General features: G+C 33.8%; 3 protein-coding genes and 1 long non-coding RNA gene across 5 annotated transcripts; 2 read left to right on the top strand and 2 right to left on the bottom strand.

The window, feature by feature from the left end:
* The first annotated feature begins 2,615 nt into the window (after window positions 1-2,615).
* LOC129228420 (decapping and exoribonuclease protein-like) lies at window positions 2,616-27,018 on the top strand. The gene is made up of 5 exons (XM_054863100.1): window positions 2,616-2,701; window positions 19,364-19,590; window positions 20,114-20,330; window positions 25,717-25,852; window positions 26,965-27,018. The coding sequence occupies exons 1-5, from the start codon at window positions 2,640-2,642 to the stop codon at window positions 27,016-27,018; spliced, it is 696 nt and encodes a 231-aa protein (XP_054719075.1). The 5' UTR covers window positions 2,616-2,639.
* A 40,370-nt stretch (window positions 27,019-67,388) lies between these two features.
* LOC129228163 (nucleoside diphosphate kinase 6-like) lies at window positions 67,389-94,588 on the bottom strand. The gene is made up of 6 exons (XM_054862817.1): window positions 94,146-94,588; window positions 74,838-74,940; window positions 74,691-74,730; window positions 72,323-72,406; window positions 70,375-70,451; window positions 67,389-69,051 (listed from the first exon to the last, which is right to left on the bottom strand). Exons 1-6 carry the CDS (start codon window positions 94,224-94,226, stop codon window positions 68,888-68,890), a joined length of 549 nt encoding a protein of 182 aa, XP_054718792.1. The 5' UTR covers window positions 94,227-94,588; the 3' UTR covers window positions 67,389-68,887.
* A 4,050-nt stretch (window positions 94,589-98,638) lies between these two features.
* On the bottom strand, window positions 98,639-138,171 carry LOC129228157 (trimethylguanosine synthase-like). 2 transcript variants are annotated; one of them, XM_054862810.1, is made up of 12 exons: window positions 138,089-138,171; window positions 137,621-137,713; window positions 125,130-125,289; window positions 119,992-120,805; window positions 119,670-119,844; window positions 113,401-113,499; window positions 110,592-110,688; window positions 109,987-110,212; window positions 104,950-105,081; window positions 101,501-101,714; window positions 100,364-100,442; window positions 98,639-98,890 (listed from the first exon to the last, which is right to left on the bottom strand). In XM_054862810.1, exons 2-12 carry the CDS (start codon window positions 137,710-137,712, stop codon window positions 98,765-98,767), a joined length of 2,214 nt encoding a protein of 737 aa, XP_054718785.1. In that variant the 5' UTR covers window position 137,713; window positions 138,089-138,171; the 3' UTR covers window positions 98,639-98,764. The 2 variants fall into 2 exon arrangements, with proteins under 2 accessions (XP_054718785.1, XP_054718784.1); XM_054862809.1 differs by having other exon boundaries at window positions 119,670-120,805.
* Window positions 138,172-138,574: 403 nt separating this feature from the next.
* Window positions 138,575-141,531, top strand: LOC129228161 (uncharacterized). Its single transcript, XR_008580895.1, has 3 exons — window positions 138,575-138,636; window positions 138,771-138,993; window positions 141,487-141,531. It is a non-coding gene; the product is annotated as an uncharacterized LOC129228161 (long non-coding RNA).
* The last annotated feature ends 2,648 nt before the right edge of the window (window positions 141,532-144,179 follow it).

Here is a 144,179-nt window from a genome sequence, read left to right as displayed (position 1 = left end):
TGAACGATTTTTCTAAGGAAGGATATGTAACTCGAGTAGAAACTCAATAGAAATTCTATGAACAGAAAGTATTGCTCGCTTTAAACGGGAATGTTCGTTGAAAGCGAGTTATGCACCATAGTTTTTCCATTGTACCTACCAACTCTTTATTGTTTCCTCGCTAAATCAGAGTTCTCGTTAAACCAGGTATCGTTATAAGCGAGTTCGATTGTACTTCCGACACTATATAAAAGGAAGTTAAAAAAAAAACACACATATCTCTGTTTTCCATGTTGACTGACTCTGAAATAAAACAGCTTGCCCATTTATACCAATTATCACGGTTTTCAAAAGCACATTAGCCTTTCAATACAAAACAGAGCTCGAAACTAATAAAGAGTGAAATTTACAATCCATTCGTTATCCAAAACGGGCTGTTTATGTTCAAACAAGACACGCACGCGCGAGTCATGCTTCAATTATTAAAATTAACGCATTGAATTCATTTTCTGTTTTAACGAGGTGAAGGGAATTGTATTGGAATGCGATGGAGTGTGTTATTCGCGGTTTCAAAAAAAAAAATACATTTTTAAGCATGAATAAATTAATAATTTTTAAGCCGAATTAAATTCATATTTCACCGAATGATAAAATTCGAGGATGCACACATATTATCAAACATAGCATCTACTAAAAAGGAGCATTAGGCAAAATTAAAAAACAATTTGAATATTTTTTTTAAAAAACTTAATGCTGCAATATTGTCATCAAAAACCTAATCGTCAATAAATTTTTCCGATTGGGAGGGAACCATGATACTCATCTCGTCCCATTTTCCTCTAACGTTACCAAACAAAGCCTAAAATCATCGTTTTAGAAGGTGAATTTCGAAAAACTATTACAGCAGAGCCGCCGGGCTAACTTTCTGTTTCGAAGTTAACTCATACCCCTAGCACCACCAAAAATAGTACACTATTGCATTTTTTGAACTTCAATATCGAAAATTTCTCAGAGGGATCCCTCCCCCCTCGCCTCTCCCCACACCACCACCCTTTCTTAACCCCCCAAAGGTAACCTGAAATTGTGTTTTTAAGACGTTAATGTTCACTGAACGTAGCTTAAATTACGTTCCATGTAGAAAAAATTCAAAAGGAAATTTCTTCCCTTTTTCTTATTTCTCTCTCTCTCTCTCTCATTCTGTTTTCATACTTTTCCCCTCAAATGTCGATACTTACAATTTGCAGTTCTACATCGTGGTTTGTGGCCTTACCCTGAAATTCTAGACGTACTACAGATCCCCATAGGGCTTTAAACAAGGTAGCTTTTCTTTGAGTGGCAAATGTAAGGAAGCAAAAAAATTTTTTCGAAAAAATGAAGAAAAAAACCAAAAGAAGAAAAAGAAAAATCAAATTTATACCTTCGTTCTTTCTTTTTTTTCCCCCTCTTTTGCAGCTCCAATTTCAGCAAACGTGAGAGTATGCTCGATCTATATCCTTTTGGGGGCGGCACTTGTCAACATCGCCTGGGGCGGCAAAACTAATTGAGCCGACCAGGGCGTATCTTTAAGAGGTGGGGTAAAGTAGAGAAAAGTTAATGGAGTGAGGAGCCCCGACAGCCAAACTGAAAAGGGGCTCGTTTTAGCTCTCGGCGGTCCTGTGAATAATTTATAGGCCAAGTGAAAAAGCAGAGTTGCAATTTGCAAAGCATTGTTGATAGCAAAAGCAAATTCCTGCTAAGAATTTCATTTTTTTCAAAAATCAATAACAAATAAGTTCAAGCAAAATTTTACATTTTAAAAAATAATACTACATCAATTCTTTTTAAACAATTCATTTTCGTACTTTTCGATTACAAGCCCAAAGTGTGAAAAATATACGACTTTTTTTTTTCTTATTATTTACACGCATGAAGTGGCTTAAAATTGTTAAATTCCCCGTTATGAGTGGGAAATAATGGTAACTTTTGCAATACCCCCTTGCGGACAGGGACTTGCACAGAAATTTTGGAGCCCGTCAAAAATAACTTGAACGGGACCCCCTCCCTATTGTTAACCTTTACGTTCTTACAGACATTTCACCCTCATTTTAAAAATCTCGGGCCCCCTTCAGGCTCGGGCCCGGGCCAACTGGTGTCTCCCCCCCCCCCCTCCGTGCACGCCCATACTTGAGAGCACAACCGCTTCCTATCAAAAAAAGAGAATCGTTAGAACCGAAAACTTATCAAAACTAGACTTAAATCAAACGCAGATCCACAGGACTGGATGATGAATCAGCATTCGGAAAGTTTTAGTTTCGATTTTTACCACGTGATCTACTTCAAGTCTTATCAGGCGCAGGCGGTATACATAACTAGATTTTCTCACTTCGCGTTTCGCGGTTTTTCTTGTTTTCCCTAAACATCTTTGCATTAGCGGAATCATGTTTTCGTATTATTCAAGAGCTGCAAATTACTCTAATTTGGACATACCGGAGCAATCAAGATCGCCATATTTTGTGAGCCCAACTGAGGTGGGACATTTTTCTGTCGATCGTCATCGTAATATCCATTATGACCGATCGCAGCTTAAGTATTATGTTCCAAGAAGTAACGTTGGATTGCGGCTGGACTTGGGTGCAAATTACTGGAATACAGTTCAGAAGGATTTTGATATTTCTGAGAAAATGGAGCAGATGTTGCGGTGGATAATACACCAGAATTTCAACGACGTCGATCCCAGAAACAAGTAAGGGTAATTTTTCTATCACTATAATCCGGGGAGCCCCGAAGAGAGGTCACTATACCTTTCAAAAATTTCCTTAATAGGAAAATTTTGTCCGACAAATCAGCAAAATTTGGAGCTTTAATCGGCAAAATTATCATCATTCAGCGAAATTTGGAGTTAAATTCGGCAATCTGAGAATTTTCTCCCTCCCAAAAGTTTAAGTTCGTTGCGCCCCTGACTACAATTTATTGATCAATAATTTTAAAAGTTGAATTGTTAAATAAGTAAAAATTAAGCGAAGTCATTATTAACCAGTACACTATTGATAATTATGATTTACAGGATTAAATTTCAAACATTTGAGTGAAATAGAGTGCGTTTGTTGCATGGCTGTGGAGTCGGAGTCGGACTGATTTTGGGGTTAAGGAGTCGAAGTCGTTAGAAAACAGACCCACTTTCCGACTCCGGGCTTCTTTTTTATCTCTAATTTTCACTTTTAGTCTCCTTACATTTTTTTTTTTTTTAATGATTTCAAATTGGTTCGATTTATGTATAAAGACCTACTCTGCCATTGGTAAGGGGCGATTCAAAAATTACATAAGGATGATTTTAGCAATTTTTGACCACCCCTCCCCCCATGTAAGGGTACGTAAGATTTTTCAAACCCCTCTCCCCTATTCTTACGTAAAATTCCAATTGGTGTTTCAAAATAATAAATAACGAATCTTACATCATAGAATCGTTATTAAATTCACTATTATTAAATTGAACCTTTTTGTGGAAAGAAACCAAGGGCGCCCATATAGTTGGCCAAAGGGGGGGGGAGCTCAGGCCCCCCCTTAGAAATTAGAACTTCTTTGCTTTCAGTACATTTTTCATAGCAAAAATGTAAAAACATTTCTTCTCCAGCCATTAATGAATAATTTATTAAAAATGTCAAATTTTAATAGCTCTAATCTGTAATGAAATCGTTTTCTATGGGGAAAATATCCTGCTAAACCATGGGGAAAATACCTGAGCCCCCTCCCCCTACAATTTTGCATATGGGCGCCCGTGAAAGAAACGTTTACTAAAAAGTTCGAATCTAACTGAATGTTTTTTCGACATTTTTTTTTTTGCATATGATGCGATACTAATTTAAAAAAAAAAAACATGCCATACGCAATGCGATTCTTTTATTATATTTTGCACTATTCATTCTTCGTAAAACAAATAAAAAACAGCCCCTCCTAATCCATTTTGTACAGTCATAGAAAAAAAACGAAACACTCGTTCGTATTCGCAGACTATTGACACTAGAGACACGTGTAAGGTGTTATGTTTTCAGGAATAATGTGTTCTACATAATTATGTTGATAAATTGTTGTTAAGGGGTCGTGTTCATATTAAAACGAGCATCAACTTCAAAAATTACAACGGGAACCCCCCTTTTTTATCACATATTTGTAATCAGCATCCATTTTTAACACAGTATACAAATTTTTGTTAAAATTGATCCAGCCGTTACTTCAGAATTGAGTTTTGAAAAATCCCTCTCGTAATGTTAAAACGTATTTTGATATTTTTACACATAACACATAAACTAGACTAGGAACGGCAAAGATTGTTTTTTTATATTAAAATATGAATCGGCCCAATACTAAAAACATCATTTACAACAACTAAAATGTAAATTTAGATTTTTTATGAATTATGATATAATTTTTTTGAAAAAAATATGATCTGTAACCATATTAAATTTTAATAGAAAAACAATCTAGATGAGTTTTTATGTGGGAATTCCAAAATTTGAGCTCAAAATATTCAGTAGTTTTCGCGCTATGCTTAAAAATTCATTTTTTCCCATTTAAGGGGGCCGTATACCTTTTTAAAACAGAAATTACGAAAGTAAGTTTCTTCGTAAAAAAAGAACAAAATTGTTCAACAAAATAAGCAAGCCAATTATAACGTGGGTTTTCTACATTAGAATTACGTCTATGAATTTTTTTAATGTATAAATTTATTCTCTGTCTCTGCAGAAGAACAACAAAATATTGCAATCGTCAGTTTTTTGTGGATACCGCTTAAACGTCAATATGTAAATAATGCGAAACACTATTTCATTGCCTAATAAAAGAATATTTTACAGAACATTTTAAATTAAAAACTACACGTAAAATACTACTTTTTTTTTCGCTTTGACCAATGCCTTTTGTAAAAAAAATAATTCTGAAAAAAAAAAAATTAACATACACAACTCTTTCACAAAAATCTACAATAAAACCTCATTGTCTTGCTTGTCATGTTGCAATAGGTAGTGTAGAATGGCTAATCTCAATCATAATTTGCTAAAAGGTAAAATTATTGCAATGTCTAAATCGGCGAAAAACACTCGAAAAATAGCCGACAGCGTGAAATTTCTCCTTTAACACTATCCATATGGGTCAGTAAATAATATTTGCTCTTAGATCAGTTTGCTGATTTCTACGAATTATTATTATTATTATTATTATTATTATTATTATTATCAGTATTATTATTGGAAAGTGTTAGAATTCTTTTCAATGTGTTAAGATCTAATAGAGGACATGTCAGTCGCCAGAATGGCAGTGGTGGAGCCCAAATTCTGCACATAGTGTAGTTGTTGTGGCTGATTGTGAATTTTTTTTTTTTTTTTTTTTTTGACTTCGTCAAAGATTTAACAAAACAGTAATTTGCGCATAAGATTAAGTAGAGTTTTTGTCTATTTTCAATTGTAATTTAAATACTATTTTTCTATTTACTTTCTCTGTCATTATCCGTGCATTTCACATTAAAATCTTTCTCGCAAGCCAAAGATTAATTTTCAAAATATTTTCTGCTTTTTTATATAACATGGAAAAATATGGAAATAGAAAGAAAGTTATAATAAAAAAAATTGTTATCAACTCCTGGATGCCTATCTTATTATATGCATGTGTTTCAGAAACGAATTTCTGAATATTGGGGCTCTCTGATCTTTCACTTTAAGCAAAGAACGGGCGACAACTAGACCTTGGAGCGCGCCCATCACAATTTGCCATCGAGCTAATGCGCATGCGCGAGTAGTTCTTTTTTTCAAATGTACTTTGGTAGCGAGAGTATTTGAGATAGTTATCGTCTGCTAGCGGAATAGAACTCTCGCTTGACGTATTTAGGGCAATACGCTTATTTTTGTATCTACTCTTTGCATCATATTTATTTTTCGAAAAGAAATTATTTGTTTTTGTTGTGCCATATGTTGAGAAGTTTCTTATTTGATTCATGATTTTAGAGTATGACGACATATGTCATACATCGTTCTTAGCGATGCTTTTTTAGCGCCAACAGGAAAAAATCAGATAAAAAACGTGATCAAAGCACTTCAGAACACAATATATATAAAAACAACATAAAAGCACAACAAAAAACATCACGAATATATGCTTCAAAAATGTACAGGGCCGGGGTTTTTTGTAAACATATTAAAATACAATGAAATAAATTATTGTATTAATTACAAGTCGAAATTAATGCATTAATTTTTTTTTCATCATTTCTCCGGGATACGAGCCCTCGGTAGCCGAGGTCTCATTACGAAAGTACTATGAGACCTCTGGCTCGCCAGGACCTCGCTCCGCTCGGTCCGTTATCCCTCCGACTGTTAATATACATTACAGTCGGAGTATGGTCACAATTATGTATATTTATGTATATTATGCATATTCATGTGTATGTACACCTAAGGGTGGCTCCTTCCGTTCAGTGTACAATAATGACACAGTTTTAAGTGTGAAATATGCACCATTATTGTGCAGATTTATTAATAAAATTCAGCATTTTTAAGAGTACAACCGAAAGAACTTTCAATTGTTAACATAAAATTCAGTACCTAAAGGAGGCACGTTAATGTCTAAATAATTCGTGGCATCGATAAGAATTAACTTTTAGAACAAAATAACCGTACTATTTCTGTAATGCATTATAGAAATAAAATCTCAAATACTCTCGCTACCAAAGTACTGTTACAAATTCTGTAAATAGTAATTATTGTAGGAACGTAACCTGTAATTAGTTTCCCGTAATGAATATACAACCCCTTTTTCATATGGCTAAAATATACGACCCCTATTCCCGTTTTGTTTATTGATAAAATTTGATAACGGTCAACGCATTTCGAGAAGCGTGTGGAATATTTGAGAAAATTCTTTTCGGTGTATTTAAGCCGTTAGCGATGGATAAACAGTTAGTTTCGATTCAGATTTCGAACTGAGTGTGTGTATTAGCTCTGTTTATAGCGAGGCATTTCGCTGTGTTGTTTTCGTATTTGGAAGTAAATACGTGTGTAAACGTTGAGTTTACGGTGTTGCGTGATAATTGCTTAATTGCTGATGAATAATTTTGCAGTTGTTGACGATCTTTCCTGTACATAGTGTAAATAAATTTCCTGTGCTTTTATCAAGAACTGTGTCTTCATTTCAAGAAAGTGGAAGTCGCACCGAATCCGTAACAATTTGGCGCCCAACGTGGGGCTTCTTCTGGACTTTCTTGGAGTAAGTCTGACTTTGGACATTTTTTTCATAAAGACTTTTTGAATTTGGACTTTATTTTATGGTGATTACTCGCGCAATGGATGAACAATTAAAACAACTTCTTGATGCAATCAACTCTGTTAAAAATGAATTAGCGGCTAATCAAGACCAATTAAAAAGTGATTTGACTGCAAGTTTTACTGCAAATCAAGAACAATTAAAAAATGATATGGCGACTAATCAAGAACAATTAAAAAATGATATGGCGGCTAATCAAGAACAATTAAAAAATGATATGGCAGCTAATCAAGAACAATTAAAAAATGATATGGCGGCTAATCAAAACCAATTGAAAAGTGATTTAACGGTGCTGAAAAATGACCTAGTTTCTAACCAAGAGGAAATTAAAAACGATCTTACTTCGGTAAAGACTGTGATGGAAAATAAATTTAATGAGATAGAGCATCGAGTTGATGCTATTGAAGGGAAGTTTGAGGCAGTTGAAGGCCGATTCATCGCAGTGGAAAATAAAATCGAAGAGAAATTTGAAGAAAAATTAAGTTCCGTTGAAGGCCGATGCAATGCTGTAGAAAATAAACTGGAAGAAGAAGATAGAAAATTTCATCAACTTAAAGAAGACATCTTTAAAGATCTGGAAAGGAGATTGGCGACCGCGGAAAGCAGCTCTGTACAGTTTGGCGCTCCCACATCGGTTGCTCGACCGTCCATTAAACTTGCCACATTTGATGCGAAAACTTCGTGGCAGGTTTACAAAACTCAGTTCATGATAGTGGCGGAAGCGAACGGATGGGACTCTGCTACCAAGGCCTGTCATCTTGCAGCATCCCTGAGAGGTGACGCAGCGGACATTCTCCAGACCCTTCCGGACAGCCAGCGCCTGGATTTCGCTGCCCTCACATCTGCGTTGGAGCTTCGCTTCGGTGAGAAATGCCAGAAAGAGTTCAGCCGACTCCAGTTGAAGTCCCGTTTCCAGAAAACCGGGGAAACCCTGCAAGAGCTAGCGGTGGACGTCGAGAGACTGTCTCATCTTGCTTTTTGCGACTGTCCTGCGGATGTTCGGGACAACCTGGCACTCAACTACTTCATCGACGGAGTTCGGAATCCTGAGATCCAGAAGGCCCTCCGGATGGCGAATGTAAACGACTTGAAATCCGCTTTGATGTATGCGATGAGATACGAGGCCGCCCAAGAAGCAACCCGTGTGGATCGCCATCTAATCCGGACTCAGGAAGCTGATGAGTCTGATTCCAGGTCGTCCCACCTCGCTGAACTTGAGAGACAACTCGGTGACTTGACAAGACATCTGAGCAGCATAACAGCCCAAAAGAAACAAGAGCAGAAGTGCTGGAAATGCGGTAGTGAAGGACACCTGCGAAGGAGTTGTCCGGCTCGCCAAGCTACGCGAGGGAAGGAAATCACCACCACTAGAGCTCTGCAGATTTCCTCTTCTAGTAGTGGCAGTGATGGACTTTTCATTTACGCACATGTAAATGGGAACCCCTGCAGACTGATTGTCGACACTGGAGCCAATGTTACGATCATTAGAACAGATGTGGCTCGTCAATTTGGACTCAACATTCTGTGGACGCCGCCCTGCGTTACCCTCCAAACTGTGACAGGTGACAAGATCGAGATTGAAGGTAAAGTGAACTTAGAAATTGTGTTTGGAAATGCCATTTACCATCATACCGCATTCGTTGCTGCTATCATAGACCCCTTCATTCTCGGATTGGACTTTTTAAAGAAGTATGACTTCAACCTCGACTTCAAGACTAACGAGCTGCACTCGACGAGAGAAGACATAGCAGTCTTTCCCGCAGAAAGTGATGTAAAATCCGCTCATCAAATAATTGCCCAAACAGATTTATCAATTCCCTCAAGGTCAGAATCATTAATACCCGGCTCCATTGAAGAAAGCAATAGTTTTAGATTTGGACTCATTGAATACCCCAACTTAAGCAATAACCCAAAAGGAGTGCTGGTAGCATCTACGCTTGTGGACCTTTCTAAGGATGTAATTCCAGTGAGAGTCGCCAACGTGAGTGAAAGGCCAAGGAATATCCGGAAAGGCGAAGTGTTAGCAACTTGTACTCCCGTAAACTGCATCATTAGAAGAAACAATTCCCCCGAGACTGTGTCTTCTGAGTCCTTGACATCGAAGTTAATTGGGAGTGCACCCTTATCGAAGGATCAAAGAACTGCTGCGGAACAATTGGTGGACGACTTCAAGCATCTGTTTTCATCTACATCGGAGGATGTGGGTCGGACGAATTTAACGCAGCATAGGATCTATACTGGAGAACACCCCCCTATTAAACAGCATCCAAGACGACTACCGTTCGCCAAGAAGGAAGAGGTTGAGACCCTCCTGAAAGAGATGAAGGAGAATGATGTAATCGAACCCTCATCCAGTCCTTGGGCCTCTCCCATCGTCTTGGTCCGAAAGAAAGATGGCTCCACCAGATTTTGTGTCGATTACCGACGACTGAATGAAATCACCAAGAAAGACAGTTACCCTCTTCCACGGATAGACGACACCTTAGACACTCTTTCCGGACACAAGTGGTTTTCGACCCTGGACTTGAAGAGCGGCTACTGGCAGGTTGAGATACACCCTGATGACCGAGAAAAGACAGCATTTACAACTGGACAAGGCTTATGGCAGTTTAAAGTGATGCCCTTCGGCCTCTGCAATGCACCAGCTACGTTCGAGCGTCTTATGGAGACAGTGTTAAGAGGACTTTCTTACGAATCCTGTCTGGTCTACTTAGACGATATCATCATCGTGGGACGCAGCTTCGAAGAACATCTGGCAAATCTTAGGAAGGTGCTGCAAAAGCTTAAGGAAGCCAATCTGAAGTTAAGCCCGTCCAAATGTAATTTGTTCCGCCGGGAAGTGAACTACCTTGGTCACATCATCTCTTCTGAGGGTGTGCAAACCGATCCAGAGAAGGTATCTGCGGTCAGGAGTTGGAGTCGTCCCGAAAACATCCATCAGCTGCGAAGTTTCCTGGGGCTCTGCACGTACTACAGGAAGTTTGTAAAGGGTTTTTCCAACATCGCACGACCTTTGCATAAGCTGACGGAGAGCAAGCAAAAGTTTGAATGGTCCAAAGAATGCGAAGATGCGTTTCTACGACTGAAGGAGGCTTTAACATCAACGCCTATCCTCGCCTATCCTCAGCCTGAAAAATCCTTTATCCTGGACACTGATGCGAGCAACGAGGGCATCGGAGCTGTTTTATCCCAAGAAATTGACGGAAATGAACATGTCATCGCTTACTGGAGCAAATGCTTATCAAAGTCGGAGCGAAATTACTGCGTCACCAGAAAGGAGTTACTGGCCATAGTGAAAGCTGTAGAACACTTCCATCATTACCTCTACGGCCGAAAATTTCTGCTTCGGACAGATCATGCCTCATTAACTTGGCTTTTGAACTTCAAAAATCCGGAAGGCCAGATAGCCAGATGGATACAGCGGCTCCAGGAATATGACATGGAGATCAAGCATCGAAAAGGGTTATCTCACGGTAATGCTGACGCTTTATCAAGGAGACCCTGTCCTGAGAACTGCAATTATTGTTCCCGAATCGAGAAACAGTATGGAACGACTAGCCCTACCGCCTATCAGGTGACAGTGACTCCAATATCATCAGAACCTGATCCATGGAGTGACGACCAAGTTCGAAATGATCAGCTTGAAGACCCCGACATAAAACCAATTTTGGAGTTCATGGAAAGTGACAGTCGGCGCCCTAGCTGGCAGGACGTTTCCATCTTCAGTCCTGCAACAAAAAGATACTGGGCTTTATGGAACTCGCTCCATTTACGGAACGGCGTACTGTACCGGAAATGGGAATCTGACGACGGCAAAACATCTAGGTGGCAGTTACTACTTCCCCGATCAAGGATTTCAGATGTTCTGAAAGAAATACATAGTAGTGCGACTGGAGGACATTTTGGTGTCTTGAAAACCCTCAATAAAGTTCGGGAGCGCTTCTTCTGGAGCAAGGCGAAGGATGACGTGGAGAAGTGGTGCCATTCTTGTGACGCCTGTGCTGCTCGTAAAGGACCGAAGAAGAGAAGCAGAGGGAAGCTACATCTGTACAACGTTGGAGCTCCTTTCGAACGAATTGGGATTGACATCCTGGGTCCTCTACCAAGAACTGCTGATGGGAACAAATACATTCTTGTTTCCATCGACTACTTCACCAAATGGCCGGAAGCATATCCCATTCCAGATCAAGAGGCTACCACCGTAGCAGAGACTCTGGTCCAACACTGGATCTCGAGATATGGAACACCTTTGCAGATTCATTCCGATCAAGGGAGGAATTTCATCTCTGCTGTGTTTAAGGACCTATGTCAAATTTTCGGAATTGAGAAAACTAGGACAACACCACTACACCCACAATCGGACGGCATGGTGGAGAGATTTAACCGCACAATCCTGAACAATCTCTCGCTTATGGTATCCAGAAATCAACAGGATTGGGACAAGAAGCTACCTTTGTTCCTGCTGGCCTACCGAAGTGCTGTCCACGAGACTACCGGATTTGCCCCATCTCAGATGCTCTTCGGACGAGAGCTTCGGCTACCTTGTGATCTCGTCTTCGGTCGTCCTCCGGATGCGCCTTCATCGCCTGAGGAGTACATCCAGGATCTCCAGGCCCGGTTGGAAGACGTTCATAACTTCGCACGAGAGCGAATCAACATCGCGGCGGAGAAGATGAAGACCCGATACGACACAAGGTCTACTGGACATGAATTCAACGAAGGCGACAAGGTTTGGTTATGGAATCCCATCCGACGGAAAGGTCTTTCACCCAAATTGCAGTCGCATTGGGATGGACCCTACAAAGTCGTTAACCGACTGAATGACGTCGTAGTGAGGATCCAAAAATCACCTAATGCAAAACCTAGGGTTGTACATTATGATCGGTTAGCCCCATACTATGGCCATAGTTCATGAGTATTACGTAAACAACCATGGTTGATAACATAAAAGTTGTAGATAATTTTTGCTTTTAATGTTTAGTAATATTTCTTGTTATTATTGTGTTTTCTGTATCTGTTAGTTATTAATTAATGTGTATATTTGTAAACTTGTGATAGAAGTTTGGCACCCTTTCTGGGGATTGTACTGCCCGGGACGTGCAGTCCTTAGGAAGGGGGCAATGTTACAAATTCTGTAAATAGTAATTATTGTAGGAACGTAACCTGTAATTAGTTTCCCGTAATGAATATACAACCCCTTTTTCATATGGCTAAAATATACGACCCCTATTCCCGTTTTGTTTATTGATAAAATTTGATAACGGTCAACGCATTTCGAGAAGCGTGTGGAATATTTGAGAAAATTCTTTTCGGTGTATTTAAGCCGTTAGCGATGGATAAACAGTTAGTTTCGATTCAGATTTCGAACTGAGTGTGTGTATTAGCTCTGTTTATAGCGAGGCATTTCGCTGTGTTGTTTTCGTATTTGGAAGTAAATACGTGTGTAAACGTTGAGTTTACGGTGTTGCGTGATAATTGCTTAATTGCTGATGAATAATTTTGCAGTTGTTGACGATCTTTCCTGTACATAGTGTAAATAAATTTCCTGTGCTTTTATCAAGAACTGTGTCTTCATTTCAAGAAAGTGGAAGTCGCACCGAATCCGTAACAGTACGTTTGAAAAATGAACTACTCGCGCATGCGCATTAGCTCGATGGCAAATTGTGACGGGCGACACGGACCAGCGTCGCGGAGATGATTGTTACCCATGCATTAATTGCCATGCACTATAGGTTAGGTTATCCCCTCCGAACACTATCTGAGTCTTCCTATTCATAGGCATAACAGTCCTGAACTAGGATCTACCAAGCTAGGAAGCTGATGTCATGTCATTGAGGCTGAGAGTTCACACAAACTGGTGGATAAAGAAAATTTATTTCATTATCTAGAGGCCGTAAATAATACAACAGATAAATTTATTTTACCTACCATTTTATTCGCACTCTCAGCTTGAATGACATGACTTCCACCTCGAGCACGATCAGTTCTGAACTCAGACACTCAACTCCGCAACAGAGACGAAATTGAGACCTCTGGATAGACTAACCCGGTTTAGGTATGCTACGCGTAGTTTTGGGATAGGTGCGACAGCCTACTGCCTGATACTATGGAAAATGTTCGCAAGCAAATATATGGTGCGCAAAACAAAATCAAATAATGCTTAGATTTGTTTGCAAGTACAAAGTTACAAAATCCGAGAAAAGACAAGAAGTCTGATTTCGGTTCACCTTGATTTAAGCTAAAGTAACTTTCGAATTTTAGTTACGGGTTGGATCCATCTCGAACCTCGTTGCTACAAAGAGCATTGGGAAATTACTTACCTAAATTGCTTTTAAGAGACATTACATGTTTGACCAAAACCGCTGATTGTGTTATGCTTTTTTAATAATACCAATCATTGTGATCTTTCACATCAAATTTGGATTTAAAACAAATTGCCGTTTATTGATTAAAATGAAGCCGCTAGAACAACTACTGTGTTTGTCCACTGTGTTAATTCAAATAGCCAAACGTTCCCAAATAAAGTTCAAGTGTGAAATGTTTGCGCATTAACGGGTATTTATATTCTCCTGTTTCTGTTTTATTTTTTAGATTGATATTTGGTTCATCCTTATATATTATTTCTGTAGCCTGTTTTTGGTTTCTACGCCAGATTTTCCTCAATTCTTGATCGATTTCTTTGATTTACGTTTTATTTTAAAGCTTATGGTGCTGGCTACTGACGAAAAATAGACCCACGGTCTAAAAATTGTTTTTTTCAGCCGAAAAACCTGTTTTAAAGAACCAGAATGAGGTTTTCGGTTAAACTTATAACTTTAATTTGCGCTATGACCGACAGAGCTGAATAGCTTGATCGGCAGAGCGTTCTCTTCGTAACCAGGAGAATGCGTGTTCGGGCCCACGTCCGGACAATCTGCAACAAAAAATTAGAGAAATATCGCGTATTACATGAAACTATGAACTATAACAACTATGAAGGGATAGAAGAAGTAAGAAGGAAACGCTCCTTGCGGATATGAAAACTTGAAGTGACTTTGTGCTAAATTACTTCGGAATTGTACGTTTTTTTTTCTTTTTAAGCTTTGGCTCTGAAGAAAATTTAAGCATAATGTAAGCGAAAATATAAGTAACAGGTTTAAGATTTCAGACTAAAATAGAATTGTTTTTTGTTCAGAAAAAAATAATACATCGTATATTGAAATATATATTCTTCTAATGAGTTTTTGACTCTTTGTACAAATAAAAAAATTACTACCTCAATTTGAACGGTAAAATATATATTTTTTCTTCTTTTTGCAAAAAAACAAATAGCTTATCACATTTTTACTACATTCGAAAAGCTACGCTTATAAAAGAGCATAGTTCAATTTATTTTGTATTTTAACCGTGCTGTTAAATGATGAATACGTGCTGCCATCTAAGTCATGACGGTTCAAACAGCCTGCGGTAACAAATTGTAAAAATTTTCAAGAATAAAAAAAATGTTTCTTCAATATCTTATCTTATATATTATTCCCTTCTCATTTTAAAACTTATCTGGCTGGCTAATGAAGAAAAATAGACTTACGGTCGAAAAATCAAGTTTTCGGAAACGCCCCTTGCTGTTTAAAAACCTTGATGCTGCCTGTAGTTCTTAAGCATTTTTTAAAAGCAAAGTTCTAATGCAGTTTTCCATTTTTTACGTCGCTTTCGGCAAAAAAAAAAAAAAAAAAAAAAAAAAAAGCCTGTGTGTGTTTATATTTTAATAAAGCTTAAAAGCACTGGACTTAGTTGTTCGGTTAAATTGATACGTTTTTTTCGGTAGAGCGTTCGGCTATAAACTATCTGAACTTCGGGCAAGTTTGGGCTATCAAATAATAATCAAATTTATATTAGTATTACGCATTACATGTACTCATAACATACAAACGTAATAAAGTAAATGCAGTGGGAATGCTACTTGGTGTTTCGACTCCTTTAAGCAGGCTGCAGTTATCATTCGGATAAGTTGACTGTTAATCGAAGGGTGTTCTTCCTTTTTTTTAAGCTTTGACTACATCCAGACCACTCAGCATAATGTAAGCGTAAAAAAGTATTAGATTTGCCTAAAGGAAATCCTTTTTGTGCAGAAAAACATTTTCATCGTATGCTGAAATGTAGATGTTACTAATAGCAGTGTTCGACCTTTTGTACAAATGAAAAAATACTACGCCAGATTAAAACTACGAGTTTCACCCAGTAAACCTTTAATTTTTTATTCGCGCGAATACGATATAAAGCATTAAAATTATTATCAACTTCATTAGCAAGAAATCATTTTCTACTCCTCTCCTTTCTGCTGAAAAAAAAAATACATTTTGTCTACGCTCGAAAAATTACACTTAAAAAACGGATTCAGTTCAACTGGTTTTGGTTTTGAATTTTAAGTGTTCGATTAAAAGAGAAACATGTGCGGGCATTTAAGCCGTAACTGTTAAAGCAACCTTCTATGTGAAGTAGTTCAATATTCAAAGATAAAAACACTTATTTTCAATCTAATTTATTACTTCTCTAGAATGTTCGTTTCAATCGCTACGTGAGATCTTCGTCATTCTTTAATCAAATTCCATGCTTTTCGAATAATTTTAAATCGTATCATGCTGGTTAATGACAGAACATAGAAGCATGATCTTATTATTATTATTATTTTTTTTGGCAAAAAGCTTTTTTGCTTTTTTTTACTACGCATTCCTTCAATGAATAGCTTTCGAAAAGGAAGGCGCAATTGCTAGGTTTGTTGGGGTGTCGGGCTGTTAATCAGAATGGCGCCAATTCGAATCCGTGCCAATAAATATCTCTTTAATATTTCTTTTTTTCCCGTCAGATGCTCACGTGGGCAGGACTATATTTGCCACAACCTGTTTTTTTACATGCACAATTATTGCTTTTTCACGAGTCACTACTCAGCCACACTTTTAATGATATGTATGTTTGAATTGAAAATATATACGACCAAAAGGTGAGCGATGATCAAATTATCACAACGTTGTAAGTTTTGTTACTGATGTCTTTAAATTACATGCCTTCTCTTCTGCGCTTACTTTTTTTTAGGTTCTTCTTCATAATGTTCTTCCTTTGAAATTCTCAAAGAGCGGAATACCTTATGAAACGATTTGCAGCACAGTGCGGAGTTCCGCACGGGTCGACTAGTTTTATGTATTGAAAGCAAATTTTCACGGAATAAACGGGCCTTGCTTTGCTCGAGTCACCAATCTATTTAATGTTGCGTTTTCCCACGTTAGGCGGTATATTTTTTACATTTTTGTATGCGTTATACCAAACTTCTTTCGATGTTCTGCGAAATTAAAAACGCGAATTCCATTTTACATCAAAAGACCTTCTATTCATTTCAAAATAAACCAGTAACATAGGTTCAATACATTTATCAAACATATTTACAGGTCTATCTAGGTATAAGGTTCAATTTACATTTTTATGAGGCTAATGGCTGAATGATTAAATAAGCAATCCAATAGGTTCATATTATGAAAAGTCAAAAAATTCCATTACTTTCAGTACGTCATTATTTTATTTATTACATAACGATCTATACGAGGGACCCGCCAGTCCCCATCCGTCTTTCTAAGGTTAATCCAGACAGACAAAAATCAGTAAATATTTTACTGTTTTTCAAAAAAAAAGTTTTCAACCCTAAATCGCCTCGGCGCAACATTATCGGCCAAAAAGTACCGAATTACGAAAAAAAAAAGGTAAACTTGAAAAAATAATGAATTGAGCTGGATAATCTCGTTCTTAGTTTACATTCCGCTACTTGATAAGCCGTGACCTTGAAAGTAGCATTTTCAATGTGGTGACGGTCCCTAAATCGTTTTTCGTTAATAACTTCTGTTCTACTGCACGGAATGCAATGAAATTTCGTACCAGGGCACACTTTGCTGTCCAAACATAATTATGTAGCAAAAACTAGGGGTTCCTGTTTGAAAATCAAGACTCAGTGCTAATTTTACTTTGTATATGGTCCCTTATCAAAATATAACCTACGTAGTTTTAAAGAAGACTTTAAACCATGTCAGATGACACTTTTCTTTCCTTTCTAGCATGTATAATGGCCGAATAATTAAAAGTGTTTCGTTTTTTTTTTTTTTTTTTTTTTTCTATGACTGTACCTTCCAGACGCAAATGAAATATGATCCCTACCAAACCACTTGATCGCACGATTTCTGATATAAAATATGATATAAAATATCGACTGGGAAAATATTACGCAAGAATGGGTTTGACCCCCTCCCACCAAAAAGTAAGAGTATGTAGAGAATTTTACTACCCCCCCCCCCCTCGCCTCCTCCTCGGGACCCTTACATAATTAATAAACGGCCCAAGGGCGCCCATATGCAAAATTTTAGGGGGGGCTCAAAATTTTCCCCCATGGTTTAACAGAATATTTTCCTCATGGAAATCGCTTTCAGTACAGATTAGAGATAGTAAAATTTGACATTTTTAATAACTTATTCATTAATGGCTGGAAAAGAAATTTTTATGCATTTTTGCAAAATAAGAACTAAAAGCAAGGAAGTTCTCATTTCCAGGGGGGGGGGCTTGAGCCCCCACTTGCCCCTCTAAATGGGCGCCCTTGGCAATGGCCCCTAACAAGCTTGCTTTTTTATTAATCGAACTTTCACTTTCTGTTATAAATACTTCCGCCGAACCGCCAGTTTGCTTGTTTTTTTACTTACTTTAACTAATAGAGCTGTCGGGAAACGGTTTTGTGGCCTAATATTTACAGTAATCACTTTCAAACAAGATTAATAATATATTTATACAGTTATATATTATATTATATAAAGTTAAATAGTTCATTTCGTTTACTTATTCAGTCATTAAAAAAATTAGTAGTATTAATTCTCTTATTTATTCATTCATTATTTCCTTATTTTATTTTATTAAGCACTCATTTGTTTTTTCTCATGTATTAATTAATTTATTTTTTTATTTGTTATTTCATTTTCTTTTTAGTTATTCTTACATGTTCTTATGTATTCCTTCATTTGTTCAAAAATATTTTAACTAGTCAAATTGAAAAAAAAAAAAAAAAAAAACATTTAGGAGAGCATTTTATTTTTCTTTTTGCCCCACGGGGACGAAAAAAAAATAATTTTTTTTTTTTTTGGAGGTACAAATTAACTGCCAAAAATAGAAAATGATGTTGTTTTTTAAAATACAATACTATTTCTTTATGTACTGTATTTTTTCAAAACAGTTTGTTTATCTTGGAAAAAGTAAGTTATCTTCCCTAATTTCACTTAGCCTCACATACATTCCCCTATTTATTTCCTTTGCCAGCTTGCGTCAGTTATGAAATCTACCACACAAAATAATTTTTACACTGTAAAAAAAAATCCGAAACATTACCGATTATTTCCGTGGAACATATCGGAATTTCACAGGTTTTTATCCACTACCTGAGAATCAAGTATCTTTGTCAAAAGGTTTCCTGAATTTCTACAAGTTTAACGAATGCAAACTTCTCACTCTTGTGAAAAGTATTTTTAGCTACCAGTATAAAGATTAACTGAAAGTATTTTATGAGTTTAATAAGCTTGAGCTTGATTGCGGCCTGCCCAGATTGACTAAACTCCCAATGCGAGCTAATAAGTCTCTGGATTCCGTAGCTTTTCAAGAATTGCAGGCGAGCTACTGTCATGGTACTTATTTGCCATCATTCCAATTATGCTTTCGGAGTTTTCTTGGCAAAGCAGGAGGGCGTCAAGCTGTTATGTTAAACATAACTAAGTTTTGTCTGAAGGTTCCAGAGAAGCAAATGGCTAGAACCGGGGATATTTCTGGATTCTTCAGAAAGATTCCAGGATAGTTTCAGATAGGTTACTGAATATTAGTGGAAAACATTCCCATTTTTTGCGAGATATGTTACTTGCAGAAATTGGGCATATCAGCTGACCATTATTTTCCAGGGACGTTTCTGAATTGTTTTTACAGTATAATTCAAAGAATATTTTCAACTTAAAAAAATCCGGTCAAAGCATTTTGCATTGAGTACTTAAATGTTTTAACTGAACCTTAAGTAAGTGATCTTATTAATTTCAAAAATCTTTCTGTGAAGTGTTACAGATTTCGTCACAACTCGAGGAACACTGCAGCAGATTTTGTGCTCCCCATACCATTTCTTTCCCAGTGATTCATGGAGCATCTGTGCGAGTAAACTCAAGAATACTATTTACTTCGCACTTGTGGAGACAGATGAAAAGGTTTTGCAACATGCTTACCTTTCAGAAAGAGACAAACAGATGATCGCTTGGGGCTTCAAATTTGAACAGTACATGACATCAAGTAAGTTCAGAACTGTTAAATGCGTACTATTAATTGTTTTAAACTATCATTATGATTCAGGCTTAACAGTTTTAGCTGACGCTGTGCGAGAAAGTTTAGTTGGCGTGAACTGTTCTAGTTAAACTGTTCTAGTAATTTTTTTAATCCATTAAGGTCCTTCGAGCTTCGAAGTGTTGGTCAGATCTGCTAAGTGGGTACTTTCTACACGATTTCCACGGTATCAAATTCGAAATGATTGGACTTTTTTTTTGATGTAGGAAGAACCAGTTATAACACAAAAATGGTTTTAAATTTATAAATGCGTTATTATTTAGCTTCTTATGGAGATGGGACCAGGCTAGAGATGAGAATGGTCTGTAAAAAAATGGAATTTTTTGGGGGGAAAATAGTGTTTTTTCGGAAGAGATTTATTTTTACCCGAAAAATTTTGAAATGTTTAAAATTTTCTAGCATACAATATTGTACTCAAAAAGTTTTATTCGATCGTTAAGGGGTTAATGAAACCTTCACATCATCTACACAGATTCTTCCTATGGTGCGCCCGATATGAGCTCATTGACGTATCAACTGGAGGATTTTTCTATCGTACTGAGAAGCAAACTCAACGAGTATTCGTTATTGTACAAAGCAGAGATTGATGGACTTAGAAGTGGTGCATCAGCTGGAATCCCTTCCAACTACATCGAGCTGAAAACTTCCAGAAATTCGCCACCATATTATTCGGATATAAGTTTCCTTAGGTAAGTTCTGTACGTTTCTTGACGAATTATGCCTTCTAGTGATTAGAATTACAGATTAAGAAGAAGTTATGAATGCAACTCCGAATTACGGTAGACCAGACGTCAGAACCGCTGTGGACCTCCACCAGAGTTTCCTGCGGCCTCATCCACGGTAGAATGGACTGATAAAAATCCCGAAAAACATGAATCGAAGTAAAATGTGGTTAAAATTTCCATTTTTATTTGCGAATGGTATGTTGTATTAACTTCAGGCCTGACGAGAGGCCATGTCAGCCTCGTTGGAAACTAGGGGCCCGGGCTTTAGAGGGCCCGGCGATACTGACACAAAAAAAAAAAAAAAAAAAAAACAGAAAATAAGGAAATCAAAAAGAAAGAACGAAAGAAAAAGAGGGGGGAACTCCGAATAAGAGAAAACGTAAAGATTAAGTGAAATTTACTCTTTTGGTATTTACTGTTGTGGCACTTAAAATAAAGTTAATTGTTTTTTGGTAATCCATTTTGATTTTTTCTCCCCCCCCCCCTCCTTTTTTTTTCTTCTTTTTTTCCCTTTTCCTTTCTCCCCCTTTTTTTCTTTTCCTCCTTTTCTTTTTTTTTCCCTTCTTTTTTTCTTTTTTGGGGGACGGGGAGGACCCGGAGACATAACTAACAAGAGGTCCGCCTTGGCTCTCTGCGGTCCTTATTAACTTTCATAACGCTGTAGGGGGGGGGGGGGGGGTAGAGAGGTGACGAATCGGGAAAGATGACGTAGAAGAGATTATCAGTATAATAACTTGTTGAATAAGAACGCACTACTGCGCACAATAGAATATATTCTACCAGAATACTATTTCATGAACAGAACACTGACGAACACAAGACAAAAAGAACAAACCCTTATTTACAAGAATGCAAGCTTAACTGAATTAGTGCTGGTGTTGCCAAACAGAAAGTTAAAATCTAACATCAAATAAAGATACGATATAAAATCGATGGATTACAGTACGAATTTCTATAATTCATTCATTGTTATCAACATCTACATAACTGCTGTTTGAGACTTAGGTAATGTTTAACGAAGTAACCACCAAGGTGGGTTTTTATTGCATAGGCTTGTATTTTTTTGACTTTACAACGCGAGTAATAACTCGATAATAATAAATTATTTTTTTCCAACATTATGTGCGTAAAGATTGTTAAGTTTCGTAAACTACTGGTACTGTAACCACCCCCCCCCCCTCCCCCAAGAAAAGGATGCTCAAGCCGTTGATTCTCCCTTTCTTCAGACTCAACCAATTCAGCAGGACAACCCCGATAGCTTATCAATTCGTCAAATGTTCCCTCACAGCCATCAATTTCCATAACACTTCCTCCGCAGCTTCCAACTTGCTCAGCTCTTTGTCAACTTCAAATGGCATGCAAGAACACAACAAGGAAACAAAATAAGAAGCTGCCTTCTTACCATTATTCTCCTCTGCTCGAAACTATCTCAAAAGCCTGCAAATTTCTCAACTGCTCTTCTAGTCCAGTCAATAGATACATTTTACCTTGCAAAAAATGGGGTCAAAGATTTTATTTTTTTAATTTGTACATATTGGTGCCGACATGGAAAAACCAAGTTATCCAACACGAAAGACCCCGGGAGAACTTTTGGGGGCCGAAAAACCACAAAAATTTATGACTTTTTTTGTTTTTTCCAAAATATCTCCGAAATGGTTCAACTGAGAAAAAAGTTTTAAATGTAAAGTTTAAAGAACATAAAATTTCCTACAACTTTTGTATTTACAACTTTTTTGTAGCACAAATAACAAGCCTGCTATAGCTCTTTGAAAATAGGCAGTTTTCCTCTACTCCGAAAAAAAAAAGCTTTCACACTGAAAGCAAAGCGTCATAATTATTAGAACTTCAATAGAAACTTTAGTTTCAGAGAGTTTATCGACAGTTAGAGTAGTTTGAGTTTCTTGCTCACCTCCCCCCCCCCCCCCCGCTGGACACAGTAGCAATTCTGGCTGACAGATTAGTTCCCACTAGACTCCAAAACCAAACGATGTATTATGAAACTTAAATACATATATACGCATTCATTTAAAACACATACGACGATGCAATAATAATTTTTAAAAAAACCTTCCCCACTGCTCACGAACTAACTTTTCTGATCTGACAGAGGTTGCCTTCATCAGACTCCAATAACAGATGATATATTGTTGTTTGCAACTGGATTACACAATATATACATTCATTTGAGAGATATAATTCGTACATTCTAGTCTAATTATTGCAAAAAAAGATGCGATTTTTAAATATTAATGTGAAGGAATGAATATTAGGCAGCTAATAAGCAAACAATCATTACAGTCATGCATCCTATGCATGACTGTAATGATTGTTTGCTTATATAACAACAATAATAATAATAAACCCTCCCCCACCGCTCACGAACTAATATTTCTAGTCTGACAGAGGTAGTCTTCAGTCACACTCCAATAACATATGATTTATATTGCAGTTTGTAATTGAATTACAAAATCTTCTCATTCATTTAAAGCACATAATTCTACCATCCATTCTATTACAAGCGAAAATGCAATATTCGAATATAAATGTGAATGAATAAATATTAGGGTGATAATAAACAAGCAATAGAATAAAAATGAATGAATAAAGATACAATAGTAATACGTAATGAACACTTTGAAAAAATTCTGCAGAAACTGACTTTTTGAGGCATGAAAAACCCAAAAGAATTACCTTACAAAATGAAAATGAAGAAGATTAATACATACATCTAAATTACAGAGAGATTCATTCGACCTTAAAGCAAATAGAGAAATAACAACAAAATACGCTGTTTATCTTCTTCAAAGCCGTTTTGAAGGTCCAGGTTCTCCCAGTTCAGACTCTGTAGGGGGTAGAAAGAAGCTTTAATTGTTCATCTCCTTGTTGCGGTAATTCCAAAAGCTCCTGGAATAAATTATCTTCTTCATAAGTCTCATCCAAGGATGAAATTTCTGCAACATTTTCACAATTTGTGCCACTGCAGTGTTTGCAAGTGCTGGAGCATTTTAAACCTGCCTTGTGACAAGAACAGGCTCCAGTACAATTTTTCTTGCAGGTACAAGGTACAATCTTCAAAAGATTCTGAGTAACTGAATCTCTTTTCGTGTCAAAATGCATTAGACCTTGCGTCCTTCGTTCCCAACCCCATTTCTCTGGATCAATTATGTTGCCCAACCAACTATGAATTTGGTGGTAGAACCGATATGAGTGATAACGTCCAGCATGCCCCCCCTCCCCCCACGTTGGAGGTAGCCCTGCAAGATTTATCTTAGCCCTGTATACTAGTTTTATAAAAAGATTAAATTGCAAAGTATCCAAAGATAGGTTCAAATACTTTACGTCACTTGTGTATAATATTTGCAAAATGTTTTCTCCAGCTGCAGCTAAGGAAGGCATCATGATGACAGATTGGGTCCATAAATACTTCAATAGCTTCCTTAATTTCAAGAGTTTTTTTTTTTTTTTGCCTTGGCCAAAGATTGCCGAAGTCGTATCACACCCACTAGACGCATGGATGAAAAGAATATTGCTGGGGTCAAACTTAAAAGATTTAGTGGGGAAAAAAACAAATCACAAGCATTCCTTCTTCCAGGTTTTAAAAAGAACAAGTTGCTGAAAGGCTGTCCTAAAGCTGTCATCAGTCCTCTCGCTCACTATAACAACCTTTTCAATTTCTTTTGCCTTTGAAAGAGCAGTAAGTGAGTGAATCGGCATCATCTTAAGTCTGCCTGACTTCAATGCCACACTCTTCGAAATATGTCTCAAGAAGTAGAATAAGACAATTCTTTTTGTTATAATTTGCCAGAAATCTTTCTTAAGGAATTTAGTTAACATGTTAGGTTCAACCATTACTTCAAGGGAAGAGATTGATTGCTCATTGATATAGCATTTGTGACAGGCAGTGTGAATTGTCACTTCTTTTAAGAACTTCAAAAAACGCTGATGTTCTTCATTTTGCCGTTTTGCGCTGCATCTTTGAAGATTTTCTGTTCCCTTCTCCTTCACAATCTTTATTTCGCATTCATGCAAACTGATTTCGCAAATAATAATGATAATAAAAAAAAAAACACCTTGGTCAGGCGTAATCATTTCTAGGAAAAAAATTGTAATTCAGAACACACAAATTGATAAAACATACTCTCGCTCAAACCCTGAAGTGACCAACATGAGTAGCTATTGAGTCGATTCATCTCATTTGGAGAAAAAAAAAAGGGGGAGGGGATGGAATGGGGGTGTTTTGTTTAAATTAAAGGGAACGGAGGCATTTACCCTCAGCTGTGAAAAACAAATGATTTCCAAGCTCAGACTGCCGGCGTTTCTCCTTTTTTCCTCCGTTATCCGATGCGCTTTCACGCACTTCGCTGAAGGAGTTCAGAAAAAGTGTAACTTTCAAGAAGCTGTAACTCGCTTGCTTTTCATGCTACAAAAATGTTGTAGTGACAAAAGTTGAAGGAAATGTAATCCTCTTTAACATTTGCATTGGAAGTTTTTTTGTAATTTTAACCATTTTTGAGATATTTTGAAAATACTACAAAAAGTCACAAATTTTTGGGGGTTTTCGGCCCCCAAAAGTTCTCCCGAGGTCTTTCGTGTTGGATAACTTGGTTTTTTTCATATTGGCACTAGTATACACAAATTTAAAAAATAAAATCTTTGACCCCATTTTTTGTAAGGCAAGCCCGTTTTTTTCTACCTATTGACTGGACTATTCTACAGCACCAACTTCTATGACACTAAGAATTTTCTTCACTTCATACAGGGGTGCCCACAGGGAGGGGAGGGGTTGGCGCAAGTTGCACCATCAAAACTTTTTTTTTGGGGGGGGGAGGGGTGATTTTTTAAATTTATTTATTGATTTATTTTTAATTTTAATTATTTATTTGATTTTATTTTATTCTGTTCATATTTTATTTCATTTAATATTTATTTAGTTTTGTGTGTGTGTGTCATTGGCGTAGCACAAAACTTTTCAAAAAAAATTAAAATAAATTAATAAATAAATAAATAATATTTTTAAAAAATAAATAAAATAAAAAAGAGAGAGAAAAATAAAAAAGGGAAAGAGGGGTGAGAAAATTTTGGGGGGCATTTGCGCCATTGAACTTGGAGGGGGGATGAGCAACCCTGAATTCATATGACCATCATGTAAAGAACAAAGAGAAACAAAGGAGGAAGCTTCTTTCTTACCACATTTAAAGATCTTTTTCAATATGAGTTATTTTTCTGATATTAGACTATTTTATTTCTTTCTTCCTGGTTGTAGAACAACCAAAGTCACAAATAATTTCTCGAACAAAATCGAAATTAACGTTAAATTGCACCAGTAATAACTCTTCTCACTTCCAAACAGAAGCAAGTCTGTGAAATGGTGGGCTCAGATCTTCTTGGCTGGTGTGAGGGACATAGTGTGTGGATTCAGAGACAATGATGGAATAGTCACATCCATTGAAACTTTCAGCGAAGCTGCCTTGACTGGATACGGGAAAGTAAAATCTTATTTTATTTTATTTATCAATGTTATTGTTTTATTTTCATAAACAAAAATCCGATGAAGAAGTATCACAGGCGATGCACTATTTTATACTGCGGCCTCCGTGGCTGAGCGGTGGAAACACTTGCTTCGTGTGCCGGAGGTCATGGGTTCGATTTAAACCGATGCTCTGGGTGTTAGTATCTTTGTGTTAGAAATTCGATTCTGACTTGAGCTATCTATGCCCTGTACTACTCATAGTGGAGCGTGTCAAAACGCCTATTTGAAACGTAATATTATGCAGTTCACATTACGATTGTCGGCATTCATCTTAAGTCAAGCTTAAGTTAAGTTTTCAAAACGTCTTCAAAACAAGAGGTCATGGTTGCTAAATCACTCATTATCGAGCAAGTTTTCTTTATGAAGCATAGTTGCTTGTTTATTGTTTGTTTACAATTTTGCAGACGGCTTGTAAATAAAATGCTTGATTTTAGTAGTTTGCTAAGTGCCAAAAATAGTGTGAAACTGCCCATACTCGCTGTGTTCTGAAATTGCTGTAGTTTCTCGAACAGTAATCTTCGTTTTGCTTATTTGAGTAATCCTGCACAACTGCTCCACAGGTACTAGTTCCCAAATGGGGAATCCCAATTAACCATTACACGATGTGGGTTGCATCATGTTTCATATTTCTTGCTTGGTGGTTCTTGAGTATGTTGAAGCACTGAATCTTGAAATGACCTTCCTTTTCCCCCATCACCCGAAGCAGTTTCGCAAAACCCAAATTTCAAAATTTTGAAGAAAAAAAAAAGGAAAAAAAAAACGAAAATCTGCCACTTTTTCATTGACTTAATGTACCGTGTGATCCAAATGTCAGGACGAACTTTAAAAATGAATAATTCGAAAACAAATAAAGATATAAAGATGCGGTTTGCACTTTACGGATGGAAAAGAAGCCGCGTTTCTTCCGGCATATAAACAAAAATAGTTGTGTTGGCGACCAACAGATGGCGCTGTCGGATCTCCGACGTTGGATCATGCAAAGCAACAAACGATATAAAAAGGAGCAACGGCAGCAGGTATGGTTACCTCAAGCAGGCCCTCGCTCAACTCCACGCTCAGCAGCAACAGCTCAACCAACTCCAGGAACTCATAAGCGGTCTCGTCGCCTTAACGGGACTATAGCTTCATCTCCCCCCCCCCCCTCTCTTTTTCCATAGGTTAGCCTTTTGGCTAGATGGTTCTTTTCTACCAATTTCCACCACGTCAGGTAAATGGGACTAAGTCCCAGTCCTGATAAAAATTTAATGAGATGAGAGGTATGGTTACCCTAGAGCCCCTTAAAAAAGACAGGCTGACTTATCCGACATTTTGGTTCCAAGACAGAATTGGATCCAACCTCGTTTCTAGTATTTATAAATACGTCATAATATTCGCTGGTTGCTAAGTCGTAAAATAAGTGATGATAAGTTGAGTAAAATGTCACTTTAGGTAAATTTTGAAAGATAACTTCGTTTACAAATTCAGCTAAAATGTATCGGGAAATGTTTACGGTAATAAACCTCATTTTCATACCTTATTTGTTTTTAATTTGTATTAATTAAATTGTATTCATCCACAGAATAAAATAATCAAACATCAATCGGGCAACACACCTAAAGTTTGGACACCAGTTTTCTGCAATGAGGCTTTTGTACAAATGTTTATTTTTTTCGCCCGATAATTTTGGAACCAAAATGTCGGATAAGTCAGCTCCCCTTATATAGGAGCCTTAATTAGAATTAAGGAGAAATAAAAAGCTATAGTGCCATCTGTTGGTCGAAAACAGAACTATTTTTGTTTCGTTGCCACACAAAACACGGCTTCTTTTCGATTCGTTCAGTGCAAACCTCATCTTATTTTCTTTATTTGTTTTCGAATCATTCATTTTTAAAGTTCGTCCTGACTTTTGGATCACCCTGTGTATATTTTTGATGCATTTTGTTCATTCTTTGATTGATGCTGTTATTTTGTACATTGTTATATCTAAACACGTGTGAAATCTGAATGAAAAAGTTAGAAGAAGAGGCACTAACCCCTTAAAGTCTAATAAAATTGTTTTGAAAAATTAGATAAGGTACAAAATTGTTAAAAGAGTCTAACTATAATTTTACTGTGTATTTAATTTTCAAATTTAAAGTGACTCAGTGAGAAGCAAAGAATGTAAGTGGACTTTTTAAAGTTTTGAGAAAAATGCATTTCAAGTTCAGATCCCTGGTAGGCTTCTATTGATTCTTTTTTTTTTTTTTTCTAAATCATGCTATATCTATAGCAGCACCACCAAGGCTACTAGTACTATCTCTTGCCCCATTACAGAGGAGAGGATCCCTATTGTTTGTGCAAAATTGTATTTGCAAATTTTTAAATTTGGCCCGAACATCCCTTTGCTTCTTACTGCCTCAATTGTCATTTTTGTATTTGCTTTGTTCGTTAAGAAAAATTTAAGGAGATAATTGCAATCCAACTGCTTTATACAATTAGACCCTCGTTTTACGCGGTAGTTACGTTCCACGGAAATGCCGCGTAAATCGAAACCGCGTAAACTGACACCTAATACTAATGTTAAAATAGGGTTTTGGTTTCGTAGATAACAAAATACTTCATTCTAGTGATGATGAATTGTATAATAAGTTTAATGTGTAATTACGCATTTGTTCGACTTTTATGCACAACATGCATAAAGAAAACATAAATTAATTTCGTGTCCTGTTTAAAAAAGAAGAGCTAGCTATGATAGTCTTTTGGCAGTCATTAAGAATTTTTCTCTGTAATTCTTTGCATAGTATTAACGCATCCATGATCACTTGCGTCATTTCCATGATAGAACCTTCCTTCACCAACAAATCAGAAAGATCATTTCTATTGTCTAGGAATGGCTCAAAAATGTCAATGTGAACGTTTTTGGTTGTGCGTCACCGACGTCGGTATCCTCGTTGGCTTTGGCCTCTTTTGTCACTCCTGAAAGCTCTTCTTCCAGTGAGTTCTGAACTCTGTGAGTTTAATAACCTAATTTCTGGAAAAAGCTCTGGGACCAATCGCATAAAATGTCTCCAGTGGCCCAAGCTCCATTATTAGCACTCCAAAATGCAGTTGATACGCGTAATCTGCAATCTTTAAGCGTTTGGATTTTAAAAGAGGGGGAAATTTATCTGTTTGCATTGCCGCATCCGCGTAAAACTGAAACTCATCCGCATAAAAGAAAATTAAGGTGTCAAATCTTAAACCGCGTATAATCGAAACCGCGTAAAATAAACCCGCGTAAAACGAGGGTCTACTGTAATTGTAAAACAAAACCTTTTGTATATATGTCTATTTTTCCTAATTAAAATCAGTATTGGCATTTTCAAAACATTCTATCCATTATTTAGAACTATTGGAGCCCAGATACATGTCTAAAGTTTTGCTATTCTTTTCTGAATATTCTGAAGGAAAAAGTGGTGGAAAGCGATCACAGGTATACCAATTTAATGTTCATATTTTGAGTGCTTATTCAACTTAATATTGATTTCTGTATCAAAATACCATGTAATTGTTCACCTTCTTATTCAAGAGCTGTACGCTCGGACTCAAGCATTTTGCAGCTTCTTTGATTACATGCAAACACTTATGTAACCAAAATTTTCTGTAGCCCTTATTATTTTACTTCACCTTTTTACACTGTAAAAAAATTACTGATTTCTGTGTAACATTTCGGGATTTCACAGGTTTTCATCAATTTCCAAGCAAAATCAAGTATTTTTGCCAAAAGGTTTCCTGAATGGCATTCCTTCCCAAGTTCCATGAATTCAAACTTCTACCTGTTATGAAAAATATTTTTAGCTGCCAGTTTAAAGATTAACTGAGCGTATTTATTAAGTGCATTGTCTTCAAGTTCCATTAAGGTCTGTCTGGCTTAGCAAAGCTCCTAATGAGAGCGGATAAGTGTCTGGATTTCATAGCGTTGCAAGAATTACAGGCAAGTGAGATGCTTGGTACTTATTTGCAGTTAGATCTTAGCTTTAGCCATGGTTGCAGTAATGCTGTTGGAGCTTTTTTAGTAGATCAGGAAAGTTGCAAACTATTATTTTTAATTTAACTGGGTTTTCTCTGAAGGTTCCAGATTGGCTTTAACCGGGGAGATTTCAAGGTTCTTCAGAAATATTCCAAGATAATTTCAGGAAGGTTATTGAGTTTCAGTGGAAAACGTTTCTGTTTTTCCAAAATATGTTACTGGCACAGATTGGGCATTCTTATTTTCCAGAAACGCTCCTAAATTGTGTTTAGGGTGTAGGTTCGCTTCTTTTCATATTATTAAACCATACAACTACTAATCAGCTTTCTAACTATACTGTCAACTCTATAATATTACTAACTATAGTCAAATTGTCACGTAATTAACTATCAAAATGGTATTAAATCCTGAATCCCGAAAAAGTATCATTGACGATAATATGTCCACTTAGTCGCTAAAAGTTCAAGCTTCTTGCTTTATTCTTTACGAAGTTCCATGTGGTGTCAAAGCTGCCAGTTATGCGCCAACTTACGTCACGTGTGCGAATATTTACGTGAGTGAAGAACGAGAAGGATTAGGGAAGAAGAAAGTGACTATATTATTTTATTTATTTCATCAGTTTCGGAATTAATGCACTGGTGGGCTCTTCTATTTACTGCTTAATTTGTAAAAATTCGCTGTGAAAATAGAAGTGCTCTAGATGAGCTCCCGTGTGCTACCATGTATGTTAAATCCTGTTTATAACCGTTAAAAATATTCTAATTACCATGATATTCTATCATCCGGGACCAAAATGGCATTCATCAACTGTTTGGTACATTGAAAGTTTGCTACACTGAGCAGAATATTCTATTAACCGATATTCCAATAAGCGAGCTCGACTGTATGGAAGGAATGTTGCAAATTCAATGTTTGTTTACAGGGAGGTAGCATCGTTCAATTTTTAATAAAAGTTTTACTTTTTTTCAGTCATAAAAATGGTATCCCTCCATTTTTACTTCCTTTTACATAATATAGAAATTATTGCATTCACAAAAAAAAATTCAATTAAATATCGGCCAAAATTTCCATTTTGTTCACCTCGGAATGATTGTTGTTGTTTTTTCGGTCCGACTGCTCCTACATATGTGCCTAAGAATGTATAGACGCCTGAAATGTCCATTTTGACGATCCCGAGTTAATTAACTAGAGCTTTCTCGTAACGTTTGTATGTACGAATGTATTTCGCATAACTCAAAAACGGTACGCCGTAGAAAGTTGAAATTTTGTATGTAGACTCGGGTCTAGTTGTGCACCTTCCCTTTCGGTTGCATTTGGATATTCCAAAAAGGGTCTTCTACACCTTTTTAGGAGAAATTAGCGTTAATTTCAATGGAAACACAAGTGATGTTATAACTTGGCGAACACTTAGCGATATATCGCCAAGTTTTCTCGCCAACTCGGTGAGAATTCGCCCAGTTGGCGACAAATTTGGCAAAAAAAAAAGTTTTTTGAATCTGGTTTTAATTTAGCGCTATAGGCGATGTTTAAAGAGTTGTCCATTGAATTACGTAAAAATTGTCGATTATGGGAAAATTAATCTCTGCAAAACGCTTTTTTGCATCGATTCGCGTCAAACTAGGAAAGAAAATATTCAAAGTGTTTCCTTGTATTTTTTTAGTTATTCAAAAAAGCAGGCATTATTTGAAAGATGTAAAAGGAAGTAGTGTGGTGTCCCCATCAGATTTTTTATTGAACAAGTCAATAGAAATTCTGCAGTTCACTATTTGTTTTTCAGAGTTGTCCACAAATTCGACTTCAGAGGAGGATCAGCTCTTGCGTATCAAAGATTAATCTCTCCAGAAAAACGATTGCAAGTGATATCCGACTGGTATGCCTCTGCTTTCAATCAGCGATTTGTGTACTAGACTTTCTCTTTCATCAAGCACGTAGATTTCAAGTTCTGCTTTATCTCATCTATTTGCTGTGGGATACAATGTTAACGGCTTAAACCTCAGCACAAGACTGAAATTGGGTGGTTTCCTTCAGTCAAAAGTCGTACTTTTAGTCACTGAAGTTGATAGAATGAGCAAAAAAAGTAACATGGACCCAGAAAATACTTTTATTTTCCCAACAGTTTTTTTTTTTTTTTAACTAATTTTTTAAAATGTCCGATTTTTCAAACAAGGCGTGGTCTTTATTACGTCACAAATGATGAACTTAGGCGCGTATTCCATTGGCGCACTGAACGCTTACTCTTACTCTCTAACCGCGATTCCACGTTCTGATAATCAAGAAGCAAATTTAATATTGCGCTCTACTCTTGTTATCAATCATATCGACATATCGCTGCCATACATGTAAGTAGAGAAGCAAATTAAATATTACCCTCTGCGCGGATGGCAACAGCGAATGGCAGTTCATCACTTGTAATGTCATGCGCAGGTCGCCTACCCCATGAGCCGGGTCTTTTGCCGCCAGTAATCCAGGGCTATGGCAGAACTACAAGCAATTTACCGACAGCGTCGGTTATGACATCCAAGGACTGCAGTTTCGACCTTGTTATGGACTCATCAATCTGCAATAGCCAATAACCGAGCTGGAGGAAGATGTGTCCTTTCATTGAAGCTGAGATTGCATTCAAACTGGTATATAGAGAAAACTATATGAACTGGAGGACATCTGCCTCCTGCTCGGTTATTGAGTATTCCAGACTGACAAGGATAAAACGGTCGTCTCTGACTGACTAAGTCTGGCCAGACTGACAAGGACGAAACTGCCATCTCTGGATGTCATAACCGGATTGCTGCTATATTGCTTGCATCCGTTTTTGATCTATAGACAGGGTCCGACAAATCCCAAGCGACTAAAAAAACCTTGGTGACTAGTTCTTTTGAACAAGAGAGAAAATTTTCATCGCAAATGTAATTAATTATTCATTTTCTGTTTTTTTTTTTTAAATAATTTTGGGGGAAATGTATTTTTAAGTAAAATAATATTGACACTTTAAGAAATTAGATTTTTAAATCATCATTACTTTCTATTTTTTTTTCTGAACTACGTATTATGCTCGACTTATGTACAGGGCCTCGGAGAGCCAAGGCGGGCCCCTTGTCACCCCCCCCCCCCATAAAACAGAGAAAGAAGAAAAAAAAGAAAAGAAAAGGGGGAAAATAGAAAATAAAAGGGAAACGGAAGAAAAAAAAAATCAAGACTGTTTACTAGAAAACAATTAATTCTATTTTAAGGGCCACAGCAGTAAATATCAAAAGAGTAAATTTTACTTAATCTTTACGTTTTCTCTTAATAGAAGTTATTTTTTCTCCTTATTCTTTCTTCCTTTTTTTTCTTCTCTTTATTTCTTTCCTTTTTTTTTTTTTTTTGCGTCAGTATCGCTGGGCCCCTCCAAGGCCCAGGCCCCTTCTTTCCGACTAGGCTGACATAGCCTCTCGTCGGGCCAGCTATGTGCAAATTGATGAAAAAAATAAATTATTAAATAAGTTAGATTATTGAAGTGAAACTCAAAATTGAAGAATTTAGTTTAGCCACCAATATTAAGATGATTAAGTGTAGCCATTTAAAATGAACAAAGAAATTTTCTTAAAAATTTAATTTAATTTTCTTTGTCTCATAAAAAAGCAGGAAAGGTTTTTGATGAATTCCGTTTCTGTACTATAATCATTTATTTACATTTGCGCTAACATTTTCCGATATTTGAAAAATTTCTTAATAAATTTTATTGTACTAGTCGACCCGTGCGGAACTCCGCACTGTGCTGCAAATCGTTTCATAAGGTATTCCGCTCTTTGAGAATTTCAAAGGAAGAACATTATGAAGAAGAACCTAAAAAAAAGTAAGCGCAGAAGAGAAGGCATGTAATTTAAAGACATCAGTAACAAAACTTACAACGTTGTGATAATTTGATCATCGCTCACCTTTTGGTCGTATATATTTTCAATTCAAACATACATATCATTAAAAGTGTGGCTGAGTAGTGACTCGTGAAAAAGCAATAATTGTGCATGTAAAAAAACAGGTTGTGGCAAATATAGTCCTGCCCACGTGAGCATCTGACGGGAAAAAAAGAAATATTAAAGAGATATTTATTGGCACGGATTCGAATTGGCGCCATTCTGATTAACAGCCCGACACCCCAACAAACCTAGCAATTGCGCCTTCCTTTTCGAAAGCTATTCATTGAAGGAATGCGTAGTAAAAAAAAGCAAAAAAGCTTTTTGCCAAAAAAAATAATAATAATAATAAGATCATGCTTCTATGTTCTGTCATTAACCAGCATGATACGATTTAAAATTATTCGAAAAGCATGGAATTTGATTAAAGAATGACGAAGATCTCACGTAGCGATTGAAACGAACATTCTAGAGAAGTAATAAATTAGATTGAAAATAAGTGTTTTTATCTTTGAATATTGAACTACTTCACATAGAAGGTTGCTTTAACAGTTACGGCTTAAATGCCCGCACATGTTTCTCTTTTAATCGAACACTTAAAATTCAAAACCAAAACCAGTTGAACTGAATCCGTTTTTTAAGTGTAATTTTTCGAGCGTAGACAAAATGTATTTTTTTTTTCAGCAGAAAGGAGAGGAGTAGAAAATGATTTCTTGCTAATGAAGTTGATAATAATTTTAATGCTTTATATCGTATTCGCGCGAATAAAAAATTAAAGGTTTACTGGGTGAAACTCGTAGTTTTAATCTGGCGTAGTATTTTTTCATTTGTACAAAAGGTCGAACACTGCTATTAGTAACATCTACATTTCAGCATACGATGAAAATGTTTTTCTGCACAAAAAGGATTTCCTTTAGGCAAATCTAATACTTTTTTACGCTTACATTATGCTGAGTGGTCTGGATGTAGTCAAAGCTTAAAAAAAAGGAAGAACACCCTTCGATTAACAGTCAACTTATCCGAATGATAACTGCAGCCTGCTTAAAGGAGTCGAAACACCAAGTAGCATTCCCACTGCATTTACTTTATTACGTTTGTATGTTATGAGTACATGTAATGCGTAATACTAATATAAATTTGATTATTATTTGATAGCCCAAACTTGCCCGAAGTTCAGATAGTTTATAGCCGAACGCTCTACCGAAAAAAACGTATCAATTTAACCGAACAACTAAGTCCAGTGCTTTTAAGCTTTATTAAAATATAAACACACACAGGCTTTTTTTTTTTTTTTTTTTTTTTTTTTGCCGAAAGCGACGTAAAAAATGGAAAACTGCATTAGAACTTTGCTTTTAAAAAATGCTTAAGAACTACAGGCAGCATCAAGGTTTTTAAACAGCAAGGGGCGTTTCCGAAAACTTGATTTTTCGACCGTAAGTCTATTTTTCTTCATTAGCCAGCCAGATAAGTTTTAAAATGAGAAGGGAATAATATATAAGATAAGATATTGAAGAAACATTTTTTTTATTCTTGAAAATTTTTACAATTTGTTACCGCAGGCTGTTTGAACCGTCATGACTTAGATGGCAGCACGTATTCATCATTTAACAGCACGGTTAAAATACAAAATAAATTGAACTATGCTCTTTTATAAGCGTAGCTTTTCGAATGTAGTAAAAATGTGATAAGCTATTTGTTTTTTTGCAAAAAGAAGAAAAAATATATATTTTACCGTTCAAATTGAGGTAGTAATTTTTTTATTTGTACAAAGAGTCAAAAACTCATTAGAAGAATATATATTTCAATATACGATGTATTATTTTTTTCTGAACAAAAAACAATTCTATTTTAGTCTGAAATCTTAAACCTGTTACTTATATTTTCGCTTACATTATGCTTAAATTTTCTTCAGAGCCAAAGCTTAAAAAGAAAAAAAAACGTACAATTCCGAAGTAATTTAGCACAAAGTCACTTCAAGTTTTCATATCCGCAAGGAGCGTTTCCTTCTTACTTCTTCTATCCCTTCATAGTTGTTATAGTTCATAGTTTCATGTAATACGCGATATTTCTCTAATTTTTTGTTGCAGATTGTCCGGACGTGGGCCCGAACACGCATTCTCCTGGTTACGAAGAGAACGCTCTGCCGATCAAGCTATTCAGCTCTGTCGGTCATAGCGCAAATTAAAGTTATAAGTTTAACCGAAAACCTCATTCTGGTTCTTTAAAACAGGTTTTTCGGCTGAAAAAAACAATTTTTAGACCGTGGGTCTATTTTTCGTCAGTAGCCAGCACCATAAGCTTTAAAATAAAACGTAAATCAAAGAAATCGATCAAGAATTGAGGAAAATCTGGCGTAGAAACCAAAAACAGGCTACAGAAATAATATATAAGGATTCCATGCAAATGGAGCTGATTTTCATGTTAATATATTCTTTCATTGATACTCATATTTTGATTACTTTATACATGTAGTTTTGTTATCTAACTATGCACTCTCACTGCTGCATGTCGTCATTTTATTTACGCAAATATTAAACAGTGTATTTCGTTTACTAATTTTTTACTATGTCCTGTTTTTATGTAATGTTATTTTTTCAATAAATATTTTCTAAATACGTAGCAGATTTTTTTTTTCTTTTTTAAGTTACACACTTACATGTCACACATTATAATCGATCTCTTTACTCTTTTATAGAGAGTATTCAGGCAGTGGGTTAACCCCTCCTGTTATTTTTCATCCATGGGGGCCATGGCTTAAAATGGCTTTTTCTGGGGGCCATGACTTTTTCTATTCCAATTTTAAGAACATTTTCACGAGCAAAATTATAATAAGATAGACGAGTATATTACCAAGTTATCACAACGTGGAACCGTAATATGGGCAAGCCAGTTGGCGAGAAATCCACCATACATTATTTGTAAATATACAGGCGAACCAAAAGACCTTTTAATTTTCTACTACGGGCAAAGCTGTACGGGTATCACTAGTCCTCAATAAAACTTATATGTTGTGAAGTTATGATTTTCTGAATCATATAATATTTTACAGCTAAAATATAAATTAATTTATAAAAACTCAAATGAGGTATGGGTTTATTTAATAACCTTGCCCTCGTGTTATAATCATTATGACAATGCTCCTAATTAAAACTGCTTATTGTACAGCTTCTCGGTAATATTACAGTGTTCTCAAGGTATTCAAAAGTAATATAGGCCCTATTTTCAAGTATTGTTTCCAGGTGGCTCCCCTAACATCGATATTTTGTAGTCAAAAGCACTAAAAATTAAGAAAAGGTTCTATTTTTTAGGATTTGACGAACCTTTCGACTTTTAACAAACGGGCAAAGACATTTGCTAAAAAGCTACAACCTAATAAACTCATAATTTGGAACATATTAGATTTGACAAAGAATTTTCTATTTATATATGATTCTTTATTAACAAATGCATATGAATTGGAATCGCGAAGAGTAACCGTATATAACGGGGTCCGACTGTATACCTATACTGTCCAACCACGGATTGTATGGAATTTTCAAAAGTCCAGATAAGACGAATCTATCTGAATGAGGAGGAAAAGTAAAAATTTGATGCGTGTATTCCGCTCATTTGAACGAGACTCTGCTTCTGCAAAAGCTGACATCGCTAAAAATAATAGATTTGCCCATTTCCGGCTGTAAAACGGATGTTTGTCTTTCCATACAATCCGGTGTCTATACCTATGTTAATAAGCGTAACTCTTTCCACCATGAAAAATTTCTTGTTGCACCATTGGCGTGAAGTGGTCCTATATCGGTAAAAATATGCTGGAAGAAGCCACGTAAAGATCCTATTTTTTAAACTACTTGAAGAGAAGGAACGCTGTATTATATTGGGTTTAGCAGGCCCGTGTCCAGGATTTCATAAAGGGAGGGGTTGAAACTTTTTGTCTTTGTAATTTACGTTGTCAAGGGAAAACTAACTATACGTGTTGAATAGTTCATTTTAGTTCGATAACTAGGCTTTTTTTTTTTTAACGTTTTGCGTGTTTTTTTAAAAGAAATCTTATTTGTTCGGTTGAACATTTTGTAAAAGTGGAAAAAAGTCACACATATTCCTTTTATGCCACCTAATGTTAGTTTCTTTTTCTTTCTTTTGTTTTTCTATCAAATAACATTGAACAGGAATTTAATGAAAACAAAAATTTTATTTAAAAAAAAATTGCTGTTTCGCATAGAAACATTTTTGTAATGTGTGAAACGACTAATTCATCCAACACTAAAGACGTACCATAAAAAACCTAATAGTAAGCAAAGTAACCATTTTCCCTGCCCCTAAGGTTTTTTTTTTTTGGCTACATCATTGTCTAATATTCTTTTAAATAATTTTCCCCTGCATGCTTACAACATTGTCGGACTCTTTAGCCATTCCTCCATCGTTAATTTTTTCAAGCACTTAGAAGCGAAGGGGCTTGGGAATCCTACAATTGAGGAAAATGGTAATTGTTAAAGATGGGGAAATATTAAAGAGGGTGAATACTGTATCCGAGTTCAACTCTAAAATTAATTAAAATTTAAAATACGTTTTGGAAAATCGTTTAATGATTCATTGATTTCTTTTTCAATGGGAGGGGTTTAACCCCTAAAACCCTCCCCTTGGACACAGCTCTGGGGTTTAGTATTTAATTGGCTTGAAACGTTAAAGATATTTTATGTCCACTTTCAAAGTATATTTGTGCTTACTATTTATGTACTTAAAAGTAGATTCGTTATACTGAAAGGATCCTAAAAAAAAAAAAAAAAAAAAAAAAAAAAAAAAAAAAAAAAAAAAAAAAAAACATATTTAAAAATAAAAGTCATGAAAACATTGTATGGGGCGGGGGGGAGGGCTATTCAATTTCTTGGACCCCCTCCAAAAGATTTTTCAGTATCCGCCCCTGGTCCTAGGTAGGCTTTCATTGAATTTTTTTTCCAAATCGTGCTGTACAGCAGCACCTACCAGGGCTGCTAGTACAATCTCTTGTCTCAAGACAAAGGAGGGGTTCATCTACCATTTGTACTGGTTGTCTCTAAATTTTTAATTTTGCCATTTGCATCTTTTTGCTTCTCACATTTGAAAATTCTTCCTATCTCCCAAAATAATGCAAGCACTGAATGTGGGTCGGGTAGTGCTGCCATCTGTTATTCTTATGTATTATCTTTACTGAATTTGTTGGATTTATAATAATTAAATTGTTCATAGTCGAATTGTATAATTATAATTCTTCTATTTAGAAACAATTTTCATAGAAAGATACTTATTTTTTGCACAGTTTTCCCATTAAAATAAAATGAGGCAAAAAAAAGAGAATCAACACAATTCCCAAGAAAAACCTGTTTTTCCCAGGGTTGTTTTTAACAGTCCGCAAGTGAAAGTTCTTTTCTCCTTGCGAAGGAGAAAAAAAGAAAGAAAGAAAAAAAGGGAAAGAAAAGATGGAGAAAAAAAAATCCATAACCAGTACGCGAGTTATTTTTAAAGCCCTGCCGGTCCTTTATATGCTTGTCCTAATATCGCACTAGAACAAAAGTTTGATTTACTTATTATTCTTTTTTAGTTATGGTCGACTTCATTGTTTACGCCAGTCATTTTTTTTTTACTTTAGTTCTTTAATTTTAAAAGAACATACGTACAGAAAAAAATTCTATGTAGAAAACTACAATCATTAGACCTAGTGATAAATAAAGAAAAAAAAAATTGTATGTAGAAAATTAATCTTTAGACGTCGTACTAAATAAAATACAAAACAAAATGTAATAAAAAGGTACGGAATACTAAAAAGGTAATTGAAAAATTAAAACAATAATGGTACCAAATTGCCAAGAAAATAAATGAATAAAAACTTTACACAGAAAAAAAATATAAAAGAAAAATAATGATAATGAATACAAGAAAACAGAAAAAAAATAAGATAAACGAAAATACCGAAAGGGGTTTGTTTACTGCCTCTGCGCCAGCTGGAGAAGACCCCTCCTATCCCCAAAAATTTTTCCCCCACTCCAAGACCTTCAAGTGCCCTGTCCTCCTGAAATAAAGGATGAGATTAAAATATTAATTCCTTTTTATGAAAATTTCGCATTTTTTTTGTAAACCCAAGATGCATACAACGTTGGAAATTCAATTTAAAAATCAAATTTTCCAACAGTTACGAGTTTAAAAATGAAATGACTTAAAAATTCCTTTAAAAAAATTGAAAAGGATTACCTTGCCCTCTTTAATATTTAGCAAATAGATATTGATCAAATCGTGTGTTTTCAATTTTTGAAAGCTGTAATTTGAGAGGAAAAAAGCTTTTTTTTTCTAAGTCCAAGTTCTTGAGAGGGTGTGGTTAGCCCCGGGTGACACCCATGTGGTAGGTGACACCTAAAGTTAATTTCAGAGTTTATAAAAGGTATAAATACTTTAATTCTGAAAATTCTCCCGATTATATTTTGAATTATATTTCATCAATAAAATTTCAACGAAAATAGGGCACATATACGTCAGGAGCAAATTTTACACAAAATGCGGCGGTATACAGATTTATACGAATAGTTTTTACTATACCTACATTTCTTCTTCGCTAAATTTTTAATTTCAATTTTATTGGCTGCTTTAGAATTAACCTTAATGTGAAGATTTTAAGATTAACTGCAATTATTTAGTATTGTAATCAAGAAATCATTTATACTTATTTTGCTCCAAATTTTTTAGTGAGAACCAAACTTATAGAAATAGTCTTAATAAAGAAAAAAAACATTAGATTATTTCATCGGATCTTTTGTATTCGTGTTTTCGCGCAAGAACTTATTTGAATTTGTCGATCACTCTCAAAAGTTTCCACCTGAGGTACGGGCCCCGACTTACTAAATTGTTACGTCTCTTTTACTATTTTATAACTGAGATCGAACAAAACACTATATTTTTATTTTTATTTGAAATTGATTACTTGAAAATGTTAGGCGATAAAACTGTTTGCTGACAGTTGCTATATATTAGTTAAGTTAAAAAGCAAGCAAACTAGGGGACGGCTAGAGAAAGTTCGATAAGCACTCAAGCTAGCTGATTGCCATTGTAGCAGTTATTTTTTTTCATTAGTAACTTTTTATACATGTAATCGAACCAATTGCTAGTAGTCAGTTTTTAAAAAATGCAATGAGAGTCAATAAAAATGAAAGACAAAAAGAAGCCCGGAGTCGGAGTCGGAGTCGACATGTTTTCTAACGACTCCGACTCCTTTACCCCAAAATTAGTCCGACTCCGACTCTTCGACTCCGACTCCACAGCCCTGCTATTAACACCATAACTATCACACCCGGGGCAAATTACGAATTCGCACCCACATGTGCCAAGTAGAAAAATCACGTGAAAATACGGGGGCCATCTCTACGCTACATTTGTCGTAAAACACATTTTATTTAAAAAAAAAAAGCAGGGTCCTAATACTTAAATTATCTTTCCATCTTGTCAGTGTGTGTAGGGAGGGGGGTGTCTATACAGACTTAAAAACACGTACTACACAAATAATTCAACAAAATTAGTTCGGGGAAAGGAAAAACTTTAAAATCCGGACATTTTGTCCAGCCTGCCCAGAAAACTGGACGTTATGTCCTAGATGTCCAAAAATGTGGACTTTCTGTCCGTGGATCTTCTGGTTTGCTTCTTTTTAGAAGAGGAGGCAGATTTCAAGTCAGTCTAGCGGCGGCAAGGATAGTTACCGTCAGAGCATTTTGTAAGATAGGGACTATGCGACACCAATGTCACCTAATGAAAAACAATTGTTGCCTGGAAGATGAAAAATCAAACCACTCAAGGACGTAGCCAAGGGGGGGGAGGTCCACGGGGTTCGGACCCGCCCCCCCCCCCTTCCCGAAAGACCACTGTCTGCTTTTTGTCAGTTGTTGCACCTCACGTCAACAAAATTTTTTCAAAAGAGAAAAACTTTATGAAACCCGGTATTTTCCCCTTAAATATCCCCGTAAATCGGCAATTTTCCCGCATCCGAGTCAATTTAGAGCACGAGAACCTCGTGAAACTGCAGTTCCCTCTTGCCGGTTGTCTTTCGCTGTGTCGCGTACTCCGTCCGAAAATGACGAATTCGTTTCTTCTTTCAACTGAGCTGGGTTGTGACCTTGAAATTCAGCCCCTTTCCCTTGATCCTCCAGATTGCCAACGGCAAAGTAATTGAAAACAAACATTTATTGTCACTTTCGCCGCACCCCAGCCCCATTGGCGTGTTTTTTTTTTCTTTTTCTTTTTCTTTTTTTATTTATTTATTTATTTATTTATTATTTTTTATTTTTTTGACTTTTTCCGTTTGGACTTGATTTCCTAGACACATGCTGCACAAAGGACAGCCAAAGTGGGATGCATCCCTGGTGAATCAGTAATTGAAATTCCTATTATTTTCTGTTTTAACACACGGTATTTTTCTACCACACACTTATAGAAAACATATTTAGAACAAATTTGTAATCAGAAGAAAATTAAGTTTACACAAACTAGGTAAGTTGTAGTTCCTTTTTAAAGCTTTCTTAGCAAATACGAGCAATTTTATGTGTTTATGTGTTTTCTCATTTAAAAATTAAGTTCAGACAGCAACGAAAAAGAAATTCTGCACATTTCGTGTGTTTGAGGATGAGAAAAAATGAACATTACAGTCGAGTCCAGATATACGCGAGGGATGCGTTCCAAGACTCCTCGCGTAAGTCGAAATTTCGCGTTGTGGAAAAATGTTTGTATACAAATTTTTTAGAAGCATACCAAATTCTTTTAGACATTTATAAATACTGTCAAACTGCTTTGAAGCATTCCTCAACTATACACTACAGTTTCTTACATAAAATCTGAACTTTTACTGTATTTAAAAAATAAAAAACTGTTTTATTCAAGATGAAATACTAAAATGCACAAAATGAATCATCAACGGAAGGGAAAGACATAAAATAAAACAACACGGATATGCAGAGAAATGTAGCAATAATAAAATGTTGCACTATAATAGTACTGTACATTATACAGTAACATATTTATTAGTACGCATGGAAGATTCACTCATATATATTGTCGCGCTACTGTCGACGTTTTGTAATTGTTCAAGCATCTCGAGAATGTTAGCTTCCCTCCCCCCCCCCCTTTTTTTAAATCAGAAACTTTCTTTTTCTTCCCATTTTCACGAAGTTTAGATGAAGGTGCCACTAAGGTACCATTATATTTCATCAACTTTAATATTTCAAATGAAAAAAATTAAATAAATGAATGACGCTGATTGATTAACAACGCGATACGTAGACTAGTTTGATGTGGAAATTTTCGCTGTAAGTGATGCCTAAAGGGATGTAATAGTATTTACGAAATCAATATTTAGTGACTAATAACGAAGCCAATACTTCCTTCTAAAAAATTCGTATTATAGACGAAAAATTCGCATTAGCTCTAAAATTCGTATTTCGTGAAAAATTCGCGTTATAGCCATTTCGCATAAGTCGAATCGCGTTGTAGCGGGAGTCGACTGTATTAATTAATTAATTTTTGCTCTTTATATTTTTGGGATAATTCATTTCAGATTCATTTTATATTTTGATTAATAATCTTATTTGAACTTTTAGTTTATTTTCAACAATAACAGATTACTTATGTCCCCGGAAGCTTAAAACTTTAAATCGAGATATTAATATTCTTTTTCAAACATCAGGGTATGCTTGTTTATAATATTGCAGATTTATACAGGGAAAACACAGGGAATTTTTTCCCTAGAATGGAGTGGCAACCCTGATTTCATTCTTAAGAATGATGATTTACTTATGTCCCTCAAAGTTCACAACTTTAGGAAAAATCTTTTAAAAAATATATTCAATAATCGTAAACTTTTTATCAATTAATCACATCTCGCAGCTCTTTTATCTTTCATCCCCCCTCACCTTTTTTTCTCTCTCTTTCCTAGTAGGTCCAAAAATAAGAAAATCTTCAAAATGCTATGCTTCGGAAAGTCTTTCAGCCCGCCAAAATCATTAAAGAGTCTCAAATATTGTTTCCAGGGCTTCAATTTCGCAAAACATTCAGCAGAGAACTACCAAGCACCTCGCCTTATAACAATATCGAAAATCGTTTTAAGACTGGTTTTTTGAAGCTTCAGTTTTGCTTGGCTTTTACTTCAAACTTTCAATATCTCAACTCTGCATCTGTTTTTGAACATTTTTGCAATTGGAAGTATACATCTAAAACTAACGGTTGCGAATATATATATATATATATATATATATATATATATATATATATATATATATATATATATATATATATATATATATATATATATATATATATATATATATATATATGTAACCCTTTTTGGCTCTTCTTATCAAATGTAAAATCGTGTTTCAAAATTCAAAATACGCGGAAGACATAAATAACTGCATTTTAATTTGGTTCCCCGTCTCGAAAACCGATTACGATTTCGGAATCATTACCAAATCCATGCCAATGATGATGCATTGAAAGTGTCCTACAGAGAAGGCACGTACGTGACTGCAGAAACGAACACGAACCGGTTTCGCCCCTCATCTCTCATGCAAAGAGAGGAAAGTGAAATAAAGTATATACGTGACTTATATCAAGTAGAGAGTTGGGAAATCAGCACAACAATCCTTCTCTTCTCCGCATCTTCAGACAACTCTCCTTCGGGGCAACCGCCTGTCTCTTGACCTCGATTTTCTTACGTTTTTCCTTTCATTTTTACGTCTGGGGAGAAAAAAGATCAAGACCAGTGATCTAGACATCAGTCGGACCCACTAAAATCGAACCGGGTTTAGTAGGGGTCTTGATTTTAACGAGGAAAAATTATATTTTCTTTGTTTTTATCCGCAACAGGTCAGGTAATTTTTTGCCGACATAAGTGGTCAGATGGGATGTATGCATGCAATCCCAACATTATATTTCTTGTGCACTCCAGAAAATTTAGGAAATTGAATCAGGAAAATTTCCTATGCTTTTTATTTATTTATTTATTTAAGTACAGTAAACTCCCGATTATCCACGGAATTGGGTGACACAAGTGCCGCGGATAAACCGCAAAAAGGCTAAAAGGAGGGACAAAAAAGGTAAAATTGTCCTTCCTCAGAAACTTAGCTGTATTTATACATAATATTTCCTCAAACAGTGAAAAGATATGCATGCAGTAAAAATGTTTTGTATTTTTGTACAACAGAATTTAACATTAATAAAGAACAAGTGTATGTACGATGAAGAAAGCACAATAAAAAAGTAAAACAAAACAACTGAGTTTATTTACAATTTTTCGACAGAAAAGCAGTCATTGGTATTTGCTTCTTTCTGCGAAAATACATGTTCTTGATAGTTAAATGACTCGCGGATAATCCGCCCCACGGATAATCCGCTCGTGGATAATCGGGAGTTTACAACTGAAACAGAACCATAAGTGTATGCGCTATCCCTATACACATATTAGTGAAGCGATATCGTTGTTTTGACCATCGATGTTTTAGGTTCAGTGTTTTTTCTATCATTGATGTTTTGCGTTTTTCAATGTCGATGTCTTGTAACTGAACTCAAAATATCCCGAAAAAATGTAAAATATGTTACAGATTCGATGAAAGCATCATTATTAATTAGTTAGTAGACCATCTATCACATTAGAGAGGGTTTTCTATAGCTGGTGGTTCGTGGAACTATATTTTTCAGAAAAATGTCAATCATGTTTTCGAGCACACTGTTACTAGAATACTCAGTGGTGCTAAGATTTTCCCCAAACATAAACATATCATCAGTTTAGTAATGCAGTACTAGAAAATTCACATTTTTGATCTATTTAAAGTGTGGACCAAAAATCATAGAAGCTATCCTTTGTATAAACTCTGAAGCTATTGTTACAGAACTAGAAACAAATTCTTTATATGAAACAAGTACAATATTTGCGCATATGTTTTAAGAAATTCCTGACTATTTTATTTTTAAAACGAGTTTAGCGTAGGGTGCAACGTAGATGTAGATGTTTTTGTTTAAACATCGATGCTAATTGCATCAAAGCTAAAAAGTGGTGTGTAAGTACATCTATATCCTATTCGTCTCTTTCACACCGCGAAAGTTTTGCTAGGGGTCGTTGTGCAAAGCATCCCTTTCGTAAGCCAAATCTTCGCTGTAATTGGAAATCATTCCGATACATCAAACTTGTTAATCAAAAGAGGGTAAATAAGCGGACCCGTCAACCCGTTACACTCTTTGCCCCCCCCCCCTCCTGGAAAAATTCGAAATGATGGGCCTGGTATCAAGCAAGATAAACTATAACAAAGGAATGTTTAGAAGTGTTTTGTAGTACAGTGAGAACTATTTTCTTATCTGGATTATTCGGGAACGAGTGTTGCTCGGATTGCAACTATTCTCGATAACGAAAATATCAGTAAGTTAAACAACTAGAAACTCATCCGGAACTAAAACTCGAACTTCTAAAAACGTAATCAAAAGGGACTTAGAAAAAGGATATCTAATAATCCAGATTAAATCATGCATCATACAGTATTTGGCATCTTTGTAAGCAGAAATTATACACAGCGGTGTGCACAGAAATTTCGGGGCTTGTCACAAATGACTTTTACGGACCCCCCTTCATATTGTTGACCTTTACGTCCTTACATATATATAACCCCTTATTTTAAGAATCTCGGGTCCCCTTCGGGCTCGGGCCCAGACTAACAGGCGTCCCCCCCCCCCCCTGTGCACGCCCCTGATTATACATGTTGTCAATAGAAACAACTACAAGCAGTTTTATATATGTTTGAACGCTTTTTTTTTTTTTTTTCCAAATAATTTAATCTTCCAAAAAAGTTCTAGTGCTAATCCTGTTCTTGGAAATTGAAGGTGCTGATGTTTCTAACCAACTTTACTCGATCGTTTCTTTAACTTGTTGTTCATCCTCAAAAGAACATCTAATTCTATTCTGAAAGATTTAGGATGGTAGTATTCCAAATCAATAACAACGTTTCTACAACTTGTTTGTCGTCATCACACTGTAAAAAATCTCGGAAAACTCTCTGAATATACAAAAAAGTTTTCCGTAATACACAGATTCGTACGCCCTCCGCAGTTTTCTGCTATAATCAAAAACGTTTCCCGTTTAGCAAGAAAATAAGAGTCGACGCGTGCGCAGCTCACACGGCAATTTTATAGTCCAGCAGCAAATCTAAACTGAAACTTTCGAAAGCACGCAATGAAAACAAGTGCTGACTCATGTATGCGAAGTAACACTCATCAAGGGGATTAGTAGAAGTTTTGTTCCTCGCATGAATTCACTGAAGATAATTTTAAAGTCTTATATTTTCTTGCTTATGTATCGTCATTGTTACTGAACATTTATGTATCAAGCATTATGAATTAAATGTTATAATATGCAAATTGTCAGGTTTGATAATTCGTCTTTAAGGTTGCATGTTTTCATTCTCTTGTAAACAGTGTAGCTAGATTGTATGAAGTAAAAAAAAAAAACTATCTCTTGTAATTAGGAACATAGTGCTTCAGTATTATCTTTAAATATTTGCATTAGCGAAACGCTTTAAATTAGTTAAATGTGTATTAATTTATTTAACAAATAGATTCATATAAGTATTTAAAAGTGTCTTCATTTTTTTCGTTTTACGAGCCTCAATTTTACCAAAAGCAAAAAAAAAAAAAAAAAAAAAAAGACTTAATAAAATAATTTTGTATTTTTACACCATATTAAAGTATTTGACTTATAATTTATATGATACTTTGATTTATAATGTATATGATACTTTGATTTATAATGTATATGATGTTGCTTTTTCAAGGGGGGTGGGCGCTTCATAGCATTTTATGGGTGCACCATCACTCTTATGGTGGTGGGGGGGGGGATTCTCGTATATATATGAAATGGAATAATCATGTAATAGAGTTCAATGTTTTAATAAATAAAATATATAATGCATTTTGCGCACACTGTAAAAATAAAATCAGTAACCTATTTTGAATAAGTATTTATATTTGTGATGAGCTGGAAAAGGGCAAGAACAGAAGAATCAACCCGAATGGTTCCAGCAGGGGGACTTGGTGTCATATTTAAATTCATCAATTTCTCTGTTGGTACTTTTCGGTACACTTTGTTCGTCAGAGAAATTGACTTGAGGTGAACGAATTTAGGAACGCGAAGGGTAGGTAAGTCCTGTCAAATTTTATCCGAAGATAAAAGCTATCAAGTTTGATACAAGATATGTTTTTAAGTTCTGCATTAAAAATACAATATGTTGATAGTTTTGTCTTGAAAATATTGAGAGAAAAACTGAAGTTTAAGATTGTTTAACAAACAATCCCCACTTTTCAGAAGGTACCCCCACTCCAATTCCCCGACGATTTTGTGATTAGGAATGAAACTACTAGATTATTTCATAATTTTTCAAAAATTTATAACTGTGCATATGTTATGCTGTTAACCATGCTATTTGTCATTAGAAATTCCAAAAAAAAATCCACGAATGATTCTAAAATTGCTTGTATTATTGCTCTTAGATATGAAAGAATTGAAACTGATATGGTATGCAATACTATAATAAAGAATTATATTTTAGAAAAAATCACGGAAAAAGGATTCCGAAATTCTCGGAAACGTTTTTGAAAATTGTTTGGAGAATTCCGAAATACTCGGAAACGTTTTCGAAACTTTCATGAACCACAGCTGCACAGAATACTCAGAAACATTTCTGGAAATTACGGAAAGAGGATTCCGAAATACTCAGAAACGTTTCTGAAAATTACAGAAAGAGGATTCCGAAATACTCAGACACGTTTCTGGACATTACAGAAAGAGGATTCCGAAATACTCAGAAACGTTTCTGAAAATTACAGAAAGAGGATTCCGAAATACTCAGACACGTTTCTGGACATTACAGAAAGAGGATTCCGAAATACTCAGAAACGTTTTTGAAACTTTCATGAACCACAGCTGCACGATATACTCAGAAACGTTTCCTGAATTGTTTTCCTAACTGCAAGAGCTTAACTTTCTTTCTTTGATTTCAATATTTTGTCTATTTTTGTAATTTGTTATTCTTCCCATCTCTTCCTCCCTTACTTCTTTTTTAATAACAAAAGTTTTTGCAGCTTTAGTTTGGAATCAAAACAAAACTACAGATTTGAAAAGGGTGAAACATGTTAAATAAATGAAAAGTTCCAAATTATTAGGTCATACAGAATTAATTTATGGGCATGTTATCATAATTTTTAATGCAAGAAAAATGCGTAAAACTACTCTGGTGCTCCCAGTGGTTCAGATTTCTCACTCGGCTTCTCTTTCATGGTAAATTTACAATTACAGCCGCCTTGACCTGTATCTATTTCGCTAATTTATCGAGAAAAGACTGAAGAATAGAGAACAACTTTTTGCAGGAGACATCTTTAAGCCTGATGAAATGTCTCTCGTTGGAGCAGCTCTATAAGTCTTCTTCTGACAGAAGCAGATAAGAAACGGGATAAGCCTAGTGCTTTCACATTCAGTCTTGATACTGTTGCTGAACTCAGACGTCATCCATTTTGTTGTCGCGTATTAGTAATACGAATACAAATGTGACGACCAGCAACAGGCTCTGGGCCCAGCTAGGCTGGTCCTAGTCAATTAATTAGTCCCCAATGAAGATCAATGGCCCTCTTAAAGCTATCCACTCCCTTGCTCATTACCGCCTCTTCCGGTAAGCTATTCCAAGTGCCCACAACCCTACTAAAGTAGTAGTTTTTCCTAATTTCCAAGTTAGCGTGAGATTTAAATAGCTTAAAACAATGACCCCTTTTCCTGCTTTCCCCGCAAAAATTTAATCCATTTACATCTTTCATTTTGATAAATTTAAATAACTGAATCATGTCCCCTCTGACTCTCCTTTGCTCCAGGCTATACATGTTAAGCCTATTAAGTCTGGTATCATAATCTAAATCTAAGAGTCCTCTTACTAATTTAGTTACCCTTCTTTGAACCCTTTCCAATACAAAAATATCTTTCTTCAGATAAGGCGACGAAAACTGAACAGCGTACTCCAAATGAGGTCTTACTAAACTCCTATATAAAGGCAGAAGAACCTTCTTAGATTTATTTGAAATAGATCTATTGATAAACCCAAGCATTTTGTTGACTTTGTTAATAGCAATACTGCACTGTTGACTAAACTTGAAGTCCTGATTTATTAAGATACCCAGATCCATAACATTTTCTGCCTGATTTATGGCTGAACCCTGTAAACGATATCTGAACCCTAATAAACCCTGATACACCCCGACTGAACCCCGTAAATGATATGGTTCAACAAAATGTCTGACGAAGCATCACACATGGAAAAGATTCCGACCAAGGGCGCCCATATAGGGGGGGGGGCATAGTGGGGGCTCACCCCCCCCCTTTCGAATTTAGAACTTCCTTACTTTGAGTACTTTTTTCTTTGCAGAAATGTAAAAAAATTTCTTCTTCAGCCGTTAATGAATAAGTTATTTAAAATGTCAAATTTTAATAACTCTAATCTGCACTAAAATCAGTTTCCATGGGGAAAATATCCTGCTAAACCATGGGGAAAATATCTGAGCTCCCTTCCCTCACCATTTTGCATATGGGCGCCCTTGATTCCGACACGTAAAAGGCAATTCCCACATTGCTATTTCCTGAACACAAGCGAATGGAACCATTCTAATGAATCAAATACACCCTGAAATTAGCTACAGTTTTGATTATTGCTATACGAATACACGAGACAATTACCAAAGTGTTCGTCTCAACAATTGAAGATAATTGTTACTATTACATATGGATGGATTTCTCAGAAAATAAATTCGGGAGCTCTGCAGTCTTTAGAACGTACAGTCGAACTCGCTTATAACGAAAGCGAATGGATCGCGGTATTTGCCCGTTATGACCGAGTGCTCTTAAAAAACGGGTTCGTGAAAAAAAAAAAAAACATAAAAGTGTATGCATGCTTGATTTGTTATTATTATATTTCTAAACAGTACCGAAGAAAATGGTTATTTGACTTTAACTGTCTTATTACCTCTTTCTTGTTTTTGTTTTTGAGGAACGTTGGGTCCGAAAAGCATTGTCATTTGAAATCTGCGGTTTCAAAACAGTTAGAAGTCTTTCTGCACTTTAGAAGCCAAGTACGTCGAGGGCTATTTAACTTCAAGTTTTTCACATTTGTCGTTATGATAATCGCTTTCATTTTTTAATCTCTCTCTTGACTTTCACACAATATCTCAGAAATATGTCTCGGAAATGATAACATTCTCTTCAACAAATATAAAACTTTTCAATGCTCTTCTACTCCACGAATTTAAACAAAACGGACACTCGTTTTCATCATTTATTGCTTATCTATAACTTTTATTTAAATTCCAAATGTTAATGGAATTTTTCCAAAAATAGAATAATCTTTTCTGTGGAGGAATCGTAGCTCATGATAGCAGACCCGTCAATTAAGGAGAGCGTGGAAAGTTGAATGTATTTACATATAAGTGGCCGTGTTGTGGCGGCGACGTTTTGGTAAAATTTACATTGAGTATGTGGTCACTTCAAAGCAACAGTGGGAAATCTTACTGTTATTCCTGGGATTAGATATCTCACTGTTGCTCTGAGGTGACGACATACCCCCTCCCTCGAACAAATTCAAAATGTCGGGGGAAGACTCAGAAACTGTACTCTCATTTACTATTTTGATTGTCTTGTATGTCGTACAGTTGACATAGTTTTGGACGAAAATTTCCGTTGTAGTAAGTTTTCCCATCTTAAAAAAGTAGCGACAAAAGTTTCCAATCCTAGCTTCTCAATTTTGTTCAAGCATGAAACTATTCTAATTAGAACTCTTGAGACTGTTGCCCCGATATTGCTCGCTGAGCAAAATAATGGTGGAATGGATCATGGGTTTTGTATTTGATTCAAGCTCGAGGGAAAGCGATGGCCATTGCATCACTAAAAGCCCGCAGAAGAACTAACGACGTCCTTTTTGTTTCGAAATTAAACTCCAACAGCTTTTCAAAATCAGTTTATAAGATATAAAATGTAGTAACTTGTAGTAATTTATTAATGCTTTTTTATCTGCCAACGAAAAAGAACCTTTTCCCTTCCTTTTTGCTTATATCTTGTTACGGACAGTATTACTCGTACGTTTGCTGCATAGCAACTCCTGCCAGGACTTTTAGCGCCATCTCTGGCCACAAAACAGGTGAGAGTTTATCCTAACCATTTGCAATGATTATTTCTTGACGCAGTATAGCATTCTTAAGGCACTTGCACCTTGAAAACCGACAGAACCAAGAAGCCAAATAATTATCTGGAAATTTTTAATTTTAGGGCTTCAACATTTTCAATTTCATTGCCTCAAATGTCGCATAAACAAACATTCTAACGTCAATGAAAATCATTTCTGTTACACTGGAAATGTTCCAAACATTATCAAATATCCTTAAGAAATATCGCACACGTAGTACAACAATGCCACAACTGCAAAAATTACTTTTCGAGAAAACTTAATTTGAATGTAATGCGCCTTAACTTAAATTCTTACAGGAGCGCACTGACATATCTCAAAAATAAGGTTAAAATCTGTATTTGTTCGTGGCTGTCTTGCATTTTAATAGAACTAATAAAAATGCACTCAAAATCGACCATTTTTGACTAGTGGCGCAGTGGCAGTGACACTGACACATCTCAAAAATAAAGGCTAGATTTTGTTCTTCGTTCGTGGCTGTCTTGTATTATAATCGAACTAATAAAAATGCGCCAGGACATGTACATAACTCAAAATCGACAACTTTTGACTTGTGGCGGTGTTGTATTAGGTGTGCGATATGTACGTTCAGCTTGTTTATGTTTTGAAACTACACTTATTTTGTACATAAGTCTCGTTCGTCGCTTCGTCTTAACAGCATTCCAGTTTCACAATTCTCGTGCCTCACGTGAACAGAAATGCAAATGCGTGCTTCACCAACAAAGATCGGTGTTTATTAAGTGGAGGCAGGTATGCTGCATCTGTCAGATTTGGAAGAAATCCACGGAAAAGCTGGAGGAAGTGACTCACGGCCATTTGGGCCAATGCCATCGCCATGAGACGAAATAACTGGCGGTGTTTGTTTTCGTTCCGTGAATTTCTCTTTCAGCTGGAGGAAAACACCTTTGTTTCACAAACGGAGAAAAGTGCATAACGACAATCGAAGCCAATGGACGCATTGAAAATAGTTATATTTTTAAACCAAATGCAAGTGGAAACAGAATAAATATGATCAAGGGCACAGGGAGGGAGTGTTTTAGAATTAACCCAACTATATGCGTAGAAAACTGTTTAGCACACACTATCCAGCCAAACAAAACATCAAAGTAGTGAAATATGTACACTCTGACGTACGTTCACAACGTACCTATAACCCAACTTTGTCCTCGAGTCTTGAGGTCTTCTTGACTTTGTGGTAAAGGACTGGATTAACGTCACGTTCTGGTCACCAACTGTGACGTGTGTGAAGCGAGTGATGAGGAGCCATAAAGCGTAAAATTAGAGAATGTAATTCGACTTTGCGCCCGAACCTCTTGAGGTCCTTTTGGCTTAGTGTTAAAGTACTGGATTAGCGTCACGTCCGAGTCACCAATAGCGGTGTACGTTCAAAGCATATTATTCCACTTAATCCTTGAGGTCTTTTTAGTTTAGTGGTAAAGTATATACTGAATTAGCATCACGAAGATTCGAAGATCAAAATCTATGAAAACCTTATATCTGCCACGAACTCAGCTCGCAACCATCGAGCTACATCCACAATTTAATTCACATGTTTGGAATTTCGTTATTAACATGCATTAGTCCTAAAAGATATAAAAACGCGTAAAATATTTAAACGTTTTAAAACTTGCTGAACGGAAATTGCCAATGTTTGAAACTATACTTTATCAATGAACGGTTTCCAAGATTTTCTTTCGGCGCAGCAATCTGTTTGTAATTAGTTATATCGACGAAAGCAATCATATTGTTTATAATTTGATGTTGAAAAAACGCATAAAAATATAAGTAGTCATTTAATTGAAATTGATTCGTTGAAATAATTGATTTGATTAATTACTGTCACCTTCTAAAAGTTGGAATTTCATTAAGATTTTCATGTATTCAAGTAATATTTTTATAACGCAAAAAAAGCTTCAAGTTGTGAAACTAACAACATTGTGAAGTTGTTCATTGGGGTATCAATTGTTCCAATCAAACGATATTTTTTTTTACTCCCACTGTCCGATATAAAAATTATCAGGTGTTAGAATTTACGTTACCTAAAATGCACAACGTACTATTACTCATTAATTTAACTTTTCTTTAATGGAGAATCGGGGAGTGAATTTTACACAAAACAAACTTATGGAGAAAAATAAGAGTTCAACGCCGAGGATTTTTTTTTTACATAACTTACATGATCCCCGAAAGACTGCTCCTTAATATGCGCCCTTTAATTGCGCATGCCTATATGCGCCCTTTAAAAGCTTCTCCGGTTTGGAAAGCTCTTTGTTCATTGGTAGCACAAAATATCTTATAATTTAAAAAACATAACAGTATAAAATAACTTTACGCTAACATTTTTTTGCTGTTCAATATTAAACTAATGGTAAATTTTAATATCTTCGCATGATATTTTACATAAGAAACTTCAGTTTTTTTAATATTCGAACAGCTCAAAAATAAAGAAGGAAATATTTTTGTAAGACTTGGGACATGTAAAGAATTACAAATTTAAAATATCAAGTAGTCTAGAAAAGTCTTTTTTCCCCCTCGTCTACATGCTTTTACTTGCATCTTTTCCTAACACAAAAACTTTTAACATTGTAAACGATAGCTTTCGCACTGACATTTGAGCAAGGAAAATCAATGCAATGATGTTCAAGCTGCATATTGTGCTTTAGAGTTACAATACAAGGCACGCACTCGTCTTTTGAAAGCTGAATAGAACAGCATAGTTCATTCGACCAAGAACAGGTTAACTTGATGCTGCTTTTGTCATGTAGCTCAATTTCCACGTGTTTCTGAATGGATTTCTCGCGTTACGAAAACTCGAATATGCCATTTTCATTTTAATCTGTACCTTGTTCTTTTGACTTTCGCTGACGCTTCGTTATCTAGTTTGCTGTGGCCATCACGAAACTTTCTTCTATAACTATATCATGAGTTCTTAAATCTAACGTATTGTTGCAAATTTTGTAAATAGTAATTATTTTTATGTTTACAAATGATGAATTTGTTGTAATCTGGCGAAATTTGGCGTTTATTACATTAATTTTCGCTTAAAATTACCGCAGTTCTTGAAACTTGACCGGTATGATGACTTTGCCAGCTATGCACCATTTAACATCATGCTTATGTATGGGATTGGCGAGAAATGTAACAGATGTCGCCAAACCAAGTTAGCATCGTTTTTAGCAACTTGTTTGTGGAGCTAAATTTGGCGAGATATCGATAAATGTCGCCACGCTTGGCGACATTTCGAACGGAATTTCCTTATTTCGGGAGTAAATTAGAAATTTTGGTGAAGGGGCACCAATTCAGGGCGCTCGTGCACCAAATTTCATTCCATTTTATTCAATAGTTTTTACTCTAGAGCGACCACAAAAAAAAAAAAAAAAAAAAAAAAAAAAACATGCATGCAGGCGGACAGACAGATATTATCCAAAAATAGTCGAAATGGACTTAGCACACCTCAAAACGTGTAAACCTGTCAAAATTCAAAAAAATTCACGAAATCAATACTTTTATCTACACATTAGACATAGGGAGAATGTAAAAACGTTAAATATGTAAACATTACAATTTATGGCATTTGTAAAAGGAGAAACACCAACAGAAGCACAAGTGGCTGATTCCTTTGAGCTCAGTCACAAAACAAAATTGTTTATTCAGCTTAACATGATCCATTAGATAAGTATTATTTTAAGCAGGAAAAAATTCTCTTATCTCTGAGAAAACAGACTGATCAATTCAGCCGTGTTGATTTTTTTTTATCTTTTTATAGCGTGCATGTGCCATGAGCTTCGCTCTGCAGCATCTTTTGGCAGGCGACACGCAAAAATGAACAAAACCGTTTAATAAGAGATCTTGAGAGAATCAGATAATAGAGCGCACACCGTAATCACGTGGCAACTGGCAAGCAAGACTGAAGTACCGTGTTGAGAAAAATAATTGTGTTTTGAAGATCTGATTGCGATTGATGAGGGCAGCCGGTTCCAGAGCGTTTACAGACGACTGATGAATTTGTTTGCATCTGTTAGCAGTTGGCTCGAGACAGCATTTGAACAGCCATGTTGATAAATTTACGCTGCCACAAAATGCGGGTTAGTGCCCTTTTAACAGTAAGCTCACAATCGGAACTATTCTTATCAGAATCGTCATTTCACAGTTTTCCAGGCGGTGGCAAAGGGTTTACAGGGGCGCCTGAATGGGAAGTCACTGTGACCTCCAAAAAATTTCCTTATTCGGCTAATTTTGTCTGATGATTCGGCAGAAATATCCTCATTCGGGGAAATTTAGAGTTTTATTCAGCATATTGAGTATTTCCGCCCTCCCAAAAATTTGAGCTCGAGGCAGTAGCGTAACTAAGGGTTGGCAAGAGTGGCTCTCGCCAGGGGCGCAGAAGTCAGGGGGGCAGCATTTCGACTGATAAAAAAAATTCTTTTTAAGAGTTTTTTTTATTATTGTTATTTTTTTTAATCATAGAATTTGAAAAATGTTTTTAAAAAATTTAAAAAAACTCGCAAGAAAAAGAGCTAGAGGGGGTACATAGATATATACAAATACAATCTACTGAAAAGGAACATTAGGTATCATTGAAAACAATTCTAAAAAAGAAAATAAGAAAAAAAATTACAATGCTGCCTCCTATTTGTCGAATCAATTAATCAAAATGTTCAAAAAAAATTTTTTGGAGGTCACAATGACCTCCGGTGACTTTCTATGCGAGCAACCCTGGGGGGAGGGGCGCAATTTCTTTAGTTCACCAGGGGCGCTAGATCCTATAGTTACGTTACTGGCTCGGGAACATAATACATACCCAAAACATATTATAAGAAAAAACAAAACAATTAATGAATAAATTCTTTTAAAAACGAATAAATCGCTTAACCCCAAGACTTTTTGTTTTCCTCGAGATAATTGATTAGCCTGATTTAATCTCTTCTCGAAGAAGCCATATTTACTGAAATAAACCTTTGGCAATCTCAAATGTTTTAGCGAATGGCCTTATGAAATAAACATTTCTAAGAATTAAATATACTGAAGTTTGCCTGCGCAATACAACATCCGTCACCTATTTTTTTAAAAAAGGAATTAATTAAATTAAAAAATAAAACGCATTTCAATGACAGTATTATTGAGTCACAATGTTTACAAACTATACCGATTTTTCCCAACAATAACATCAATAACATCGCTTGTGGAGTCATTTTCTTGGAATAATTGAAAACTACAAGAATACTTAAATATTGTTCTTTCTGACCCAGAAAAGCTATTTTGTCCTTTTGAGTGCATTATGAAAAGTGCTAAGTATTTTTTTTTTTTTTAATTCTGTTATTTCTTATTCCGGGAGAAACAAAGTCTTTTCAAATTAACTAAATTTTTCACTTACAAACGAGTTTATGCATCAAACAAAATTCAGGTTATGAAAAAGTGATTATACAGAAACGAGTGACTTTTATTCCATTAGGTGCGTTGATTTCAGATACAGTGAAACCTGTGTAAGTTGACCACTCGCGGTGCAGGACTTTGGCGGTCAACTTAGACAGGTGGTCAACTTATAAAGGGCGGTAACATTTTTTTTTTTTGTCATTTCTTGCACCATGTATTCATTTTTTGAGGAATTCACACTTACTCTTTCTGTTCAACTCACTTTCAGTGTTTAACATTATTGAAAGTGAAACAATAATTAAAAATACTATTCAAATAATTTTGCTATATTTTCCTTATTTTTAACTATGCTAGACACTGTAGGTTTAGTAATGCCATATATGTCAGCTAATTTTCTCTGGCTTTCTCCATTTTCAATTAATTTTAATATTTCATACTTTTTATTAATCTCAAGTTCAACTAACTTTCTTTTTGAAACCTTTTTATGTATAGCACAAAGAGTAACAAGCTCGACTCTCCCAGTTCATAAAGGCAAAATTAAAATGTCCTATCTCTTAATCCTTTGCACCAGAAACATGCAACTTTACTCATTAGCAGGCTCAGATCTGTGTACTTACAGTGCGAGGGGCCCTCGTCCTTAAAGGGGCTAATGGCCCTAGAAATTGAAGAAAAAATAGAAAAAAACTAGCACTAAGACTTATGCACTTTACAAGTAGGCACTGCTGGCCACTAGGGAGAGGCCTACATATTTTGTTGCAAGGGCCCAAAATATATAGATCCGGGACAGCTCTTTTCACACAATTCCTGTGTTGCCACAACATATTGCAACTGAAAGAAAATATTTTGAACTTTTCTACTGACACCTATTTTCATTGAACAGAGTACAAAAAGCTATCTCAAATAGAACAATAAATGAAAAACAAGTTTGGAGAATAAAGAGCAGCATAAGCTTTATGCTGCTGTTTAGTTAGTAAAATGCTAGTCTGTCATCAAAGCATTAAAAACATTTTTGGAAAGCTATCAAATAATAATAATAATAATAAATAAATAAGTAAATAAATAATAAAATAAAATAATTTGCAGAAGAAAGTTTAAAAAAAATAAACCAAGTGGTCAACTTACAAAGGGTTTTTTACAATATTCCAAACCAAATTTGGCGTACATTAGTGGTCAAGATAGACAGGTGGTCAAGATAGAGAGGTGGTCAAGTTACAGAGGTTTTCCTTCATTATATGAGATAGGACAAATTCCGTTCCTGACAAAAGTGGTCAACATAGACAGGTGGTCAACTTACAGGGGTGGTCAACTTTACAAGTTTTACTGTATTACATCCATTTTCTTAATTACATAAGAGATTTTCACAAATCAGCCTTTAACATAGGGCAGAAACGTGTATTTTTTACTATTCTGGGAGAAAGGAAGTCTTTTCAAAATGTCTATAAAGTTAATTACTTACAAACGAGTTTATGAATCAAACTTAAAATTTGAAACCAGTTACTAAATATATGTATTAATTTCATAGTAATTAGAACAGTTACCAATAATTAATTATAACGTAAGGCAATTTATTCAACTGGCGTTTTTTTTTTTTGAAGCCAAAGACTACGGAATAATGTTTCTCGGCTGTCACCATGTAACCAAAATATCGCCATTAAAAGAACCTTTACAACTTTTGTTAAAACTTAGAATAATCTGCTTAACTAAATTAGGCAAACAGGGCTGCCACTGAGTTATGGTCCTAAAATAGTCGTTTTAGTAGCCTTTTAAATAAAAAAAATTCTGCAAAATAGTCGTCAAATAAAGAAAATAGTATCTAAAATAGTATTCCACTATTTTTTTAAATAGTGCAAATATTAAATCATGCTACATATCCTTTAATAAACATACCACATCTGCATGGATCACCTGGACAAGCGAAGCTCTCTCCAATTACACAAATGGTGTTCCCCGACATGGTTTCATATTAACCTTATTTCAATATGAATGTGAAAGTTGTGTACATATTAGAGAAAATAATTAAAACATTACGGTTGGTAATTACTTTTTTAAAATGTATGCCCTATAGAATTACAAACACTTTTAGACTCTCGAAGATATCTAGCTCCCCCCCCCCCCTTATCAGTGGCGGATACAAGGGAGGGTCATGGGAGTCATGACACCCCCCCCCCTCCCCCAAACCCGCAACAGTATTTGAATGTTTGCTCGAAAAAATAAAAACTTGATCGAAACCGTAAAAAGTGGATGCAGGGAGGAGGGGATCATGGGGGTCATGACCCCCCCCCCCGGACCGAAAACATAATAAGAAACAATAAATAGTTTTCGGATTCTTTTTTTGGGGGGAGGGGTATTAACTGTCACTTTTCTATTTATAGGATATGTATTGAAAATATGTTGACAGTACAATAGCTTTTCTTGAGACAGTTAGTCTGCGGCGCTGTGTTCAGGAGCCAGTATAATGTCAAGTAACAAAGAAGTGTCTGACGCTCGATCGCTTTTTACGCAATAAATTTAATCAACGATAGTTATTGTAAAACTACAGTTGAACTCGTTTCTCGGTTAATACGAACGGTCAAAAATCCACGAATTAGTTCGTATTATCCGCTGTTCGTAACAGCCGTGAGTGAATGATACTGAGAAAAAGCGAAGAAATGCTTACCTATATTTAAAAAATACTACCTGAAGAAATGGTGAATAATTTCTATAAAAGAAAATTAAGGTATCTAACCACGAATATTTTTAGTAAAGAGGTCCCAAATTTTTGTTCGTTTAATGTACGTATTATACGTGATATTTATAATGCAATAAATAGCAAACCAAACTTAACGAACAAAATGCTCGTTATAGCCGTGATTTCGTATTAAACGTGATCGTATTAAGAGAGTTCAACTGTATATCCAAAGCTGCAGGCATCCCTTCAATCGATAAAACATTTGAGTGTGTAAGTGTTTTATTTTATATAAAGTCTCTGTAGTTTATAATTTCTTTCTGTTGTAATTTTTAGATACAGTGGCTCCCAAAAGTGTTCGTACACCTGCGACTTTCAATGAAATTGGCCATTATCCATTGGTTAGAATTAATATTTCGGAAAAGGTATTTTATTATAAGATCTATGTTCTATTTTTAACAAAACTACATGAAAATATTTAATAAAACATTAAAAAATAATTTTTAAAAAATCAAACACCAAAAATTGCCGGAAATTTTATGTTACAAAAGTCTTCGTACACTTTGAAAAAATGTCAAAAAATTGGTAAATAATCTAACTTTTTACAAAGTTATTATTTAGTAGAATATCATGCAGTATCTACAACAGCTTTTAAACATCTGGGAATAGATTTCATTGTTTTTTCTTTCTTTTTTTATGCAATTTCTGATGAATAAGTGTTCAGCCGAACTTCGAGTCTTACTGTTTCTAGTTCGCTTTTCGTTTCAATGGTGTATTTTCGTAATCTAGCTACCAGATATCTCCAAATATGTTCCATTAAGTTTAAATCTGACGATTGAGAAGATTTTTCTAAGCTTAAGGGCAATTTTTGAGGTACCAAACGCAAATGTGTGCTTCTTATCGTTATCTTGATAAAAAACAAAATTGTTTCCGATTACCAAATTTTGGGCTAATAGTTTAAAATTATTTTTTAAAATATTTAAATGAACAGCATGATTCATTATTTCATCAAAAAATTCCAAATTTCCAAGTCCTGATGCTGTTATGCACCCTCAGACTAAAACACCTTCACCGTCCTGATTATCTGATCCAACTAAGTTCTTACGATTAAATTCCTCATTTTTTTCTTCTCTTGACAATTATACAACAATTTAACCCAAAATATTAAATTTATTTTCATCTATAAGTAAGACGGTGTTCCAAAACATTTTGAGCTTATTTATCATTGATTTTACGACGGAAAGTGTAAGCTTACTGTTTTTCGCACGAACAAGAAAATTTCTGCGGGAACAGGTCCCCTTTAATCCAGCTATATAATCAGAGAACTTGGCGAACAATTTTACGTGAAAACTAAACGTTAAATGTTTCATTCAATTCTGCAGAAACTCAAATGTGTATTTTTCATAATTTTTTTTACTGTAAACCTCCGATCACGCTTTGTTAACTTTGCCAGTTGATCTTTTCTTACCTTGTTTTCGATCCGATTGTTGTCTTTAAAGCATTTTATTAAGCACTTCACTATGGAATGGTATAAATTAACTAATTTAGAGACACTTCAAACCAATTTATGGCTACTGTGAGGGGAAAAAATCAAATTTCAAATCATGTTTGTTGTTCTCTACGCATACCTGCCATTTTAAAATAATAAGCAGAATATTAGGGAATAAATAAACAAAAAATTAAATTCAAATGACTTTAAAGTGTCATTACAATGCAAAAACGATAAAAAAAACTACATATGATAATTTTAATCATGAATTTATTTGAAAATATTTCAGTGTACGATGACTTTTGTGTCGTATTTTTTCTCTGTCTCTTCGTTTTTTGACAAATTTCAAAAATAAAATCTGGCAATATTTTGAAAAAAAACTGCTGGGTTTTATTCAGAATGGCATAGGAATGAGGTGAAAAAAATGGACTTCATATTTGAATTCAGTTTTGCGTTATTTTGGTTTTACTACAAAATTTCAAGGTGTACGAACACTTTTGGGAGCCACTGTAGTTTCGTTTTTAGTCGTGCTGAGTTTATTTTTAGATGTGCTGTAAATAATTAATTAGTTTAAATCAGTGTTTTGGATTTAGTATCGTGCAAGAAATGTAAAAGTCAGTGCCGTGTTAGCCTCATTATACAGAGGTTCTCGTAAACTAGCCCGCCGTATTAGATGGAAACCCTATTGAAAAAAACCGTGTTTGTTAGAAAGAACTACATATAACAGGGTTTCCCAACTTTTTCCGACTCACGGCACCCTTTGACGAATTAATGTTTTCACGGCACCCTAATCTATTTCAATTATACACGGATATTGAAAATATGGACAGCTCGCGGCACCCCTCGCCCTTGCGGCACCCACTTTGGAAACACCTGATATTATAAAACAAAAAACAATGAAGCGTGCGGGTGACAAAGCAGTGTAGTCTCTTTTTTTGGACTGTTGATGAACCCAAAACCGATGGAAACATATCTGGAGTTCCTGTATCAGACTCTGAAACTGCGACGTCTTCGTCAACCTCCGATTTTCTACAATTGAAATTAATCAGTCCGTGAGTAATTTATCAAGTCCGAATTATATTTATTTAATTTTTAATTAGACATTCTAAAACTGAAAAATTATTTTAAAAGAAAACTTTTTAAAATGATGTTTATATCAATGATTTCGATTATTTTTGCTCGCATATTTGAAGAGGGGCCGTGGTAGCCCGATCGGTAGAGTGTCGGATTCGGGGCCGGAGGGTCCTGAGTTCAAACCTCGATGGTCGAAGATCCACCATCGTCATTAAAGGGGACTGGGCGACGTTAAATATGCTCGTGGTCTCAATGTCCTCCAAGTGAAACGATACCTCTAGGGGTGCTAGCACCAGGTGGCTATTATCTCCTGGTCTAGTTCTAAATTCTCATTAACTGTTCGATCCGGTGATGGTGCTGTCATCTATCGGTATAAGAAATAATGAAGGCAAGGCACTTAGTATGCAGTCATCGACATAAATACAGTTGTAGTCAGTTGTGACTCGGAATCGAAATCGAAATCGATATTTGAAGAGCTTTTATGATTTCAATGATTTTTGTTTGTATATTTGAAGAGTTTTACGGGGGGGGGGGGAGATGTCTTAGAAGAAAAATTTTGTACGTAAGACTACGTTCCTTGGGTATGACCCCCCCCCCCCCCCCCTAAAATGAAATCCTGTATCCGCCCCTGCCTCCAAATATTTTTTGCAAGTCGGCGTCCCTGACAATATTGCAACATTTGAAATTCTTTTTACATTGAAGTGATGCCTAATGCTCTTTTTCTTTAGATGTTATTAATGTACGATACATGTGCAAGTTCGTATTTTATGATTCGGTGCACTTGGAATCTCATTCGGCAAATTGAGAATTTTTCTCCTCCCAAATATTTCAGTTCGGACAACTTTTGACAAGTCTAAACATTTTTTTTCAAAAAATTCCTTGGGCTGGAAGAAAAAGAAAAATATTCACTTTACAATGCATGTCATTCATTGTTCCTTTACTCGTTAAAATAATTGGATATTGATGAATATTCGTTAACATTAACAACGCGCAGTCTATAATCGATATGACGAAAATGACGTCATTCTCAGTGACATTCAAACCAAGGTTGCGTAATGAGGAAAAACAATGAAAATAATCCAGGAAAACGATACCGGGATAAATAAATGGCTCATTACAAATGTAATCAATTCATTGCAGACTAATAGATAAATGGCTTTTCGATAGTAAACAAACAAAGCAGTTCGGAACAAAGATGTTTCGTTCTTAAATAACATTCCTTTGCACAACCTTTTTTTACGAACATCTTTTATTGCAATGCTAGAAAATGATTTCTTCTTTTAACATTCTTATTAAATGAATGAATTCTGACGTCACAGAAAACTTTGAATTTATAATTTGATTGGCAACTGAGCAAACTAATGTGACACCATTTTTTTCCCATTCGAAAACATCAGGTCTGATAATTCATATTGACGACGGCAATCCCCCCCCCCCCCTCTTTTTAAGGGATTAATGCATTTACAAGCAAATCAGCATGGTTTTGGTTCTTTTTCAGCACAATTATCACTGAGTATACGCTTCAGTGGCGTGCACACATATTTTGCCCCCACCCTACCTTTCCATATTATTTACCCCTGCATTTCTTTCACCCCTCATGTTAAAAATCTCGGGCTCCTTTCAGGCTCTGGCTAACAGGTGTCCCTTTTCCTCCTCATCCCTCTGTGCATGCCCCTGATACACTTTACGACCCCCCCTCCCCCCCCCCTCTAGAAAAATTCAAAATGACGGGCAAAGACGACGGATTAAACGACTCCATCCGATTAGAAAAACGACATTTCATGATGTTTTTTTTAATTTTAATGAACAACTTTTTGCTTCAAATTAAACCCGAAATTATCACATTTTCCTCTCAGCTTCACCAATTAAAACCCGTCTGGTTTCCCACTCTTGCGTACGAACTGAGCGAGAAAAGCAGCAACAACGGCCATGACTCCAAAATAAAATTATTCACTTGAATAAAAAGAAAAAAAAAAGTACCACGCAGTGAAAGAACCGTTTCCCAATTCCAGATTGAACCCACTCCCCCAAAAGGTGCCTCTCTGCTGTTTCGGTTCTATCAGCTCGTGACGATCACGTGAGTCGCGGTTCGTTGAGTCACGTGATCAGCAGCTGCTAAGGATGGCAGAATTGTTGTCACCAAAAAATCTTTAACAAATAAGAAAAAAATGGCTAGCTACTTTCAACAAGTTTATAAGAGGAGCGGCCTGAGCGTTCCGCACTATTATTAGTACACCTTGACAAAGAGAAACATAACGGCGGGTGCGCGCGTACCCAGAAAAACATGTTAGTTGCTGTGAAAATCCACTGATGCGTCTGCTCAAGGCCAACAACTGAATTTTTCCGCGGAGGTTGATAAAACATAATTCTAACATCCGTCGCTCTCAAGAGGGCGACGCAAGAATAAGATTTCTGCAGATATGGTTGACTTTTGTTATCGTTCTGCTGAAAAATACAGGATACTACAAAAAGGGAGGATGTGGCAGCAAAAAGAATATCCACAGGTTTTGTTGTGGAAGGAGAGCAAGAATCGTTAAAAATAGCTCATAAATATATTTTTTTTTCCCTCGCAAATTAGTTTTACCTGCCAAAACTCGTGCAGTGAGCGAAATGCTCACACCAAGAAAAGAAACAGGGGTGCTCCGATGAAACGTCAATGTGACCTTCCAAAAATTTAAAAATTCGGCAAATTTTGTTGCTTAATTCGGCAAAATTATAATTATTCAGCGTAATTTTGAGTTTCATTCGGCAAAATTATCATCATTCGGTGAAATTTAGTTCGATTCGGCAAAATTTGGAGTTCCATTCCGGAAATTGAGAATTTCCGCCCTCCCAAAAATTTAAGTGGGGCGTCCCTGAAGAGAAGAAATTCTTCCTATACATTTTGTTCCATCAATATTATTATTTTGAATAATTCTTGGTGTTACAATGAATAGTAAGTGAAATATTTTTAACTAAATAACATTTTTAATTCTTCTGGGGAAATTAGTTGCGTGAGAAAAATTTTCACAGCAGCTAAAAGAGTATCTTGGAAGTCTTGGATAATTTTACCGTTTTATACATAAAAGCTATTAAAACTGGAAAATTGAAGGATCCCAAAAACAAATAAAAATTTTAAAGTCAGGTTGCATCTGCTTCTAGATGGTTAACAAAATCTGACTATTAATTTAATCAAATTGTAAGCTCTTTGGTTCTTGAAAATATTTGATGTGGAAATAGTTGTGTAATAAAACATGTTTGAGAATTGAGTTTTTATTACCCAAGAACTGGTTTTATTTCCAATTGAAAAACAAATTAATAGTAATAATTAATTAAATATTTCTCCGGAAAAAAACATTATAATTTTTATGGAGATCTTTGAAACTATAAGATCTTAAGATTCTGGACGTGCCGCCCCCCCCCCCCCCCGAGTTTATTCAAACATTGTTTAACGGGGTGTTTGCCTGTCAAATTCTGATATATGTTTTCAAAAATAAATTTATGTGTATTAACATGTTACTATTGCAGATAAAACTGCATCCCCCCTCCTCCGGGCATTTTGAAAATTCGGAGCTTATATTGCAGTAAGAGAAGGTAGTGGCGAAGACAAGTTGTTTACCCTACGTTGAAACTGCACTGACTGCAAAACAACTTTTACAGAATTAATTTTTTTTATCAAACTGGGCGATAAACAAGACGGAGATATGTAGCGATATTTGAAATTTAGCACGTTGCTTGACGCTAATCCACACAAATTAGCAGAGAATTTATACAAGTGTTTCGGACTCCGAAGGAAGCCTTCTTCGATGCAAAAGAGTTGAGCTTATGAATGGAAAGACATCCGAGATAAGTTTTTGTCGAATGTCTTTTCATTCATAAACTCAACTCTTTTGCTTTAGTCGGATGTCTTTTCATTAATAAGCTCAAATCTTGTGTCGGATGTCTTTTCATTCATCAGCTCAATTCTTGTGTCGGATGTCTTTTCATCCATGAGCTCAACTTTTTAACATTGAAAAGGGGGTTCCCTGTAACCAAGTAACACGTGTGTGCGGTTCTAGGCAAGTTTGTGCGATTTGACGTGGTAATATTTGTTCATGGTAGTTTATAAGGGCTGTTTACCCCTCCCCCCCCCCCGCCAGAGTAAATTCGGGCTGTGTTAGTGCCCTTGTGTAACTTTTACAAACAACTAACTTTATCCAGCGCAATTATTCGTTGCAAATAGTTTTTACATAATTAAACTAGAAAGTCGCCTGTCAAGGATGACAGGTGAAAACTGCCTCTACATTTGAACGAAACCATTGCCTGTTTGGTGATAGTTTGATAGTTGAAATGGTAACCCTAACTCCAGTGGTTTTACCCTAAACTCTAGTAGGGAGCGTCCGTTGCTGACCAGTTTTTCGTTTCTTCATTCCCCTGAAATGACACAGTCTTACCAGTAAAACAGTTAATTTACCGGATCGAGTTCAGCCTCATCACAATAAAGCCTTTCCCTGCATGTTAAACATATTATCAAATTATCATGCCATGGCGTAAGTTTCATTGTTGAAACCCGCGTTACTCGATCATCGGCTATTATATATAAGAGGATTTCTTAATTCATCTCAATACCAAGTTCACTCAGCTCTTCGTTGTTGCGAGGACCTACCAATTTTAAAACTATCAATAACTTGAAATACAACTATTAACTTGTCACGACAATGCTTAAATCATCGCCACAATATGTAAAAAATGTTGTAGCTTCATAGCAAAAAGAGTGACCCAAAAGAAGACTAGTTGAGTCGTTTTAACTTAGTCTCATTTTATTGCATATAAAAATAAGTACTCAGAGGAAATTCCCCTTTACAACATATAAGAAAAAAAAATGAAAAATGAGCTATACAAAGAGTGACAAGAAAAATTTTAAAGTCTAAGTAAAACGACAAAAAACATAAATATATACAAACACACATACGTTGACCGTATGAATCCACTTCAATATCAAATAAAAACTTAGGAACTTCAAGACAATTGTTTCATAACGTATAACTTTTTTAATTGATTTTCATCCATTTGGAGAGCCCCAAAGAAACAAATAATAATAATAAAAAAATTAAAAAAAAGAGAATACATTTCTATAATGGCATTTATATATACTATAATTATATTATTCACCTAAATGGCTAATTTTTAGCAACAAAAGAGGTTTAACGAATTCTTATTTTCTTGAAGGAAAAAAAATCTTTTCTTTTTTTTTAAATATATTTTTTTATGCAATCACGTCAAGTTAAATCAACATTTTGTTAAATGTACACAGTTTTTTGCCTAAATATACTATGTATACACTACACATTTAACTTAATTTCATAAAACATTAACTTCCAAATAAGAAATTTAAATGTATAAACAGGAAAAAATAAAGTATAATTCAATATCAAAAAAGAAAGAGGGATTAAGAAAATTCAAAGAGACATTTTGTGCCATAATTCTATTCTGATTTTAGCTTAATTTGGCCCAGAATAGAGAAAATCAAAAAATTAATACTTTTTTTCGGATATAGAAAGCTTAGGCACTAAATCTGAAGGCTCAACGTGGCATAAAATTTTTTTAAATATAAAAGCTTTATCCGATAATTTAAAAGTTTCACATTATAGGATACCTTCTTGAGCATTAAACTGAAGGATCAAAGGAGAAATAATTAAATTAATGCAACAAAAGCTCACAACAGCCGAAAAATATCAAAATTTTTAATGGCTAACAAATAGCCCATGTTATTAGTTTCATTACGAAAAAATATTATTCTGTTTTACTTTTTCATTTATCATCTGCATCTAATATTCAAACAAGTAGCTCGGTTAATAGTGCAACAAACAGCTGATTGATATACTCAAGATTCCTTGATTGAAGTGAGATTTTAAGAAAAACTGAAAGGCCCTGACGACACAGAATGAAATTTAAAAAAAAAAAAGAAGAAAAAAAACCCACTTAAAAGTTTAAATGAATGTCTTAAACATGTCGATGATAAAAATGCATAGAACATAACCATGTTATTTTTTTCTTCTTTCAGAATTCTATCATTTTTATTATTTGACACATTACTTTATCATTGACTGATTGGTTTATATTCAAATTTTATTTATTTATTCATTTTATTTGTTTTTACTTATTTATTTTTCGGCCGTAGCTACAGCCCTGTGCCTTATTCAAGAAGGTCATGCTTTCACAGACGCTATGTACAAGAAAGGATGTTCAGATCCGAACAATGGCAGCCTCGAACACCATTCTCCGAGTTCCAGTTCATGACAGGGTCTATCACAAAGTTCATATCTTTTGGGCCTTGGCGTCTTTGATTTTGTGGACGCAGTGCTTGGGGTCGAACATGACCTCGTTGTTCCTGAAGTATGGTTCCTGGTACTTGTAGAATTCCTCCATGTTGAAGTTTGGAAAGAAGAAGGAAATTTCTCTTCTGGCAGTGTCGGGGGAATCTGATAGAAGAGGAAATAAGTTTCAAGCAAGACATGTCATAAAGCAGATAATCAGGGGTACCCAACCCTCTGAAAGAACGATGACACCCCCCCCCCCTCAAATGCTACGAAGTAACCCCTAAGATTGAGAGGAGAGCCCCCCCCCCCCCAATCAAAATAACGGGGGAAAAAGACACTTAAAACAACTCCTCTTAAAATTTCAATGGCATAGTCTCCACCATGGACATCCGCCCCCCCCCTCCCCAATATGATAGATCTTGCATCCAACTATGACGACTTTCCCTCATAAGTTCACGAGACTTCACCAATTTTTTATTCTCCCTACCATGCATTAAAAGCAAAAAAATTCATTGTTTTTTCGAATGTTACTGAATAGGTAATAACTAGTAACTACTTACAGTTACACAGATGTTTTCGAACAGATGTTACCTTTGAGTTTTCATGTACTGCATTTGTTATAACCTTGCTAAATTTGGCATCACTCAATATTAATCACTCAAATCTCTTTTTCATAGAAAATTACATAAGGCCTTTTGAAGCTTCACCTGTACGTTGATTCTCTTTGCTTTGTACCACTTTAACACTTCTTTTTTTTTTTTTTTTTTTCCTTTTATACATTTGGAAAGGACGCCGCAGAGGAACTCCCACAAAAAAAAAAAAAAAAAAAAAAGGAATACAATTGCATATTATGCAATGAAATGGTTAATTTTGACATGCAGGTGAACCACGGCTTTGGCGAGAAATGGATGAGATATCACCCAGTTAGCTTCATTTCTGGCGACTATGTTTTGGCGACATTTTGTGACAAAACAGAGAAGAAAATATGGGATAGCTTGTTACTTAGTTAATTCCTCATTTTAGTTATATGATTCAAATTAACTCTCAATTATATTTATACAATTACTGTGAATTATAATTAATTTTTGTTAATATATTAAATTAATTATAATAAACAAATCTAATTATAATTACCAAATTTAAAAAAGTTAAAAAAGAAAGAAATCTTTAGCAAGGCTGAAGACCAGGCATAAAGACCCAGACTTTCGGGATACACCCGAAATACAACCACTGACTCCTATTTTCTTGTAGCATTGGATGGTGTAGGCAGATCAAACGCTACAAGGCACTTTTCTTGTAGCATTTGGATGGTGGAAATATAACCAAATTACGAAAAATAAGTATAATTATACATAATTTCAGATTCTTAATGAATAAATTTGGCCGAAAAAGTAATTATTTTATAGAAATTATAATGTCCCCACATTAGCTGCTTCTCTAAAACATGAAAAACGAAACGATATGCGACATGAAATGATACATTACCTGAACCGTGAGTGGCATTTCTTGTGTCTGTTAAGCCAAACCGGGCTCTTAGGGATAAAGGAGCTTCGTACTGGGCCCTAAGAAAAGGAATTTTGAAAGTATTTAGAAATGATTCGATTTTAGCTCAACTCTATTTAAGTATTACGAGGGTCATCCGGAAAGTAAAGAACGATTTTGTGTAAAAACTTTAATTGCTGATATAAAAAAGTAAATATTTGTTTACTTACTAATTGATACTTAAGTTAATTTTCTACATAGTTACCGTTTAAATTTAAGCACTTGTCATAGCGTTTTATAAGTTTTTCTATGCCTTCTGCATACACATTGTCGGTTGCCTCCAAGCTGTTGAACCAGTCCTTAACAGCTTCTTTAAGCTCCTCATCACTGCCATAGCGCTTTCCACTCAATAAGTCTTTCAACTTGGGGAATAAGTGAAAGTCACTGGGGAAAAGTCACCTCAGTGATTTGTATGTAAATTTCTATTGGTCGCAGTCTTCTTGCATTCAAAAATCTTATCGCACTACGAACCTCATACTTCGAGGGATCATTAATTGTGACGAACATTTTAAAGTCGCACAGCTAAGCAATAACTGGCCTTAAGGGGGATCGCAGCTAATGCCAAACTGAAGCGAAGCAATGCCAAGATGCCAAGGTCAATAATCACGCAACAGCGTTGGTGGGGAACGCAACCACCGGCCAACACAAAACGTTCTTTACTTTTTGGATGACCCTCGTATTTTTGTGCAAGTATTTTTGTACAAATAAAAACAAAAAGTAGTGGCACCTTTTAAACAATGCAAAAAAAAAAAAAAAACTTAAATCGTTTTTAAAAACAATAATAATTAAAAATGAAAAGTTTATCAAAATTAATACATTTTATCACAAAAAATCGTTAGTAGCTGTTCTAGATAAAAATAAAGTGCATCGGAATTTATTTTTCCCCATTGCCAAAAATTAAAATGCTAAGGCAACGCTTGACGATGACGACTCCAATGCAAGGTCATCGAAGTCGGACTGTGGAGTAGAAGTTGGATTGATTTGGGGATAAGGAGTGTCGGAGTCAGCCATTTTCCCTCCGAGTCTGTTCTGAGAAGGACAAAATTTGGGTTCAGGAGTCGAAGTTGAAGGCCCTAAAATTCTATTACCACTGTGCAGCCCTGGTAAAACCATTTGTCCTTTGAAATCATTTATCTTTGACTCCAATGTTAAGTCTATAGCATATAGCATTATTTGATTTTTATTAATAACGTTTTTCTATTCCTTGAGAAAGCAAAACTTGAAAATATATTCAGAATCTGCTCATTTTATTCAATTTTTCAGTGCTAAAATTTTTTTTCGTGTTGTCTTTAATGTTAAGAAATTTTGAGTTATTCAAAAAATACCCTTAAAATAGCTAAATCAAAAAAAAAAAAAAAAAAAATCTATTAATGTTCTTTATCAAAAGTTGTTTGAAGCAAATCCGCCTTCAAGTTCAAGATCTTTATTGGCATTAAGTACGTGTTTATGTAAAGAGTTTTTTGAACTGCTCAAAATTTAACGAATATTTGTTCAAACCAAAAAGATATGGGAAGGGGATCTTTCTTCCTTGCCAAGATCTTTCAAACAAAAAAAAGTTTGTAGTTCTGCCTTAGCCCTGGCTTTTAGGAGCGGTAACTTACTGCTTTAAAAAAAAAGTTTGTTCAAATCGGACAACTCACTCAAAAGTTATATATATATATTGGACGGGAGGGGAGGGGGGGGACAGATAGATCGACAGACACATTTTCTCCATCTCAAATCTCTTTCCTACTGTCTAATTTTTAATTTTTCGATATTTATTAAATTGTTTAATTTGTTTTTGACTTTTGTTTTGTTTCTAGTTCTGTTTTGTTTCTGTTGACTTCTGTCTTAAAAATGCATAAAGCTTTCTTTCATTTTTACTTGAAAGTAGGCAAAATAGCTAACTTACCGGTAAACGTGTGTGGGGCCCATCAACTCTCTCCAATGTTTGATGGCATTTTCCCTGGCAAGGATGTGCGCTGATAGAAGACCACTGTAAAGAAAGACCCTCCGTTATATCCAACCTTTATCCAAGAGACTTTATCCAAACAGGGATAAAATTAAATTTAGCAAGAAAAGATTGTTTTAATAAAACAAGCAAATGATAAGATAATTCTTATATGATCCAGAATTTTTGCCATCAACTTGATAGCCCTAAATAAATTGCGACATTAATTGATATTCAAATTATACGCAAGTTATTGAGATGCGACAGGAACTTCATTTTTAACATTTAGTAATATTTTTAGTGACTTACAAAATATTGATGTGTATTTGTATGCTTGCTTTATTCACACGGAAAATGTTTATTTTATTTAATGTGTAGGGATGTGTCGTTCGTGAACGAATGAGCAGACCCGTCATTTAAGGGGTCAGAAGAATTGATCCCCCCCCCCCCGCCTTGCGAAAAATATTGTTTTTACACATGAGTGGACGTGGTTTGCGCTGTTTTCCGACAAAATTTGCTTTGTGTATGTACTCTTTGCCTCTCCCCTCCCCAAGAGAAATTCGAAATGATGGGGCAGTGAATGAGTCTAAAAGACCCGACTCCTTAAATTGAACGGCGCAGTACGGTCGCTAAAAATAAACGGTTGATCTTTTAAATTATGACATTTATTTTATAGCTCTCTTTCTTTATTATTTAAATTTCTTAATATTTTTTTAGTGTTTTTCGATATAACTTTCATTTTATACACACGCAAAGTATTTATTATTATTATTATTTTTTAACCAGTGACCGTACTATACTCGGAGAAAAGATATTTCTGTTCAGGACATCACGTCAACTTAATTATGTTTTTTTATTAAGTAAAACTTCGTTATCCAATTTTGTATCACGTTGGAATTGGATCTGCGATTTTGTTCAGATGAAAAACAGACGTCGTATCTTACCTTGCCGCCACTAAATCCCCAAGAAATATTTTACAAAATGAACTTTTATTGTTTTACACAAACCAAATAAAATATGCTTTGAATAAGTTTTATTGGCATATTTTCTTACGGTGAGGTAATTTTACTCACTTTTTCTTGAAACAATATCACTGACGCAATAAAATATTTTCAATGTACGTGATTAACTCTTTCAAAGAGGTCACCTGCAACTTTTTTAAATGAACGAATTCCATGTTCGAGTAAAAGAAATTACCGATTCTCTGATAACAGATCATTGAAAAGAACGACATTGCCCATCTCCAGTTGAAAATAACAAAATGTAGGCTTGATTGAAAGTTAAGCGTTTTTAATACATTTTAACACTTATCTGTATGGGCTGGTAAAGTATAAATGTAAAAAATGCCTCACACGACGTGTCGTTTCTAAGAAGAAGTTCAAAAAAATATGCATTCACGTGTCACAGCAGATATTATCGCAATTTCTTGTGCCATTTAAGTTCAGCTGTGATGCTAACCCAAAGTTTTACTATAGTCAGGCTCTGGTAAAAAGATCTTTGACCTTGGAAGAGATCTTTTTTATCAAGGTTGAAAATAGAAAAACTCTTAGGTTGGCACAACGCCAACAATCGTTATCGCAACTCTTCTTCCCTATTTTAAAAAATGGAATCGTCCAAGCCTTAATCAATCGGTGGTCTTTTTATAAAACTCACTTCGAAAATAGCCAAACTTTGTCTACATGCCAATTTAATTTTTTCCCCGAGAATGAAAATTTTTTATCTGATCGAAATTGACCAACAACCAAAAAACATTATAGTATCTTAGGTAATCGCTTTTCACAAATCAACTATATTCTTAAACTTATTATTATTTCTATAACTTTTCAAAAAAAATTCTATAACTTTTCAAAAAGAAAGGAAGAAATAGGTGGTAAATAAAGATAAGCACTGGTTGTAGGAAGGTAAATAGGCAGTAACTGCATTAAAAAAAAAATGCATTTTTGTCATCTATTGTACTTTAGCTTTATTGTGTAAGCTTGCTTATTTGGTTTTCGCTGAAAATAAAGCACGAAAAAAAGTCAAATTTCAACACTTCCCTATTGATAGTATGGAATCCAAAGCGGGTTCCTTTAACTATCTCAAAAACTCATTTCTGCAGATACTGTCCTTTACCTTCCCACAGCAGAGTAGTTACTCAATGAAAAGAAACATATTGATAGTAAATCGATCGTTTTAAACAGTCTCAAACCACATCAGAAAAAAAGAAAAGAAAAAGAAAAGGGGAAACAAAGTCTTACAGCAGTTTTTGATTTGCGCATAAAACAAAAAGATTTTATCGGAGTACCTATATCAATCAATAAAGTCTGACAGGAAAATAAAATGTCCTTACCTAGACATAAACGTGACCAAGCGATTGAAGAAAAATTTATCTGAAAACGAAACAAAAATAATCAATAAAATATCCTCTATTAAAGAAATTATTAAAGAGAAAAACAGATGCTTTGAAGATAATCACAAGCAAACTGTTCAAACTGACCTTTGTGTTCAATATAGAATTTTTCTGCCTCTGTTCTACTCAGTTGAGCAACTTTGGTGTCGACAAAGTAGAAATTATTAGCTAAGACCATCTGCCGGAGCAACTAAAAATAGAATAAATCAATTCAACATAATATGATATTTTTACTGAATTTCTTTAAAGTTGGCAACATAAACAAAAATACTCGATTCTTTTCGGAAATTACCGAAGACCCATGGACTAATAATAAGAATAGACCGAGCTATGGCAACCCTTTTGCTGCTCATAAACCAAACCATGTGACTGGTGGATATCCTAGCAACAGCGGGCGTTGATCGTAGCAGACGATCAACGCCCGCGAGAAATAAAATAAATACAATTGATGGAACACGGAAGAATAATCTTTTATGGAGTCCGATTTGTAAATTTGTTATTCTAAGTTGTAAATATTTTGTTAATATAGTGAGTTTTTTGTTTGATAGTACTGTGCATTTTCTTTAGTCAATTTCAATAACTCTCTAAGCAATTAAAGATGCAAGCGCCCCAAAAGAATCGGCAAACGGTAAGATTTTTACTTACAATTTCAATTTAAGATACCGATTAGTACATTTTTGCGTTAACGAAAAACGTTTACGCCATTACGTTCACGCCAACGCTGACGTAGCAGTTCCAAATGAAGTAAAAGTTACTGAAAACTGTGATCAAACACCAATTACTAATGTCAAAATAATGCATAACTAAAAGAAAAACAGTTCAATCTCTGCACCTGGAAAAAAATTATAATGAAAGCACATTACGTCTTAAAATACATGTCGAGTGCCAAACTATAGATAATGTTGCCATCTAGCAACCATGGTGCCAAAGTTTTCGCCAAGCCTTCCACTAGTCACACGATGTATCCATGAAGCAATTTTTTCATCAGCAAGTCTGAGAAAGCTCGGTCTACTCTTATTATTAGTCTATGCGAAGACCTGTCGTAACGATGGAAGACTTAAGGAACATCTCAACTTTGCTTCAGAATAAATAATGAGCAAGGAAGGGAGGCCCACAACTCCTCCTCCTCCCCCAGCCAGAATCACTGATATTTAATCACTATTACCAATTCTAGTAATGGTAATTTCTGTACCTCGGAGCAGGGATGTGCACAGAAATTTTGGGGCCCATCACAAATGACTTTTACGGGCTCCCTCCATATTGTTTACCCTTGCGTCCTGCATAGATTTCACCCCTCTTTTTGATGATTTCGGGCGCCTTTCAGGCTTGGGCCCGGGCCAACAGGTGTGTGTGTGTGTGTGTGTCCCGTGCACGCCACTGCCTCAGAGCCAAACTAACGTAAGTCACATGATTGTACTTTGCAAAAGAGCGGAAAAATTTTCACCTGGTGCATAGAAAGGATGGAGATCGCGCTCTTTTATGCTGGTGAATAACTATAAAGGAATTTTATAGAAATACGTTGTGATGACTCGATACGGAATAAGATTTTACAGATAAAGCAGTAACCTGAAAATTGCCATTGTTGGGCTAACGCTAGTCTGGCTATGAGGTACAGATTTATCAGGCGCCGATACAAAGATGCGAACATTCCTCCCTTGAGGGACGTCTCTGCTCATAATTTTTCGACATTGAAGATGCTCAAAAAACGCAGTTTTAGACGATCTTTGATGATCTTAGGATAAGAGAGATTCGGGACTCTCCCCGGGATATGTTCTGGAATCGAAGTCCGAAACATTTGTCATCAATATTTGTAACCTTAGATATCTAGTAACGGGTGCGACATGGTAAATCCGCCACTGCAGGTTTACTAATTAGTTTTATCTGTCGATTTTTTTAAATCCCGGGCCCCTTTTGCTGCAGGACCCCGAACTTTCCCCTGCTTTCCCCCGACCGCCTACATGAGACCTTGGAAGCATTACGCAGTGAAATGTCGTAACGTATTCTCTCTCTCTCTCTCTCTTTTTTTTTAGGTCAATATGCACTGCAAAATCAGATACTTTCTGTGCCTTCTTTTTCAATTCGTACACTTCTTGTAGTAGCTTTATCCCGTTCCTCACTATCGGCCGATTTTACCAGATTATCAATTCTTCGTACGTCGCCCATTTTATTCTTTAACTTCCCTTTTTTTCACATCTGAAAATCTGGAACGCCAATTGAGGTAGTGAGAAGCAAAGTGGCAACATTCAAAATTTGGAGTTAACCAGTGCAAATGGTAGGTGAACCTCTCCTCTGTCTTGGGGCAAGAGATTGTACTAGTAGCCCTAGTAGGTGCTGCTGTATAGCACGATTTTTTAAAAAAATTCAATGAAAACCTACCTAGGAGCAGATCTTTACGTGTTTTTACTCGAAACTTAAAATAGTCCACTTGCATCCCTTTGCTTCTCACTTCCTCAATCGTAATGACACGAGATTCAATAGCAGTCAATAGAAATCCTTCAAAATCGTAGATAACTGCTAAAGAGTATGTCGCTCAGCTAAGTTCCGTGTATGAACAGAATTCTTGAACAGAACAAATAAAATTTGCATGCCATTGAAAATTTTACTTTTTAACAGCAAATAAAAATAAATAAGTTTCAAAAAACAAAAACGTGTGTGTCGTTAAGACACGATAGAACTGAAACTTTTTTTTTTAACATTCTAAACTGTTGCTTCACCCGCACTTTTTCTCCCATGCCACGCTTCTCTTCTTGCTGCGCCTGACTTAAAGCATATTCACAACAAAGTTGTAAATTTTGATGAAGAAAATAGATTATAAACAACGAGAAAACTAAACAGCACTTAAAATCCGTATTTTAATTGTTGAAAAAAACAATGAAAACTAATTTAATACAAAGCTAAAGTTGTTAATAAAAGTTAAAAAACTAATTTCAAAGCTTAACTTAAGCAATATGGATTACGCTTATGCTGCTTGAATCAAAGAAACCAGCGTTATTTGAAAAGTTTAAATCCACAAATATATTCCTGCTTAAGTTCAGCATTGAAATTAATTTGATAGTTTTTTTTACAATACTAACTTTATAATTACTAAGATTTTTCACTGTTTTTGGCAACAACTAAAAAACAACTACAGTGGCTCCCAAAAGTCTTCGTACACCTACGACTTTCAACGAAATATGCTCCAAATCATTGGTTAGAATCAATATTTCGGGATAGGTATTTGATTATACGATCTATGATCAATGTTTAACAAAATTGCATGAAAAGTTTTTAAAAAATATTAAAACTTAATTTTTTAAAAATCAAAAACCGAAAGGTGCAAGAAATTTTATCTCACAAAAGTCTTCGTACACTTTATAAAATGTCTATATATTATTGAATAATCTAACTTTTGATTAAGCTATTAATTAGTAGAATATCATACAGTATTCATAACACCTTTTAAATGTCTGGGAATAGATTTCATTCTTTTTCTTTCTTTTTTAGCGTAATTTCTGAGTAAATGTTCTACCACACTTCGAGTATTACTATTTCTAGCTCTATTTTCGTTTTAAAGCCCTATTTTCGTAATCTAGCCTCCAGATATCTCCAAATACGTTACATTAAGTTACAATCTGGAGATTGAGGAGGTATTTTCTAAACTTTAGGACAATTTTCGAGGCACTAGACGCAAACGTTGAAAACCGTGTGCTTATTATCGTTATCTTAATAAAAAACTAAGTTGTTTCCAATAACCAAATTTTTGGCTAAGAGTTCAAAATTGTTTTTTAAAAAATTTAAAGGAACAGCATGATTCATAATTTTATCAAAAAATTACAAACTACCAAGTCCTGATGCTGATATGCACCCTCACACTAAAACACCTTCACCGTCCCGATTAACTGATCCAACTAAGTTCTTCAGATTAAGTTCCTAATTTTTTCTTCTACTTACAGTTATACAACAATTTAACCAAAAATGTTGAATTAATTTTTATCTGTTAGTAAGACATGATTTTAAACTGTTTTTAGCTTATTTATCACTGATTTTAGGACGAAAAGCGTAAGCTTTCTGTTTTTCGCACGACCAAGAAAATTTCTGCGGGAAGAGGTTCCATTTAATCCAACTAATCAAAGAACTTGGCGAACAATTTTAGGTGAAAATTAAATGTAAAATGTTTCATTTAAGTCTGCAGTAACTTTTACAGTACTCAAATGTGTATTTTTCATAAATTTTTTTACCATTAAATCTACGATCACGCTTTGTCAACTTTGCCGGTTGACCTTTTCTTACCTTGTTTTCGGTCCGATTCCTTTCTTTAAAGCATTTTATCAAGCACTTTACTATACAAACAAATAAATTAACTAATTTAGAGACATTTCAAACCAATTTACCACTACTGTGGGAAAAAAATTCAAATTTTGAATGGCGTTTGCAGTTTTTTACGAATACCAGCCATTTTACAGTAATAAGCAATATATTAAGGAATAAATAAACAAAAAATTAAAATCAAATGACTTATAAGGGTCTACACAATGCAAAAATATTAATAAAACGGCAGATGATAATTTTAATCATGAATTTATTTGAAAATATTTGAGTGTACGATGACTTTTGTGTTATGTTATTTCTCTGTCTCTTCGTTTTCTGATCCATTTCAAAAAGAAGATCCGTCAATATTTTGAAAAAAACCAATGGGTTATATTTAGAATGACATAGGAATGATGTGAAAAAATATTGGGCTTTATATTCGAATTCAGTTTTGAGTTATTTTGGTTTTACTAAAAAATTTCAAAGTGTACGAACACTTTTGGGAGTCACTGTACGTCACTTCCGTCACATAAAAATTTTGCCGATCAGAATTTCGAAGCCCCTGGCATCAAGTTTCCCTTCAAAAAATACTAGAATTTTCAGTTAATTACTCAAAACTTGACTGCATGTACTGTAACTAGAGCCACTATCCTAGATAGGCCGACGCACCAGCTTAAAAGTTGATTGGATCAGATTTTTCATTGTTGCGCTGCTAGGGTTACCACAGCAAAGTTTCGGATATCGCCAAATTTGCCGAAAATAATATTTTACGTAATAAACAATTCACGTGTGCCGCTAATAATCGCTCACAGTGAAAAATCACCAAACGCGATAACTCGTTAGAAAAGACAACCTGTCAAACAAATAGTTGGGGCAACATGAAACTATGATAAGGATCTGCGTAGCCTTCACAATGCTTCCAAGTTAGGTTTGCCTCAACTATAGCAGTTTTAGGTAAATTTAAATTGAAAATTTATGGATTTTTCGTCAGTTTCTTTTCGGGTGTATTATTTTTATGTGTAGTGGCGGTCCCTGAAACATTTTTCGCTAATAACTTTTATGACAATTTGATTCATTAAAGCGATTGATTCAATTAATCACTAGAGGTTGATTTAAATGATAGGAATAATCCTGTACCTGAAAAAAAGCAGTCAACTTAGACAGGTGTCAACTTTACAGGTTTTACTGTATATGGTCCATCAACAAAATATCATGAGAAAACTTTTAAACAATGCTCAAGATCTTTCTTTCTTTTGCAGTACTACACATTTTAAATAATTATCAGAGAATTACCCACCCCACTTCCACACGCACAGAAGCTTTGGTTTTAAGAGGTATAGCCAATCCTAGTATCTTTACTCGTATGTACAGCGTGTTACCGTTTAACCTGCAAAACCTATATTTTTGTAACCATTAGCCGTAGATTCATACTTCCAATTGCAAAAATGGTCAAAATATGTTGCAGAGTTAAGATATTAAAAAATGAAGAAAAAAATTTAGTGAAAAATATAAAGTCTACCTTTTTTTAGTCCCCAATTCCCCTGCATTGCATTTTTAAAAATCAAAAGCACGAAGAAACAATTCGAACACAAAAAGTTTGACAATAGTACAACCAATGTGTACTCGCTACGACTACTACGACCAATTGACACTAATTTACACTCACATCCAATAACACTTCATAGCATTAACAAGGGTTTAAAATTACATGTGCGTATAGAGTGTTCTTTCAAATTGTAAGAGTTTTTGTAGTGCATTTTCATGTATCATAGCATAACGTTTGCATTCATATTAACTCATTTGATGCAAATCCATTGTTATTATATTATATCTGTATTTATATTAATTCCAATGATAGGCTTAAGTTTAGTTGCCAATGGTGGATTGCCGATTAATTATTCTCCAACTTTCGTTTCTGATAAAATAGGGTCGAATTAAGACATGATTAACATTCGTTATACATTTTTGTGTAAATGTCTAGGACCAATTCATTCTAGTATTCGAAGTGTTTAAGTAATGTTTTTCGCTGTTAAATATTAAATAGTGTGTGAAATCGGTAATCTCTACTGGTTCTAATCGAACTTTAATAACTAAAATCTAGCTAGTACTTGGTAGACAGTTGATTGTAATTAATATTAAAAATTATATCAAGTTAAACTAGCACTGGTGAAGAGTTTTTTTTTTATTTTGATTTCGACCTCCAGTGAATCGACAACCCACAATTTCGACCATATAATACTTTATATGTTAAATGCGTAATTGCAATGACTTTCCAAAAAAAAAAAAAACCATAATGATTTCTTATCCATATACTCTTTATTGGTTTTACAAACTTAATTAAAATACAATGCTTCGAGCACAGTAACTTTTTCCACTGTTAGTTATTAAACGAGCTGATGTGTGCATCACATGACTTCCTTTTACTCCAATTTTAATGTCATTTTCCCCATTATTGGCAATTTTAATGTGATTTAATAGTTTACTCTCTAAATATCACCCACCACCAGTGGCCAAATTGAAACCATATTTAAAAAAAAACAAAAAAAAAAAAAAAAAAAACGCCAAATTTGTCGCCAAGTTGGCGACCAAAGGACTGGCGATATATCGCCAAGTGTCCGTCAAATTATAACACCACTTGAATACATCGAAATCAACAATGATTTCCCCCAAAAAAGGGGCAAAAGACTCCTTTAGAAACACCCGAATGCAACCAAAAGGGGAGGTGCACAACTAGACCCCACTAAGAGTCTATGTACCAAATTTCAATTTTCTAGGACATACCGTTCTTGAGTTACGCGACATACATATGCACATACGCATATCCGCACATACATACATACGTAGATACATATGGAGTCACGAGAAAAGTCGTTGTAATTAACTCGGGGGGAATGTCAAAATGGATTTTTCGGGTGTTTATACGTTCTTAGGCACTTATCCGCGTGTGGTCGGGTTGAAAAAAAACTCAACATTAATTCGGGGGTGAGCAAAATGGAAATTAAGGCCGAATTTTGAGTGAAAATTTTTTCGCGAATACAATTACTTCCTTTTTTGTAAAAGGAAGTAAAAATATGAATTTTAATATTTGTACTGCACTAGAGTACAAGATTTGCTATTGTAAAAATATTTGATTTGTTTATAAAGTTTGTTCCCGTATTAATACATTCGCTTCCGTTTCTATTGAAGCCGCACATAGCAAATTTAAGGCTACAACGTAACAGCTTCCATCCTTCTACTGTAACTTTTTATTATGAAATTACGGCTATAGAGAATTTTTTATTCGATTCTTCGACCCCGCCATGAACGTACTGTATTTCTTAAACGACTTAGCGATAAAATTGCTTTTTATTCTTTTATTTCTATTTATTTGTTTCTCCGTAAAGGGGATAGGAAAAGAAAAAGCGACATTCTATTATCTAGTGTGTTTAAATTATAAATTTAGTTTTTACTTCATAGGATGTTTTGTTGCGCATTTTTTAGTTTCCTAGTATGTGAAGAAGCATGACTGCTGTATAACTTTTGTATTTATAGTTGCAAAAAAGCCATTATCTAAACATCTTTTTGCCTAGTGTTTCATGATTTAACACCTACTATAAGTACTCATCAAAGACAACCCTGTTGTAAAAATTTCCCCGCCAAGAAAACCTTTAACTTTTCCGCACAAAAAAGAAAACCTGCATCCTAAACCCAAAAACCCTCAGCCATAAAAAGTTATGATATCTAGTTTGACCGCCAAGTATCTGCCAAACTATCATCCTCCCTCTTCTCCTTTTTCATCACAGCTACTTCCATTAGAACCTCCTCCCACCTTCAACTCCTCAGAAATATGGATAGATCTTTTAAATTGTTTATCTTGTTTGGCGGGAAGCTTTTTGCTCACCAAGCAACCACTTCACTTTGAAAAGCTTCCCGCCAAACAAGATAAACAATTTAAAAGATCTATCCATATTTCTGAGGAGTTGAAGGTGGGAGGAGGTTCTAATGGAAGTAGCTGTGATGAAAAAGGAGAAGAGGGAGGATGATAGTTTGGCGGGTACTTGGCGAGCAAACTAGATATCATAACTTTTTATGGCTGAGGGTTTTTGGGTTTAGGATGCAGGTTTTCTTTTTTGTGCGGAAAAGTTAAAGGTTTTCTTGGCGGGGAAATTTTTACAACAGGGTTGTTTTTGATGAGGTATCACATCTTTTTGCATTGATATTATTACTTTATCTGTATTTTTAGAATTGAGAACTTCAAGTCAGAAAATTTTCAATTGAAACAACGCTGTTGTGTGTTTTTAAGGAACAATAATGGCTAGCCTAATTTTACGTCAAGTTATTTTCTGACTATTAAGATTCTATGTTCATTTTGCGAGAATTGGGCGGTTTAAATTTTATTGCAATCCTTGTATCCTCTCTGTTGCAAAGAAAACTCCTTGGACAATAAAATACTATATTTTAAATTATATTGTTTTCGAGTATTTTACAACTTTGTAATAAATTGTATTACAGTTTCTTTATTTGACAGATTATTCAACATTTTCATGAAGGTTTCTTTAAATGTTTTACTGCTTGGGGCTATTTTAATCTACTTTTCACTTTTTGTTTAATTACATTTTTTCTTAAATCGTGGATTATTTTACGTTTTATGGGATAATTTTAATTATTTGGTGATTTATCTTTTTCTTGATAGAAGCCTTTGTCATGTTTGATACCTAGTTTTGTTTAAAAGTTCATTTAAAAAACGAAATAACGCATGTTATCACCGAGCAGAAAAAAAAAAAAAAAACTAAGCCATTAAATATTTTAAATTTGAATGTGTCAGAAGATCTATACAACTTTACTCGATGTCACATCGCGGATATCCCAAATTTGCCATAGCGAATGCACATGTTGCGCACGGACTAAGCTCATTAAAAGTCTTGCTTAAATTAATTGCAAAATTTTTTTCAGCTAACAAATTACTGCAAAGCACGGATATCCACACATGTATTTCATACATTTTCAATTCATTATGTGTTGTTTGTGAAAAATCCATTAATTTAGAAAATAAGCAAACCAATAAAAAAGTGCTATTTTTCGCTTTCAATTAAAAAGTTATATGTGCCGTATTCATGTGCGTACAGTTTCATATAATTAGTCACGTAAAATATTGTAATGGTTTAACCCCAGTTTCGCGCCGACATTTAAAATTTCTTCCCTCCATAAATATATCAAAACTGAAAAACAGGGGAAGGAAATTTCGTATCGGCAAAACTTTGGGGGAGGGGGGAGGACAGCATTCTAATCTCATTCATTTGTTTCTCTGCTTAAGTATAAACAAACAACATAGAATCTGAAAACAGAAAGCCGAATGAGCTAAGTATGCGCGCATGCGTAGTCGCTGTGACAAATATGTGATATCCGCGATTTAACGTCTAGTTGCAACTGTTGGATATGTTTTAGTCTTGATTGAATTTCATTTCCTAAGACAACTTTGGAATAACTGTTAGATCTGTTCTAACCTTGCAATTGCAGTCCGAGATATACAAACCCTATGAGCTGAGAGTAAGTACATAAGAATTTAGGGAAAATTAGTGATTTTCAAACTTCAATTACTCCGGCCCATGATGTCCCTGTGGGTTGAATTTTTGTATATGTACTCAATGGCCCCCCAAGAATATGTATACAAAAAATCATTACCACAGCCCCCCGGGGGGCTGTGATAGAACCCCGGGAAGGTATAATTTGGGGGTAAAAACGGGGGGGAGGAGAGGGGGGTCAAAAAGCACATCAGTAGGGCACAAGGAATGTGTGTGCGAAATTTCAGCTTGACTCCCTTTTTCGTCTGGGCTGTAACCCTGTCAAAGAAAGCGAAAACTTTTTTGAACAGCGATTTTATAACTTTAATACCTCCTCCCCCTGACGGTCCAGGGGATTGTATTTTGGTTTACGGCGTCAGGGGCCACTAGAGATTGAGTGTACCAAAAATCAACTTCGGGGGTCTTCATGGGGCTGAGATAAAGAGTGGTGAAAAACCCAAAAAACCCCAACTTGTTCTGTCGTGTAATCTTGTTCTTGGTCGCTTTTATTTTCTTTCGTCTTTGGCGGTGGATTTGCTTCTGTTGGCTGCTGACGTTTGGTTTCCTTGGCGGGGCGGGACGTTCCCGCGTGCCGTGATATAATTCAATTTGTGACTGCTTTATTTTGATCAATCAAAATTAATAATTACCTTTTAAATAGAGCTAAAGACAAGAGCTGTTTTACAGTGAATAATTATTTGACTTTTTCTTTTCTTTTTTGCAATGCATCAAAAAAAGATTTAATACTTTTGCCATTGTATTGAATTTGATTGGTGTGTGAAGTCTATTCTCACATTTCTCAATCTATTCTTCAGTACATATGACATGGTTTTGTATTCTTAAAGGGTATGCAAAAGTAACTATATTATCTAGTGCATCTGAAGTGTAATTTTTTAGCTTTAATTTAAAAAAAAGTTTGTTATGAACCTGTAAATTTTCTATGCACATGCCAATAAACCTGATTTTCATATAACTGTCGTTTTTATTGACTGAAATAATATTTCATGTTTTCCCACTAACAAAAATTTGATATTATCTAAATCTCTGTGTTACTTTGATTAATCCAAAAAAAAAAAAAAAAGTTCAATATTAGCTTATCATCATACCAGAAAGAAGATTTTGTGGTTTTTTGTTTTTAAAATTACACAATTGCACGAGCTTTTATTTAGTCGATAGGCAAAGGGGTTTTGATTCAAAGAAGTTAATGTCATCAATAAATTTGTGCTTTTGGCTTTTGATGAATTTCTATTTCAAATAGCATTTTCTTCCTGACGCGAAAACGCCGTACATCTCGATATCATCAATGTTTTCGTTTCTTCCTTTGCTTAGCATGAGTCATCATTCCTCAGTACCGGGCCCGAAGAAGCAGCAGAGCAGAGAAGCAGCCCTCGAACCTGTGCGACTTCGTTTCTTTCATGTTTTTTGCGCTCCTCAACCTGTGCGTCTCTGTTCTTTTGCGCCCTCGAACCTGTGCGCCCTTGAATCTGGTCAGTGCCTTCGGGGGTTTTTTTTTTTTTCCCCCTTTGAACCTGAGCGCCTCCTGTTTTTTTAGTGCCGCCGAACCTTTGCACCTTCTGTTTCTTTTTTTTATTTTTTATAGCGCCCTTGAACTTTTCTCCCCCCCCCCCTTTTTGCGCCTTCAAACGTTTGTGCCTTCTTTTTTATTCGCTCCCTCAAACCTGTGTGCCTTCGTGTTTTTTTTTTTTGGCGCCCTCGAAACTTTTTTCTTGTTTAACTTAATTTGCCTCCTCGAAAGTGTTGCGTTTTCTTTCTTTCTTTTTTTTTTTTTCTCGCCTTTAGGGAGTCAAGGTTGGCTCCCTCTTGCAGGACCTTAGATTGTTTTAATTTTGAAAATCCTTTTTTAAGTAGAAAACGAAATTAAACAAAAAAAAAGCACTTTAATTTAAAATAAGCCATTTCTAGAATATTGCGTTCACACTATTACTAAACTAGTACTATTGCGAACAAAACATGGATTCCATAAAAAAAATCGACTTTCAAAAGGATCTCACTTATTTTCAAACCAGAAAACTATACATTAGTGTAAAGATGGGGGGGAGGGGATCCAAATAAATCACAAATAAAAGAGTATACGTTTTTTTTTTTTTTTTTCTGGACACATGAGGCGGCGGGAAAGAAACAAAGGGATGTAAGTGGACTTTTTTAAAGTTTCGAGTAAAACGCGTTTGAAGTTCAGATTCTAGGAAGACTTTCATTGATTTTTTTTCTAAATCATGCTGTATGCAGGGGTGCCCATACAGGAGGGGGAAGGGGGGATCATGGTGCAGCCTGCGCCATTGAAATTTTTAGGGGATGTTTTGAGGGGTATTTTTCTCATTTGGGGGGCTCTTGCTCTTGGGGGATCTTCGCAATATTTAGGGGGGGGGGTGCGCCCTTGCTCTTGCACTTAAACAAAGGAGAGCTTCTTCAGTGGCACTCCACTTGCATATAACTTAATATTTTTGCAGTTGGCGACAGTGTAGGATTTGGGAGGTGCACACATAAGTTTTTTTTTTTTTTTTTGTAGAAAGTTTTTGAGAAACTTTTTGAGTTTTAAGACAGTATAACATTTAAAATACAAATACAAAAACAAAAGTGACGACCAGCGACAGGCTCTGGGCCCAGCTAGACTGGTCCTAGTCAATTTACAATCCCCAGTGAAGATCAATGGCCCTCTTAAAACTGTCTACTCCTTTGCTCATTACCACCTCTTCCGGTAAGCTGTTCCAAGGTTCCACTACCCTGCTAAAATAATAATTTTTCCTAATATCCATGTTAGCCTGAGATTTAAATAGCTTAAAACAATGACCCCTTGTCCTGTTTTCAGTGCTAAACTTTAGCCCCGTAACATCTTTCGTTTTAATAAATTTAAACAGCTGAATCATGTCCCGTGCAGGACCCAGTCCGCCACTGGGCACCACACATTATCGTCAAAATTAAAATTTAAAAATCTTGTTTGAAACCAGCTGTAGATGTTTAGAGAAATTTTGTTTTAATTTTGAAAATCCTTTTTTAAGTAGAAAACGAAATTAAACAAAAAAAAAGCACTTTAATTTAAAATAAGCCATTTCTAGAATATTGCGTTCACACTATTACTAAACTAGTACTATTGCGAACAAAACATGGATTCCATAAAAAAAATCGACTTTCAAAAGGATCTCACTTATTTTCAAACCAGAAAACTATACATTAGTGTAAAGATGGGGGGGAGGGGATCCAAATAAATCACAAATAAAAGAGTATACGTTTTTGTTTTTTTTTTTCTGGACACATGAGGCGGCGGGAAAGAAACAAAGGGATGTAAGTGGACTTTTTTAAAGTTTCGAGTAAAACGCGTTTGAAGTTCAGATTCTAGGAAGACTTTCATTGATTTTTTTTCTAAATCATGCTGTATGCAGGGGTGCCCATACAGGAGGGGGAAGGGGGGATCATGGTGCAGCCTGCGCCATTGAAATTTTTAGGGGATGTTTTGAGGGGTATTTTTCTCATTTGGGGGGCTCTTGCTCTTGGGGGATCTTCGCAATATTTAGGGGGGGGGGGTGCGCCCTTGCTCTTGCACTTAAACAAAGGAGAGCTTCTTCAGTGGCACTCCACTTGCATATAACTTAATATTTTTGCAGTTGGCGACAGTGTAGGATTTGGGAGGTGCACACATAAGTTTTTTTTTTTTTTTTTGTAGAAAGTTTTTGAGAAACTTTTTGAGTTTTAAGACAGTATAACATTTAAAATACAAATACAAAAACAAAAGTGACGACCAGCGACAGGCTCTGGGCCCAGCTAGACTGGTCCTAGTCAATTTACAATCCCCAGTGAAGATCAATGGCCCTCTTAAAACTGTCTACTCCTTTGCTCATTACCACCTCTTCCGGTAAGCTGTTCCAAGGTTCCACTACCCTGCTAAAATAATAATTTTTCCTAATATCCATGTTAGCCTGAGATTTAAATAGCTTAAAACAATGACCCCTTGTCCTGTTTTCAGTGCTAAACTTTAGCCCCGTAACATCTTTCGTTTTAATAAATTTAAACAGCTGAATCATGTCCCCTCGGTCTCTTCTTTGCTCAAGACTGTACATTTTTAGCCTTCTAAGCCTGGAATCATAATCTAAGTGGGAAAGTCCACTTATTAGCCTTGTAGCCCGCCTTTGAACCCTTTCCAATACATTAATGTCTTTCTTAAGATAAGGAGACCAAAACTGAACAGCATACTCCAAATGGTGTCTTACCAAACTTCTATATAAGGGCAGAAGAACTTCTTTAGATTTATTTGCAATAGATCTATTGATAAACCCAAGCATCTTATTGGCTTTGTTACTTGCAATGCTGCACTGTTGGCTAAACTTTAAATCCTGACTTATTAGGACCCCCAGATCAGTAACTTTGTCTGCCTGACTAATGACTGAACCTTGCAAATAATAACTTGTACACTTATTTCCATGCCCTAAATATAGCACTTGACATTTCCCAACATTAACAGCCATACCCCATTTATCAGCCCACTCCGTAATATGATCTAGATCCTCTTGCAGCTGATTTGCATGTTCTTCATTTTCTACAGTACCCATAACTTTGACATCATCAGCAAAACAATTCATGTTCCCAGAAATATTTTTGTGAATATCGTTCATAAAGACAATGAACAAAACAGGCCCTAACACTGATCCTTGAGGAACCCCGCTTAAGACCTCACTCCAATTAGAATAATTTCCCCTCACAACTACTCTTTGTTTCCTTCCGGTCAGCCAATTTTTTACCCAAATGAAAGTTTTCCCTCCTATTCCTATATCAGCTAATTTGCTAAGTAGAGCAACATGCGGTACCTTATCGAAAGCTTTTTGAAAATCAATGTAAGCAACATCTACAGGCTTCTTATTGTCCAAAGCCATGGTAACTTTGTCATAGAAATGTAATAAATTAGTTGCACAAGATTTACCTTTCCTAAAACCGTACTGAAAACTAGTCAATAGATTATTAGTCTCTAGAAAATTTACTATCTTAATTTTCATCAAAGTTTCAAAAATTTTGCAAACCACCGAAGTTAGACTCACAGGTCTATAATTTCCTGCACTCCCTTTAGACCCTTTCTTGAAGAGCGGTGTAATGTTAGCCAGCTTCCAGTCCTCTGGCACTGTCCCCGAATTATAAGAAGCATTGAAAATGTTTGGGATTACATCTGCTAATTCCTCTGCACATTTATCTGAGTTTGAAGAAAATCTTGCTGATTCTTGTTCACTCAGACATGTCCCTTGAAAATAACTGATTTTTACTCACTTCATGATGCTTAATAACATTTCATGTAGTTTTTGTCTCTTCTCTTCAATTTTTTGTTATTTAAAACTGGGACCAAAGAAAAGATCACTAAAAGTGCGAGGACCAGACATATTTTGTAGTTACTGTTCTGTTAATTTCTCTTATGACCAGTGGCGTACCCAGTCTGTCGTTTGAGGGTTTAAACCCTCCTCTGGATGAAAAATTAGGTTGATAATTGATAATCACTTTTCTTTCCCCCCCCCCACATTTCATAGAAAAAATCATGCAGAGCATACATGATTCATATTATATATATATATATATATATATATATATATATATATATATATATATATATATATATATATATATATATATATCATTAATAATCATGTGAAGATCGACCCCCCCCCCCCTGGAAAGATCCTGCATATGCCGCTGCTTATGACCAGGGCTGTGGAGTCAGCAAGAAAATGACCGACTCCGGAAACTTAAAAACCTTGGACTCCGACTCTGCAAGCGCTGGCACAGTTGCAGACTTTCGTGACAACGACCGACTCTGATTCTTGGAACTTTAAATCTTTGACTCCGATTTTTTTACTCCAAAATCAGTCCCACTCTGACTCTACAGCCTTGCTTATGGCCTCCTTTTTCAAAAATTACCAAAGAGTCCACTCTTGAGTCCAAATTAGGCTGCCAAAGAGTACTTATGATATGGGCATAGCCAGGGGCGTACGGGGGGGGGGGGGGAGAGAGAGAGAGAGAGAAGGACACCTGTTAGCCTGGCTTAAACCTGAAGGGAGCCTAATATTTTTAAAATGAGGGCTGAAATATAGGCGTAAACAGTATGGAGGGGCACCCGTAAAAGTCATTTGTGACAGTCCCCAAAATTTCTGTGGGCCTAGCAAGGGAGGTCAACAACCTGAACCCTTAATTTTAACCAATTTTGTCAATCCTGACAATTGTAGTTTACACATATGTAAGGATTTTTATGAGACCCCCCCCCCCCCCCCCGGCAAAAAAGGGTACATGCTGTTTGCGCTAGTGAATCTACTTATTTATGCAAATTTTTAAACAATTTTACGCAAACATTTCTGTAATTTAAAACAAAGTCTATCATACCTACAGCTAAAATCAGGAGTTTAAAGACCTTACTGAAATATGGAACAGATATTATCATATTCAAAAGGCTGATAAAACTGACATAAGCATGTTTTTTTCTTATCAAAGTTTAAGCTATCATATCTTTTTTTGCAAGTGTTAACACTATCACGTGTTTTTATGCTTTGACCTTGTTAAGATCACGTGCACACTTCCTCAAAATTGTTAGATCAAACCTTTTTTCCCACCGAATGTCACCTTCAAACGTTCATTCTAGTTGCTATCTCTTTTTATCAAGTGATATTGATAGTCAGAGCTCTTTGTTATTACCTCATAATAGATAAAGAGATTTCTTTTTATTGCCCATGCTGATATTTGAATTAAGTCATACAATGAAAAAAAAAAAAAAATCTTAATTAATCCAATATAGAAATCTTTTCTTTTATTATTCAATGTCCAGCGTGAATAGAAGAAGGCTTCTATAAATTTATAGCCATAAATATAGGCATATGAAGTCCAATACTTCAAACAAATTTCTCTCCCCCATAATCCATTTCATACATCATTTCTGTGCCTTAGAGCCAGACTAAAATAAGTCACATAATCGCTACTTTACAGAACACATTTGCCTGGTGTATACAAAGGATAGGAGTTTTGCTCTTTTAACACTAGTGCATAAGAACAAAGAATTTTCTATTTTAGAATTACACTCACATGGATCGATGTAAAATAAGATTAAACATACAATGCACTAATAAGCTGAAAATTACAATTTTTAGACTTTCAATACTCTAGCTCTGTGGTACATTTTTGTCACATAAAATAGTATGATGATGAGGGCATGGGAAAATTTTAATTCAAAATTTTAAACTAGAAATGAAATAAACATGACTGCAATTTCAAACTTAGCACACAACTGGAAAAATCTGGTGCAAACTGCTGAAAACTAAAAAAAACCTTAGTTAATGCTAAGGAAAGGATAAGACTTATTTTATGTGAGGTAATTTTTAAAGTGCATTTCAAATTCACATTTAAAATGTATCATTAATAGCATTAAAATTAAGGTTTCGAAAAGTATCCTTTACATTAATCAGATTAATGTTAGATAAATTGTAATCATATAGTTTCATTAAATAAACAAATACTAGATTAAACCATGTTTCAAAGCTTGGAATTTAAATGTTACAATGCATAACAAAATATAAGTGATGTTTGAGAAGGGGTAGCTATGTCAATATTTTAATAAACAAAATGAAAATGATGGGTTTCTAATAAATAAAGCCTTCATAGTAAAAATATCAAAAATAGTATGGTTAGGGGATAACAATACTAATTAGAAGACGCAAATGCTACAAAAAATAATAATATAATTTTGTTATTTATAATATAATTATAAATAACAAAGTTGCCGAAAATAGTAAAAACACATTTCATGTTTTATGATAGCTTGATGCTTTGATCTAAACTGAAATGACAAGAAGAATTAAACACCACTTTAGAGTATTGAGGTTTCATGCCAAATCAACACAAATGGACAAAAATATTTCCCTCAACATCTCTGAAATTTATTCAAATTTTCAAACCCTTTTAAAACAAACCTCTATTCAAGCAAAAATATTGCTGTCACATTTGTATGCATTGCAATTAATAAGAGCTAAACTGCAGCAATGATACTAGGTATTTGCTAAACATAAACCGTTCAAATTTTCAGAATTAATAAATTTTAATATTCTTATCCATTTTCATTTAATTGTATGTAGACACATCCTACGTCATTAAATAAAACGTCTAGTAAACTGATGTAATACATGTTAAGGAATTGAGTTAAAATGTAATGAGTTAGCTGATATTTTACAATCAAGTTTATTAGCAACAGAAGAAATTAAATCAGTCCTTATCTTAACACATATATGGATCACTCAAATTTGAGTCAATGTTATTTCGAGAAAAGCTGCATTAATATTTAATCATATTCTTGTATTAACTATCTCATTATTGCATTGTTTAAGACATCAATAATACCGGTTATTACTATTACAAGAATACAAAATTCAAGATTTTTTAGTTTTTGATAGGGGATATTGACATATGGTTTTTGACATGTCAGTTAGGTTAAAACTAAAAATTTGTTTTCAAAAACTTGCTAACCATGGCAATGTGTGTTAAAACCATAGGCAGACCCATTATACCAGTGATCAAGGGGATCAATTCCCCCCCCCCTCCCAAATTCTAGAAACCACATCATTGTGCAGTTTGTTGTTTTTCCCTATAAAATGTATTGCTTTTAGCCATGGGCGCCCATACGCAAAATTGAAAGGGGGTGGGGGCTCAGCTATTTAAACCATGGTTTAGCAGGACATTTTCCCCATGGAAGCAGATTTCAAGACAGATTAGAGTCATTAAAATTTGACATTTTTAATATTTTATTCATTAATGGCTGAAGAAGTGTTTTTACATTTTTGGAAAGAAAAAAGTACTAAAAGCAAGGAAGTTCTTATTTTTTATGGGGGGGGGGGCTCAAGCCCCCCCTTTCCCCCCTATATGGGCGCCCTTGCTTTTAGCAGAGGCAGCTGCTCCACTTTGCCCTTTCTGGATGTATGCCCATGATAAGTCCCCCTCGTATCACCCCTGGTGTGTTCATTTAAACAGAATTATTTACTACATAAGGTATTAAAAAGCATCAAATTACCTAGAGATTGTGGAAAACTATCAATTGAAACAAGCAATAATTTTCAGGAAAAGGATTATTAATCCAAATATGTTATGTATCACTTTTAAAATTATATAGTGATTTCTTACTAAAATTATTCGATAAATATCTGAGAGAAGACTAAACTACAAGGCTAAACCTTGCTGCAAATCTAGAATTCAAATGTTACAGTGCATGACGAAACACAGATACCAAAATACAATAGTCATGTTAGAAAAGGGATAGCAATGTCTAGATTCAATATTCAATTGGAAAACGAAAATACATGAAAAATAACAATATTGTTCCCTGATATTCGAATCGAAATTGAAAAAACAACTATTAACTTCTAGATACTGAATCAATCAAAGTATTTCTTTACAAGTTTCAACGGTTTAAACTATTCCTAGAGATAGAAAACAAAAAGTGTTTTCAAAATCTGCATAAAAAACTTATTTTAAACTATATTTTATGTATAAATCTTAACGTTCCTCCCCGTTTTTTAAAAATAAATTTAAATAAATATCTTACTTCTAGGTTGAATGGATTTCTGCACACATCCGGTTTGATAATCGCTAAAGTTAGCTCCAGAGGTGCTATGATTTTAGACATATTGTTGAAATCAAAGAACTATTCATTAAACAGCAGCAGCATCGGCTGAGAGTTTCTCTCTGATGCGGGGAGAAACGTTCATACGCGTTTTATTCTTTCTCCCAAAACATTATCTGCTCACATGGTCGCATCGTGAATTGTTTATCAACACATTGACCTGGCGTCAGAATTTAGAAAACAACAGCTTCGGAATCGCTGGTTCACCCACGATTCAATGGCGCGAAACTATCTAATATACGACACTGACAAATAATAACATCAATCAGGTATAAACTGTAGCAACAAACACATTTAAACAAATCTGGTTTACGAATTTAAAGAGCAAGCGCCAAATTCAAACACAACAGACTTGTTTTATTTCTATTCAAGAGTCACAACTGCCTTCAGACTTGTTTTGCTAGAAATGTTTACAAACGATTGTTGTCTTCTTGTGTTGAAGAAAATTTAATGTTGAGGCTACGATCAATCTTTTCGTGCACCCAACATCTACCACTGAGCTAAGGGGGAAGCTGTTGTCCTGGAGCACCTCACCGCAGCGTTCTATGATCAACCGGTTACCGCTCTAAGCAGTTGCTTGAAGCACGTGATCATTAGCTGTCACGTGATTAACTGGTCGCTACCGGTCGTGCTCGTCGAACGTAAGCACAGACACGCTCCTACATACACACACAGGTTGCGTTCGACGAGCTTAATCGGTAGCTAACCGCAGCGTTCTTGAGAGCTACCGGTTAACTGGTTACTTCCGATGTCGTTCTATGAGCCTCACCGGTTGATCTACTGGTCGCATATTAAGCTGGTTCATTGGTTGATGGAACACGTGACGTTTTTGACCAATTGTAAGTATTTTTCACCTGCGTGTTATTTGTGTGCGCAAGTAACCGGTGATCAACCGAAAGCGTTCGATGAGGCATTGGTTCGTGAACAACCGGTCAGTAACCGCTGACGTATGCATGCTTATGAAATGAGAATTCCCTCCTTGTAAAATTTAAGCTTTGGGAGCCTTAAGTGTGGTTATTTTGTGAGGGGCGCTCCGTTGAAAGGTAATTGTGACCTTGACCCTCGCCCCTAATGTCTTTATTCATGACCATACTAGATGGCGTTGACAATTTATGACTTTTCTGTGCTAAATCGATGCAACTATGCATTCACCAGGGAGGTTAAAGGGGAGGAGATAAATCTTTACTATGTAGAAGTGGCAACGTTCGTTCACTTTTTCCAGAGGGCGCTGTATGTGCACCGCTCCCGACAATCGCAGCAGATCAATGTAAATATGCTAAGTTTCTCATTTTTTTACAGGCCGCTATTAAAGCAAAGAAAGAAAAAATCTACTGGAAATTGGTTGTAATAAGGGGCCAGTATAGTGGACGATGTACGGCTTTCGTCCACAGGAAGTTAGCGCAGTATTTTGATGAAAAAATTTATTTTATTTTTCATAACCAATTTGCCGAATTCGTCTGCTATTAATATTGTGCTGTGCGATGTTTTATTTATTACGAGTTGGAATTTTTCTATTCCTGTAAATAATTGACGAAATGAGAATGCAGTAGAATTATTTACGTAAATAATTTTTTTTAATTAGCTGTAAATTTCGTGACGTTTTTCGAGAACTAATTAAAGCGAAAAAAATTTTTGCTTTCACGACCTTTAACAGATAAAAATAAATGTTAATGCTCTATTTACTTAACTTCAAGCTGATATTGATTATAATAATTTACTCACTGCTTAAACAGAATTGGTAACCTTAATTTTTTTATTATTGAATTTTTTTCGAGAACCAAATGGAAAAAAAATCGAGAAACCTTATTTATTCAAAAATTTATACCTTGGAACGCTTTTTTGAGATAGTTTGTGGGGTTTTCTGTTGAAATAATCATGTTTTTGAAAATTACAATTTACTCTTTTTGTACATGTATTTTTAAATGAAAAAGGTTTCCCGATTTTTTTCGATTTGGTTGTAGAAAAAAAGGCAATAATAATAAAAAAAATAATGATAACAATTATGTCTAAGCAGTGAGTAAATACATGAATAAAATGATTATAATCAATATCAGCTTGAAGTTAAGTAAATAGAACATTAACATTTATTTTTTTCTGTTATGACATGATATGCAAAAACACATTACAAAACCTCAAACAACTTGAAAAACCACACTCTATGCACACATATGATTTTAAACACTTGTTAAGTTTCATATCTTGGTGAATATTGGTCGTACTTATTTCAAACTTTTTGTTGGAATTATTTTTCAATGGAAATTATTTCCCTAAATATAAGTTAGAGGACCTGGGGACCATATAAAAAGTTAATTTTTGTATCTTTTGACTTATTTTTATTTTCACTTCGAACTTTCAATATCTGAACTCTGCATCTGATTTTGAACATTTTTGCAACTTTAAGTATACATCTAGAACTAACGGTTGCGAAAATAAAGGTCTTGCAGGTTTAAACGGAACACCCTGTGTATGGAATGGATGACAAATAGCTTTGCGATGTTAACCTCCCATTTTATTCTTCAAAGGTAAGTTACCCATTTCAATTGTTTTCGTAGTCTGTCGTTAATTGGCATATTTCGTTCATTAGCAGTAAATAGCTATGAAATATAGCGGTTTATTGCAAAAATTTCATACATACTTAACATTTATGGCAATAACGTACAATACGTAACAATATTTTTGTACGCGTACTTAAATAGCTCATACTTAGGCTCGCTCGAGCATCGTGCAATAACACGACCATCGTAGTTTTGTCGTTTTTGAATGACTTTTTAAAAAATTTTTTAAAGATGAGTAATATTCCTTTTCACTAAAGTATGCTTACATTCGACGAGCTCACCCAATAGCTACCAGTTAATTGATCGTATGATAGCTAATGTTGTCAGCTAAAGTTTAAAAAAAAAAAAGCCTCGTAATTCCCAAATCCAAATTGTAATGTATTCGCAATTCCAACAAACTATAAGGGGCACTGCAGCCACCGTCTAATGGCGGATGGAAAAGGTAAAACAAACATACGCTGTAGAGTAGAAAATGCTAATAAGCCAAGTAATTTTTATTTGTATGCATGACATTTGTTTTATTCTTTTCAAATTAGTTTTTAAAGTCTTGTGGATATTCTGGCCCACGTAGAAAGAAATGAGAATTCAAGAAACAATACTAAACATTAGAAATTAATGCAAATTTTGTAGTTGTAAGCAGCCATTTCCCCGATGTTGAATTCGATATTCATCAATTCTTGAAGGAACTACATTTTCATTGTGGCAATAAGAGCACTAAAAACATTTCATGTAAAAAAAAAAACTTTGTTTACCAGTGTTATCAAAAAAGGAAGATATGATACTGCTTTGTCTTGTTTGGCTAGTGCTAATTGTTTTACATTTGTAGCTGAGTTATTTCTTAAATTGCTGAATCGGTTAATTTTATTTTTTCTGTTTAGTATGTTTCTAATTTCTGGATAATGATTAAATTCCATCATGCATCATCAATAAAATTCTCATGGATACATGGTGATAGTTTTCTTTTTAATTGATCTTCCATTATTTCTTTAAACTTATGGAATTCTGTAAATCTTTCGACCTTCTTAATCTACACAATGATAAAAAATAAAAATGATTTACAACTGACATGCAAAATCGCGCCAAGGGTTTTTGCTTGCGCAATACTAAAACTATAACCCTAAACTATAATTGCACAATTTTGGCGATTAAAATTCTCAGCGTTAAACATTTTTCATTTCGTTCTACGATAATATATTCAAGAAAATATATTGCATGCTATCCATTCCAACAAAACGCTGCAGTAAAATAAGGTTAGTTAAACGAATTCTTTTTAAATTAGGCAGAGATGAAAGCACTAATTCTTCTGCTAATGTTATCAAATCTTTCTTTCGAGCTTAAGATTAAAATAAAACCTATATTCTTACAAATTCACACAAAACAATAAAAAAAAAAAAAAAAAACTGGTATAACGTTATCCTCTTTCAAAAAAAAAAAAAAAATGCATCGAACAGACAAGCATATTCGTTGATAATTTCATGCAAATGCAAAGTTTGTTAATTCAGAGTTTTCTTGTGTTTACGCTTTCACCATTTACGACAACTCACTTTTTAGAGGGAAATAATGAAAACAAACATTATTTTGAGAAACTCGAGAATACCATTAAGGGACGAAACAATTTCTGTTGTTGAAAGCAATCTAAGGCACATCGAATGCGTTAGTTAGCACTCGTAACAAAACGGCCTATATTTACCAACAGACACGTGAAACGCAATGTTTTAACTTTTTCTTTAATTTTGTAAATCACCGCAAGGTAGAGTATTTGAGTGCTGGAATTGCAAATAATCCTCAAAATAGGAGATCTTTTTTAAAAAAAAAAAGTTTCACTTAGCTTAATAATTGAAGAAAAATAAAAGACATATTAAAACTCTATTTTTAATTGAAAATACTTTACATTTTAATACAAAATATTAAAAACACTTTAATGAATGAAATCACATTTAAAATGCATGACAAAAATAGAAGTGAAGCTCGGGTACCACACTGATGCTATCCTTCTCCTTTAGAAACATTTCCCACCAAATCGCCATAATATGCAGTAATGGTTTTCACTTTCCTATTCAATGCATTTTGTTCTATCTCCACACGGTTGCCATCTCCTGCCAATTGCACCACCTGTAAAAATGATACATGAAAACTGAGCAAATGTGTTAGGAGCTGCCCATAAATCATATCGCATTTTTTTCATCATCTTATTTGATCATTTCCCTCTTTTGACACAAAATGCCACATTTCACTCTTCCCCCTCCTTGTCACATGTCATGCTATTTTTCATAAACATGTAATAATTTTTTTAAAATGTGCAATATCACACTTCTTATTATGCTCTCCTTCAAACCAGGCGTTATTAGCATGTTATCAACTGCTGCATCGCCTCGGAACTGATGAAAAGTTGTTGAATATTAAAGTTTTAAATAATATGTCTGCTACTTAAAGGATTCGGGGATTCCAAAATCGGGGTCCTTTACTGAATATCTGACTGAGACACAAGCGCAGCAAGAATTTAGCTTCTTGGGGGTGATAACGGAAATTACATGAAAATAAATTACTATATAAGGATTGCCATCATGTGTTAAATATAAGGGCTCTGGGGGTTGCACCACAGAACTGTAAAAACATATGACATTACATTAAACTAATTTCTTTTTCTTAATGAAAAACTTAGTAATTTCATAATATTCCAACTTGGAATTTGCAGTATTTTATGAAAATGCACAACACAATAATCAGAGTATCACAGATAGGAACATTTTAATGCAATGTCTGATTGAACATTTATTCAGATACACAGTAGAACAATTAGTAGAACAATTTTAATCCAAACTCCCATAATCTGAATTCTCCTGAGATCAAATACATGTATGAGTACTGTATCAGTCGCTCTCTGTTGTCACACTGAATGGCATGTAGTTGTTTCTCCCAGAGTGTTTGGATTACGCTTTTGCATGTGCACATTCTGAGGCAGATAATTTGTCATAACAACAAAACAATTACAGTTACCTAAACTCTTATCAAAACTGGTATGAAAAGCAATTTGAAAGTTGCGAACCATAATTGACGGTATTGAAACATATTCAAGACTTCGCAATCCCAAAACACACCACATTATTGGAGAAATCAAGTGACTATTTTTCGTTTTAAAACCTTGACTAAAATTAACACACTATGCATAGAAGCTTACAAGCAGTCCTGTACTGTATGTTTATCAATATAACATCTTTCTACAGTAATACTGTTTATATTCAATATTTACTATTAATTAATTAAACAATATCTTACATCGCAAAGTATTTCTTTTTTCTGTCACAGAACTCCCCTCCCCCCCTCGATTAGTTTGACCTAGAGAGATTCTACTGTACCAAAAAATTACCAAATAGCTTAGATTAAAAACATAAAATAACATTGTCAATGAATAGAGTTATAAAGATCTAAGGATCTGTACTTTAAATACAACAAAAGGATGGGTTCAACTGCATTAAAACATATAAACACTTTAAGTACTTGTTGTTATTCAGGTTGTTATTGTATTGAATAGAAAAAATGATTTTTAACTGTCACATGATTAAACTGTATAAGAAGCATGCATACCTTGTTAATGATGGTGTTCCTTGGCACAAAAAGAGCTATGTTGTTTGAAATTTTCTGGGCAATTTCAAATGTTTTATAGGTACAAAAATTAAAGAAAGCAAAAAAATTTCATCAACATTATGCATAATAATTTTAACTATTTGAAAGATGCAATATTTAAAATATAGTAATAGATAAAGTTCACTTAAAAGTACAGTTTAATATGGCGACTTCCAACTACAGTATATTTCGCAGTGTGGCTTGGCTGAAAGAATCTGCTACAAGCCATCTCTAAGCAGCCAGATTTGTTGTTTCCAAAGATTAGAATATATATGAAGTACACAGACCAGGGGTGAATTCAAAAATTTTTGAGTACTGGAAAACTAATGAAAAATAATTGAAGCCTGAATTGTGATCAATTTTATGACAAAGGGGAATTCATTTTTTCAGAAAAACAGAACCGGAATAGGGGTTCTTCCGCCACCTAGTCATTTCTGACACAGATATAAATAGGTATAGTTGAGTTCTGGGAAGGCACTTCACAGATTTCTATTTATTTTTAAACTTTACGTTTTTCATTCCTTATATATTGTATTTTTTTAAATATTTTTTTTTTCATTAATTTCACTATGCACACAATTTTTACTCAAAAAGACCGTTTAAACAATGTGATGTTTTAAAAATTGGCTAATTTTAGAGATGCAAAAAATATAAGCAGTGTTGGTATTCAACACATGTTGAATAATAAAATAAAATATTTTATCATTATATAGCAAAACAATTTTAGAAAAATCTACTAGAAATGACACAAAATGTGTTTAAAAACTAATATTATAAAACTAATTACAAATTTTATTAGTACTGGGCACAAAGGTTTAATATAGCTTTAAACACTAAATAACATTACAATTTAGCAAAAGGTGACAACTTTTTTCCTTCCTAAAATTACAGCAATAAACTTATCTTCAAACTTTTAACATAAAACAGAAACTTCATATAGGGGAAACAAATGAATGCTCCACTTCTTCAAATTAATTTCAAATAATTTTGAAAAGAATAATCAGATGATTGAGGCTCAACTATGGTGATTTTGAAAGATTAAAAAGTGAAGGCCCCAGAATTTGTTTCAAGTAAACCTTCAAAAATTTAAAAGGATATATATCAGGCTGAATGTTTGAAATGTCATATTCTGTCTGCTTTAAGTACTGCGGTCCACCCCATGGTGGACTGAGGAAAACAGCATCTGCTTTCAGCGATGGAGCAACATCCAAAAAGTCACCAACTATAAAATCTATTTTATCAGCAACACCATAAACATTTGCATTGTTTTTTGCCATTTTGATTTTGTGAGGGTCTTTGTCAATAGCAATAACTGGAAAGAAAATAAATAAATAAATAAAACAAGAGAATGAAAATGAGTCAAAACTGAATGCTTTACATTCACAAAATGAACTAAGCAATCTTGCAAATTTTAGTAGCTTAATTTACATAACAACAGATTTTGCTTCATTACATAAATGCCAAGTTACAAAAACATATATTTTTCCAGTATATCCAAGAAAAATGCTGAAATTCAAATGCTTCAAGGATGATTGCACCCGTTGATATTGAAGTCAAAGGGACAAAGTAAAAATTTAGACCAGTTAGAAATTGGACTTTAAAGCTTATTGTGTTCATATTATTCAATAATTGAAAGTGCCTGATTAAATTACACCATAAAATTACTGTTGATGTCTGAGGACATTCATTGATGAAAATAGAATTGAAAAAGTTGACTCTGTGTTCTTTACAGATGAATCTAGGATAGTAGTTAGAATACAAAAATTTGGTCCACCGAAAAATCCACATATTAATCTTAAAAAACTTAAATTCTGCAAGAACTCCTAATCTTGAAAAACACTGAAACTACTGAAAGAGTGAATACGTATGGAAAATGAAAATAAAATATCTTACCAAAAAGTATTTATTAGGTGTTTAGTAAATACTAAAATTATGTTTCTAATAAATAAAACAAATAATTAGAAAAAAAAAGTGTTAAATTACAGTACTTAATAATTAACTTACCAGGCATTACCAGATATACTACCACCAAAGTTTTAGGATAGGCTACAATATTGAAAAAAATCCGGATTGAAAACTCCCTGATTTTTGTATTTTATGGATATCCTAAACATCCTTAATTAATTCTATAGACCAATTTCATTTTCTAAAATGTTCATTAACTTAAGACACTGTTGAAAATTAATTATAATTCTTATAAGTCTATATAAGTTGAATCAACTCAGATGCAAATGACTTAAAATTTTTAAGTTGAATGAGAGCGGTAAAATTAGAAATATACAAGTCGCTAACTACACAATTAGATATATCAGGAAGTAAAAAATAATACTGAACACAAAATTATAAACGTCCAAATGGTAGAATAAAATTGTTAAGAAAAACGAGCAAGAATTAAAGAAGTGGATGCAATCGAATTTCGAAATGTGTGAAAAATCGGGACTGATGGGTAAAAGTGTAAGAAACAGCTAAATGCCTAAATTTTGCACCAAATTTGTAGAATTTGATAAACATGAGGTGTGGCTATTAAAGAACGAGACTGATGCTGCTACAGAAGAACTACACATGTGCCAAATCCGAACGACCGACAGCTGTGCAGTGTAAAACCTTCTCTTTCAATTGCAGCACCTCCCGTGCTTATAGAGAAATCAGTCTGGCCATAACCATCGTTTATAAAAGAGGTGTTTGTTTCGTTTTGCCGGAAAACGCCAGGGGGCTCAAGTGCTTCCCAAGATGACCGAGAAGACGTTAGAGATGATGACCGCCCGGCAGGGACGTAATTAGGTCATTTTCGAACAGGGGCAAGACCTCGTTTCGGCGCCCCTCCCCCACCCCTACAAACAAACAAAGCAAAAAAACAAAATCCCCGAGAAACTTAATAAAATCAACACCAGGCCCCTCACGTACACTACAGAGAAAAGACATGCTCCCTATATACAGTGGCTCGCAAAAGTGTTCGTACACTTTAAAAATTTTTAGTAAAACCAAAATAACGCAAAACTGAACTCGAAACCGTTTTTGATCATAGTCGAAATCCACGACTTTCCCATATGCACAGACACCCTGTAAAAAGCCAAACTCAGTTTTAGCTATTCAAAATTAAGTGATGTCATATGGAATGATCCAGCAGTAATAAATTTATAATTAATGTTGGAAATAAGGTAACATTTTTGATCATGAGCCTCTTGTCCTCCATGCAAATATTTTCAAAACTAAATTTTATTTGGCATCTACGTTAATATGCTAAAACTGTTTGTTTCACTTCTAAATCAAAGAAGAAAGGCATTTTGATTTGGGGCATACGACTGAGCAATTGCAGACCAATCCATTATAACAACCAGTGGTAAACGTCCCAACTTTGTTCCAATGAACTCTATGTTAATTTCCTTCCGGTATAACGACCGTTCTTTATCATCTAATCCAATACAGCGACCGAATTCAGCGAACACTATTCCTGGTGTTTTTACAATTATACTAATATATAACTTGAAATGACCTTTATTACTGTTTATGGACTGGAAGAAGGTGAAGATTATAAAGTGGGTATCCTTACAGCTTTGCATCTTTCTAAAACAGCATGGAATTCAGAAAAGACCATAAAGAATTACCTCCACCATGTTGATTTTAAAAAGTAAAAGAAAAATGCTTAAATGATTTGTCAGGCAATCCAAGATGAAAATTTTGACGAAAAAATGAAATACTGTAAAAAATTTCTGAAAAAAAATAAAAATAAATTGGTAGAAGTGTTGAACTTAGACGGTTATGCTAAAAACAATTATGATTTAGAATGTGTTAAACACATGTCTGTCAGAAAATGAAGTTCCTCTCGATATTGTGCACAAAAACAAATTAATGTATCATGATCAGTTGAAGAAGAAATTGAGACCCAAGTTCTCGGTATGAAAAATGTTTCAAATGCTCGAGAGACTTTTAAGTGTTTCTTTGAAAAGCAAGAAACACAATATGATCTATAACTGAAATGGAAAATTATGTTTTGCAAAAATCACATGTGCTAAAAAAGGAAAGCAACTGTTTCTGATTTTATCTTCAGAAAATAAATGATTTGTACTGTAATACAATTTTTCCTATATTTTCTATTTAGAAATATTTTGTCATAATATTTTGCACAAATAATTTAAAAAAAAAAAAATCCAATGATAAAAAGTAATTTGGGCATTTTACTAGAATTTTTAAAAAAGTGTCAATTGTATTGGAACAACGAAACATGCATGTGTATATTTTTAAAAATTTCTGTCTCTTATAAGGACCACTTATAATAAAGACCTTTTTCTCTGGCACAGAAATGGTCGTTATATTGAGCGTCGACTGTAGTGTTTTATGATTTTACTTTAAATAATTTTTTATCAAAGTTATACTGACAAATTTTTGTGATTATTCAAGTAGAATTTCAGTTCCTTTTCGCATGATTGCTGACTCTGCAATGAAATTTTCAAGCAATTAAGTTTGCACAATGAAAACCATGCGCATGTCCAAACCACAGTATAAACATAAAACTGCTAATCAACACTAAGCATAATGTAACATCTTACCATGGTTGCAAGTTTTGGCAAATTGAATAGTGTTTCCTCCTGCCCCACAAAATGCATCAATTATGATATCACAGGAGCATCTTTCTGCTATGTGAACAGCAATTCTCTCAGGAGTAACAGAAAACCATGATTCTAGAGGGGAAAAATCAAACAGGAAACAATGACTCAATGAAAATTATTGATTATAATTTTTTCAACTAATGTTCTTAATGCTTAAATACACTTAATTTTATACATACATGCATTAATTAGTTTTGAAAAACATACAAGACAAATTTCTTTTTTTCAGATAATTTCTTCAGTCAAAATATTATGTATATGTTTAATTAAAATGTTAATGAGTTATGAGGTTACTTTTGAGATGGCATTATACTAATTATCTGCAAATAATTATATTAAGGTGAAAGCAAAAGCATCACAATAGAGTTGCTGTTAATCCCTTGCAAATATTTTTCACACAATGAAAATTGAACTTGTTACTGTACATATTGAAAGGAATTTAACAAGATGCAACACATAAAGCTCTAAATCAATGCAATATGAAATAAACTGATTCAAGGATTTCACATCTTTATTAATGCAAAAAAGGAATACTAGCTAGAGAGGTCATGGATACATTTAAAGAAATTAAAATAATTTAAAAAAAAAAAAAAACAGCCAACAATTCAGCATTTAACATTTTGAGATTCAACTTTTAAGAGCATGGAATTTCGTTCAAAACTTTTAAATTAAACGATTTTAATAGAAACAAAAAGTAACTTTATTTGTTTACCTCTTAACAAAGTATAAAAAACATCAGAAATGCAAAAAAAAAAAAAAAAAAAAAAACTCCCATAGTGAAAGTAAGGACATTACGATTTTCAAAATGAAGGCGTAAAAGTATATGCTCTGGTTAAAATACATTGCATGTTTAATGGTACATAAAATATTTAAGAATTATCTTTTTAACATAGATAATATAGATTTCTATTTTAAATACTGAGAGACTTAGTCGACCATTAAACATGCAATGTATAGAGAGTATAACAAATTAATTAACTAATTAATTAATTGAAATTGAAATAATTATAAGTTAAAATACGAAACATCTTAGTAAATTGAAAAGTTATGTTTTATTTTCATAATTATTTACATTCTATATTGAACATACAACATATGACAAATCTTAATATATATATATTATATATATATATATATATATATATATATATATATATATATATATATATATATATATATATATATATAATGCTAATGTGCGTACGTAAAGACAGAGTTTTCTCTATCACCACCAATTTTGACCTTGAACCTTAAAAACCGGACTGAAATTTTCTTCATGGCATATTAATGAAGCTCCAAATGAAGTCAACTGAAAACAACAGTTGTATCAACGTATATTTTGTAGAAAATGATTAGAGTCTGGTGTTTTTCCAGTCATATATTCGAGTAATTGTGGTGGTGGTGCATCTAATGTCGGTAAATTGACTTTACCACTCGAGCAGCACATACCAGCAGTTTCGCCTTTAAATTTCTGAGCATGACAATACTCACATGTTGTATTCATTTTTCTGATGACAATGTTTGGATGTTCACTGTACTGTTTTTTTGCAATCATAACTGGAAGCCTGGAGTTCTAAACTGCCTAATTGATGTGATGTAGCAGCTCGTCGTTAGCGTAAAGCAGACATTCTTTCGTTTTTTCTTCTATTTTTCAGTTCATGTTGATCGGCAGATTAACGATTTCTTAGTGATCTCACTCGAGATCGGGTTTCTTCATTAGTATGCGCTCTTTCCTCTTCAGTTACATTTTCTCTATTTTTTTTTACTCCTTTGCGAATAGTCGAAAGACGTTGTTCTCTTTGTTCTCCTGTTTCTGTTTGACGTGCTACTTTTTCTTTTTGAATCCAGTTTAGGTTTTGAAAATACTTTCATTCGTCTTGGCATTGTAAATATAAACAGTGTAATATGATTACTCAAAACTCATATCTGGATTGGTACACAAAGATAAAGCTACCAAAAAGTCACTGACTTTCGGTTTATATACCATCGAATTGAAATTTCTAGTACCAGAACAATCTGGAATAACCAAATAGTTTGTTCTTTCTTACTTGCCAAAATCACTTGAATTTATATGATCACTGTTCACTCTTGACTCAATTCATCTTTGCGCGACTGTAAGCACGATTCAACTGACGAAAAGTTATTGACTTTGGTTTATATACTATCGAATATCGAAATTTCTAGTACCAGAACAGTCTAGAAGATTACAAATAGATCTTAGCAGTTGTCCACGTTTTAGAACTATCTAGATCATTCTAAATTTTTTTAGAACGTTCTAGATCATTCTGGATATTTCTAGAGCTTTCTAGAACCTTCTAAGTCGATTATAACATTCATAGACGTTTTGGAACTTTCTAGATCATTCTAGAACCTTTTAGAACTTTCTAGATCATTCTGGAAATTTTTAGAACCTTCTAGAACATTCTAAGTCGATTATAACGTTCACAGACGTTTTGGAACTTTCTAGATCATTCTAGAACCTTTTAGAACTTTCTAGATCATTCTGGAAATTTCTAGAACCTTCTAGATCATTCTGGAAATTTCTAGAACCTTCTAGAACATTCTTAGTTGATTGTAGCGTTTGAGCATGTTTTGGAACTTTCTAGATCATTCTAGAAATATTGAGAATCTTTTAGAACAATCTAGATCAATTGTAACAGTTGCACACATTCTGGAGTTTTCTAGACTATTCCTAAAATTTTATGAACTTTCCTGTAGTTCTCATAAGTTAGAAAAGGACAGATATACTTTTTCACATTTTTGCCACCCTCAACCACCCACTTCTACCCACAGCGACCAAACTCCCTTATTCCCACCAGGAGACCAAGGGGTGCTTACCACTCCAAGCAGAAGTTGATTGGAATTGGTGGTGATAGAGAAAACCCTGTCTTTACGTATGTACATTAGCATTTTATATATATATTAAGATTACATTAATTTAACTTTTTGGACTCTTATGAAGAACACAGAATGGAGTTGTTTCCTTCAGTCAAAATACTACTTTAGTGACTGAAGTTGATAGAATGAGCAAAAAAAATTAATTTTTTTAAATGTCTAATTTTTCAAACAAGGTGTGGTCTTTATGACGTCACAAGTAATGTACTTAGGAGCGCATTCCCTTGGTGCACTGAATGTTTACGCTTGCTGTCTACCGTATTTTTTGGTTATGATAATTCAGAAGTGAATTAAATATTTGATCTACGATTGCTATCAACCATGTCATTGCCACTACATATGAGTAAAGAAGCGAATTAAATACGGCGCTCTACGCCAATAGCATCATTGAATAGCATTTCATTACTTGTGATGTTATGTGCAGAAGCGTAAAAAATGAAATTGAACGTGTCAGGGTTTCCGCTACGGTCGCATTTTTCGCATAATGCGAAAACACTATCTGAATTGCAAAAATAAAGCAATGCATTTTCGCTTTTTTACTCAAATAAAAAAAATAAATTCGTTTTTTAAATAAAGAAGAAATGTATGATAATAGAGAGGAAGCATGCATATAGCGATAATCAACTTAATCTTTTTTAAATCTTAGCTAAGATGTTAAAACTACAATTAAGTTAAATAACTATTAGTCTTATCCAGCATTATGTCCCCCCTAAAACTGCTTTATTAGGAGGATGGGACTGCAACGTTCTAAACACCAATCGTGTTTTCTTTTTTTTATTTTATGTTTTTAAAAATAGCTGTTGTACTTATTTCTTCAAAGATGTCACAGATGAAATATGAATTTTATTTTGAACTGGAGATGAAACACACTGAGGCATATATAAATATATGAGAATGTGTAACATTTTAGCATTTTGCTAACATTTTCCCCTCAATTTTAGCTTTTATGCTAAAGAACTTTTGAACCCAGCTTAAACACTGGAATCTGTGTACCAATTAAAATAATTGTCAAAAAATACTAAACTTTGTCAAATTATTTAAAAAATGGTCAAATACAATGTTTTTAAGCACTCTTTCAGAAAAAAAATATTTTAAAAATTTCGGAAATGACGCTATTACGCTTGAAAATTTTAAATTATCGATATGTCAGGATTAATTAATTTACATTTTGATCAAAGAAAAAACTTATACATACAAAAATTTATTGTAGCAGGTTTTTTAATATGAATCTCAATTCTGAATATATTTAAAATTAAATAAAATTCAGACACTTTTTAATGTTTACATTATAGCAGAAAGACTTAAGTAGTATTTTTAAACTACGAGGGCTGTTTTTTTTCAACTTCTGATCGTGCCGCCAGACGGTAAGGCGAGCGGCATCAGCCCGTAATGCGCTGCAGTCGACTGTGCACCTCTCTCACTACAACCTTACTCGTTTTCGGGCGTCCGACGCCATTACCAGTTTTTCTAGCGACAGATAAACATGCCTACCATGATAGAATCTCCCGCCAAGTGTGAGTTGCGAAGTGTCATTTGCTTCTTGCAAGCTGAAGGGTTATTTGCAGCAGAAACTCACCGTAGAACGAAACGAGTATACGGTGAAAGCTTTATGAGTGACAGTGCAGTGCGTAATTGGTGTAGGAAATTTAAAGATGGACGAGGTGACATTCATGATGAAGGGGGCCAAGAACTAAAATCGATCGCAAACGAAGACCTCGTTGATCGAGTTGACCAAACTGTAAGAAGCAATCAGAGATTTACGATTACGGATCTATCCGATTAGTTTCCTGAGATTTCAAGGTCAGCCCTATACACTATTGTAACTGACAAGTTAGGCTACAATAAACACCGTGAAAACCCATCTCAAATCACTGGCGGCAAACTTCCATGAAGAAGGTATTAAGAAGCTTGTACCATGGTATGAAAAATGCCTCAATTTAAATGGCGATTCTGTTGAAAAGTAACTAATAATGTACCTAACTTTTGATAATAAATTTATTTAATTACATTCACTAGTTTTATTTTTATACCACATCGGAAGTTGATAAAAAAACAGCCCTCGTACTTAAAAAATGTACTTACCTTTATCAAGCTGGATTCCTTCATCAAACAATTGGAATAACCTATACCTCTGGGTCCAATATTTTCGTATTTCGGGATCAAAATATAAGGAAGCTTCATTATTTTCACATTGAGAATTTTGATTTGATAACCACTCCTCAAAGTCTTTGTCCATATCAGCATTTTCAGTCTCTGTCAGCATATTACTTCCATCTGCTTCTGATTGAACAGCACCATCGATTCCCTCCTGAGGAAAAAAAATTCCCCAAAAGAAAATTCTTTCAACTTTGTATAACAAAACATATGCATATGATTTCATGTGGAAAAAAATATAACCAGGCAAGCAGGAAAATAGTTTTTAAATTTCATATAACATATGGATCTAAAAATTAGTTTTAATATAATGATATACAAATTAATCGTGCCAGATCAGAAACAGCAAAGATAATTAGAGATATGGTAAAAAAAAAAACTATTCAGCATCGACTTTTTTTTTTTTTTAATCTCTCTCATCTCTATATTATAGCACTCCTAATGGAGTCGGACTAAAACAATTTCAAAGCGAAAATAAATTTACATTATTTTATGAAAATTATAGAAATGCTTTAAAATTAGGTTTTGCTTACCTCAGAAGTTAAATCTACCATAGGAACAGGACATTTCAATCTATTCAAATTGCTCTGAAGTTTCTTTTTTCTCCTCTGCTTACTTTTTCGTTTAATCCTAAGTTAGAGAACTGTATTTAGACACAATTTGTTTGCTTATTTTCAAGCAATACTATACAATCACAAAATGCTAGAAACTCTATTAGAAATTCAATTTTGATTTTTTGAAAAAAGGGAGGTGAACAAGTTTTGTAGTAAATAGCTCATATAAAGTCTAAAATATACAGGACTCCCACACAAATTTGCTTATTGAAATAAGGCCTTTTAAAGGCTGTAAAATCTTCTTACACCAAATTACAGACACTGGGGAACATGTTCGCTCATACTCAAACATCCAAAGAAAAACAAAAGTGATAAACTGGCAAATATTGCCTCATACAGTGAAACCTGTGTAAGTTGACCACTTGCGGTGCAGTACTTTGGTGGTCAACTTAGACAGGTGGTCAACTTATAAAGGGGGTAATGATTTTTTTTTTTTTTTTTGTAATTCTTGCATCATGACACCTTTTGTAATTCTTGCAAATTGACACCTACTCTTTCTGTTTAACTTACTTTCATTGTTTAGCATTACTTTGAAACAATAATTTAAGATATTATTCAAATATTTTTAGAGATTATTTTCCCAGAATGACATACAATGTGTCGTGCAAATTTAAAATTTCAGTAAATTGATCAAAAAAAAAAGCCTTATTGTTTATGAAAAGTTACTCATTTTATATTAATAGTTCCTAAAAATTTATTGCAAATCAAAAATTACAAATTTTTCGCTTAACAACAGAAGGAAAACAAGTTTGTAGAATAAAAGGGTTCTTAGTAGTTTTCCCATGTGGTTAAACTCAAAAGGAGGTTTAGTTATGCTGCTGTTTCATTTAGTTGGTAAAATGCTGGTCTGGCATCAGAAATATTCTTGGAAAGCTTAAAAAAAATAATAATAATAAAAAAATAATTTGCTAAATAAAATTTTAAAAAATAAACCAAGTGGTCAACTTACAAAGGGTTTTTTACAATACTCCAATCCAAACTTGGTGTTCATTAGTGGTCAAGATAGACAGGTGGTCAAGATAGAGAGGTGGTCAAGTTACAGAGGTTTTCCTTCATTATATAAGATAGGACTAATTCCGTTCATGACAAAAGCGGTCAACATAGACAGGTGGTCAACTTACAAAGGTGGTCAACTTTACAGGTTTTACTGTACCACTAACACTGATAACAAATTAATAAAGGTACTAAAACATGAACATTTTATAAACCTTAAAGATATTTTTTAATGAAAAGCAGAATTCAACCATGAGAAATACAACAATCAAGAGATATAAATGAAAAAATTGACAATAATTTAAAGAGAAGGGGGGAGGGTGCGAAGATTTTTCTACAGGTGTTTGAACTGTTATTCATTGAATAATTAAAATGTAATAAGATTTAAAAAAAAAAAGAAATAAACAAGGTTATTGGAGAATTCTAGTCCAGAAAATCAAATAATAATAACATTCCAAAGAAAACATCACTGCATTGACTCATTAAGATACGTTTTCAAGTTTTTCAAATACTTTTTCCAATGGAATCATAATTTTAGTAATTTTTTAAAAAGTTTTTGTACATATCTCAAGTAAATTGAAAAATATGTAACTACTTCGCTTCAATGTGTTATTGAAGCGAAGAAAATAGACCTAGTTTGTAAGGAATGTGAAACTTTTCTCTGTTTGCAGATTTTCATAATTCCTCTTCTTTATATAGTTAAGCGATTTTCAATGTTTGAAATCTTTTGTGACCTGCTTTAAATTTTAAGATTTTTTGTGAGCAGTAGACATTTTGTTGTACCAGAATACGCAAATTTCTAGTTCTCTCATTGGGATAATCTATTTAAAAATACTTTTTCGTTTCAAGGGGATTTAAAGTTGAAATTTTAATCCAGGCAGATTGCTCCTTTGCCTCTTCTCAGCTACACGACTAATTAAACATATCAGCTCTTCAGCTAATAACAAGTTAAAATAGAAAAAGTTGAAAATTTGAGTAAGATACCACTTTTTCTTGTGGAAAAAAAAAACCCAAACAAATTATAAATCTTTTTGTGGCTGACTATTAGTTGTACAGAAAAAAAAAAAGAAGAAGAAGAAGAGAAGGATTACAAACCCCTTTTATTATTCTGTAATATAAAGGAACACAGCTTGGTTGCTTACTCCAATTGACATGTTATATACAAAAAAAAAAAAAAAAAAGCTAGTAGCTGCTGAAATAATGAGTATAAGATTTTAGCAAATTAAAGATCTCCGAGTTCGACAGAAAGATTTTTTTATGGACCTTCAGAGCAAATGATTTTTCTTTTTCATCGTTTTTAAGAATGGTGGGAGCCCAAAATAAATTACAAAAATGTTTCTATCACTTTACTTCGTCATACTTTTTAACTGAACAATTTCACTTATTATTCTTCAGGTATTCCATGGAAATGGTTTTATATCACGGATATTGTCATTTAGTCAAAAATGCTACAATGTTGGTTGTTTCTCACATGTACGTTGTCTGCATGCAATTGAAAACCTCGATATAACACACCATAAAAAAATTTGTTGCAAAAATTAATAAAATAGAACAGAAAATTGAGAAAATTCAAAACAGGATTTTTCTTTAACACAATAAAATAGACTCCTATTGAAACAATGTACCTGATGACACAGTTCAAAACGTTAGATATGATAAAAATTGTCAAGAATAATGGATTGATTATTCAATAGACATTTAAATACATCAAAGTAAATGTAAATTCACAACTAACTTCAAATTGGAATTAGGCTGTACAATAAGTCCCATTTCTTTGATATGATCGACTGGAGTTGAAATACTTTCATCATCACTATTTTCATCAGCTTCCATCCTACAATTAATAAGAATTCTTTTACATAACTCTTAATATTTTTCATTTAATAAACTATTAATATTTATAATCTATAATGATCCTTATATATTATTTCTGTAGCCTGTTTTTTGTTTCTACGCGAGATCTTCCTCAATTCTTGATCGATTTCTTTGATTTAGAGCTTATTTTAAAGCTTATCGTGCAGGCTATTGACGAAAAATAGACCCACGGTCTAAAAATTGTTTTTTCTGTCGAAAAACCTGTTTTACAGGAGCAGAATGAGGTTTTCGGTGAAATTTATAACTTTAACTTGCACTATGACCGGCAGAGCTGAATAGCTTGATCGGCAGAGCGTTCGACTGGCAACCAGGAGAATGAGTGTTGTTCCCATGTCCGGACAATCTGCATCAAAAAATTAGAGAAATATCGCGCAATACATGAACAATGAATAACAAATCTGAGGAAATAGAATAAATGAGATGGAAATGCTCCTTGCTGTTATGAAAGCTTGATGCAATATGGAGCTAAATTGATTCTTAATTGTAAAGTCTTTTTTTTTTGTTTTTAAACCTTTGGCTCTGGTCAGAAAATTAAAGCATAATGTAAGCGAAAATGTAAGCATCAGTTTTAAGATTTCAGACTACAATGGAATTGTTTTTAGTTCAGAAAAAAATAATAAATCGTATATTGAAACACAGATTTTTTCTGATAAGTTGTTGACTCTTTGTACAAATAAAAAAATTATTACTCCTCAATTTGAAGCGTAAAATGTATATTTTTTCTTATTTCTGCAAAAAAATAAATAGCTTATCACATTCTTACTACATTCTAAAAGATACGCTTAAAAAAGAACTTAGTTCAAATTATTTTGTACTTTAACCGTGTTGTTCAATGACAAACGGCAACATCGGTTCAAGTACTGCGATAACAAACTGTAAAAATTTTCAAAAATAAAAACATTTCTCTTCATTATCTTATCTTATATATTATTTCTGTGGATTATTTTTCTGTCAGTATGAAAGATCTTTCTTATCCCTTGAAGAAATTCCCCCCTCATTTTATATCTTATCAGGCCGGTTAATGACGAAAAATAGACTTACGGTCTAAAAATCAAGTTTTCCGAAACGCTCCTTGCTGTTCCAAAACCTTGACGCAGCCTGTATGTTCTTACGCAGATTTTTTTAAAGCAAAATTTTAATACAATTTTCCGATTTTTTGCATCGCTTTCAGCGAAAAAAAATATAATAACCTGTTATATTTTTCTTTCTTCCTTTTTTTTTAAATAAAGCTTAAAAGCACTGGAATTAGATGTTCGGTTAAATTGATAAGTTTTTTCAGTAGAGCGTTCGGTTACAAACTATCTGAACTTTAGGCAAGCTTGGGCTGTCCAACATAATAGCAAATTTAGATTAATATTACGCATTACATGCACACATAACATACAACAGATAACACACGTAATAAAATAAATGCAATGGGAATGCTACTTGGTGTTTCGACTCCTTTATTCAGGCTACAGTTATCATTCAGATAAGTTGACTGTTAATCGAAGGGTGTTCTACCTTTTTTTTAAAGCTTTGACTCCGTCCAGACCACTAAGCATAATGTAAGCTTAAAAAAAGCATTAGATTTACCTCAAGGCAATCTTTTGTGTGCCAAAAAACATTTTCATTATATGCTGAAATGTAGATTTTTCTAATAGCAGTGTTTGACTTTTTGTACAAATGAAAAAATACTGCACCAAATTGAAACTACGAGTTTTAACCAGTAAACCTTTAATTATTTATTCGAATATGATATAAAACATTAAAATTATTATCAACTTCATTAGTAAGAAATAAAGTTCTTCTAATCTGCTTTCGGAAAAAAAAAAACATTTTGTCTATGTTTGAAAAATTACACTTAAAAAAATGGACTCAGTTTGACTGGTTTTGGTTTTGAATTTTAAGTGTTCGATTAAAAGAAAAACATGTGCAGGCATTTAAGCCGTAACGGTTAAAGCAGCCTGTTATGGGAAATTGTTCAATATTCCAAAATAAAAACCCTTATTTTCAATCTAATTTATTACTCCTCTAGAATGTTTGTTTCAATCGCTACCTGAGATCTTTCTCATTCTTTATTCAAATTCCCTTTTTTACGAATAACTTTAAAACGTATCATGCTGGCTAATGTCAACACATATAGACGCATGATCTTTTTTTTTTCGGCAAAAAGCTTTTTTGCTGTTTTTTATTATGCATTCCTTCAATGAATAGCATTCGAAAAGGACGGCGCAATTGCTAGGTTTGTTTAAGTGTGGTGCTGTTAAGCAGAATGGAGCCAGTTTGAATCCAAGCCAATAATGTTCCTTTTTTTTCGTCAAATGCTCACATCGGCAGGACTGTATTTGCCATGACCTGTTTTTTCACATGCACTATTGCTTTTTCACAAGTCACTCAGTCACACTTTCAATGACATTTATGTTTGCATTGAAAATATGTACAACCAAAGGTGAGCGATGATCAAATTATCACAACGTTGCATTTAATGAGGTTTTGTTACTGATACAGGGTTCATACCCTTAAGGGAGAAAAAAATTCAAGCACTTTTCAAGTACTTTTCAAGGCAAAAAAATTTTTTTTCAAGGCAATATCATAAATTTGTACTAAAAATATTGTATGAAGATTTCATTCAATGCAAACATATAAATAATAGGTAATAATATACAAAAGTAAAGAAAAACAAAATTGCCTTTTCTACAACAACAGACTCATATATATATATATATAAAAAAAAGATCTACTGTGTTGAAAGTTTTTCTGCAAATGTCTGAAAAACTTGGTCATAAAGAGGAGCAGGTCCTACGAGGTTTAATTTTGAAATATTCACATTCAAAGAAGTATATTTTATAGAATATGAAAGTTAATATTTATAAAAAAAAATAAAATTAATAAAATAGAACCTTTTCTGAGTGATTTTAATTTTTATCAGAAGAAACCACAATGCCTAAATTCATGGAATGGCTAGAGGAGGTTTTGATTGATAGTGGTTCATACACATATAAGGGCGGTTAGGATCAAAAACACAACCCAGAAGGTAATTTCCGGTTGCACTAAGTTTAATATTATTAGACTTTTGATAATTATTTATGGGTATCAAAGTATAAATCAATCAATCAATTTCATACAAAATCACTTGTAAGTTTCACGGAGCTAATCATGGGGGGGGGGGGGGGATAATTTTGAAAACTAAGACCCCTATTACTTAAATATGCATGTGTACAGCAATTACTTTTGATACATATAAAATTCATTTCTTATGTTAAAATAATTTATGAAGTTAAAATATTGCACAGATAAGTGCCTGTTGATAACCAGCAACAAGCAAAGGGCCTAACTAGATTGGTCCTAGTCAATTTATTTGACCCCAATTAATATCAATGACCTTCCTTAAGCTATCTACCCCTTTGCTGATTACAGCCTCTTCTGGTAAGCTGTTCCAAATGCCCCACAATCCAACAAAAGTAGTAATCTTGAATATTTGAGGTAAAGGGAGAAAATTGGAAGTAGGGAGGTGAAAGCATAACAAACTCTACTGGATTTCCAGTGAATAATCAAAACACAATCACCAGTGTTATATACCTTAATTATTTTAGTAGACATAAAAGAATGATGTACTTATAAATTCAACTTTACAAAATTGTATAACTCAACTTTATCATTAAAATACAAACTTTAAGTCAAATAGTTAAGTGCTCAATCGCTTAAATTAAATTTAAAAAAAAAAAAAATCTGTAATAACCAAGAATTAGCTAATGATAAAATTAAAATCAAAATTGCAAAATTAAGCAAGTATATATGTAATTAAACAAAACAAAAATAATTAACTTTTTAGTTATTAAAAATAATATAAACAAGCTAATTTTATGTAGCATGTGTCAAAATAATTTCTAATTGCCAGAAAATATAAAAATATTTACAAGTTGCAAAAGGGTTGAAACCTCAAACAAGAGAAGCAAATTGTCACAAATTAAGTTCAATGCTGGCATGTTTCCCATAAAATAAATTCATTAATTTTTTACTAAAATTAAACATAAAATACATCATAAAATTAAACATAATCTAAGGTAGCATGTATGAAAATAACATCTGATTAGCCAAAATATTTAAATATTTGGAAGATGCAAAAAAATTCAAATTTCAAACAAGAGAAGCAATTTTCCGCGAAGTCTGAGTAAGTTCAACGTTGGCATGTTTTCCATAAAATAAATTTATTAATATTTTACTAAAATTAAACATAAAATATGCTAATCTGAGGTAGTATATGCGAAAATAACAATCGATTAGCCAAAATATTTAAATATTTGCAGGACGTAAAAAGATTGAAATTTCAAAAAACAGAGAAATTTTTCGCGAAATTCGGGAAAGTTCAATGTTGTTATGGTTTACAAAATAATTCCTTTTTTAGACATGGAAATTATATAAAAAATAAACTAATCTGAGGTACTATACGTCAAAATAGCTTCCGATTGTAAAAAACTTCAAAATATTTACAAGATGGAAAAGGATTGAATTCCCAAACAGGGAAGCGATTTTTTGCGATGTTGCAAATCGAACGCATGTTCAGAAAATAGCATTAGTAAAATACTTTATTAAAGGTTTTAAGCACAATCCGATGATTTTTGAAAGAATTTAAGCACCAAGAAACTTTTTCAAGGTTTTAAAACTTTTTCAAGGTTTTCAAGCACTTGAAAATGAACTTTTTTTTTCAAGCACTTTTCAAGGTTTTTCAAGGGCGTACGAACCCTGTGATATCTTCAAATTACATGCCTTCTCTTGTGGGCTTACTTTTTTCCATTTACTTTTCTCGGTTCTTCATCATAATGTTCTTTCTTTGAAATTTTTAAAGAGCAAAATGCCTTATGAAACGATTCGAAGCACAGTGTGGAGTTCCGCACGGGTCGACTAGTAATTAATAATATAAATCTATATAATTCCTCTACAACAAATTTAGGTTATCTGAGTCTGAGTTATCTGAGGTATATGACTCATGGTACATTACATTGTAGAAACATTTTCCAGATTGTTAGAAAATGTACTTAATGACAATTTTTTTCACCTGGTAGTGTTTTTCAGTTAAAATGTTGGAAAACAATTCTTAAAAAGCTAGGCAACTGATAAGAGCTAATAAGAGCAGATAAGATAAACTGATAAGAAGGATCAAAAGAAAAAAAATTTCATTTCATTTTAGGACATTGTTGATACTAATTGCAATGAAGTTTAATTAATGTCATTTAACTTTTTTTTTTTACTATGAAGAGCTGGTTGTTTCAACATCAATTTTAATTCTTGAAAAAGATTATGATTTTTCATGTTATATGCAAAGTTAGACATGAAGTGGACTCTAAGTGCTACTATATCCAAAAGAAAAAAATAATAAAATAGAAAAAAAAGTTCTGTGATCTGTTTTGTTCAGTATGTATGCAGTCAATGTCCTCCAAGACTGAAGGTGCTGGCAGGCTCATCATTTAGGAGGGTCACGGGGGTCAACTGCCCTCTTTGGGAAATTAATGTATTTACATGTTAACTTGATATTGGTTTCTGCTCTTTTTGGTATAATTTACATTGAGTATATACCTTTTGCCCCCCTCCCCCTAAAAAATGGAAAATTTCGAAGTGATGGCTCTGGGTGCCAGATCAGAGGCAGATACAAGAGATCCTGCAGTGCAGTGAAGCAAGTATACAAACAAGTATTTGAAGACCAAAACAATACAAGCAGAGATATTTAATAACACCCTTCAACGTATTAAATGAATTCAAAAGCATTTTAAATACCTTGTCAACTACGGTGGAAGAAGATGGGGAGGAGGAGCGGGTGCTCAAGGCATGACACATTTTAAAGCTTAGCTAAACTAGTTTGTGGCAATTTTCACTATAAATTGAAAACTCCATGAGGGCCCCCCCCCCCCTCTCCTCTCCTCCTACAGACTTTTCAACTGATTTATAACAGGTTTGTTTCAGTTTTAAAAAGAATCATTAATGACATGATTGTTGACTAGAAATTCTATTTAAAGTAGAACTGTTAAACTCATTGCTTATACCAAAATCATGTGTTGATTTCAGCAGCAGTTTTAAGGTTGTGATGTGGCTTTACAAAGGTTAACAATCTTAAGGAACATTAACATTGTTTGAAACAAAATCTTTACTTACTTTCTTTTAATTTTAATAGGAACTTGATCTGGTGGTGAATTATCGTCTTCTAAATTTGGCAAGCAATTGGAAGTTCCTTCTGATGAATCCACACTGTCAACTATACTCATAGAAACTGCATCCATACTACCATTAATTATATCATCAGGCATCTCTGGGTTAGAATACTCGGCATCTGAAAGAATGTTATAGGCATCATTTCTGTAATCTTCATGAGTGTCTGACGATTCCTTATTCAGGATATCATAGTTATCATTGTTATAATCAAAACCTTCTATATGAAAATCACAATTAAATTCACCACAAAAATCACACTGATTACCAGTTCCATCTTCAGGATCATCACTAGTTTCAACCAATATTTTTTGTGAAATTTTATGAAGAAATGATTCTTTGAATTCTTTATAATGAAGATCATGCTGCTTATGGCAATGTTCAGTCCACAAATCGTCCCAACTTTCTGGCTTTACATCAGCACTCACATCACTAATCTCTTTTGTTTCCGGTCTGAACAAAGTCGAAATTCCTTTGGTTGATTTCAAGCCTGAATTTTCCAAATAATTTGCCATCTCGGCATCCAAATCCTTATCAGTCTCTTCTCTAACACTTACGCAAAAAGAATTCTGGGAAAAGTTATCAGCTAAGTTTTCTATAATATCACAGTTTACTTCATTCACCAATAAAGAATCCTCATGATAAGGTTTTGTATTACCATCATCAAATGACATAGATCGAAAATCTTCCGAAATCCGAACAACATCAAAAGTTTGCTGATTTTCCACTTCTGGAATACTTTCATCAATGACCATATTTTGTAGATTTTTCAAAAAGTCTGGGTTTAAATAGCTTTTGTACTCGGTCATCCAGCTGTGCAAAATGATATCATTGCCATGAAGCGACCAATAATTCTGCCATTCAGCATTCATTTCATTTTTGTATTCATCACTTAAAGAGTCATAGTTCTGCAGAATATTTGACACTTGTACAGTTTTATTCAGTAATACATCATTATTTATGGGATAATCATCATAATTGTCATCGTAGTCATAAATTTCATCATATTCATCACCTTCAAAGTATTCATGGTAATCTTCTTCCGTATAATAGTCATGCTTTGTTTTCATTTTTTTACTTTTCTGGAAAAGAGGAATAATTTTTGTAAAGATAAGTTCGTTGAATTTATACACATACTTCGAAAATGAACACATTACAATGTGAATATAACAAAAGAATTCTTCAAATTTTAAGTATTAAACATGTATCTATTTATGAAGCTATATAAAATATAAAAAATGTTTTAAATCTTATTTCCATAAGCTTGGATCGCACTAAAAAGTATGAAATAAAATAAGTACAATGATTTTCTGATCACACACACACACACAATGCTTAAAAATTGAAGTTGATCTAAATATCTTTTATTTATTTATGTTAATTCTAAAGCAGCCTATAAAATTTAAATTAAATATTTGAGAGAAGAAGTAGGCATTATATAGCTTTGTATTTCTTCGCTCAATTTTAATTAAAATTTTATTATATGCTTTAGAACTAAGATAAATATAATATTAAGTCATACATTTTGTAGTTGCCAACAATGAAATCTAAAAATTCACTAAACTTTGCATGAATAAATTTAAGGACAAAAATTTGAGTGCAAAAGAGATTTTTCCAAATGCAAGTAGCCTGTACAGGACTCGAAATTCAAAATTCAGGATACTATTACAGTAGACCCTCGTTTTACGCAGGGGTTACGTTCCACGGAAATGCCGCGTAAATTGAAACTACGTAAATTGGACCTAATAGTAGTGTTAAAATAGGGGTTAGGCTCTGTAGATAAAAAATATACTTCATTCTAGTGATGATTAATTGTATAATAAGTTTAATGTGTATTTATATCGGTTTTTATGCACAACATGCATAAAGAAAACTTAAACTAATTTCGTGTTCTGTTTATAAAGAGGAGCTGGCTATGATAGTCTTTTGGCAGTCATTAAGAATTTTTCTCTGTAATTCTTTGCAGAGCATTAATACATCCATGACCATTTGCGTCTTTTCCATGATAGAATCTTCCTTCACTAACAAATCAGAAAAATCATTTCAATTGTCTAGGAATGGCTCAAAATTTTCAATGTGATCGTTTTTGGTTGTGTGTCACTGATGTCAGTATCCTCGTTAATTTTGGCCGCCTTTGTCACTTCTAAAAGCTCTTCTTCCAGTGAGTTCCGAACTGTGTGAGTTTAATAACTTTACTTCAGGAAAGATCTTTGGAACCAACTGCTTAAAATGTCTGCAGTGGCACCAGCTCGATTATTAGCACGCCAAAATGCAGTTTATTACGTGTAATCTGAAATCTTTAGGAGTTTGGATTTTAGAAGAGGGGAAAATTTTATCTGTTAGCATTGCCACATCCGCGTAAAACCGAAACTCATCTGCGTAAAATAAAAGTGTCAAATCTTAAACCGCATATAATTGAAACTGTGTAAAATGAACCTGCATAAAATGAGGGTCCACTGTATTATTTTTTTGAAGTTACTAAACTACAACATTTAAGTTTAAAAAATGCTTCAAAATCGACATTAGTTTGTTCCCTCTTAGAAGTGGTAATAAACATTTCTTGCTGATGGTAAAAATTTAGGAAGTTCAGAGAAAAATCTAATGTTTTATCGTATTTTTTGAGAATTAAAGATTAAAAAAAAAAAGATATTGAAATAAACAAGTTTCAAAAATCATAGGACGTACACAACTTTCATAGTGGTGAATGAAAAGATTTCTTTTTTGTGATTCTGATTATTTTACTGTAGGGACTTTTCCCGATATTCAAATCACTAAAAAATAGGGTGTGAGATTTTGTGGATTTTTTTTTAAATCAAGATAGTCGGATTTTTTAAATTTAAATCAAATTTTTTTAATCTTCAAAATTTGAAGATATTAATTACTGCATTATAAACATAATATATTTCATACATCAGATGAAAAAGCAACTTTTTAGTTTTTTACATTTCATGGCAGTAGCTATTTTTTAGCCTACTTTCCCAGTAAAAGTCAGAAAAAGAAGAAAAAAGCATGAACGAAGGCTTAATGCATCTTAAAAATATAGCAAAAAACAAAAAAAAAGTCAAAAATAAATAAAATAAATAAATATTGAAAAATTAAAAATTGGAAAGTAGGGTATTGAGATGGGGAAAAATGTCTGTCGGGCTGTCTGCCCCCCCCCCCCCCTAATAACTTCTGAATGAATAGTCTGATTCGAAAAAACTTTTTTTTTGTTCGAAAAACCTCGGCAAGGGCACCTCATTCCCATATTTCACTTTTTGATTTGAACTATTTTTTGTTCAATTTTAAACAGTTCAAAAAAACTTAACATGGGGAAATTCAAGGCCTATGGGGAAATTCAAGGCAATTCCGAACTGTGAGGCAAATTTGCTTCAAACAAACTTTGTAGGAAAAAGCTTTTGATGAAAAACTTGTATATAAAATATCTTTTTGATTTGAACAATTTTCCGTTCAATTTTGAACAGTTCAAATCCCTTAACATTAGCGCCTACAGGGAAACTGAAAGTCAATGTAGATTCTGTACTTGAAGGCAGATTTACTTCAAACAAATTTTGTTGGAAATAGCTCTTGACCCCAAACTCCAGACATCGACTCCGAGAATTTACGGGCACTTGACTCCGACTCCTGTGCCCGACAATAAATCGGACTCCGACTCCCCGACTTCGACTCTGACTTCGTAGCTTTGGCAAAAATTTATACACGGAGGTCAAATGACAGACTCCAATTCTTAGATATTCGACTCCGACTCCTTTACCCAAAAAATGAGATCGACTCCGACTTCGACTCTGCAGCTATGGCTTTGACTGTGAAATAATTATTGTTGATCTGAGTTGTTTTCATTTTTACGCTAAAGTTTTAATTTAGGTATTCAGTTTTCGGCGAATAAACTCAAAGGCATTTATGTTTCTACATAAAGATATGCGCAGACGATTTTTTTTTTTTTGACAATGAAAATTATTTCTTTAAGTTGACATTTTATTGTTTTTATTTATTTTGGTAAGTGCATTAATTCATTAAAAAAATTGTTTTTGGCAACACGGGAAAAAGAAACAATTTTTTTTTTGATATGATGTATTTATTTTAATGAGCTTATTAATTTTAATTATTATTTTATCGTTTTGAAAGCTGTTAAAGATTTTTTTAATGGAACACTATTACCTCAGACCTATTATTCAAACTAGTAAAAAAAAAATGTCTGAATATTTTTCAGAGACTGTTAATTCAATTAAGCTATTATTTCTGAATTTTCAATTAAAAGAAATTATGAATTGATGATTTTCCTTTTGTACAAAAAGTAGCTTGCCATGCACAATAATAGCTAAGAACAGTAATCAAAGCATTATCAAGTTTTCACCAATTTGACATTGTAAAATTTATATTATTTTTTTTTTTTATAATCGAGATGAATTTACTTATGTAACACTCTAGCAGCTGGAAAGCTTTTTATGAAAATACATTCAATCTATTTTGCGACTAATTTTAGAAAATATGCACAAAAGAGATTTAAATGTGAAAACCTGTATATGAACACTTAAAGTTTAAATTGATTTTTTTTAAAAAAAATCTCATTTTTTTTAAACTAGGGATTTTTTTTTAATTTGATTTTAAAAGAGACTTTTCTTCAGTTATTAATTGATTTACATTTATGAATATAACTCAACTTGAAACTAATATTTTTTATAAATATAGAAAAACATATTTCAAATATCACTGCACCAAAAAACTTGTATGCCATCATGAAAATTTAAACAATTTAAAGGCAGCTATGCAATAAAGTTGTTTTACTGGTTGAGACGAATTTACCAACACACCGATAAACATCTTATTTCTCACTGCACGAGTTTGTAAAGATTTATTTATTTTTTATAACTATTATTTTTTTATTGCTGCAATTTTCTTAAGTCGTTGAAAATGTTACATTAAGAAATTACCATAGATATTAAGATTTAAAAAAAAAAAAACTTTTTTTTGTATTAGTAACATTTAATGCGGCCCATTGGGCAAATGTCTGGCTGAGGGTTGTAAACCTATTGAATTGGGAAAAATGGGGTCGTCATGTACAAAATATCAGGAGCATGTTAATATCAGGCTTAAATTTGGCAGTGCTGTTACAGAATTTTAAAATTTTCTGGGGGAGGAATGCTGGATTTTATTTTTCTTTGGTAGAATTTTCGATTCCTTAACCCCCACAGTCATCAAGTCCACTTCAGAAAGTATTTCATGGATTTCTATTTAGCTCATGAGATATGTGATGTCTTACTTAGAAACTGTCGAACCAATATTTGCTACTTTAAAAAAATAAGAAAATTGTATCACATATCATGAAGATGAATTACTTTGTCTATGGATGAACATTTTGATGCACAATATCAAAGAGTACCTCAATTTATGCTCAATTCAACTTACTTGGGATCCGAAACTGACAGGTAGTCCCATACTCTTCATCAGTTCGAAATCTTGTTCATACTCTCCCTCGAAAGGAATATAAGCTTCAGGTTCACCTTCAGAGCTGATGGAGTCTTCTTGGTCACCATTTTTCAGTTTAACAGGATTACAATAGTCATCTCTTTGAGAAAGATGTCAAGAGATTTATATAGCAGTTGAGAGGAAAGATATACAACTTTTTTAAGGATGAAGAGACATTTACATAACATACAAAAACATCTTTTTCAACAAACTAAAGAAAAGTATATGAAATACACCACCAGCTCAGTCAATTCCAGCCGAGGACTGCAGTTTCATGTTTATTAGCACTCATTAGCCCGGCATAGGAGTGACTGAGCTGGAGGTGGAAACCTCTTCTGAGCTGGAGGGTAGTAACTTACTAAATAAAGAAAAGTGATTTAAAAACTAGGTAACATCAAGAGCTAAGGTTAGGATTCACGCAACTGGATGATAAACAATGGAAAGAATGAACTATCCAATACATTTAAACAAGAAACATGATTTATAAATTAATGTGACAGAACTTTTTTCAATATCTATACAATGCAAAATTAAATGCCTTTCCTATTAACAATTCAACAGCTTGCTTACCTTATTTAGCCTGTTTATTTTTAAATTTAAAGTCTTAAGTAATTAAAAATTTGAATAATGTAATTAATATTTTGTTTGTGGATTTATCAGGTTATAATTTAATCATTTCTTTTCCATTAAATTATTAATTGAAAAATAATTCATCAGCAAATAATAAAGGAATATAATTTGACTAATCAAAACAATAATTTTCAGAGTCAAACACATATAAAATGAGAAACTTTGCACTTTGTGTCTTCCAATTTCCCAAGCTTTTTGCAAAAAGGGGATAAAATATCAACCCTATGCATGGCTGACCCTTCTGGGCTGATTCTTCATGGCTGATTATCCTTTTTCTTTCCATTGTTAACTAACTGCCCTCAAATTAAATATTTGTTTATTAGCAGAAAAAAAAATGTTATTTCTTACAATTTCATTATTGAGCTCTGTATTCTATTTCTCTAAACATTTTAGAATTTCTACCTTTTTAAACCAAAATCAAAAAGGAGGTGGTTCTCAGTTCATACATTTTGTATTTTTTTTTTTTTTTTATTTTTTTTACGTGTGTGTCAGCTCATAGCCCCTCAATTATTGAACCGATTTTAAGGATTCTTTTTTTCTTTAATGTATAGGGGATGGTCTAACATAGGTCTCGTACTTTTGATTGACAATATTTGTTCTTTAAAAAAAAGTTATAGGCAAAAAATGATTAATTCCATGCAATTTCTCTATTAAAATGATTCAATATAAAACCCATTGTCAGGGGCATAGCTAAGCGGGGGGGGGGGGGGGTTGGGGACAAACCCCCCCCCCCCCCAAAAAGTTAGTCTCAAAAAAAAAGAGAAAAAGAAGAGAGAAGAGAAAGAAAAAAAAAAGAAGAAAAGGAAAAAATTCCAAGCGATTACACACACACACACACACATATATATATATATATATATATATATATATATATATATATATATATATATATATATATATATATATATATATATATATATATATATATATATATATAGAGAGAGAGAGAGAGAGAGATGTATAAATGAAGTAACTCCCCCCCCCCCCCCCGAAAGTCGGGTCTAGCTACGCCACTGCCCATTGTTCAAAAAATGGTTGCAATTAAACAGAAATATAAACAGTAATCATTATGATGAGAACTTTGAATGAAGGAGCTTCTCCAAAGCAAGCATGAACTTCATTCACTATCACAGTGGTATAAGAAAACATAGGATTTTTTATGAGTAGCTTAAAAGTATGTTACTGTGAAATATATATAAGGTTCATTCAAATGAAACGAGGTCAGTGACTTCACGTTAGCATTAAAGGTTAGACGATGCTATGTTTAACTGCATGTATGGGGGGACCATCTAGTGGTAGAGAGACTGATGCATGCGCAACGTTTCATGTTGCAAACGCCGAAGAGAAGGTGGTCACACAAGTTATCGTACACTACGAAACATGTCCTTTTTTGACCACAAGGTCCCACTGCTTGTAGAGTTCCTGAAACAGGGAACCACCATCAATGCCCAGCGTTATCAACAGGGTTCATACACTTGTGATCAAAAAAAATTCCCCGACTTTTCCAGGTTGTTTTTTAAAAAATTCCAGGTTACTCGCTTCATTCAAAATTAAGTTTAAATAGCAATTTTTTCAAAATAATTAAAATTGTTTAGAGTAGCAATGTAAAAGAACTAAAACTTATTTTTTTTTTAAATCACGGATTTTTTTCTTTTTTTTTTCTCTCACGAAATTTCTAGTTTTTTTAAACATTTTGTTCAAAATTGTTTTAATTTGTTTACTACAGTGAAACCTGTGTAAGTTGACAACTTGCGGTGCAGTACTTTGGTGGTCAACTTAGATAGGTGGTCAACTTATGAAGGGGGTAGTGATTTTTTTTTTTTTTTTTTTTTGTCATTTCTTGTACCATGTATTCATTTTTTGACTATTTGACTCTTATTCTTTCCGTTCAACTCACTTTTATTGTTTAACATTACTTTGAGACAATAATTTAAAATGTTATTCAAATATTTTTAGAGGTTATTTTCTCAGAATGACGTATAATGTGTCATGTAAATTTAAAATTTCAGTAAATTGATCAAAAAAAAAAAAAAGAAGAAGAAAACTGCAATGCAAGTAACCTTTACTCTAGCACAGTTCCAATGTTGCCACAAAATATTGCAACTGAAAAAAAAAATACTTTGTCTTTTTCTACTGACACATGTTTTCATTGAACAGAGAGTACAAAAGGTAATCTCAATCTCAAATAGAATAACAAAAGAAAAGCAAATAAAAGGGTTCTTAGTAGTTTTCCAATGTGGTTAAACTTACAAGGAGGTTTAGTTATGCTGCTGTTTTATTTAGTTGGTAAAAAACTGGTCTGGCATCAAAAATATTCTTGGAAAGCCATTAAAAAAATAATAATAAAATAAAATAATTTACTAAATTAAGTTTTAAAAACTAAACCAAGTGGTCAACTTACAAAAGGTTTTTTACAATACTCCAAACCAAATTTGGGGTACATTAGTGGTCAATATAGACAGGTGGTCAAGATAGAAAGGTGGTCAAGTTACAGAGGTTTTCCTTCATTACACAAGATAGGACTAATTCCGTTCCTGACAAAAGGGGTCAACATAGACAGATGGTCAACTTACAAAGGTGGTCAACTTTACAGGTTTTACTGTACTTGTTGAAAATAGAGTGCTTTCAACTTATTTTAGCATTTCTTCGATGTCACGTGTCATGCAATCTTTTAGCATTCGCTGTTGGTTTACAATACTCCTTTTTATTTTCTTATTAGTATATAACACAAAACATATTGAGCAAAATACAAAGCTAAATTTCAGTATAAATATGATTAACTTGTTGCATCGATCGGCATACCATATAATGCATAATAACAAAAATCAACATCCGCCAATCATAGGCCAATGCCAATAATCATTTTTGTTTTTTCCTTCCGCATATTATAGGATACTTACATTAAAATACCAATTTTTCTTTCTCAGAAAGTAATAGTTCATTTTCAAAACTTCATAACTTTTTGCACATTTTTTTACTTTCAACAGTTTACATTGATATAAACATCCAATTCAGTTTTTGGAAGTTTACGTCTACTTCCATCGTGCAAACGATCAAATATGGTGACTAAGTGAAAATTTTAATAAGTAGATTTTTGAATTTGTAGCATAAAAGTGGTTATAAATAATTAATAATCCTTAAAAAACTACTACAATTAAGACAAAATAGTCAGTTTTTAGCACATAAGCATCTAAATCAATTAGAATAAAAAAATGTTCTGAAGATCAAATTTTGTATTTTTCCAGAAAATAATTACGAATTATCCGGAAAAAAAGACACATTTTGCGTTGTTTTCAATAGTTTGCATTGCAATTAACATCCATTGCCTTTTTCGGGAACTTGGGCACTTAAAAACAAGGCCGTATCCAGAAATTTTTTTCGGGAGGGGCCCGGATAGCACATTGCCGTAACACACACATACACATATAGTATATATAGACACACCAAACGCATAAAAATGTTAACATAGAAGACTTTTTGTCTCGATTTTTAATGATTCCACTGTTTGGACTGTTGTTATTTTATTTTAATTTCTTATTATTTTTCTTATTCACCTTGTAGTGGTAAGGATAACAGGAGAGTGTCCCTTTAAGTCGGATGTAGAACATCCATAATTTCAGGGGGTCCGGGGGTTTTCCCCCGAGAAATTTTTGAAAAAAAAAATCTGTATTTTGAGGCCTTATATTAGGTAATTGAGACTACAAAAATATGAAGACAAAAAAAAAATGACAAACAAAGTCTTTTAAAAGTTATACATTCTTTTGCAAATCAAGATCAAACAAAATAAAAATTGCTTGCTGGACAAATCATGGAACTTAATGGACAGAGAGGAAAAACAAAAGAGGAGAAAAGAGAAGCACCCCGCCATTTGCTTGTATCGGCTTTTAATGAAGTTTGTTTTTGATCACTCCCCCTATACCCCTATTTTTTTTTTTTTTTTTTTTTTCATTAAATGCCCTACAGTATGAAAATTGTACAAAACAGTTTAAAAGAAATGGTGTAGACATTCAGAAAATAAGAACGGAAGAGTAGTATTCTGGCCATTTGGACAATTCATACTTTATTTTCTTGATAAGATACAAAATTGAAGAACTTTTCAAGGAATTTCAAAAACTTAAATAATTTTCAAAGACTCTCGAACAGTTAAAATTATTTGAAGCTCTTTATTTACACTTTTCAGAAGTTGATTGCACAGTCTTACAAAATGATTATAAATTTGTAGGACACACAGAGTAGTACACAGAGAGTAGAGTAAGTGTTATTTTTTTTCTCATACTTAAGGTATTAACAGTATGCAGTAGAAGTAAGAAAAAAAACAAGCAATAACAAAAAAAACTTTCATGATACTGAATTTGGCATTAAATAAATGCAAGACAAGAAAAATATAAGTCACAAAAATGATCTTGAAAATTAGGCTACAAAAACGCGAGAATCATGATTTTTGCATTTTTTACTCAGGATGTATCGAGGAGCTGAATTTGGCACATCTTGGTAACAAGATTCTCGCCTAATCGGAAACTAGGGGCCCAGCCTTTGGGGAGTCCCCGGCTCGAAATCAGTACAGTGTAAGTTTTATAAGAGTTTTAGGGGGAGGAAGGCAGGGTCGTTCATAGAGGGGAGAATAGACACTTGTTGGCCCGGGCCCGAGCTTAAATGGGGCCAAATATTTTTAAACCTAGGGTTGAAAATATGGGTAAACAATATGGAAGGGGCCCAAAAAAGCATTTGTGACAGCCCCAAAATTTCTGTGCACGCCTCTGGAGGAGGAAGCGCATAGAAGTCAGTTCGGTAGACTTAAAAGTCTACCGAACTGACAAAGGGCCTGCTTTGACCCTCGATTGCCCTGAATTGAATTGGGAAAGAGAGCAGGGAGTCCTAATTAAAGGTCTAAATTTCAAGTGTGCCTTGCAGCTAATGAGAACTAGAACTGCTTTTTCTGTACTTCTTCAAAATATTATAAATTTTGAATAGTAGCAAAATTAAGAATAAAAAAAAATTTGTTATTTTCCTTTTCTGACATTAGGAATTAAAAAAAAAAAGAAAAAAAAATCTTCTTCTGTTTTACGGTACAAAACATTTCGGGTTTCGGGGGGGGGGGGGGGGCCGGGCCCGTCAGGCCCCCCCCCTCTGGATACGGCCTTGCTTAAAAAGTGTTGTGTACTTCCATCTTGGGAATGACCAAATATGGCGGCAACGCCCAAAAATAAGAAAGAATTTTTTGAATTTTTCGCATGAAAACAATTAAAAAATAATACATATTCATTAAACTACAATTCAGTTGAAAAGTTTTTAGCACATTCGGGTCCAAGGCAATGAGGATAAGATTGAGTTTTAAGAACAAAAGTTTTCATTTCTGAAGAAAATTATTTAAAATAATAATAATAATAATAAAACAATTTGCAGCCCATTTAGTGTTATTTTCATTAATTTGCAATTAAAGAAAACATCCAATTCTGCTTTGTTTTTGGAAACTCAGGCATTTAAGATCGTGTCTACTAACATCTTGTGAAAGACCAAAAAATACGACTACATTTCACACGTAGCTGAAAAGAATTTCCGATAAAAAATTTACAAAAAAAAAAAAAACAATTTTTCCTGATCGACCCTCCCATTTTCAGGTTGTGCTTCTGAAGCAGTAAATTGTATTTTTTCCTGTTGAGTTTGTGCATATTTCCTGTTCACCAGAGAAATTTTTTCCTTGGGAACTATTGAGGGTCAAAAATGACAGCTGCGGAAGTTTTTTTAGGTCGCCACTTTTTTTTATTGCTAGCGTCATTTTGTCTCAAAGTTTTAAAGTTTTTTAAAAGAAACATCAATAAAAATGAGGATTAGACCGCATACAACAAAATTCCCTGGGAAAAAAAATTTGGGCGGCACATTAGGAAAATTCCCTCCCTCACATTTTTGTCTATGTCATTTTCCCTGACACTTCCTGGTTTTCCCGGAGTGTACAAACCCTGATCAGGCCACTTTACAAGACGAGTCACTAAGACGAAACTGCAAGGTATTTTGTCCAAAGGCGTTCACATACGGTCAATGAGGTGAAGACGACTGCAGTAGTTCTGGTGGAAAACGCTGGAGTTGGAACATCCACCATGCACCCTTTCACCGTGCAGACATTCCACTCTGTGACTTTTATGTTTTCGGACCTCTAAAACAAGCTATTCGCAGATGATGAACCAGATAATGCGGATATTACAATGAACGACGAAGTGTCTAACTGGGTTCAGCCTTGGATCGAATAGCAACCTACTAGCTTCTTCAAAGATGGAATTGACCACCTAGTGTCGCAATGGGATAAATGTGTCAACAGTTTTGGCGACTATTTTTGAGATAATAAAATCGCTGCCCTTACTTTACACTAGCGAAATGGTTTCATTTGAATGCCCCTTATAAAATAGTGGAAGTAAATTTTTATATTTAGATTATTCCAATTAGTTAGTTCACAAATAAAGACCAGAGAAACAAGGATTTTGAATCACGGGTGCAAGTTTGCTGATGTGCTCAAGACGGAAAATATTTTAGGTAAAAAAAACTGAGATTTCTAACACTAACAAGATTGATCTCAAAGTAGCTTTTTCTTTGTATTTGGCATTTTTTAATTTCCTTGCATCCAACTTTTTCTCTTTTATATGTTTTTCTTTTATTAATTTAAAACCATTATGCATAAATGTTGATGCTATGCAATGAGTTCACAGTAACAGAGCTACCTAAAAAAAGACAAACGGAACATGTCTAAAAGCCACGCTTACAGCAGCACGTAGCAAACAAAACAAGCTCATAAACCGAGAGAATGTCAATGTAAATTCATGATTATAGAACGGTATGATAAATAAAGCATATTTCTCAAATGCCTAATTTTCCTTCTTTTTACTCCAAGTAAAACCTGAAGGAAAATTGTCGAATTAGTTTCCGTCCTGCCCTCCATCTCGGAAATTTCATCGAGACGGAAATCCGTCCTGAGACGGAAGGTCTTGCACCCATGTTTTGAATGCTCAATGCAAGGACTTGTGTTGAGAAAAAAAAAAAAAAAAACAGGGTTTGGGTTGGGGCACACCAATTGTTGCCTGAAAAGGGCAGAGTGCAGCACCCTCCTCAAAAGTCTGGAGGAAACACTAGACTGGTTACTGATACAATAAATATGGTGGATGGCACTTATGAACAAATGGTGTCATTTATTCTCAAATATTACACATATTGTCAGCTCAAGGAAACAGTAGGATATTTTATTCTTATTCCTAGGATTAGATGTCTTATTGTTGCTCTGAGGTGATATTTCCAACATGTTAAAACTGTGGAAAGCAGATGCAGGGGTGATTGTAACTCCATGAAAAAATACCTGAACTTTTTTTCCTAAGAAGAAAAAGTATTTTGATGGGCATATATATGCATTACGTGTATGTACACATTATATGTATATAAATAATTTAGTTACATAGTTATTTGTTGGGACTAAAACTCGAAGTTTTAATTGGACTTCATACATCCATGTGCATGGTGGGAATTAAATTCTTTTAATTTTTCTCATTTCTTAAAATATTTCAAAGAATGTTTTATTTTCCTCCTTTGTAACTGAATCCTTAACCATTAATTACATTCATTTACTAATACACTAAAGCCTAATACACCAGCATTTTTTAATGATTCCCGGTTTCTTTTATGAGTATTTGTAGAAGAATGTTGCATTGCAATAATGCCTTCACACCATCATTAGCATATGTAAAGGGCTTGTTGCAAGAAACACAAAACCATAGGCGGATTTATGGGGGGCGGAGGGGGGCAATGCCCCCCCAGTCTTGGGAGGACTTTATACATAGTAACAATACACCTTCCAAAATCTTAAAAGAAAAAATTATGATTTTTTTCTTTTTTGAATAGTTCAGAAGCGAAAATGAAGAAAAATAGCGGCTGTCCATTTCTAAATGGTGGGGGGGGGGGGGGGAGAAACCATACAATGTATTACAAGTAGTAAAGTGGTCACTGGGATGCTGAAATGTAATAAAAACAACTACTTCGAACTGAAAACCATTAGGGCAAATATATAAGGGTCATTCTCCAGAAAAGGTAACTTTTTAATTCAAATATTTTTCAATTTCAAAGCCTTTTCTTTTCTTATTTTTTATTCTTACATGAAAGTGTTACCTACTAGAAGTAACGACAAACAATGGCCTAGCAAGGTTCCAATAATTTTACTCATAAATAAAAAAAATTAAAAAATGCTTTGTTCACGGAAAAAAAAAGAAGAAAAAACTTTTAATGTTTAAAAATTGTGGCTAATTTAGTATCAAAGTAGTAATTTTGTTAATTGTGCAAACAATGAGCTACTTTAATGATTAGTGGGACTCTAATGTTAAGCTCTCTTAATTAAAGTACAGCTTAATTAGTAGGTTTCCTTTTAATTAAAATGTGTGTTAAAAAGTAGTATTTAGTAAATTTGAGAATATACTGGCAATTTAAAATTTTGGTAGAATACCTAAGATTGATGTATTTCCCCTCCATCATTTATTTTCACCTCAGAAATAATGACATTGATAAGGCCTGTCATAGAGGTGAGGAATTTTCCATTATTATTGGCCTAATATGGATACATTTTTCAGGGAAATATTTTTTTTTCTTCGTTGATACAATCTGTACGTGTAAAGCATATGAAAACATGTTCACTTATTTTTTTACATTAATTTACATCCCTGAAATTCAAGTTCACGGAGGTGAGAAGTCACAGTAACCATACTTAGTTTTTAAAGCAAAATCTGTCTTCTTGTTTTTCGACAAAAATCTCACAACTTCTTTATGGCTGAAAGTAAACAAGGGGGCCTCCTTGTATCATGGAAAATAAAATTTGATGTCAAGACTGCCACGTGTTAATGAGGAATGGCATTTTGTGCTTCAGTAACGGAGGTGAGAATTTATTGTGTGACACAACTCCTTATCCTACTAAAACGAACTAAAACACAATATTAAAAATTAAATATACTTAAACAATTGGTATTTAAGTCACTTGTGAAAGGAATAATAAATAAATAAGTATATACTTTTAATTAAACAAGTTATAAAGCAACATAAACAGTCACACAAGGTGTGTAACATGCCACGGAGGTGAGAATTCACATGTTGTGAACCAAAAAAACAAAAAATACTAAAATAAAAATTATTATTAAAAAATTGTTGGCAGGTTTAAATAGATATATTTTTGATGAAATTAAAAAGCATTGTTATTGTTAGATGAATTGTTCCTTAAAATTTTTACTGTGAAAGGCGTGCGACTCAAAAGTTACACTTTTTAAAAAATGACCCATAAGTGAAAATATCGACTAAACGACCTATGTATTCAGCAGCAATACATGAAATAATCAACGACTATTTCAACAAATTAGAATCTCAAATAAAGATTAAAAAAAAGAAAAGAAAGTACTTGAAAAAATACATTTCATTTTAAAGTGCTTGAAAACTTTGGAAAAGTGTGGATACAAACCATAAATTTAAACATTTATAACAAATGGTAGGGGTTAGAGGGATAGATGCCGAAGTATGTTAAATTTTGTTCCTTGCCTCATTCTGCATCAAAAATGCAAAAACCATGGTTCTCACGTTTCTGTAACATATTAATTGAGATAAATTTTTGTGACTCACATGTTTCATATCTTGCTGTTTATTTAATCCCAAATGCAATGCATTATTTTGGAAATTCTAATATACTGCTTGCTTTTTATCTTGCTTCGAATGCATATTGTTAATCTGTTTAGCACGAGAAAAAAAACTCGTTTTCTGCACTGCTTGTAATTGAAGAAAAAAGTTGTTGAAATGAAAAATCAATATATTTTTTTTCTTTTAAACTTAAAGTAATTGTATCTTACGAAGTTAGAACAATACTGTAAAACTGTAAAATCTAGTACTAAATTTCAGAGACTGAAAAGGGCAAATGAAGCCTAGAATAGTTTTAATTGTTCTGGAGTCCTTGAAATGGATTAGACGAGTTTTTGAAATTCCTAAGCAAAGAGTGCTTCAAATTTATTTCTTATCAAGTGTATAAATTATGAATTATTCAAATGAGCAGCATGTTACTCTCTTGTTACCTATTTTCCAAATCTGTACACCGTTTCTTTTAAAGCACTTTTTACTATTGATCATTTTGTATTTAATTTATTGTTGTATTTGCGGGTGGATTGAAGACGTGATCAAAAACTAATTGAATTGAACCGACAGCCGATGTAAGCAAATAACAATGCATAACCTTCTATTCTACCTTGCTTTTTCTCTCTGAGGACTGCTGTCACTCATTTGCCAACACGAAAACAATTTTTACTTTGTATTATCGTAATTCGCATAAGATTATTTTGCTATTTTTTTCTGAGATTTTTGTGGTTCCAATTACCCCTTATAAGCCTTAAAAATGCAGAATTTCATATCTATTTTACAAAAATTCCTCCGGGAGGGAAACCCCATGACCCTTTAAATTGGGGATATTCTATACACTACTTAAAAGGGACACTTCCCAGCATATACCAAATGTATAATGCATAATGGGGGGGGGGGGGTTCGGAGCTTTAAAATATGGCCTTTTTTGCCACCGACAGAAAAGCTGTTTGGACTACAAAATAGACTCAAAATCTGAAATAGCTTAAGGTCACATGAAGTCTAAATCTAGCCTTGATTACAACTAATATTACTCAAAAAAAAAAAAAAAAATCCTGCCCCCCCCCCCCCCCAGGAACTCAGTCCTAAATCCGCCTATGCACAAAACCAAAATCCAGCCCTCTCAATTTTTTTACACTATATTTCCATCTTTTCATTGTAGCAATCCACTCTGTTTAACCATTCCCAATTAAACTTGTTCTTCTTTCCTGCATCGATGGAGCCAATATCTTCAGAGTTATCTAGATACCTCATTTTTTAAATGAGAACATGCAAAGTTCAAATGTTCAAATTTATCAAACAAAAATAGTAGCGAAATGAAAAGCAAGAGTTAACTAAACAAACTAATTTATATTTACGAGGAGCATATTAATAACGATAAAGTATAATTAGAATTAGTTCAATAACAACAGAACGAACGCAGATCAAGATCATAAACCAGAACATAAAATAAAGAAAATATTTGCATACGATCAATTCCTCCAACTGCCATAAAGAACAAAGACAGGAGTCGAAGCTCTTATCCCTTTTCTCTTTCTACCTTCCCCCAGTTTACAAAACATGACCGTAGCTTACGCTTTATATTTATACCAAATGTCTTCAATTTGGATTTTTTCGTTTCATTAAACATCGCCCTAAATTTTACTAAAATGAGTTTTTCTGAAAATATAGACGTTCCGGTATTTTCGAAGATGAAGATACCGGAATTCAAGATGAAAATACCGGAAATCCGGTAAAATACCGGAACGCAATCACCCCTGCAGATGCTAACGCATGCTCTCAATAATTTTAACCAGTCACCAGTCGATCAATCATACATCCATACTTTAGCCAGGATTTAAACTGAGGTCCTCTGCAGATATTGACTATACTGTTTGAAATCAATTCTTAAAAATCATTTACAATTCTTCTGATACTGATAGAGTAGTAAGAATAATTGAGCGTTTATGTTCATTTTTTGTTTAGGAAATCTAAGTCACATGTTAAAATTCGAATTTCTTTCTTTTGAAATATTTAATGTAGATGCAATTTACAATAACTTAAAATTGTTTTTTATATTTCTCAACAGTTTTGGTTTAAAGAACTTATATTAATACTCCAAAAACTACAAGAACTATAATATAAATAAATACATTTATCGAAACTCTCTTGATCAATAATAACCTTACTTCAGTTTGGCTCTTGTGCACACACAGACATTATTAGTATCTTCAAAGACAGCTTCAAGTTCAATGTGTTTTGAAACATACAGAAATGTCATTCTAAAAAAGAATAGATCAAAAAATATACATACACTACTATATAAAAAAAAAAAAAGGAATTCCTGAACTATATCAGCAAATGATTTACTAAATGTTCTTATGATTTTAACAGGTTTTATTTAGCTCACTATAAAAATGGGAACGAAATAAATGAAGAGCATATTTTTGAATGAATATCTACAAATTATTAAGTAAAATATTTTCCATTGACATAGATAAATTGAAATCGAAACTAAAATTTTCAAATTCATTATCAATTTGATGTAATTATCTTTTCTATAAATCAGTAGTGGACGGAAACCAAGACAATAAGTTACCAACATTTAAAGTTTAAAAAAATTGAAAAAATGATGCATGATTACGCGTTTTACATACGTTTAACACAATTAAATGCTTTACAGTTCACTTGAAAGATCATGTAATATTAAAAGTAGGCATCAGGAAACCCTTTCAAAAACAACGCACATTTATCAAGTCCAGAAAAATAACATGATGAAACATCCCGCAGCTTTTTTGGGAAACTAAAAAAAAAAAGCAACAATAGAAGAAGGAATTTTGACTTGAAAATCAAAAATAGCGTGTCAAAAAATTTGTTTTAGCTTCAATATTTTATTTATTTTTTGTAAATTCTATATTCATTTCAGGAAAATTTAACAATTTCGTCTTTTTTCATCTGTTCGTTGGAATGATTTTTATTGACCAAAAATAAAAAAAGGAAAAAGAACTTAATTCTCACTGTTGGAAACAAATATTTTCAATTTAAACTTTTTTCATAAGCGTTTATTAATCGTAAGTTATTAATTTCAGTTCAATAGTATGGTTTGTATAGCAGAAATACACAAGATTCGGCATTCAGTAAATTTCAGGTTTTACTAATAGGTGTCGCTTCTTGTGGATTTACCGGCGTTCGACTTTTGAATAAGGTAAATTTAATTTTTAAAATTTGTTACCAATTTCCCAATTATTTGATTGCTTATTATTACCTTTAAAATTTTAAATGTCATTCAGAACGCTCAAGCATATATAAACATCCATTCTTATTTTGGCCCTATTTTAGGTTAACAACAACCGACTTACCCTTTGTCTGATAGTTGCTTCACGACGTTGATATTGCACGCGCCATTTTCGCCGGAGTTTGAAACAGAGCTCGAGCTGTACGTTTCACGTTTATTTTAACTAATTGTAGAAAAATGAGTCACGCAAGTAACGCTACTGACGCTGTCGACAAAGAAAAGGCTGCTGGAGATAAATCTGAATCATTAAAAAGACCTTCTTCTGAGGTAATGTGCATATTCGTAGTATTAGTGCTAGTATCGGCGGGTTCCATTGTTGAAAAAAAAATGAAATTCCTTAAATTTTGTGTTTGAACGGTATAGTTTTCATTGTTATGTTGAAAAAAACTAAAAGATAGTTGTAGTTAAGTTTTTGTAATGAAATTGATGAAGATTAATGTATATTTAAATGGTGTAATATTTCATCAGTTTTTGATCGATTCTTGAAATATTGTAGTTTTTGCCTATTTGTTCTTTCTAATTGCTTCATCATGACATAACTAATGATGCTTATTGAATTTAGTATCTTCGGAAATGAATGAACATAAATTCTCTTCACATTCTGAAAATTTCAGTTGAGCGGGAAATCCACGATGCCGGTCATTGGAAAGTGTACCGGAACTTGAATGCAATGCCCTGTTCGTTTTGGTTTGTTGTTGGGAATATCGATGATTTTTAGTCAAATAGTATTGCTTTCAATAAGAAGTTTGAATAAATTTGCCTTAACTTATAAGTATATCATTTAACTCTCGTTGATTACTTGAACATCATATTCACATACAAGTTTGAAATAGTAGTTTTCGTGACTAAAAAACATATTGAAGTAAATTTTAAACATTACAGCTCTCTAAAAGTTTCTTTATATAAAACTGAATGCACGTTTCCAAATCACAAGAGTTAAGTTTTTTGGTAAAGTAATAATTTAGAGCAATCTTTTAAGTTATTTTAATGTATAGGAAATGTTTGAAAAATAGAAATCTAAACTAAAGGAATTAACAAAGTGAGTTTACTCCCATGAGTGTACAACATGTTCTATGGGAGATATACATGTAATGCAATGCATTCATAAATTGTCTATTCATCTCGTTCTGAGCAGGACAACGCCGTTTAGCTGCTTTTAAGTGTTCGGCTTTGTTGCTGTATAATACCAAAGTGACCTGTTTTCTGAAGTGTAGTAACATTGTGCATGACTAATTAAAAGGCAACCTCATAATATTAAGAAATGACTGTACAAATTAGTATAGAAGTACCGAGTAACACTTTGACACAGTACTCGGCCTTTCACCACTCAGGCGAGTTACTAAGTTCCAATTATGTTTTAAGAAGAACCACCGACACACAAGTTGCGAATTTTGAACTCATTGGAATAGTAGTATAGATCTCCATGTCCAAATAATAGTTTTTAAAACAAAATTCCCGCTGAAATTAAATTATGCGTTATTTAAAATATTGTTTGTCTCTATAATTTTACAAATAAGTTGTCTTTTAAATTAAAAGTAAATATGCATAAAAGGTAGGATTAATAAAGTTGGAACTAAAACAAATTATAATCTATACTTCTAGTCCGCCAAAGGTTAATAATTTTTAAAAGCAAATGAAACAACTCTAAAAGCACAAATGTGGAGGAGCACTGCAGACATGTGTTTCTGCATTACGAGAAACTTTTTCAGTGCATAAAATGTGACCTAATGAGTGTAAAAAAATCTTGACTTTTGTCAGATGTCTTTAAATCCATAAGCTCGCATTTTGTGCATTGAAAAATGAATTCCTTGCAATGCCAAAACATGTGTCTGCAGTGGCAAAAATCCATTTAATAATATAAAATTTTCATATTTTCTGTACTTACTTTTTCCGTCCCATTTTTAATAAATAAGTTTCATTAACTTTGGGCATTAAAATATAAGATTTATTCCATTGAAGCATAACAAACTTCATTATCCTGAAAATTTGAATTGTGAATGATTGCATTATATTATATTCGTGTACATTTTACTTCCTTTTACAAAAAAGGAAGTATTTTATTCGCAAAAAAAAAATGTTCACTCAAAAATCTTTCCATTTTTTTCACCCCTGAATGAATGTTGAGTTTTTTTTTTTTTCGACCCGATCACACGTAGATGTATGCCTAGGAACGTACAGGCACACGAAATATCCATTTTGACGACCTCCGAGTACTACGACAAGTTTTCTCGTGACGTCCGTATGTGTGTACATATGTGCCTTGCATAACTCAAAAACGGTATATCTTAGAAAGTTTAAATTTGGACCTTTGGGAGGAAATCATTGTTAAATTCAATGCTAACTTGAGTGGTGTTATAATTTGTCAAACAATAGGCGATATATTGCCAAGCTTTTGGCCGTCAAGTTTTGTCGCCATCTTGGCGAAAAATTAGGCGACTTTTTTGTTCTTTAATTTTTAAATCTGGTTTTAATTCGGCCAGTGTTGGTGATATTTAAAGAGTTAACCACTGAATCACATTAAATTGGTGCAAAAAAGACATGTGAGGCACACATCAGCTTGTTAATTGTAAAATCTGCTTTGAACAATATTCAATTTTTTGCTTCTCTGTATTGGCAGAGTACCTGATCAAAATTTGGCCGAGTAACGAGAAACAACGCAATCAAACTCAAATAATAAGAGATAACTATTCTATTATTGATATCTGTTGTAAAAGCCTGAGTTTTTATTCACTATTTCTTATTTTATTTATTTTTTTATAGTTGAATGATATTGGAAAAGAAGATTCCAAACAAAAATTACAGAAAGTAAGTTGATATTATATTTTTATTCTTTCATAATGTCGACAATAAATACTTTATTTTGAAACCTAAGATTGTGTTTCTGCCAGATAAAACTGATTTGTCTTTGTATTGTATAAATGTGTGCCTTCAGGGTTGTACAAACCCTAAATGTAGCAGATACCTTGTAAATAACAAGAAATAAAGAAACTACAAGTAATTATAAACTATAAGAACTTAATTTAGGAGAAAAGCTCTATTTTTATTCATAAAGCCATCTTGAAAAATTTGAGAACTTATGAAATTACTCAGTTCTGAAAAAATAGCAATAAAATTTGTTCAGTAGCATGTGATTTTGTTGTAGGACAGTGGGGGCTATTTGTTGGTCATGAATTGAAATAAAATTATTAATAGTATTAAAATTATTGAGACAAGGACCCCTTGTCAGTTAAGTTGCTGGATCCCCTTCCCCTATAAAATTTAATTCTGCTCTGTCTGTTTCAAAGCCGGGTCCTCTCAAGGGCCAGGGCAGTTGTTCTGAAAAGGCTAACATGACCTCTTGACATCCCTGGTTCCCTTACATCAATCAATATATCGGCTCATTTGAAAGAGTGCCACAATACGAAGAAAAGAAATTTTACAGAGGTAGTGTTTATGTTGAAATCTTCAAGCAATTTGCATTAAGGAAAGTAAGTTTGCTGTGCTCTCTAATAGGGCAGTTCTCAAAAGGTGGGAACAAAAAAGTTAACTTTGAGCCATTTCAAAAATTTTCAAATTTGACATCAATTTTGCTTTTATTCTATAGTATGCATACCTAGAACACAATATATGAACATGAAAAGACAGCAGGTATTTGTAAAAACTGTTAATTAGCAAATTAAATCAGCAGTCTGTAGGTAACAGATTTTGGACATTGTTGTCCTTTAGGTAACAGATTTTGGACATCATCATAATGTAAGTTTCAGCATTTTTGACAATTGTTAATCTGATTTTTAACTTTTCCAATGAAAATTTTATTTACTACTTCTTGAATTTTGCAATTTAATAATAAAGAGGATATTAATGAAGTACTTGAATGGCTATACATACTGCTCTTTACATATAATAAAGTTTTGGAATGATTTTGAAGAAGTTGATAAAAGGTTAAAAAAAAGCTTCAAATTAAAAATGATACAAATGTAAAAAGTGACATCAGTTTCAATAATGAATATTTTTTCTAATGTCATAAGAATTAAAACGATGTCTAAAAAAAATATTGAAAAAAGAAATTCGTATTTCTATTTGGAGAACGAAAAATTAGGTTTCCAAAAGAAAGAAGAGAGAAAAAAAAATTCTAAAATAACCAAAGCGTGAGGGAAAAAAATGCTAGCGCAGGCGATAAACTCCCCAAAACTAATGCAGCTGACGATAAACTACATTTGTCAAACTGGAATTCCACTCTGGTAACCTTTAGCTTATCGTATACTGTGTTGTCGCCAACAGAGGTTTGCTTGGCGATTTTAGCGCAAAATGGCTTTCATTGCGATCATAACCAGCCATGTTTCTACTGTAATTTATGTATTGTTCAATGTGTAACGTATTAATTATGCAAAATACCAATGGATTAAAGAAGATAACATTATAACCTTTTTTATTGAGGTTAGAAGACAGTGGATCAAAAAAAATTTTGAATAAACGGACAGAATTATCGGCGTCAAGATCGTGACGCCATTTAGACATCTCACATGTATGTTTAAGAAAAATTATTTTTCTTCTAAGATACTGCATAAAAGCTTATGAAAACACTTTAAAACAATTAAAAATCGATTCTGAGTATCGATAAATACCTTTAAAACGAAAACATCATATACTTAATTCTCAAATAATAGCATTGTAAGGATCGTAACTTTTGGTTTTTTCTAAAATTGTTTACAAAGTAAATAATCTCTCTTTACTTTTATTATTTGTGTAAAATATTGACAAAAAATTATTCAGTGTTCGATTCATACCTTTATTTTTTTATTTTTTTTTTTTTTTGAAACGCATGGAAATAATTTTAAAAAAAATTTTTTTAATGGTACATTTGCTCAGTTAACGTTTTGGTATGTCCAAAATTGTGCCTTTTAGCAAAGAAAATATTTTTTAATGGTATTTGAAGCGCATTTTTTCCATAATTTATGTCAATTCTTGTCTCTATACCCTATTATTTAACTCAAAAATTTTTGAGTCGATTAAAATGAAAGTTATTTGGTGTTGAAGCTTCAAAGTTGAGGTCTGTGTTTGCTCCCACCTTTTGAGAACTGCCCAATAGTTAATATTCAAACAAAAAAGTCTCATTATTTTCCAAAGAAGATTACGTCTTTTGAAGACCTTTTAGCTAAAGACTGGGTCATTCCGCAGTATTTGGCTTCAGAGCTTCAAAAAAATTTTTTTTTACTTTTACTGAAGTGTTATGCATCATTTTAAAGCTTAAAATCTCTACATTTAAATTTTATTAAAATAATATTATTATTTTTACCCCCAAAAAAACTTACTGAGCTTTTATTATGAACTTGTTGAAAAGTCTGTTACGTACGGCACATTTTATTTTTAACCATAACTCAAAAAATATTTATTTTAATTCAAAGTTCCTATAATTTATTAAACCTCTACAATAGTAGCATTAAATGAAGTAATAAGAAACATATTTAAAAAAT

Source organism: Uloborus diversus, chromosome 8 (genome assembly GCF_026930045.1).
Source record: "Uloborus diversus isolate 005 chromosome 8, Udiv.v.3.1, whole genome shotgun sequence".
Classification (NCBI taxonomy): domain Eukaryota; kingdom Metazoa; phylum Arthropoda; class Arachnida; order Araneae; family Uloboridae; genus Uloborus; species Uloborus diversus.
This window is presented reverse-complemented; position numbering and strand designations above follow the sequence as displayed.

What these genes read in the sequence shown, in the direction of transcription:
- LOC129228420 (XM_054863100.1), top strand. Translation starts at nt 2,640, where the DNA reads ATGGAGCAGATGTTGCGGTGGATAATACACCAGAATTTCAACGACGTC. An exon ending in GACGTCGATCCCAGAAACAA is followed by an intron (nt 2,702 to 19,363) that starts GTAAGGGTAATT and finishes CTTTCTGTGAAG; the next exon opens with TGTTACAGATTTCGTCACAA. An exon ending in CCTTGACTGGATACGGGAAA is followed by an intron (nt 25,853 to 26,964) that starts GTAAAATCTTAT and finishes CAGCAGCAACAG; the next exon opens with CTCAACCAACTCCAGGAACT.
- LOC129228163 (XM_054862817.1), bottom strand. Translation starts at nt 94,226, where the DNA reads ATGTCTAAAATCATAGCACCTCTGGAGCTAACTTTAGCGATTATCAAA. An exon ending in ATTCTATATTGAACACAAAG is followed by an intron (nt 74,731 to 74,837) that starts GTCAGTTTGAAC and finishes TTTCGTTTTCAG; the next exon opens with ATAAATTTTTCTTCAATCGC. An exon ending in TTGGTCACGTTTATGTCTAG is followed by an intron (nt 72,407 to 74,690) that starts GTAAGGACATTT and finishes CTTTCTTTACAG; the next exon opens with TGGTCTTCTATCAGCGCACA.
- LOC129228157 (XM_054862809.1), bottom strand. Translation starts at nt 137,712, where the DNA reads ATGACATTTCTGTATGTTTCAAAACACATTGAACTTGAAGCTGTCTTT. An exon ending in CAGCCTAATTCCAATTTGAA is followed by an intron (nt 110,689 to 113,400) that starts GTTAGTTGTGAA and finishes TCTCTAACTTAG; the next exon opens with GATTAAACGAAAAAGTAAGC. An exon ending in TCAAACATTCAGCCTGATAT is followed by an intron (nt 100,443 to 101,500) that starts ATATCCTTTTAA and finishes TAATTTTTGTAC; the next exon opens with CTATAAAACATTTGAAATTG.